Below are 124322 nucleotides of genomic sequence, written 5' to 3'. Positions count from 1 at the left end.
AAAAATATACATCATACAAAAATATGTATATAAATGTTCATAGCAGCATTATTCATAATAGCCCCAAAGTGGAAATTACCCAAATATCTGACCATGGGTGAATGGATAGACAAAACGTGGCCTAACCATACGATGGATGTTTTATTCAGCCATAAAAATGAATGAAATGCTGACACAAGCTACAACATGGATGACCTTGGAAACATTATTTATGCAAGTGAAAGAAGCCAGACCCAAAAGGTCACATATTGCATAATTCCATTTCTATTAAATATTTGGAATAATAAATCTAAAGAGACAGAAAGACAATTAGTAATTGCCAAGAGCTGGGGATGGAGTGGTATGGAAGTGACTGCTAATGGGGTAAAGGGTCTTTTTTGGAGGTGATTAAAATGTTCTAAAATTGGATTATGGTGTTAGTTGCACCACTATGAATATATTAAAAAGCAATGAATTATACATTTTAAATGGATGAACTTTGTGGTATGTAAATTGTGTCTCAATAAAGCTCTTTGAAAAAAAAGAATCCCTGGGGGTAGTTTGTGAAGCTACTGAGTTTCAGGCTACATTCCCAGAGATACTGACTCTTCAGGAGTTGTGGGTACCTAGTTGCTGTTCAGCATCCATTCCCTTTCCTGCTGGCAGGTTACCCTCAGATTTCCTTCAAGAAATCGTTGCTCCCCCTGGGGGTCAGCCACGGGATTTACATAGGATTGACCTCTCCCACTGCCACAGTCAGAGTGGACTCTGATTGTCAGCACTTCCCACACTTCTCAACCACGTGATTGGTTCAGGGATGGGGACTAGTCAGAATGAAGCCTCAAGGACATTTTGCTGAGAATATTGGGTGGACCCAGAACTTAGGAAACAGAGTACAGAAAGGTATGTGTTGGGAGGTGAGAAATAGGAGAATTTAGGTCCTGGCTAAATGATTGGATCCTGGATGAAGCTTTCCTTGAAGTTGATGTACCCCTGGACCCATCAGTTACAGGACCCAATAAATATATATTTTTTATGGAAGTTTCCCAGGCCAGGGATAGAATCCGAGCTGCAGCTGAAACCTATGCTACAGCTGTGGCAATGCCGGATCCTTTAACCCACTGCTCAGGCTGGGGATTGAACCCGTGTCTCCACAGTGACCCGAGCCACTGCAGTCAAACTCTCAACCCACTGCACCACAGTGGGAACTGCCAATAAATACTCTTTTATTAAACTTATGTGTGTTTATTTCTCTGCTACTTAGAACAGAAAGCATCTCCTTCAGTGGTTCTCAAAATGACACTTTGAGAAATCTGTGGGAACATTTGGGGGTAGTCACAATGATTAGAGGGCACTCCTGGCATTTAGAGGGTGGGGGCCAAGGATACTAGACGTCTTGCTGTACATGATACAATCCAAAGCAAAAAAAAAATTCCTCTTACTTACGACTTTTGAAAGACCCACGCACCCAAAAAACCTGTCACTTTCTGAATCTAGATTCAAACTGTTTTAATCTGAGCACAAAGATGTTGTTTGTTTTGTTTTACGTGGTTCTGCTATGCACCAGATTGTTTATGAATGCCATTATTGTGTAAATTCAGGGAAGCATGTACTTCGATTTGCTCAAACCTCACTGAGATTTATTCATGAGTTTGGAAAATCACTGCCACTTATGATGTTGGATTTACCAATACAGGTTAGGTGACCAGGTCTGCATTTTTATGTCATATTCATGGTGATCCTATCTATAACTGCAAGTGTCTGACCTCTTCACAATGTCATCTATTAGGGTTAACATATTGAGATATGCATAATTTTTTTTTTTGTCTTTTTAGGGCCATACTTGAGGCATATGGAAGTTCCCAGGTTAGGGGTCTAATATGGAGCTGTAGCTGCTGGCCCATGCCACAGCCACAGCAGTGCCAGATCCAAGCCATGTCTATGACCAGCACCACAGCTCATGGCAACTCAGTGATCCTTAACTCACTGAATGTGGCCAGGGATCAAACCCTTGTCCTCATGGATACTAGTCAGGATCATTACCACTGAGCCACAATGGGAACTCCAAAACAAGCATAATTTTGTTGCTTGTTCATTCCTGCATTCAAGAGCATTTTCTTCTCTCTCTCTCTCCCCCCCCTCCCCCTCTCTCTCTCTCTCTCTCTCTCTTTGGCTTTTCAGGGTTGCACCTGTGGCATATGGAGATTCCCAGGCTAGGGATTGAATTGGAGCTATAGCTGCTGGTCTACACCACAGCCACAGCAAGGAGGGATCTGAACCCTGTCTGTGACCTGCACCACAGCTCATGGCAATGCCGGATCCTTAACACACTGAGGGAGGCCAGGGGTTGAATCTGCCTCCTCATGGATGCTAGTCAGATTCATTTCCTCTGATCCACAAAGGGAACTCCCAACAATGTTTTCTGAGTAGCCATGATATATCAGCTCCTGGCACTAAAGTTACAAGTAAACAAGGAAGACAAAAATCCCTGCCCTCATGGAGCTTATGCTTGGGTGGAGAAGCCTCAATAAAAATATATTCCATTTTAGGTAGTGATAAATGATAAGAAAAAAATAAAGCTGAGGAGGGAAAATGAAGTGACAGGAGTAGAGCTGGATCTTGAATAGTGTAATCAGAGAGAGCTTCACTGAGAAGGTGTCTTTTGAGAAGAGACTTGAAGGAAGTGAGTCAGCCAAGAAGACATCTGAGAAAGAGAGTCTGGGGCATGGAGAAGAGCTAGTGCAAAGGCCCTGAGGAGAAAGCATATTTAGGTTGTTAAAGGGACAGTGAGACGAGTGTGGCTTGAGAAGCATGAGTAAGAGGTAGAGAAATTGCATCTGAGTTCAGAGAGGAAACAGGATGGTGCAGGGTCTTACAGATCCTTTGGCTTTTCTCTGGGTGAGGAAAGTTATGGATAAAAGTGAGATATAGGAATTCCTATTGTGGCTCAGGGGTTACGAACCCGACTAGTTACATGCTCATGGATACTAGTGGTTTTGTTACTGCTGAGCCACAACAGGGAACTCCTCAGTTCTTTTGTCTTTTGCGACACACGTGAGCAGTTTAGTGCCTTCACACTGTGCATACTTCCAGAAAATGTTGGAGGAGCCTTAGGAAAGAAGACATGGACACAGCGTGTCTGATAAAATAGCTCTAGCAAACTGAAAACCAGGAAAGGAAAAGGGAGCAAATATTCCCACAAACTGATTTCATGGGGTTGGGTTTTACTCTGGGTCACATCTGCCTGTGAGTGAAGCCATCCAGGGTTCTGTGGGTTGCAGACCTCACTTGCAACAGTCTCAGCTTGAAACATCTGCCCTGTTTGCGTGTGTGTGGAGGATAGCAATAGAGAAGGAAGAAGAATTAGGAGATATGGGCATTTAAAAATTTCTGTAGACAATCTTTTGCTTTTAGGATGGAGGATTATCTGTGTAAAATTGTTAATTAAACCCAGACAACTTTTTTTTTTTTAGGGCTATTTATTTTTATTTATTTTATTTTATTTTTTAAACTTTTTTTTTTGGGGGGGGGCGCTCCCGCGGCATGTGGAGGTTCCCAGGCTAGGGGTCCATTTGGAGCTGTAGCTGCCGGCCTACGCCAGAGCCACAGCAACGCTGGATCCAAGCCGCAACTGCAACCTACACCACAGCTCACGGCAACGCCGGATCATTAACCCACTGAGCAAGGGCAGGGACCGAACCCGCAACCTCATGGTTCCTAGTCGGATTCGTTAACCACTGAGCTACGACGGGAACTCCCCAGACAACTTTTTTTGGTTTGTTTCGTTCTTGTGGCCATGCCCACAGCACATGGAAGTTTCAAGGCCAAGGATCCAACAGTGCCACAGCAGTGACAACACCAGATCCTTAACCCATTTTGCTCCCCCAGGAACACCCCAGGAAACTTTTTTTTTTTTTTTGGCTGCTCCCACAGCATATGGAAGTTCCTGGACCAAGGATGGAACCTGTGCCATGGCAATCATCTAAGCCACTGCAGTGACAATACCAGATCCTTAACCCACTGTGCCACAAGGGAACTCCCCCAGACAACTTTTTGAAAAATGCTTTCTGCCGAGTACACAGATATTCGTATCTGACAAATATGTGCTGGGTTCCTACTAAGTTCCAGTTTCCCTATTAGGCATTTTATTTGCATTATTTCATAGTCCCCATGATGACTGATGAGCTGCTAGTTAACAGAGATCTGTATTTCGAATTCAGAAGTGAGAACTTCAATTCTGTAATCAGTCCTTTCTCCCACCCCCACCAAAACAGTTTATGAAACTTCCCTCTGCCTCAGTGTCCACATTTGTAAACTGGGGACCGTGGTTCTACTTGACTCACTAGATCCTTATGAAGATTAAGTAACATAATGAATGAAAATTCCACATAAAGTAGGTGCTTAATAAATGCAGATGTGTGTGTATACTTATGTGTACCCACACATATACACTTACACATTCTGCAATGGACTGAATGTTTGTGTTCCCCTAAATTCATATGTTGGAGCCTAATCCCACATCTGATGATATCTGCAGGTAGGGCCTTTGTGAGGTGATTAGGTCATGAGGATGGAGCCCTCATGAATGGGATTAGCACACTTATAAGAAGAGACAAAGAGTTCCCATCATGGCCTAGGAGCCATGAGGTTGTGGGTTTGATCCCCAGCCTACTCAGTGGGTTAAGGATCCGGTGTTGCCATGAGCTGTGGTGTAGGCCAGCAGCTGTAGCTCTGATTAGACCCCTAGCCTGTGGCATATGAACCTCCATATGCCACAGGTGTAGCCCTAAAAAGACAAAAGGAAAAAAAAAAAAAAAAGAAGAGACAAGAAATCTTGCTTCTCTCTGCTCTCTACCTTGTGCAGATACAAAAAGATGGCCATCTGCAACCTGGGAAGCAGATCCTCACCAGATATAAGATCTACTGGTACCTTGATCTTGGACTTCTCAACTGCTCAGTGAATACAATATGAATTGTGTTCCACCCTCCTGCCTCTGCAGCCTCACTAGGCTTCAGTCAGACCTGTATATTCAGTGTCTATTTTTGGATGCAGTAAAACAGGGAAGCATGAGTGGAGTCACCCAAAGAGCTCTGACCCCCCAGTCACAACCTAGCTTAGTAAATGTAAAGAATGGCCTCTTGTTAGTATGTACATTATATAGCTTCAACATAAATGGTCCATCTCTAGCACTAGCTTTATTAGATGGTAGTATGAAAGTACTTTTCTTTTTTCTTTTCTTTTCTTTTCTTTTTTTTTTTGGTATTTTTAGGGCTACACCCATGGCATATTGAGTTCCCAGGCTAGGGGTCAAATTGGAGCTGTAGCTGCCAGCCTGCACCACAGCCACAGCAGCGCCAGATCCTTAACGCACTGAGCAAGGCCCAGGATTGAACTTGTGTTCTAACAGATGCTAATCAGATTTGTTTCCACTGAGCCACAATGGGAACTCCCAAAGTGCTTATTTTCTTAATTATCTATTCATTAGTAATATTATTTACAAATGGCTTTTTAAAAATAATTTATTTATAGATAAAAGTAAGTGGGACAGTCTCTTTCCCAAATAGTTCATATCTCAAATTAAAAACTGATGATGTTTGCTCCATCATTTAAAAAAATCTTAGCTATCTGTGCAGTACATATAAAAAACGATTAAAAATAATAAAATAGGTCTATCTGTGCTGATATGGAAATTTACCTGTGATACAGTCAATGAAAATGTTCTAGAAAATACTTAAGTAGTATTATCTCATTTTCATAAGCATATATGTATCTGTGTGCACATCTGCATGCACGTAAAAATCTAGAAGAATATATACCTGTTGACTTTAAAAATGAAACAGTGGGGGAGTTCCCTCTGTGGTACAGTGGGTTAAGAACTTGACTGCAGGAGTTCCCGTTGTGGCGCAGTGGTTAACGAATCCGACTAGGAACCATGAGGTTGCGGGTTCGGTCCCTGCCCTTGCTCAGTGGGTTAAAAGATCCGGCGTTGCTGTGAGCTGTGGTGTAGGTTGCAGACGCGGCTTGGATCCCGCGTTGCTGTGGCTCTGGCGTAGGCCGGTGGCTACAGCTCCGATTCAACCCCTAGCCTGGGAACCTCCATATGCCGCGGGAGCAGCCCAAGAAATAGCAACAACAACAGCAACAACAACAACAACAAAAAGACAAAAAGACAAAAAAAAAAAAAAAAAAAAGAACTTGACTGCAATGCTCTGGTTGCTGCAGAGAAAGTGAGTTTAATCCTTGGCCAAGTGCAGTGGATTAAAGGATCCTGTGTTGCCACAGTTACAGCATAGATTGCACCTGTGGCTCAGATTCAACCCCTGGCCCAGGAACTTCCATATGCTGTAGGTGCTGCCCTAAACAAACGAGCAAAACAACCAACAAACCAATGAGTTATTTTACCAGCAAAAACGAGTTTATTCAAGAATAGCAGAGAATTGCAATTCGAGACAAGCAAGCCACAGCAAAAACCCCAGGCAAGTTTCCAACAGACAAAGAAGAGCAACATTATTTTACAGAAAAGGGAACTGGGAGGGATTGTTTTGAGGGACAGTCCATTGGAGAACAGTGAGAGCTCTGGGTGATGACTGTTTCTCATTGGATGAATTGCCGGAGTAGTGGACTTCTTAGGTGATGCAGTGTTCATCTTTTCCTGTTGGGACCTGTAGGTGATGATACCTTCCTGTTGATGGTTCTTCTGCCTGTAATTGACAATACTTCCTGTGAATGTGATGGAATGGGTCTGCCTGAGGGCTCCCCCTTCTGGCCTCTTGAATTTATTTTAGAGGGTTTCCCTTGATCAATTTTCACACACCAAACCAGAAATAGTGATTATATTTGGATGTGGATTATTGGAAACAGGCACTTTTATTTTTCACTTTACACTTTATGCACTTTCTGTATTGAATAGTTTATAAAAAGTAGATATTATTTCCTTATTTTAAATATGTAATTTTAAAACAAGAATGCAGTTAAACACTTGATAAATATATCCAAATATTCATATATATGTGTTTTCATCTAAGCAAGTATTTTTTGAGCACATTTCATGTACACTTGAGATACATCAGTGAACAAAAAGACAAAGATTCCTGCCCTCAAGGAGTGTCCATTCTAATCAAAATTAGAGCAAGATAAGGAAGATCCACATACAGATGATAGAGGGTGGTTTTCAGTAATAAACAGGACCATTAGGGGAGTTCCTGTCATGGCTCAGCGGTTAATGAATCTGACTGGCATCCATGAGGATGCAGGTTCGGTCCCTGGCCTTGATCAGTGGGTCAAGAATCCAGCTGTGATGTAGGTTACAGACGCACCTCAGATGTGGTGTTGTTGTGCTGTGGCGTAGGCCAGCAGCTACAGCTCCAATTTCACCCCTGGCCTGGGAACCTCCATATGCTGAGGGTGTGGCCCTAAGAAGCAAAAAACAAAAACAAAACAAAACAAAAAAACAGGACGATTAGAGTAGGGCTTATTGAGAATCTGATACTTGAGCAAAGGCCTGAAGGAGGTGAGGGAATTAATCATTAGGATGTCTAAGAAAGGTCATTCCAGGCAGACAGATCAGCTAGACAGACAGATCAGCTAGTGCAAAGGATCCAGGGAAGGAGTGTGCCTTGCATCTTCAAGAAACAGCAAGTAAGCTCAGGTGGCTGGAGCAAAGTGGGCAAGCCAGGGGAGCGGGAGGAGACAGGATCAGACAGGATTAGACAGGTAAGAGATGGGGTCACACAGGTAAGAGAGAAGAGGGCATTCTGATGGGGCCTCACAGCCCATGGTGAGGACTTTGATTTCTACCAGGAGTAGAATTGAGAGAAATTTGTACAGAAGATAACAGCTTCTTGGACCTGGATGCTAACAGTGAAGGAGGTGAGAAAGAGTTGGATTCGTGGTATTTCATTAGTAGGGGTAATAAGAGTTCCTTATATGTTGGATGTGGGGTATAAGATTTTAAAAAAAAGGCGGGGGGAATTCCCATCTTGGTGCAGTGCAAAGAATCCGACTAGGAACCATGAGATTGCAGATTCGATCCTTGGCCTCGCTCAGTGGGTTAAGGATCCGGCATTGCCGTGAGCTGTGGTATAGGTCACAGACACAGCTTGGATCTGGTGTTGCTGTGTCTCTGATGTAGACCGGCAGCAATAGCTCTGATTGGACCCCAAACCTGGGAACCTCCATATGCCCTGCAACCCTGAAAAGACAAAAGACAAAAAAAAAAAAAAAAAAAAAAGGAAGTGTCAAGGTTGCACCAAAGCTATGGTCCTGAACAGCAGGAAGGATAGAGTTGTCATCAATGGAGATGGAGAAGCCTACAGGTGGAGGTAAGTGATGGAGATCAGAAATTCAGTTTGGACACGTTGTGTTTGAGATGCCTGTTGGTTATCCAAATGGGGATATGAAGTAAACAGTTGAAAAGAAGTATGAGCCACAGACATAAATTTGGGGATTTTCAGGAGTTCCCTGGTGGCCTGGTGGTTAAGGATTCACGGCTGTTACTCCTGTGACTTGGGTTCAATCCTTGACCCAGGAACTTCCACATGCTGTGGATGTGGCCAAAAAACCTGGGGAATCTTCAAGGGATAGACTAGCTTCTAGAGCTAGGAGTAGACATGTTAGTTTTCTAGGACTGTGTAATGAGGTGCTACAAACTGGGAGGCTCAAAGCAAGGAATAATTGTTGGTTCACAGTTTTAGAGGTTAGGTATCCCCAAATAAAATATCAGTGGGCCATGCTCGACACATGCAGAACAGAATCCTTCCTTGCCTCTTCCTAGCTTACGGGGATTTGCTGGCTCTCCTTGGTGTCCCTTGGCTTGTAGATGCAGCACTTTGAATCTCTATTTCTGTCATCACATGTTGCTCTCTCCTACCCTTCTCCGTGTATCTCTATCTCTGTGTCTCTTCTTCAAAGAACGACAGTCATATTGAATTAAGGACCCACCCTACTCCACCAGGACCTCATCTTCACCTTAACTAATTGTGTCTGCAGTAACCCTATTTCCAAATAAGGTCACATTCCAAGATATTGGACTTCAACATAGCTTTGTAATTTCAACCCATAACACTGAGAATGACATCATCAAGGGAGTGAATGAATATAGAGAGGGGAAGAGGATACAGCGCTGAGCCCTGGAGCATGGCAACACTGAGGGGTCGAGGAAAGGAGGACCCGTTTCCTCAGGAGAGGAAAGCCTGTCCTGAGACTGAGAAGGGAGATGTCCTGGAAGCCAAGAGGGGAAAGCACGTCTAGAAGGAGGGAGTGATCCCTGGGCCAGGGATCAGATCTGAGCCTCAGCTGCAATCTACGCCACAGCTATTGCAATGCTGGATCCTTTAACCCACCGTGCAGGGCTGGGATCGAACCTGCATCCGGGTGCTGCAGAGATGCTGCTGATCCCGTTGTGCCACAGTGAGAAGTCCCCTCTTTCTTTCTTAAATAGGAGCAGAAAGAGCATATTTTTATACTGATAGCAACGATCAGGTAGGATGAAAAAATTGTACGAATTGTATATGTACACATTTTAATATCTCTGAAATCATGATGTATCTGAAATACTTTATATCCATACCTGAATAAAAGCAGCCATTCTGGTAGGTCCCACTTTAAACTCATGTCATGAAATCAATGGTGGGGTGGAAAATACTAAAAAACTGATGAAAAGTATGCACATATCCTACTATATATATATATTTGTATGTAGGTACATATATACAGACATAGATACATAGCAATATGTATGTGCGTGCGCGTGCACACACACACTCACACACACACACACACACACCATATATCCTAGCTCAATTCCAAGCCAATTTTCTAGACCTTTTTTAAGGATACCCTGTGTCCCCCTTGAATGCCCTAATTTAAGGCCTGCTGAGGAGTTCCCGTCCTGGCGCAGTGGTTAACGAATCTGATTAGGAACCATGAGGTTTCAGGTTTGATCCCTGGCCTTGCTCAGTGGGTTAAGGATCCGGCGTTGCCCTGAGCTGTGGTGTAGGCCGGTGGCTACATCTTCGATTAGACCCCTAGCCTGGGAACCTCTGTATGCCGAGGGAGCGGCCCTAGAAAAGGCAAAAAAAAAAAAAAATAAAAAAATAAAATAAAAAGCCTGCTGAGGTCTTTCAGTTCATTCAGACAATTTTTCCCCGTGTTGCTAAGTGAAAGTGTTTTCTCTTGCCATGCATTCTATTAGCTTTCCCAAGAAAGTTACCATTACAAAGTTATCAGTCATCACTCTGGTCACAGCTAGAGTAGAAACCTGGTTCCCTAGGCAGTGAGTGGCCTTCAAGTCCCAGTCAGGGAAAACTTGGCAGCTGCTCAAGACGCCAGTATTGATGGTTTCCTCTCTCTTCAGCTTGGCCTCCCCTTAAATCTGATGGGGTTCTGCTGGACTGACTCTGGGGTCTGCATGGATGTGGGATGCAGAGGAAGAGGAGTCAAAAACCCCAGCTCTCCTAGTTCCCAAATCTGGGTTCCAGCTAGACCTAGATGTCCCACTTACAAAATGCAAATGTTGGGTGATTCAGTTAATGTTTCTTCACTTCACTTTTGTCCAGTTTAGTATGGGAACAGTAATAACCTACTTCAGAGAATCTTCCTGAGGGTTAAATAGGCTCATACACAGAAACCACTCTCCTTCCGGGTGGGACTTTAACCTAGCCAAAACTCAAATTGGGACTCTAATCCACAGGCTGGGACTTGAATCCACCCACACCTCCAACTGAGACTTGAACCCATGATCCCTGACTTAGGAGGAGACTTGAATCCACTGTCTTTTAATTGAAAATTCTCACCTGGGAGTTCCTGTCATGGCTCAGTGGAAATGAATCTGACTAGCATCCATGAGGACACATGTTTGATCCCTGGCCCCGCTCAGTGGGTTAAGCTCAGCGTTGCTGTGAGCTGTGATGTAGGTTGCACACGTGGCTCAGATCTGGTGTTGCTGTGGCTGTGGTGTAGGCCAGCAGCTACAGCTCTGATTAGACCCCAACTCTAGGAACTTTCATATGCTACAGGTGCAGCCCTAAAAAGACCAAAAAAGAAAAAAAGAAAAAGAAAGAAAGACAGAAACAGCTCCCCTGGTGTCAGGACTTATTGAAGCTCATGTTCTTTTGTCTTACAGCAGAAAGAATTCAGCATGAAGGAAAGTGACAGGCAAAGAGTGGGTTTATTAGTCTAGGTCGCCTGTGAGAGACACAGCAGGCTGACAAAGGAATACAGTAGCCCCGAGAACAAAGAGGGCTATATTTTTATAATCAAAGAAAAAGATGTGGAGGAGAGAAGACCAGTGTCTTCCTCATTTGGGGATAGATGTCAAGGTTTACATTATAGTTCCTCCTTTGAACCTATGTGGTTTAACTGGGACTGTCATGGAGCTATTTAAATCATATCTGTGTTAGAAAAAGGGTGGTAGCATATACTCGAATATGGTAATTCAATCAGGTTTCTGTATACTATCCCCTTTCACCTAGTCCCCCCGCTCCACCCCTTTCACCTATATTTCTGTCTTGGCTACATGCAGAAATGCTGCTCCTCAATAAATATTAACTCCCTGACCTCAGGTAAGAAGATTCAGACCCCATATCTATTGTCTTGTGTTCCAGCTTTTGGGGTTGGTGGATTGAGTGTGGTGCTTAGATGCATCTGGACTTTCCTTAAGGTAGTGTACACTGTTACGAGGTTACTGGATTCTTTTCTTGAGTGGTCCTGAGCTTGCCGCAGTCTCCAAAATGCCCTTAAAATTCCTTGTCTTTAATTCCCTAGTGGGATTTTAAAAACTGACTATTTAATCATCCTACTCTATCCATATCACACACAGTGGTTTAAAACCTGAAAACTCTGGAGTTAGACTGCTGAGGTTGAAACCAGCACTTAGTGACTGAGTATGGCTGGGCAGTTATTTCCTTTTACTCCCCCTCAGCCTTATTTTCCTTCCTTGAAAAATGGTTATGATAATAGGACCTATTTCTTAGAGTCGTGATGAGAATTAAATGATATATGCTTGTAAAATGCCAAGAACTTAGCAAGCTCTAGTTATTTAAGGCTCTGGTTAGTTAAATTAGCTATGGTCATATATTTTATTATTACTATTACTACTATTATTATTATATTTGAATCTGTCTTAAAATGTAATGTACTGAATAGGCATATAAAAGATTATAATAGGAGTTTTCCTGTGGTGAAGTGGGTTAAGGATCCCACTTCTTGGGGCATTGGGTTGCTGGTGTGGCATGGGTTCCTTCCCTGGCCTGGGAAGTTCCACATGCCTTGAGCAAGGCAAAAAAAAAAAAAAAAAAAAGATTTAAATTATTTTTACCATTACTGTAATTTTTACACTCCCCAGAAAATAGTGTTTTCCAAACCAATACAGTTTTTCCCCAGAAGGAGTTTTGTGTTTTTTTTGTTTGTTTGTTTGTTTGGCCATGCCCATGACATGTGGAGGCTCTCAGGCCAGGAATCAAACCCAGGCCATATCTGCAATCTGAGCCACAGCAGTGACAACACTGGATCCTTAACCCACTGAGCCACTAGAAATTCCTCCCAGGAGTTCCCATCGTGGTGCAGTGGTTAACGAATCCGACTAGGAACCATGAGGTTGCTGGTTTGATTCCTGGCCTTGCTCAGTGGGTTGAGGATCGGGTGTTGCTGTGAGCTGTGGGGTAGGTCGCAGACGCGGCTCGGATCCCACGTTGCTGTGGCTCTGGTGTAGTCCAGTGGCTACAGCTCCGATTCAACCCCTAGCCTGGGAACCTCCATATGCCGTGGGGGCGACTCAAGAAATGGCAAAAAGACAAAAAAAAAAAAAAAAAAAAAGAAAGAAAGAAAGAAAGAAATTCCTCCCAGAAGATGATTTAAGAGTTTGTGCAAAGGATAAATCCCAAATGGATCAGAGATCTAAATGTCAACAATGAACCCGTAACAAATACCAAAGAAAATGAGGATTAATTCTTTTACAAGTGGAAAAACTTTCCTAACTATGACAGAAGTAATAATAATAATAAAGATAAATTTGACTACACAATTGAAAAAATTTTTTTGTAAGAAGTCACCATAAGTTGGGAGTTCCTGTTATGGTAGAGCAGAAATGAATCCATCTAGTGTCCACGAGGATTTGGGTTCGATCCCTGGCCTCACTCAATGGGTTAAGGATATGGAGTTGCTGTGAGCTGTGATGTGGGTTGTAGACATGGCTGGGATCTGGTGTTTCTATGGCTGTGGTGTAGGCCAGCAGCTGTAGCTCCGATTTGACCTGTAGCCTGGGAATTTCCAAATGTCACAAGTGTGGCCCCCCCAAAAAGAAGTCGCTATAGGTAAAGTCAAAGAAAAAAATGATGAACCAAGAAAAAATGTATTTGCAACTTGTGTCACAAAGGAATATGTGACAATTAGAATCCTAGGAGGAACTGGAATTCATTCCCAAATAGCTCAAATAAAGATAAATTAATTAAGGGATGACCTGCAGAGTTATGGGCAGGGTTAAGGTAACAAAGCAGGGATGTGATCGTCCCAGAGACAAGTAGCATCGGGATGTCCTCAGCAACCCTAGGGCCGAACAGACAAGAAGGAAATGATGTTATTAGAGTCCACTGAGAGCTCAACTATTGAGAAGGAAGCTTTATCAAGGGAGAAGGAGTCACTGCTGAGCCAGGAAGACAAAGGGCAAAACAGTCTCACCTCTCTCTCATCCCACCCTCCCTCCTTCTGCCAGTCCTTCCCGTTGGCCACACCCAACCAGAAACCAACTATCAAGGGAGTCAGGGTGGTGGAGGAGGTAAGGGTCAGCCTCCCAGGCGTACATCCAGACAGTTGCTTGGGAGGTGACAAAGAGATAATAACAAGCACAGGCTGGTATCTCTGATATGTGAAGAGCTGTTAAAAATTCAGAGGCAAAATACCAAAAACTTAATTAAAAATGGGCAAGTGATGAATATGGCTCACAGAAAAAGAGAGGGTGAAATGCCCCCCTAAATCTATGAAAAAGTGCTGTTTCACTCCTAATAACTGAAATGCAAATGCAGATTACTCCAGGACCAAGTGTTTACACTCCAAAGATTCGGAGCAACCAATCCTCATATACACTGCTGTTGGCAATGCTGGAAAGATGGTACTGGAATCTGGACTCTTGTTCACAGAGCCGAAGAATGAACTTCCCGAACACAAAGGCAGCAAGCAAGCAAAGTCTTTACTACAGGAAAGCAAATAGCTTCCAGGACAGCTGTGAGGGGGGAGAAGAGTCTCCCTCTCTATTGTCCTATATCAGTTTTTATCCCTTAAAGATGGAGGGTACCAATGTGGGGTCCAGAAAGATGTGGTTTTCTCCCATTGGCCTGGCCCAATTACCTATATCAGTCCTTGTCCAATAGGGGTCTTAGGGGTGGAAATGTCTGTAAGTCTCAAGGTTTCTTTGCCCTTTTCTTCCCACAGACTGAGTCACAGGGTGTTAGAGATTAATGTCCATCTGGGCATCGGTACACTCCCTATAGTAAACAAGGCCTGTGGGGATGTTACTCCCTGGAGCCCTTAAGACACAAATATTAATCAATAGCCACATCAAAGAATTCATCGAAGCCCCTGCTCCTACACTGACTACCTGAGTTAGTAGCCTGCTTCATTTGGAGTGTAAATTGGCACAACCACTTTGCAAAAATGTGAACCATTGTCCACTAAACTTATTTGCGACTTGGCAATTCAGCCCATATATCCAAAACGCAGAATGCTTTGTCCTGAACTCCTTTCAGGTTGCATAGCAGGTCAGTGACTGACTACTGTGGCTAATATCTTGATCCTTGTAGAACCGGATTGGGGGCAAAATTCTTTGTTTTATACAACAACATAGGTGAATCTCATGAGCATAATGAAAAGTTTTTTTTTTAAAGACCCTAAGAAGCTATATAATTCCATTTATGAAAAGTACAAGAGGTAAAACTAATCTTTGCTTTTATTTATTTACTTTTCTTTTGGGGGCCACACCTGTGGCATATGGAAGTTCCCAGGCTTGGAGTGGAATCGGAGCTACAGCTGCTGGCCTACACCACAGCCACAGCAATGGAGCATCCGAGCCACGTCTACAACCTACATGGCAATGCTGGATCCTTAACCCACTGAGCAAGGCCAGGGATCGAACCCACCTCCTCATGGATACTGGTTGAGTTGATAACCTGCTGAACCATAAAGAGAACTCCTAACCTCATTATTTAGGATTTGGGTTGATGGGTAGGATGCAGTAAGGTATGTAGTGTCTGAAAGCGAGTGTCAAGGGTGGGGTAGCGCAGATAACTTTCTGTTTTTTGAACTGGGTGTTTCTTGTAAAGATGTGTTCACTGCGAAAATTTGGTGAGCAGTATACTTGTGGTAAGTGCACTTTCCATATGTTTATATTTCAACAAATAGTTTTAAAAATGACACCAACACATTGTATTTCACCTATCAGATGGACAAAAATCCAAGAGTTTGGCACCATACTTCATGGGAAGGCAACAGGGAGCTAGGCATTCTCACATGCTGCTGGAGAGAGCGTGGGAGTTCTGCATACCCCCCCCCCGCCCCGCCCTGTCCACCTCTTCTAGCTGGCTGTTCCTGAGTTGTATCCTTTGTGATAAAGTAGTATCCAATAATAAGAAAGCACTCTCCCGAGTTCTGTGAGTCATTATAGCAAATTATTGAAACTGAGGTGCCTAGGGGTGGGGGTGGGGTGTCATAGGAACCCCTGAATTTTAGTTACTGGACAGAAAAGTGAGTAGCCTGGACACCTCATTTATAGCTGGCAAATGAAGTGGAGGTAGTCTTGTGGGACCGAGCCCTTAACTGGTGGGATCTGAGCTAACTCCAGGAGTTAGTGTCAGCACTGAGCTGAATTATTGGACACCCAGTCTGGAGTCAGAGAATCAGGGAATTGTTGGTATTAGAAAAGACACCATGATTATACACATATCTTATGGGAGTTCTCATTGTGGCTCAGCGGAAATGAATCTGCTGACTAGTAACCATGAGGTTGCAGGTTCTATCCCTGGCCTCATTTAGTGGGCTAAGGATCCGGTGTTGCCATGAGCCACGGTGTAGATCACAGATGAAGCTCAGATCCTGTGTTGCCGTGGCTGTGGCATAGGCTAGCAGCTGTAGCTCCGATTTGATCTCTAGCCTGGGAACCTCCATATACCAAGGGTGCATCCCTACAAAAAAAAAAGAAAGAAAGAAAAGATACCATGCATTTGGTATTGGGGCAGGGGGAACCCTGGATTACATAAACTTTTACTCTTTGATCTGTAATAGTCACACTCAAGGAATCTATCCCAAATATGAAATGTTGCCTTTAGGGAGTTCCCATAGTGGTTCAGTGGTTAACGAATCTGACTAGGAACCAGGAGGTTGAGGGTTCGATCCCTGGCCTTGCTCAGTGGGTTAAGGATCCAGAATTGCCATGGGCTGTGGTGAAGGTCGCAGATGTGTCTTGGATCCCAAGTTGCTGTGGCTGTGGCGTAGGCCAGCAGCTGTAGCTCTGATTGGACCCCTAGCCTGGGAACCTCCATATGCCAAGGGTGTGGCCCTAAAAAGACAAAAGACAAAAAAAATTTTAAAAAAAATGTTGCCTTTAAAAGGCAGAATTATTGGTTTTTGTTTTTTAATTTTTTATTATAGTAATTTACATTGTTCTGTCAATTTCAGAGGTAGATCAGAGTGACCCAGTCATACACACACACACACACACACACACACACACACACACACACACACTCTTTTTCTCATATTATCTTCCATCGAGTTCTATTACAAGTGATTGGATATAGTTCCCTGTGCTATACAGCAGGACATCATTGCTTATCCATTCTAAATCTAGTAGTTTGCATCTATTAACCCCAAACTCCTAGCCCATCCCACTCACTCCCCCTCTCAAAAGGCAGAATTATTTGAAATTAAGAAAATTGAAAACATCAAAATGTTCCAGATGTCTATTCAAAGGGCATTGATTGGATAAATTATGATTCAGTAACACAAAAGAATGAAGAATATCTCTTTAAGCCATTATGGCATGGCCGCAAAGATACACTGTGAACTGAAAAAAGCAAGGTGAAGGAGTGTTTATTTATTACATGTCATTTTTAGTGTGAGAAACAAAAGTATGAATATATAGGTATTTGCTTACATTTTTAAATTATTAAAGAATGGAAGAAAGCCCCAAAAGCTAATAAAAAGGTGGTTTCCAATAAAGAAAAGAGATAAACAGGTAAACGAAACAAAGAAAAAAGCAAGATTTCTGAAAATGTGAAGTTCCCGTCATGGCACAGCAGAAAGGAATCTGACCAGGAACCATGAGGTTGTGGTTCGATCCCTGGCCTTACTCAGCAGGTTAAGGATCCGGCATTGCTGTGAACTACGTAGGTCAAAGACGTGACTCAGATATGGCCGTTGCTGTGGTTGTGGTGCAGGCCGGCAGCTGTAGCTCTGATTGGATCCCTAGCCTGGGAACCTCCATATGCTTCGGGTGTGGCCCAAAAAAGAAAAAAAAAAAAAGATTTCTGAAAATGCTATGGTTGTGCAATTTTAACTTGAAACTAACTGTATCTTGCAAATGGATTGTTAACTCAAAGAGAAGCTGACCCACAAAAACTGAAGAAAAAATTTCACTTTGGTGGCACAAGATCTTTATTAGTTTTCTATCACTGCATAACAGATTACTGCACATTTAGCAGATAAAACAATACCTATCTATTATCTCACAGTTTAGGGGGAAGTCCAAGTGAGTTTTAGCTGGGTTCTCTGCTCATGGGCTCATGACATCAAAATCAAGGTGTTGGCTAGGATGGGCTCTTATTAGAGGTTCTGGGAGAGAATCTACTTCCAAGCTCATTCAGATTCTTAGCAGAATTCAGTTCCTTATAGTTTGAGATTGGAGTCCCCATTTCCTTGCTGGCTGTTAACCAAGGGCCACTCTCTGTTCCTAGTCTGCCTGCATCCTTCTCATAGAGTCTCCTCCATCTTGAAGGTCAGTCAAGGCAGGGCAACTTCTCACACACTGAATCTCTCTGGCTTCCCCTTAAGTACCCTTTCAGTCACACATAGCTCACTGCTTTTCGGGGCTCATGGGATTAGGTCAGACTGCCTGACTTTTAAAGTCAACTGTGCCATATAACATAACAATCACAAGCGTGATATCTCATCATGTTCACAGATTTGGTGATTACTGCAGGACACCTCTTTGAAGTCATCTTCCTTCAAATTGTACTGCAATGAAGTAGAGAAAGAGTTTCAAATGAGTTTATATAGTATTTTGGGGAGATGGAGGAGGGAAGGACTGGGAGTTTGGGATTAGCAGAGGCAAACTATTATATATGGTATGGATAAACAACAAGGTCCTACTGTATAGCACAGATAAAACTGCATTCAATATCTTGTGATAAACCATAATGGAGGAGTTCCCATCGTGGCTCAGTGATGAATCATGAGGAACCATGAGGTTGCAGGTTTGATCCCTGGCCTCGCTCAGTGAGTTAAGGATCCATTGTTGCCGTGAGCTGTGGTGTAGGTCACAGACGCAGCTCGGATCCCACACTGCTGTGGCTCTGGCATAGGCCAGTGGCTACAGCTCCGATTAGACCCCTAGCCTGAGAATGTCCATATGCCGCAGGTGTGGCCCTAGAAAAAGGCAAAAAGAAAACGAAAAACAAAAAACAAAAACATAATGGAAAAGAATATGAAAACAAATATATATATTTATTCATTTCATATGTATATTCATATATATATGTCACTGCTGTATAGCAGAGATTCAGAAATTAACATGACATTGTAAATCAACTATATTTCAACAAAATTAAAAAAAAAAGAGTATAGGAGTTCCCATCATGGCTCAGTGGTTAACGACCCTAACTAGTACCCATGAGGACATGGGTTCAATTCCTGGCCTTGCTCAGTGGGTTAAGGATCCAGAGTTGCCATGAGCTGTGGTGTATGTCACAGATGCGGCTCAGATCTGGGGTTGCTGTGGCTGTGGCATGGGCTGGCAGCTACAGCTCTGATTCCATCCCTAGTCTGAGAACCTCCATATGCTGCGGGTGTGGCCCTAAAAAAGACAAAAGACAAAAAAATTTAAAAGATAAAAATAAATAAAAATAAAAAAGAGTATATATTTTGACTGTACTTCCCTAGTAGGATATGCTCTAAAGACAAAAAAAATCTTATACAAAATTTTAATTTCAGAGTTCCCATTGTGGCGCAGCAGAAAGGAATCTGACTAGGAACCATGAGGTTGCGGGTTCGAAATCCCTGGCCTTGCTCAGTGGGTGAAGGATCTGGTGTTGCCGTGAGCTGTGGTGTAGGTCACACACGTGGCTTTGATCTGGTGTTGCTGTCGCTGTGGCGTAGGCTGGCGGTAACAGCGCTGATTAGACCCCTAGTCTGGGAACTTCCATATGCCTCAGGTATGGCCCTCAAAGGACAAAAAGCCAAAAAAAAAAAAAAATTCATTTCATTCATTCATTTTATGTCAGTGGTAATCTGGTATTGTTGTCTAAGACAATTATACCTATCATGTAGGAAAAAAGCAAATAAGTAATTGTGTCTATGTTATGGGACCTGAGATTTTTAGTGATGAAAAAAGAGATCAAGTAAAAAGTTGAAGAGGTTAAGCAAAAGCCTTCATAGAGTAACTTGAATTGGAAACACAAGTATGAATTCATGATTTTTTCCTCTTAAAAAGACTATTTTCTAACTCTACCCACTCGAAGGCAAAAGAAACAACAACCCCAAAGCAATGAGAACTGTTGCAGCAATGAATACCCCTAGCAACCAGACATGGTCTTAAAATACCACTTCTCATTAGGAACTAAGGCTCTTTGCAAAAATGGCTTATAATTGTTTTGGACCAGAAATGTATAAAATGTATAACATATTCTTGAACAGGAAGAAGAAAGAGATTTCAAAGATCAATGAAGTCATTTCAAAAACATACAAGAGTCCATCTAAAGGGAAAATTTGAGCATCAGAAAGAATAATAATTGCAATGGATTAGAACATATCTAATACATAAAATCTTTGAGTTTATTAGTTATTTAAAAAAAAATCTATCAGTCACCATAGGTGATTGCTAGGTAACCAAATCATTCCTCTGAAAAATTAATAAATAGAAGGAAAAGGAGTTCCCTTGTGTCACAGCAAGTTGAGAATCCAGTATGTCACTGCAGCTGCTTGGGTTGCTGCTGTGGTGTGGATTTGATCCCTGGCCCAGAAGCCAAAAAAAAAAGTTTAATTTTGGAGTTCCCACTGTGGGGCAGTGGGTTAAGAATCTGACTGCTGTTTCTTGGATCACTGTGAGGTGATGGTTCGATTCATGTTCTGGGCAATGGGTTATAGGATCTGACATTACAGCAACTGCGGCATAGTCATACCTTTGGCTCAGGTTCAATCCCTGGCCCAGGAACTTTCATATGCCATGGGTGCAGCCTTAAAAAATAAAATAAAACAAATAAGAAGGACATTCATTCCACCTTTCCTATAAGAATTGCATTTCAGTGTAACCCAAGAGTAGATAATGGAAAATTCTTTCTCTTTCTCTCTTTTTTCTTTTAAAGGCTGTACCTGTGGCAGATGGAAGTTCCTAGGCTTGGGGTTAAACTGGAGCTGCAGCTGCTGGCCTACACCACAGCTCAGGGCAATGCCAGATCCTTAACCCACTGAGCAAGGCCAGGGATCGAACCTGCATGCTCATGGATACTTGTGTTATTAACTCGCCAAGCCACAGCAGGAACTTTGGAAAATTCTTTTTTTTTTTTTTTTTTGTCTTTTGTCTTTTTGTCTTTTGTTGTTGTTGTTGTTGCTATTTCTTGGGCCGCTCCCGCGGCATATGGAGGTTCCCAGGCTAGGGGTTTAATCGGAGCTGTAGCCACCGGCCTACGCCAGAGCCACAGCAACGCAGGATCCGAGCCTCGTCTGCAACCTACACCACAGCTCACGGCAACGCCGGATCGTTAACCCACTGAGCAAGGGCAGGGACCGAACCTGCAAACTCATGGTTCCTAGTCGGATTCGTTAACCACTGCGCCATGACGGGAACTCCTGGAAAATTCTTGATAGCAAAATTCCACACTGTAAACCAACTATAATGGAAAAAGCAAAAACCATAAAAAAATCAAACAGGAGTTCCCGTCGTGGCGCAGTGGTTAACGAATCCGACTAGGAACCATGAGGTTGCGGGTTCGATCCCTGCCCTTGCTCAGTGGGTTAACGATCCGGCGTTGCCGTGAGCTGTGGTGTAGGTTGCAGACGCGGCTCGGATCCCTCGTTGCTGTGGCTCTGGCGTAGGCCGGTGGCTACAGCTCCGATTAGACCCCTAGCCTGGGAACCTCCATATGCCGCGGGAGCGGCCCAAGAAATAGCAACAATAACAACAACAACAACAACAACAACAACAACAAAGACAAAAAAAGACAAAAAAAAAAAAAAAAAAAAAAAAAAAAAAAAATCAAACAAACTAGAAAACCCCATACTATTCTAGCAAATAAATGCACAAGAGAAAGAACAGAATTTTAAATTATTTTTTATTTATTAATTTTTTAAAAAGTGATTCTTCCTTTCCTTTTTTTTTTTTTTTTTTTTTTGGTCTTTTCTAGGGCTACTCCTGCAGCATATGGAGGTTCCCAGGCTAGGGGTCTAATTGAAGCTGTGGCCATGGGCCTATGTCAGAGCCACAGCAACACAGGATCCAAGCCACATCTGGGCCCTACACCACAGCTCGTGGCAATGCCAGATCCTTAACCTACTGAGCGAGGCCAGGGATCGAACCCGCAACCTCATGGTTCTCAGTCAGATTCGTTACCCACTGAGTCATGACGGGAACTCCTCCCTTTCCTTTTAGATGCACTCTTGGCATGCAGAACTTCCAGGGCCAGGCATCGAACCCACACCATTACAATTACAATGGCCAGGTCCTTAACCTGCTGAGCTACCAGGGGACTCCCAAGAATAGAATTTTAAAATCACTATTTTTCAACTTTTAATGAAACAATGGTTGTAGGCAACAATCATCAATGGATACTAAATTCATTAGGATAATGGTTGACGGACAACTGATTAATCTTAGTATCACAAAAACTGGAATGCAATAAGAAATGCACAGCACCATCTAGAAAGTATTCTTGCATAAATGTTACAATGGAGGATAGATGCTGAACAGGGAAGAAAAAAGAACAAAAAATTGGCTATGCTAAACTTTAAGCAATAATTACTGATTTAGCTGACTACCAGCTGAGAAAAAAGACCCAGTGGAACAGGAGACAGCAGGAATATTAACACTTTTCCACCTACTGTATGATTTCACCCTGAGTAGGCTTCTTGCCAATGTTTATTGTCAGTTTGCTGTGGTGCTAATTTCCAGCTGCCTCTTAGCAATCGGTTTTGGCCAGCAATGGAATGTAAATCCTGAGTACATGGAAAGTATCCTCTCAGATTAAAATGTGAGTCCTGAAAACCAGTACTGCAGGGTGAAGAAAATCACTTTTTTTCCAATGAAAATCTGAACCTGTTGAGAAAGCATAGTTTTTTGTTGTTGTTGTTTTCTTTCTTTTTTTTCTTTTTTGCTTTTTAAGGCTACCCATGTGGCATATGGAAGTTCTCAGGCTAAGGATCAAATAGGAGCTACCGCTGCCAGCCTACACCACAGCCACAGCAATGCTGGATCCGAGCCTCATCTGCAACCTACACCATTGCTCACAGCAACACAGGATTCCCCAGCCCACTGAACAAGGCCAGGGATCTAACCTGCATCCTCATGGATACTAGTCAGATTTGTTTCCCTTGTGTCACAATGGGAACTCTGGCATGGACGTGTTTTATTCTGCGCACTTAATTTTTTCAGTTTTAGAACTCAAGATTCATAGTGTTGCTAGTATATTAAATGCATACCTTTTGATTCTTATCGTCATTGTCATTCAAATATATATATATATATATATATATATATATATATATATATATCTCACCTCATGAATGGCCCTCTGAAGGAGAGATTATGGTGTAAATGGCAGGCCACAGATTGGGAGTCAAAAGACCTGGGTTCTGATCATGACTCTGGCCCCTAGCTTGCTGATAGGCATGACTCCACAGTGAGATGGGGATTAAAAGTCAAGTCGGAAGCTAGCAAGGAAGTAGGCTGAAGAGACCAAGATTTCCAATGCTGATAGTTACAGAGACCTCTAAAGAGGGCTACAGAAACATCTGCGAGGCTGGTGCTGGAGGACCAGAGATCTTACCTCTGGTCCAGTGGAGGGAGAGGTGGAGATTAAATTTCTCCAGAGGAAAATTTTCCTCAGGAGGAGAGGCAGGAGCTGGGAGAATCCTCCCAAGGTCATGCCAAGAGAGATGATTAAGAGCCAAGCATTGGGAGGCAGTAAGTTTCCTGCTAACTCTCACATCACAGCCAATTTAATTTTATCTTTGGTTTGTTTCCGCAGATGGGGAAGGAGAGGAATAAAGGCTGTGCCCAATCAGCTGTCTCAATCAAGACAGCTAAGAGTGGGCTTTAGTCAACTGAAACTCACATTTGCTGTTTGGAGCATGTTTTCTTTATTCCATTTTATTTTCCCTTGGTTTGTTTGGGGACAGTTTTTTGAAAATACCCACAAGGATCTGCTGCTGTATAGCACAGGGAACTCTACCCAATGTTCTATGGTAACCTATATGGGAAAAGAATCTGAAAAAAATGAATATATGTATATGTATAACTGAATCACTTTGTTGTACAGCAGAAATGACCACAACATTGTGAATCAATTATACTTCAATAAAACTTTAAAAATGAAAAAAATTGATCAGCCAAAAAAGAAAGAAAATAAACAAAAGGGTGGAGTATAAAAATAAGAAAGAAGGAAAGAGGAGTTCCCGTCGTGGCTCAGTGGTTAACGAATCCGACTAGGAACCATGAGGTTGTGGGTTCGATCACTGGCCTCACTCAGTGGGTTAAGGATCTGGCGTTTCCATGAGCTGTGGTGTAGGTTGCAGACTCGGCTTGGATCTCACGTTGCTGTGGCTCTGGCATTGGCCAGCAGCTACAGCTCTAATTTGTCCCCTAGCCTGGGAACCTCCATATGCTGCAGGAGCGGCCCTAAAAAGACAAAAAAAAAAAAAAAAAAAGACAAAAAAAAAAAAGAAATAAAATACTCTTGAGACTTATTTCTACTAAGAAATTTGTAAAAGAGAAAAGGCATGTTTCTCTTTCCTCTGGTCAGGGGAGCAGAGGACACCTAGTGGCAAATGTTGGAGCTGCAGTAACCCCAGCCCAAGACCTGGTAGGCCCGGGAGGTGGATCTGGTGAATGTAAATGAGAGAGGGGCCTTAGGAAGGGCTAGGGGAGAGAGAAGCCGGGAGAAAGGGAGAGAAGGATGGAGGGAAGAAAGGAGATTGGGAGAATCGGAGAGGCTGGGAGGGAGAAATTGGGAGTGAGGAAGAGGTTGGAAGGGAGAGATGAAGGGAGGGAGTTATGAGTAGAAAGAGAAGAAAAGAATGAAGAAATGCCAATACGGGCGTGTAAAACGGGATGATAAATTCAATAGTTACTTTTAATAAGTAAATGCTTTTTTTTTTTTTTTTTTAAGTCTTTTGTCTTTTTAGGGCTGCACCTGTGGCATATGGAGGTTCCCAGGCTAGAGGTCTAATGGGAGCTGTAACTGCTGGCCTACAGCACAACCACAGCAACGCCCGATCCGAGCCGCTTCTGCGACCTACACAACAGCTCATGGCAACGCCGGATCCTTAACCCACTGAGCGAGGCCAGGGATCGAACCCTCAACCTCATGGTTCCTAGTCGGAATTGTTTCCACTGCGCCAAGACAGGAACTCCAGTAAATAAATGCTTTTAATAATGTTTTCCACATATGATGGAATAATTTGTTTCTCTACCCAAAAAATAAGAGCATTGAAATATTTTTGATTGATATAAAAGATAGAATTTTAACAGAAAAATAATAATGCTGAAGAATTGTCCCAATTACTGTTTGAATGATGGCCATATGTCATACATAAGTAATAGACTCCACTTAGCTGAATTTAAAATGTTCCATCACAGATGGCAATGTTCTACCATATAACTGTGCTCATGACAAAAATTTATTAGAAGATAAATATTATCAGTGAAAAGGATCCATAATGAGATATACATTTAAGGTTGAATTATTAATATTTTCTTTTTTTTTAGTCCTGTCAATGTTACTTGTAACTGACTTGATGATAACATGTAAAATTTAAATTTGAGGGAAATCTCCATTCTTTCCTAACCCCTGCTCCTTATTCCTCCCTTGCAGTAAATCCTGCAGTGAGGTGAACCTATTAAAGTACAGGGAGGGACTACTAAATGGACATTTCTGGAGGTGTGGTTGTCCTTAGACTAGCAAGTGAAACTAGGGCCCTGCACTGCCTTACACTGCTAGTGAAAACGTACATTTGTATAACAATCTGAAAGAAATCTGAGAAGTTTCAGTCATGGTTCATTAAGAACCTGACCAGTATCCATGAGGATGCAGCTTCGATCCCTGGCCTCACTCAGTGAGTTAAGGATCCGGCGTTGCCACAGGCAATGGTACAGAATGGCAGCTGCAGCTCTGATTCTACTTCTAGCCTAGGAATTCCCATATGTTGCAGGTGTGGTCCTGAAAAAAAAAAAAGAAAAGAAAAGAAAAGAAAAGAAAAGAAAAGCAATCTGGCAATATTTATTAAATTACAACAGCTATATGTCCTTTGACCTGGAAATCCTACTCCTGGGAATCTAGCCCATAGAAATAAAAGCAGCAGTGCAGAAAACTACATATATGCAAGAAAGTTTATTACACCATTGTCTGTTATGGTAAAGAGTATAATGCCCATCCATAGAGGAAAGGCTGAATAAGCTGTAACATAGTCCTATTATGGATTGTATTATTAAACAAGGAAGCTTTAAAGTGATATCAACCAATCTGGAAGGACTTTCATAATATATACTGTTTAAAAATAAAGCGATAAATAAAAATACATATTTGGAGTATAGAAGTGTATAAAACTATTATTGTGAGAAGTATGTAAAATAATCAATGGCCAATCCCCCAATACCTGTACTATTACAATTGTATGACTATGGATAAATGTATGGGAAATACACACCAGGCTGCAATTTTTTTTTTTTTTTTTTTGTCTTTTTCTAGGGCCACACCCGTGGCATATAGAGGTTCCCAGGCTAAGGGTCTAATAGGAGCTACTACAGCTGCCAGCCTACCCCACAGCCACAGCAACACCAGATCCGAGACATGTCTGCGACCTATACCACAGCTCACTGCAATGCCAGATCCTTAACCCACTGAGCATGGCCCGGGATCAAACCCACAACCTCATGGTTCCTAGTCAGATTCATTAACCACTGAGCCATGACAGGAACTCCTGCAATTGTTCTTGTTTGTTGAGAGAGGTAGGCATAGGAAGAGGGCAAGAGTGTTATGGGGGGAAAAATAACAAGATGATAGAAATACATGTTTGTATATATGAAATAAAATATATAAAGTTGATATATATACATATAATGTATAAAGTATATATAAATTTATAGTATATAAAGTATATTGAAGCAATGAGACTGTAGCAATATAATGGCAATTGAAAATGTAGACTATAAAATTCTATTTATGATAATATGGTACCTATGTAAAAATTAAGTATACAAATTCAATGTTCTAGAAGGTGACGAAGATATGAAGTTTAATCTGATTTTTTATAAGACCGAGAGTAAGTTTCTTTTTGGATTTGTTTTTTAATAGAGAGTCTGTAATTATGCAGGTTTTCTTCTTTTTAGAGAAAAAACAACAACAGCAACAACAACCCTCTGCTCTACACTCTGAAGAGGAAGAATTGCTGCACTTAGACATTCTTGAGTTTTGATTCTATCACTTAGAAGCCCGGTGATTTCATTTATGATCTTAAGATAATTGACTTCTCTAAGCTCTGGTTTCTTCAGCTATGAAATGGGGATCATAATTGCACCTAATTCATTGTAAAGGGCTTGGCATCATCTCTGCCATGCAGCCAACTTTTTAAAAATGTTAGCTATTTGTGGTAGGTTAATTTATTGAGATAGCAATTTGCATTTTCTTTTTCTTTTTACTGCTATGGAATAGTCCAAAAGAAAACGCTATCTGTGCTGTGCTGTCAGTATTCTTGCTCCCCTGTTCCAAAAGGGCAGCTGAAGTTTTTTGCTCCTAGTTATAAGGGAGATTTGCATTGTTTGGTGGGAGAGGGGTTAGGAGAGGGTAGGTGGGAAACAGGCATAAACCGAGACATTCACTGAGAGTTCTCCAAACTAAGAAGGGTACTGAAAAGTGGGGGAACCTTGAGTAGCAGAGATCCCCTTCTCCACTTCCCTCCTTCCTGTTCACCCCAACCCTCCTGAGGCCTGGGGGGAGAGCAGAATCTCAGAAGAATGGAAACAGCCAGGAGGCTGAGCACAGACAGCAGAGCTTCTGGAATTCTGGGGGCTTCTGGAATTCTGGGGCTTGGGCATCTCAGGGTGATCATGGGGGCCAAGACCAGAGAGGCCTCCTCGGTCATTTTCCTGCCCAAGATCTAGATCCTTAGACCTTTTGTGTTATCCTAAGAATGGGTGAGGAGTCCCTATTCTCTGTGGAAAGGGTCTGAGTTGGATTTAATTTGATTTAAAGAAAATACACAGGCTATATCAATACTTATTTTTATTCTTATTTTATCTGCTATATTTCTCTATAATACTGGGGATGTGAGTTATTTAACTTATTCTCAGCTTCCTCATCCACAGAATGGGCAATAATATGTAACTCATGGAGTCGTCTGCGAGAATGAATGGGAGTGGGTCTCTGACAGTGTCCATAATCACTGAGCCTTTTTATTGCCCCTTTTCTCCTTCTCTTGGGGATTCTTAGCTCTTGGCCTCTGGATATGATCCTACAGCATTTGGGGTAATTTTTTCTTCCATTGCTATTTGAATCCTACTTTGTTCTTCAAGTACTAATGCAGGCACTGTCCATTTACGCCGTCCCTGACCACTAGGCAGCCTTCCTTTCTTTGAACTTCCCAGGCATTCATCTTGCTCACAACCAGGGACCCATTCTTCACTTGCTTTTCACCTGAGCTGGCTTCAGAGTTATTCATAGACTTCTAGGAGGACAAAGAGCTAAACTCACTGAGGGATTTCAAGAACTCTATATTTGGGGTCAAGGAATAGTTCCCAGTATCCTTCCACATTTGCTTCACAATCAAGAAAACAGAGCTGTCCGTTTGAACATTTCAACCATTACAATAACTGATATTTGCATAGTAATTAACGGTTTATGAAGGGCCAGTCACATTTGTGAGCAAGCTAGGGGAAGTGATGTTATACTATCATCATTATTTTATTACTATTATGTTACAGGAAAAAAGTTCAAAAACATCTAAAGCTGTTATCAAATAGCTAGGACAAAGCAGATCCAGGAAACTAACAAGTCTATTGATTCTAAATACTGGGTTCTTTATGTAACACGAGTCTTCATGAATGCTAGTCAGGTTCCTTAACTGCCGAGCCACGATGGGAACTCCCTAAACTAAGTTATGTTTATGCAGAAATCAATTAGTTCCAGCTCTGTTAGTAAAAGATAATCATTTCCCTGTTGATGTAATAAGAAAGCCCAATGGAATCTGAGTGTCTTTACTGGCCCAGCAACTTAAGTCAGCTAATATATTTCTCTGAAACCCTCTGAGTATTTGCAACAGCTAGCTTTTATTTCTCTTTTATGAATGAGTTGGTCTTATTTCCAAGTTGTGCCACAGTGAGAGTGGGTAAAGTTTCTTTTTAAAAATAAATTTGGGGGGAGTTCCTGTTGTGGCTCAGCAGAAATGAATCCAACTAGTATCCATGAGGATGTGGGTTCGATCCCTGGCCTTGCTCAGTGAGTTAAGGATCTGAGTGTTGCTGTGAGCTGTGGGGTAGGCTGCAGATGTGGCTCGAATCTGGCATTGCCGTGGCTATTGTGGAGACCAGCGGCTGCAGCGCTGATGCAACCCCTAGCCTGTGAACTTCCATATGCTGCAGGGGGGCCCTAAAAAGAAAAAGCCAAAAACAATAATTGAGGAGTTCCTGATGTGGTGCAAGGGGATCAGCAGTGTCTCTGGGAGCACTGGGCTGCAGGTTTTATCCCCAGCCAGGCACTGTGTTAAGGGATCCGGTATCGCCACAGGTGCGGCATAGGTTGAAACTGCGGCTTAGTTCCTGGCCCATGAACTCCATATGCCAAAAGAGAAAAAAATTAAAAATAATAAATAAATTTGGGAGTTTCCTTGTGGCTCAGTGGGTTGAGGATCCAGCATGGTCACTGCTGTGGTGCAGGTTCGATCCCTGGCCTGGGAACTTCCACATGGAAGGCCGATAGATAGATAGATAGATAGATAAGGATGTAATCATCTCTGCTCTTCTCTCAGCATCTCAGATCCTCTGGGTTGTCTGCATCCTCTCTTGCTCACCCCTTACTCTGCTGAAATATTTATAGTCTCATCACTAGCATGCCCTGCTCTTCCTTTTTAAGTTCCCCTAAGTCTGGCATCTCTCGTCCTATTCCTTCTTTGCTGCAGAACCTGGCCTCCCTTATACATCTTATGTGAATATTGTGGGGATGAAGAATTGTGGATAGAGGAACTCAAACAAATGTTGAAACTAACTTCTTGTTTCCACTGAGCTCTTTGGGAGCTCTTTGTCAGGAACAGAGGCTCCCCTGAGTTATTTGAGGCTCTGAGAGACTTGATGCAATGCTACATAGGAGACTCAGGAAAGCTCTCTCTCGGCTCAGGGACCAAGTGCTCCCTTCCTTTCTCCACGACAGAGCCTCTGTCTTGAGTGATGGAGCCCTCTTTTCTCCCTCTACGCCTGATGCTTTGATGCAGCTCCCTGTTTGGCATAAAACCTTTCTGTGGATGGGGTTCTGCCTTCCTCTCACTGCTGTGGTCCTTAGGTCTGTGGCTGGATCTTCAGCCTGAATTGCCCCTTCCTCTCCTCATGGTGTTTGCCCCCTCCGAACAGAGGAATCTCTACTTATTTACTGTCAGATTTCTCCGCAGGGGGCCTACCTGTCTTCTGCCCATCAACTTTCTCTCCATCCCAATTGCTGTCTTGTTTCTGTAGATCCATCCAGTCCCCTCTCTGGCCTTTCTTCCCATTGACCAAACCCTAGATCATCTGTCCATTTCCTTGAGAGTTTTGTTGAATGATAATCCCAGAACAGACTGGCTCTAAGGATATAAACATGAGGAAGACAAAGGTCTCTGCCCCTGAAGAGCTGAAAATTGAGGAGTTTTGACAATAGCTTCTACTTAATGGATAAATTAATGGAGAATTTGGAGTTATTTAGAACTGGGATAAATAAGCCTAGGAAGGCAACAAATGGACCTAGGAAGGAGAGTTTGTGATATCAAAGTGACATGGGTTTTGTAAAGACAGTCCTGTACAGCTATGGTTTGGTTCAGTATGGTTCTTTTGGAAGGTAGAATCATATCACTAAGATACAAAAGCAGTTATTTTACTACTCATCCTTCTGGTTGTGACACACAGGAAATTAGACAGAGTATTTTCAGTTCTGGGTTATATTATGTATTTATGTAGACTCAGCCCAGTTCTCCCATATGTGAATTACAGGTCTTTATCTGCACATAGGGTTTCCCATGGAGATTCTGCAAGAAAGACTGAGTTCTAAACTGGCTTTTCCTGACACTTGGAAAACTCAGGGATCCCATTCCTCCCATCAGAGTTTGCTCAGGGAAAAAAAACCCAATTTTAAAAGGCCTTCTGAATTATTTTATTAGAAATATGGTTTCATTGTTGAGATCTTAGAATAATTGGGTTGTCTGAAATCTCCCTTTTGGAATTCCCGTCGTGGCTCAGTGGTTAACGAATTCGACTAGGAACCATGAAGTTGTGGGTTTGGTCCCTGCCCTCGCTCAGTGGGTTAAGGATCTGGTGTTGCCGTGAGCTGTGGTGTAGGTTACAGACGCGGTTCGGATCCCGCATTGCTGTGGCTCTGGCGTAGGCCAGTGGCTACAGCTCCGATTCGACCCCTAGCCTGGGAACCTCCATATGCCGCAGGAGCAGCCCAAAGAAATAGCAAAAAGACAAAAAAAAAAAAAAAATTATCTAACCTAATGAGATTAACTACTTAAATATTTATCTATAGCCAAAACAAACAAACAAAAAGACCTGAATGGTTTTTGAATAAGAATAAGGTATATTGATAACTAATTATTAGAGAGATTCAAATCAAAACTACAATGAGGCATCACCTCACACAAGTCAGAATGGTTATCATCAAAAAGCTTGCAAATAATAAATGCTGGAGGAGTTTCTGCTGTGGTGCAGTGGGTTAAGGATCTGGCGTTGACACAGCTGTGGTGCAGGTCACAGCTGTGGCTCAGATTCAGTCCCTGGCCAGGGAATTTCCAATGCCACAGGTGCCACTGAAAAAGAAAAAGAAAAACAAAAATGCTGGAGAGGGTGTGGAGAAAAGGAACTCTCCTACACTGTTAGTGGGAATATAAGTTGACATAGTCACTATGGAGGACAGTATGGAGGTTCCTTAAAAAACTAAAAATAGGAGTACCCTTTGTGGCTCAGCAGTAATGAACCCGACTAGTATCCATGAGGACACAGGTTCGATCCCTTGCCTAGCTCAGTGGGTTAAGGATCCGGTGTTGCCATGAGCTGTGGTGTATGTCGCAGACGTGGCTTGGATACCGCATTGCTATGGCTATGGTATAGGCTGGCAGCTGTAGCTCCGATTAGACCCCTAGCCTGGGAACTTCCATAAGCCACAGGTGTGGTCCTAAAAAAGCAAAAACAAAACAAAACAACCCAAAAAACAAACAAAAAAACCCCAAAAACTAAAAATAGAATTGCCATGTCCATCCCACCCCTGGGCATATATTTGGAGAAAACTATAATTTGAAAAGATACATGCACCCCAATGTTTATAGCAGCACTATTTAAAATAACCAAGAAATGGAAGGAACCTAAATGTTTATTGACAGATGAATGGATACAGAAGATATGCAATGTGAACACAGAAACACACACACACACACAAAATGGTATACTACTCAGACATAAAAAAGAATGAGATAATGCCATTTGCAGCAACACAGATGGACCTAGAGATTATCATACTAAGTGAAGCAAGCCTGAAAGAGAAAGACAATACAATATGCTATCACGTCTATGTGGAATCTAAAGCATGAGAGAAATGAACTTAATTATGAGACAGAAACAGACTCACAGACATAGGAAACAACTTAGGGTTACCAAAGTGGAAAGGGATTAGGGGAGGGATAAATTGGGAGTTTGGGACCAACAAATAGAAACTACTATATATAAAATAAACAATAAGATCCTACTGTATAGCACAGGGATATATACTATATATCCTGTGATAAATCATTCCTATGAAAAGAATATATATATGTATATATATAACTGAATCACTGTGCTATATACCAGAAACTACTGCAATATTGTACATCAACTATACTTCAATTTTTTAAAAAAGGCTAGCATGTTGATATGGTCTAGCCTCCCAAACTACCTGTAGTTCACCTAGGACACCCACACTGTTCCTTCTTCTTGTCTTCTTTGTCAGGGAATCATGGCCTTTTTTGGTCTTTAACATGAGAATCCTACACCCATTTCCCCAGGTCAGTAGCTCCTTTCTCTGTATACCCATGGCATGTCATATGTGTGTCTACTGGCATTAGAGAACTGTTTATGTGTCTGTCTTCTATGTGTAGAAGTAAGTTCCTAAGGGCAAGTACTTCTAGTTATCTTTGCTTCCTCAGGACCTAGCACAGCACCTGCGTTGTTGTTGGCTCTCAACAGATGCTTATTAATGAATGAATAAATCCAGTCACAGGCCTAAATTAAAAAAAAAATTCTTGACCCATGCAAAAAAACATTGAAGAGATTTGTTAAAATATAAATTCATAGCAACATGAATGGACCTAGAGATTATCATACTAAGTAAAATAAGTCAGAGAAGACAAATACCATATGACATCACTTATATGTGAATCTAAAATATGATACATGGGAATTCACTTTGTGGCGAAGCAGAAGCAAATCTGACTAGTATCCATGAGGATGTGGGTTTGACCCCTGGCCTTGCTCAGTGGGTTGGGGATCTGGTGTTGCTGTGAACTGTGGTGTAGGTTGCAGACATGGCTCAGATCCCATGTTGCTGTGGCTGTGGCATAGGTTGGTTGGCAGCTATAGCTCTGATTCCACCCCTAGCCTGGGAACTTTCATATGCTGCGGGTGTGGCCCTAAAAAGCAAAATAAAATAGAAATAAAATAAAATAAGATAAAATAAAATAAAATGATACACATGAACTTACAAAACAGAAACGGACTCATAGACATGGAAAAGAAAGTTATGGTTACCAAAGGGGAAGAGAGGGAGGAGGGATAAATTAGGAGGTCAGAATTAGCAAATTACTATATGTAATATAGATAAACAACAAAGTCCTATTGTATAGCACAGGGAACTATATTTGGTATCTTATAATAAACCATAATGGAAAAGAGTATGAAAAAGAGTATATATACAGAATTTTGCTGTATACCAGAAACTAACACAGCATTGTATATTCAATAAATAAATAAATAAAAGGGAATCAAATTATTTATTAGTTTTTTTAAAGTGATTTGAAAAGGCATTTATCTCAAAATTGAAGGTTGCATGCATCTGCTATTTTTAGAGCACTGTAAATTATATCTAAAAATATATAAGTTGGAGTTCCCGTCGTGGCGCAGTGGTTAACGAATCTGACTAGGAACCATGAGGTTGTGGGTTCGGTCCCTGCCCTTGCTCAGTGGGTTAATGATCCGGCGTTGCCGTGAGCTGTGGTGTAGGTTGCAGACGCGGCTCGGATCCCGCGTTGCTGTGGCTCTGGTGTAGGCTGGTGGCTACAGCTCCGATTCGACCCCTAGCCTGGGAACCTCCATATGCCGCGGGAGCGGCCCAAGAAATAGCAAAAAAAAAAAAAAAAAAAAAAAAAAAAAATATATATATATATATATATATATATATATATATATATGTTCATAATTAAACTGGAGGGACATGAAAATCACTAGTACCCTTGTTTAAATTCGTTTATGAGGTGGTTTTGCTAGTTACTTAATGAATACTGAGATTACGGGGCGCAGGAAAAGTGAGTTTTAACTGGTGAGGTTAAGAAGAAAGATTTGCAGAGCAGAGCCCAGCAGACTTGAATGAGTTTCTGCAATGATCAGAACTGTATCAAGAAGCCAGGGAAAGTTGTAATGAACTCACTGCTCATAGGGTGTTGATGTAATAGTAAAAATAGAGAAAAAGATGTGATGAGGCCAGAGACAACGTTTGCTTAAAAATATGCTACTAATAGTTCACATTAGCTTCCTTGGTTTATTTATTCAACAAGCATCCATTCAAGGCTTATCCTGTGCCAGACACTGCATTAGAAATTGCGCAGTCATGGCCTCTCCCACATAAGGGCTTATAGCAGTGGTTCGCTCTCTTTTTCTTTCTTTTTCTTTCTTTCTTTCTTCCTCCCTCCCTCCCTCCCTCCCTGCCCCTCTCTCTCTCTCTCTCTTTCTTTCTTTCTTTCTTTCCTTCCTTCCTTCCTTCTTTCTTTCTCTTCCTTCCTTCCTTCTTTTCTTTCTTTCAGCCACACCCATGGCATGGCAGGGAAGTTCCCCAGCCAGAGATCTAATCTTGGCTGCAGCTGCAACGAAGGCCACAGCTTCAGCAATGCTGGATCCTTAACCCACTGTGCCACAGTGGGAACTCCTAGCAGTGGTTCTTTTTTTTTTTTTTCTTTTTTAACTTTTTAGGGATACACCTGCAGCATATGGAAGTTCCAAGGCTAGGGGCTGACTTGGTGCTGCAGCTGCTATCCTATGCCAAAGCCACAGCAATGCAGGGTCCTAGCTGAGTCTGTGATCTATACCACCGTTCATTGCAAGCCAGATCCTTAAATCACTGAGCAAGGCCAGGGATTGAACTGATATCCTCATGGATACTAGTTGGGTTCATAACCCATTCAGCTACAACAGGAACTCCCTAGCAGTGGTTCTTGATGTGTGTTCCTAGACCTGCAACATCATTACCACCTAGGAACTTATTAGAAATACAAATTAAGAAGTTCCCTCATGGCACAGTGGGTTTAGGATTTGGCCTTGCCAAAGCAGTGGCACAGGCTGCAGCTTCAGCTTGGGTTCAGTCCTTGGCCAGGGAACTTCTGCATGCCTCGGGTGCATGCAAAAAAGAAAAAAGTAAAAGAAATGCAAATTATCAGACCCTATTCCCTGGGCCCAGTGATTCAGAAACTCTGAGAATGAGGTCTCCCAGTCTGTTATAATAAACCCTCCAAGTAATTCTGTTGCACACTAACATTTGAAAACCACAGGCTTATACTGCATTGAGAGAAACAGATAAACAAGCAGTTACCATACAATGAGGTAAGAGCTTTGATGATACTAAATAGAGGGTATGAGAGCACTAGAGAGGCATCTCATTCTGACTGGGGACGTGGGGAGGGAATAGTGAGGGAAGTCTTTTTCAAAGACAGAACATCAGGGCTTGATTCTAAAGGAATGAATAAATGAGCGAGACAGTGGGATGAGGGGCATTCTCAGCCCAGGAAGGAGACTGTACAAAGGATCAAAGGTGAGAAAGAGAGAGAGAGGATGGGAATGGGGGGGGGGTAGGAGAGAAGGGAAGGGGTGGGAAGGGTAAAAAGAACAGATCATAACATCACATTGAAGAAACTGAGCTAGCACAATATGGTGGGATTCTAGAGCTAAGGATTGTCTTCTGAGTCTGGAGAGGTAAGTGAAGGTCAGAACATCAATTCTTTGGACCATGTATTTACTTTAAGAGCACTAAAAGGTTATAAGCAAAAACAAAGAACAGCAACAACAAAAACCCCAACATGATCACAGCTGCATTTTAGAAATTCACTCTGGTTGCAAGGTGGAAGAGAGACAGGAGGAAGGCAAGAATGGAGAGAGAAGTTAGGAGCTGCAGTAGTAATCCAGGAGGGAAATAATGATGGCCTGAAGCAACGTTGTGATGGGATGGAGGGAGGGGTCAGACTCCAGAGATATTAAGCAGGTAGAGTCAACAGACCAGCACTGCAGCCTAACCAAGACTCACCAGGATACTGGCCTGAGTGACTGAAGGGATAGAACTGGTCAACCAGCACTTCTGTAATTTTGTCACAATCTTTATTTTATTTATTTATTTATTTATTTTTGCTTTCTAAGGCTGCACCTGCAGCATATGGAAGTTTCCAGACTAGGGGTCCAATTGGAGGTACAGCTGCAAGCTTATGCCACAGTCACAGCAATGTGGAGATACAAGCTGCATCTGCAACCTATACCATATCTTACAGCAATGCCGGATCCCAGACTCACTGAGTGAGGCCAAGGATCGAACCCACATCCTCCTCAACACAAGTTGGATTTGTTTCCACCACACCACAATGGGAACTCCTTTTTTAAAAAAAATTTTTTTTCCTCACCATCTTTGAAAAAGACCTTGCATTAAAGTTTTTTTATGGTATCACCATAGAAAACTGTACCTTAGAGGTACCTTAGAATACTAAATATAAAACTACCATATGGGAGTTTGCATCGTGGCACAATGAAAACAAATCTGAATAGGAACCATGAGGTTTTGGGTCCAATCCCTGGCCTCGCTCAGTGGGTTAAGGATCTGGTGTTGCTGTGGCTCTGGTGTAGGCTGACAGCTACAGCTCTGATTAGACCCCTAGCCTGGGAACCTCCATATGCTGCAGGTGCGGCCCTAAAAAAACCAAAAAAAAAAAAAAAAACAAGAACGAAAACAAAAAAACCACTACTATATGATTCAGCAATCCCATTCCTGGGCACATATCCAGACAAAACTTTCATTGAAAAAGATACAGGCACCCCTATGTTCACTGCAACACTGTTCACAATAGCCATGGAAGACATGGAAACAATTTAAACGTCCATCGACAGATGAATGGATTAAGAAGATGTCATACGGAGTTCCCGTCGTGGCGCAGTGGTTAACGAATCCGACTAGGAACCATGAGGTTGCGGGTTCGGTCCCTGCCCTTGCTCAGTGGGTCGAGGTTCCGGCGCTGCCGTGAGCTGTAGGTCGCAGATGCGGCTCGGATCCTGCGTTGCTGTGGCTCTGGCGTAGGCTGGCAGCTACAGCTCCGATTGGACCCCTAGCCTGGGAACCTCCATATGCCGCGGGAGCGGCCCAAGAAATGGCAAAAAGACAAAAAAAAAAAAAAAAAAAAAAGAAGATGTCATACATATATACAATGGTATACTACTCAGCCTTAAAAAAGGACAAAATAATGCCATTTGCAGCAACATGGATGGAACTAGAAACTCTCATACTAAAAGACAAATACCATATGATATCACTTATATCTGGAATCTAATATAAGGCACAAATGAAAATTTCCACAGAAAAGAAAATCATGGACTTGGGAGAATAGACTTGTGGTTGCTAAGGGGGAGGGAGAGGGGTGGTTGGGGAGCTTGGGGTTAATAGATACAAACTATTGCCTTTGGAATGGATTAGCAATGAGATCCTGCTGTGTAGCACTGGGAACTCTATCAAATCACTTGTGATATAACATGATGGAGAATAATGTGAAAAAAAGACTGTATATATATGTATAACTGGGTTACTTTGCCATACAGCAGAAGTTGATAGAACACTGTAAGTCATCTATAACAAAGACTTTTTTAGGAATTCCCATGGTGGCGCAGTGGAAACGAATCCAACTAGGAACCATGAGATTGCGGATTCAATCCCTGGCCTCTCTCAGTGGCTTGAGGATCTGGCATTGCCATGGGCTGTGGTGTAGGCTGCAGATGCAGTTTGGATCTAGTGTTGCCATGGCTGTGGCATAGGCTGGTGGCTACAGCTCCGATTAGACCCCTAGCCTGGGAACCTCCACATGCCACAGGTGCGGCCCTAAAAAGATAAAAAGACAAATAAATAAAGATTTTTTTTCGAAAAGTCTTTTCTAAAAAAGACTTTTAGAAAAGTCTATATTTGCTGCCCCTATATTTTCTGGAGTCCCCAAATGAATGCCTACTTATACTAAAACAATACCAATCTCTATAAAATGAACACAGTTAGCAGTAACACCTATAACAATGATATTGTGCCACTGTTTCCCTTTATAAATTGTTCCAAAATAGGACGATTTATCTATGTTCCATCAGCTCTTTTGCCGCTGTTGTATGCCATCCACTTACATCTATGCTCACAATGTGTACATGATTATATACACACAGAAAATCACTACAATCTTTATGTAATTAAAACTTTTAATGCCCAAAAAATCACATTGAAAACAACAACAAAATCAATACGAACATTGCTACTGATTCCCGAGATGATTTCCACTATAAGTTTGTAGAGTGCTTTGGGAGAACAAACTACAGTGGAGCTAGCGACCACTGTTAGGATGGCCATATGGTGACTCCTGTTGCCCGGTGCCCAGCAGCCCTGCATGCAGGTGAAAAGACACATAAATCCTCATAAATTCAAAGAAATGCCTCAGAAGCCTAAGTAGGAGAGTTCATTCCCATGTCGATTTCTCATAATTCAAATGGGTGTACACTGGGTTCTGTTTCTGATATCAAAGACCTCTCTGCTCTCTGTTCTCAGGGCCCCTCCTGCCATCTCATACTTCTGCTGCTCCTACTCACCTTTCCTTTCTTCTCCTTGGCCTCCTTTAGAATGGAACAGTTGGTTCCAACTGCCACCTCTTCTATTTAGTTTTGATATAAACACAGTTCCCTTAGGAAATTTTTCAGAATTTCAGTTTAGACAATTAGTTAAACAGGGAGCCCAAGAGAGGATTTTTTTGACACAGGAAGTGAACAACATATAAAATGAGAAGGGTAGTCAGAATTAAAGCATTCCAAGGTCCTTATGTTATTTAAGAGGAATACAGTAATACGGATGAATAGATTTTGTTAACTACGCATGCTAAAAATTTCAGGGGAATGATTAAAGAGGAACAGAATATATAACTTTAATCCTTGGCTTAGTGCACTGTAAGCCAGAAAACTAGGGAGTTTCTAGAGTGGCCTGTTATAAGTATCTCTGGCTTCTTAAAGCTGCTAGGCTGAAACAGCAGAAGATGAGCATCAGTGACAATCCTGCAGGTGGCTAACTTTTAACATAGGTTCAGTTTGCTGGTATACAGGTTGCCTATGAGACTTTAGGACATTTATTAGACCAGGAGTGGGAAATTTTGAGTTGCGGTAGTAAGACTTGGAAAAACACAAACATCCCCATCTTACAATCCCTAGCCCCTCTTTCTCTCTCTGATGACATGGTCCTACTTTGCTTGGAAACTCTAAGATTGCCTCATGTGAGGCAGATAATTTGCAAAAGGGTTCCAGTTCTTTCTGTGCCTCACACCTACCACTTCCCATTGCCCTTAGAGCCTTAACTACATATACTCTCGGCACACCCAGAGGACAAGTTGCAAAGTCAAATCCAGAAATCATAAACAGCAAGAAGACTGCAATATTTTGCTAATTTATATTGGCAAAATCCCAGGAACCAAGTGTGGGAATAAAATCTGAGGATGGTGATCCAGTGAGGGAGGAATGTAGTGCTGGCGTGAACAGCTGGAACTTGTGAAACCTGAATTCAACCATGACCGCTGATGACAGAACTAGAGATACAGATTTTTGTTGGTTTAATGTAGAAGTACAGCAAAGACATAGGGTGATAAGAATGTTGGAGTGAATTTCCCACATGTAACCTGCTCATCCACCTTCTAATTATGCCTGCTAGGAGGACAAAAGGACATGTTCTTTATCAAGAAATAACACTGATGAAAAGGAGACCATCATCCTTGCAAAGTGCTTTGATGGCTGACCTCTGTAGTTCAGGGATGGAGGTGGGAGATGTTCCATTGGAACAGACTCCTTGATTTCTATAGGGATGCAGGGATGTCCAAGATGGCAAAAGCCAAAAAAGGAGCACATAATTGGTCAGAGGCAATGTGAATATGGTAACAATAAGAGGCAGCAAGGACAAAGTACTCATCAGAATGAACCGACCTACACAGATCTTGGGGAGGGGCAATTGATGACGGGTCCCTAGGTCAGAAATAGATGGACAGATCATTTTGGTTCTACTTGATCATTATTACCAACACAACACTGAATATAGCTTTTAAAACAGCTTGGATTGTGTCACCATGGGAGCCATAGCCCTCCCCTAATTTTCAGACTTGAATTGGTTCACAGATCCTGAACCCCCCAGAAGGAATGGAAGCTGGGTATCCTTGTGGATGGGCAATTTGGCCAAATTATCAGCAGGTCAATCTTTCTGCATGCTATTCTACAGTGCAATAAGAAATCGTTCTAAGAAGAGATACTTTAATCAAATTACAATTGATGTGGTATACACACTTGAACACTATTGATTATCTTTAATAACCATGATCGTTCACTCAGAAGTGCCCCCAAATCAAACAGGTATTAGCATTCCCTGCCAATGTGCATTGTATGAAATTTTACATGTGGGGGAACAAAGGGAGTTCAAACAGACCTGAAACTTCCTTTTCACTGGCTCTTCAGAAAATCTACTTTTCCTCTCTCTTTTCAATATGGCCATGTGTTTTCTCTTGGTGGCTGCTGTACTTTGTCATCACAAAATACACAGATCAGTTGACCAGTATTTCTGATTACGGCTTTGTAATCTCCAGGCCACAGACTGGATATTTCTCCCCTTTCATTCAGTCAGTCACCTGGTCCTCTCCCACATCTGTCCTCTCTCAACTCTTCTGCTACTGCCTTCAATTAGGCCAATGGTCCACAAAGCTTCTGGATCACCTGCCATTAATACCTGTAAAAAAATAGAGCATTCATCCTAATATTTGTTTATGAATAAAATTGACGTGAATAAATGATTTGTTATGTACAGTATGAAACACATACAGAAATAGAGCCCCCAAACGGTGAGATAATTATAAATATTTTCTTCCTCCACTCCAGTGGATCTAGTGTTTGCATCTTCTTTTTTTTTTTTTTTTTTTTTTTTTGTCTTTTTGCCATTTCTTGGGCCACTCCCATGGCACATGGAGATTCCCAAGCTAGGGGTCTAATTGGAGCTGTAGCTGCAGGCCTATGCCAGAGCCATAGCAATGCGGGATCCAAGGCGTGTCTGTGACCTACACCATAGCTCACAGCAACGCCGGATCCTTAACCCACTGAGCAAGGCCAGGGATCGAACCCGCAACCTCATGGTTCCTAGTCGGATTTGTTAACCACTGCACCACGACGGGAACTTTTTTTTTTTTTTTTTTGGTCTTTTTGCCTGTATCTTTTTTTGCTGTTTTTTTGTTTTTGCTTTTTAGGGCCATACTTGCAGCGTATGGAGGTTCCCAGGCTAGGGGTCAAATTGGAGCTGCAGCTGCTGTCCTACCACAGCCGAAGCAACACTGGATCCTTAACCCGCTGAACAAGGCCAGGGATCAAACCTGCAACTTCATTGTTCCTAGTTGGATTTGTTTCTGCTGTGCCATGATGGGAACTCCTGTCTGTATCTCGTTTTGAAGATACAAGTGTAGGCCACCAAGATGGCTCATCTAGGCAGTGGCCCCTACTCATCCACTGGAAGAAATCCTAAGTTCTTTAGTAGAGCACAGAGTTCTTTCATGATTTGGCCCATGCCTACCTCATCTCCTGTACCCTCCCAGTAAAAGTTTACGTTCCAGGTGTCCTGAAATATTTTTTGCTCCTAATACATTCCATGCTGTTCCATGGTCCCATGCCTATGCACCTGCTGTTCCTTGTCCATGAAGTGGACTTGTCCCCTCCTGGTAAAACCATTTATATTCTCTTTAAAATCTTGCTCTGGCATTGGATCCTTTATAAATCATTTCTGGCCTACACAGAGAGAATTAATTACTCTTTCCTTCTGTACCATGGCCAGTACACACACCATTTTATTGCCCAGATGTCATATGGTATTGTATTTACTTTGTTTCTTATAGTCGAGCACAACTAATCTTGAAACTATAGAGAATGTCCTGTGTATCTATAGATCCTTTCCCAGTGGCACAGATGAACAAAGTTGCTTGAGGCTGAGGAATGTCATAGCTTATTTATATTTTTCATTGTTATTTCTTTCTCCAAGCACTATGTTTCAGACCTAATAAATATAAATATTCATTGAATAAATAAGCAGAAAGATAAATAGATGGATAGGTAGATATGTAATTAAATGGATGAATGAGAAAGACAAAAGGGAAGGCATGAAAGTTGTTTTAAACAACAATGGGAACAGGCATTCCCACTGTGGCTCAGCGGTAATGAATCCAACTAGTACCCATGAGGATATGGGTTCAATCCCTGCCCTTGCTCAGTGGGTTAAGGATACAGTGTTGCCGTGAGCTGTGGTGTAGGTCATAGATGCGGCTGGGATCCCGTGTTGTTGGGTTGTGGCCGGCAGCTGCAGCTCCAGTTTGACCCCAGCCTGGGAACTTCCATAGGCTGCAAATGCAGCCCTAAAAAGCAAAAAATAAAAAATAAAAAGAACAGTCATGAGGAAGAGGGAGTATGCCTCATGATACTCCAGAGGGCAAAACCAACTTCAAATAATATAAATAACAAGGAAATAGGTTTTACCTCAATCTAAGCTCTAATCATTGGAGCTTCATAAATGGCACAGGTTAGAGATAGTAAGCTTCTGCTTAACAAAGACTTCTTTTTTTTTTTAAGAGCTATACATTCATTTGATAAGGTTGCCAAGAAGAGATATGGTAGGTCTTATATCTATACCTGCTTTCCTCTACCTGCCTCTACCTGCTTTCCTGAACTCTTCCCAGCTGCTTCCATTCCAGCGCCTCTGGCCTTCTTGGTCTTCCTAAAATGTGACAAGCCCACTGCCTCCGTGGGGCCTGAATACCTGATGCCTGGAATGTTCTTCCTCCAGATTTTCTCATGGATCTTTCTCCTCATCAACAGGTCTCTGCTTGAGTGTTACCTTCACAAATCAGGCTCTTCTCGTCACTCCGTTTACACAGTCTGCTCCTCACCCCCAAACACACACACAATCTTTACACTTAATTTGCTTAATGTTCTACACAGAATTTATCCATGTCTGAAATTATAAATTTTGTGTTTGCTTATTACCTTCTCTATTATGGTGTAAGCTTCAAGATGAAAAAGATCTTGCCTTTTTTGGTTCAGTGCTGTGTCTTTATACCTAATGGTTTTTGGCACCGTAATAGCTGCCAAAAATTAAAGCAGTTGCAGAATGAATATATTTCTGTAAAAACCAGTTGGTTGTTCTCAGAACTGAATCTTGACAAACTTGTAGAGTAGATGGTTTGATTTGGTGGCTCTAAAATCCTCTGTCAATTTGACTGAAATGCATATCCCTCTCCCTACAATGAATCTGCTTTATAAAGCAGATATGTTGTTGCATGGTGGTTCTTGACTGGGCATTGGAAATATGCCACTGATGCCTAAATATCTCTCTTCTAATGTGTGAATGCTTGAAATTATACTTTTAAAGATTCATTTTCTTGTATCTTCAAAGAATTTTAGTCTTAAAAGTCCTCTAATAAACTGTTGAATGGGAGGCCATAGAGATACTGCTTTAATTGTTAAATTTAAAATTTAAATAAAAATACCTTTCTAATAGGAATTCTTCATCATATCTTGTCTAGAGAAATTTTGGAAGGGGGCAAATGTTTTGGAAGGGTAGGTGGGAAAGCACTGACTCATTCTGAACAGAGTGGCCTAAAACTTCTCTATCAAGCCCAGCTGATAGAAAATGATACAATGAAACCATTTACACTAAGATGTAAATGACCGATTAGCCAAATAAGTAGCCTGTTGCTCTATCTAGAAGCAATTGAAATTTTAGATGAAACCGGGCAGATGGATAACATATATTTTTAAGCACAGGGAGTCCTGCCTTTATCGCTGAAATCATGTTTTGGGATTCCATTGTCAATCTCTGTTACAAGAAAGGGTGTGAGGAGTTCCCGTTGTGGCGCAGTGGTTAGCGAATCCGACTAGGAACCATGAGGTTGCGGGTTCGGTCCCTGCCCTTGCTCAGGGGGTCCCTGCCCTTGCTCAGTGGGTTAACGATCTGGCGTTGCCGTGAGCTGTGGTGTAGGTTGCAGACGCGGCTTGGATCCCGCGTTGCTGTGGCTCTGGCGTAGGCCGGTGGCTACAGCTCCGATTCAACCCCTAGCCTGGCGGGAGCAGCCCAAGAAATAGCAACAACAACAACAACAACAGCAACAACAACAAAAAGACAAAAGACAAAAAAAAAAAAAAAAAAAAAAAAAAAAAAGAAAGGGTGTGAGTGCTGTTTCCTAATGAAAAAACAAATGCCTGGCCAACAGCAGATGCTCAAATTTTGACATTCATTTGGATGAATGAATAAACAGTGGTAACTGGAATGAGTGAAGTTAAATTAAATCAACATGTTGGCTAAGAAGAAGGAGTGATTAAATCCAGCTCCAGAGTTCAGAAAAAGCCTTTTGGAGGAGATGTATCATTCCAAGGCAGATCATCCCAGGTTAGGGAAAGGGATGGGGGCTGGAGAATCTATAGTTCTAAAAGGTGCCAGGTTGACTCTGAAATGGGACAGGTCTGAGTATGACAGTTTCAAGCAGATAGAACAGCAAGAGTAAGGGCCCAAAGGTTGGGCTGAGTGCTGGTGAGTAGGGCTGAGAGGGAGTTGAAAATGGGGCCAGAAAGAAAGATTTGGGAGAAGTTCCCATTGTGGCAAAGCGGAAACGAATCCAACTAGTATCCTTGAGGATTCAGGTTTGATCTCTGGCCTTGCTCCAGTGGGTTAAGGATCAGGCATTGCCGTGAGCTATGGTGTAGGTAGCAGATGATGCTCAGATCCAGCATTGCTACGGCTGTGGTGCAGGCTGGTAGGTGTAGGTTGGATTTGACCCCTAGCCTGGGAACCTCCACATTCCTTGGGCACAGACCTAAAAAGCCAAAAAAAAAAAAAAGATTTGATAGACACCCTAAGAGCAAGGGATTTTTTTTTTTTTCTAATTTATTTTGGCCCCGCTGGCATGTGGGAGTTCCCAGGCCAGGAAAGCATACTATTTTAGGCAGCTGAAGCCAAAATCATTAGTTAAGTGGTTTGCCAAGGATGCATAAAACATCATTGTAAAAGATGATTTAGTACGGGTCTAAAGTGCTGTTTCCACTATACCAGATGCTTAGGTGATAGCTAGACCAGGAAAGTCCTGAAATGTCTGAACGATGAATTCTTTTTTTAGGGCCACACCCACGGCATAAGGAGAGTCCCAGGCCAAGGGTCAAATAGGAGCTATAGCTGCCGGCCTATGCCACAGTCACCGCAATGCCAGATCCCTTAACATACTGACTGAGCGAGGCCAGGGATCGAACCCGCAACCTCATGGGTCCTAGTCGGATTAGTTTCCGCTGCGCCACGACAGGAATTCCTGAATGAGGAAATTTTTGATAGGAGTCTTAATCGATAGCAGCTAGATGTCCAATTCTGGGTCACGTAGCTCTTGATGTTGACCTAAGCTCCTGGACTCTTAAGTGATTTTAAAATTTTGGCCTCAATGGGAAAATGTAGGGCATTTCCTCTCTACCCTAATTCACCAACACGCGAGGTAACTCGCTGCTTTGCAAAGTTGGCTAGGATCACGTTCAACTCACCTTTTCCACCGTGGAGCTTCCATTAAACATGCCCTGAGACGACGTCATTGCAGCAGCTCAGGGAGCGGTGCACCCCGACCACACCTCCTGAGTCGAGGCCTCTCCCCTCAGCATTTTCTCACCGCCTTTTTCCCGGTGCGTCTTGACGTAATACGTAGGTCACGCAACCTTGGCAACTGCTCCCGGAAGCAAAACCCGAGGGGCGGAGAAGAAGGTGGAAAGTTGGGCCTGCGTCCGGGTCGGCCGGCAGGGGGCGGGGCCGGGCATGGTAACGGCTGGGAAGCCGAGGGGGCTGGGCCGGAGCAAGGCGGAGGGAGCGGTGTCCGCTACCGCTGTCGCTGCCGCTGCCACCGCTGCTCCAACCTGTTCTGCGTAGCCCACGCGGGCTCCATCGCAGCCATGATGATCCACGGCTTCCAGAGCAGCCACCAGGACTTCTCCTTCGGGCCCTGGAAGCTGACGGCATCCAAGACCCACATCATGAAGTCAGCGGATGTAGAGAAGTGAGACTCCAGGGCTGAGATCCGGGCGCGGGCTGGGGAGCTGGGCCTGCGCGGGAGGCAAGGGCGAGCTCCCCGCAGCCCCAGCCTTCCTCTGGGGCGGAGGCTTGGACGGGACCTTTGAATGGCAACACCAGGAAATATTGCTATCACTGCCTTCTGTCCTTCGGTTCAGGTTTCAGGCGCTGCCTTCGTGAAACTGTCATTCCGCTTGGGTTTGAGCAGAGCATGACTGTTCCGGTGGACTTTCGCCTCCCATGGTTCTCTACCTGCCCCAGCCTGCGCCACCTTTAGACTATTTCTGGGTGGCTGTGACCTCTTTTCTTGGGGTTTAATAACGGAGATGATATATATGCTTGATTTTTAGCTTGTCAGGTGCTATGCCAGGCATTTAAGATACAGAAGACAATCCCGACCTCGAGGAACTCAGTCTTGTGAGAATGACAGTTATAATACAGTGTGAATTGATAGAAGTGTATATACAGGGTTATTCGAGATTATTTAGGGAAACAAGGCATGCGGGAAATTGGGATGTCTGCACTGAATCTTGATAAAGTCGGTGGAATTGGGTGAGGGTGGAAGGCATGTGTAAAGGTGGAGGGCCAGGGAAAGTGACAGCTGTGCCGCGTTTGTGATGCCTGAGCTCGACAGAATTTGGGGGTGACAGGAGACACGTGTAAAGCTGGGAGGTCAGAGAGAGTGGGAGCCTTAAAGCACTGTTTCTGTGTGATTGCAGCATGAAGGATCGGAGGGGGACTGCTGTTGTGAGAAGCCAGAGGCAAGCAGGTCCTTGGGCAGTAAAGATAACTGAGAGAACTTTTATGCCGGGCTAAGGAGTTTTGATTTGGGGGCGGGGGGGCTATGCTCGGGACATGTGGAAGTTCCCTGGCCAGGGATGGAATCCACACCACAGCAGCAACCCAATCCCCTGTAGTGACAGCAGCTGGATCCTTAATCTGCTGCACCACAAGAGAATTTAAGTAGTTTTGAGTTTTATCTGACTACCACTGGGGGTCTTTTTTTTTTTTAAGTGTTTGGCCTCACCTGTGGCACATGGAAGTTCCATGGCCAGGGGTTGCACCATAGCTGTTGTATAGTTATGCTGTAGGCCACAGGGAAAGTCCATGGGTGTCATTTTATAGAAAGGAGCGATATTATCAGATTACACCCTGAAAGAATTCTCTGGAGCTGATGCAGAGGATGGATTGGAAGGATGTAGGCCTGGGTAAGGAGACAGTTGGAAGGGGAGAGAAGAGAGATTTTAGAAGATTAAGTCCCTGAATTTGATGGCTGCTTGATAGGAGGAGGAAGGAAAAAGGAAGAATCTGTACCATTGGCAAGATTTCTGGCTTGCTGTTGCAGGGAAAGCATTGCTATTGGACAAGGTGAGAAACACAGGAGGAGGAGCAGAATGGAGGCATGTGTTGGATAGAAGGTGAGATTAGTTTGTTGAAGAGTGTCTTAGGCATTTATCTTGGAGCTTAAAAAAAGATGACTTGTCCATGATTTAGCTTTGGGAATCATCAGCTTATAGTTGATATACCTGAATACCTGGGAGTGAATTAAAATCATTTGGAAGTCAAACAGAAGAAAAGGAAAAGGTTATGAGATGGGACCCTAGGGAGCACAGGCATTTTAAGATTTAGGTAGAGGAAAGTAACCAGGGAAGAGAGGAGAGTCATGAAAGGATATTTAACTTCCTAATTAAAAAAAAAGGAAACATTCTCACAGTCACTAAGAAAAATTAAGAAAATACAGAAAAGAAAGGAAAAAGAAATCCCTTCATCCTATCACAGTTACTCTGAGTTTTTCGCTCCATGTAACTTTCTCTATTACATATTGCACCACATATTTGTAATTGTGCTATATATGAACTAGTCAGCTTCAAATTATGATTACCCATGTAATTTTCAGACTATTTAAGAGGTACTAGATGGATGGAGAATTTTGTTTTGTTTTGTTTGTTTTTAGGGCTGTACCCTAGGCATGTGGAAGTTTCCAGGCTAGGGGTCCAATTGGAACTGCAGCTGCTGGCCTACAGCAACGCCAGATCCAAGCTCCATCTGTCACTTTCACCGCAGCTCTCTGAAACACCGGATCCTTAACCCACTGAGCGAGGCGAGGGATTGAACCCACATCCTCATGGATACTAGTTGGATTCTTTGTTTTTCAGGGCTGCACCAGCGGCATATGAAAGTTCCCAGGTTAGGGTTCAAACTGGAGCTGTAGCTGCTGGCCTATGCCACAACCACAGCAATGCCAGTTCCAAGCCTCGTCCGCAACCTACACCACAGCCCCACAGCAACGCTGTATCCTTAACCCACTAAGTTAGGCCAGGGATAGAACCCTCATCCTTATGGATATTAGTCGATTCTTAACCTGGTGAGCCACAATGGGAACTCCATGGAGAGTTTTAAGAGAATCAAATTCCAGATCTTGAGAATTCCATCACGGTGCAGTGGAAATGAGTCCTACTAGGAACCATGAGGTTGTGGGTTCAATCCCTGCCTCACTCAGTGGGTTAAGGATCCAGCATTGCCATGAGCTGTGGTGTAGGTCACAGATGTGGCTTGGATTCCGCATTGCTGTGGCTGTGGTATAGGCTGGCGGCTGTAGCTCCGATTGGACTCCTAGCCTGGGAACCTCCCTTTGCTGCAGGTGTGGCCCTAAAAAGCAAAAAAAAAAAAAAAAAAAAAGAAAGAAAGAAAGAAAGAAAAAAACTCCAGATCCTTAACCTCTTTGTTTATTTCTAAAACCAATCTGCTTGAATATCTTGAGTATACTTAGTAGTAGTTCTTCCTTGTGACAAAACAAAGGCTTTTCTGCTCCCATCTTACATTTTTCTGTGATGCCTGCCCTAGGGCAAAACCTCTTGGGTGCTGAACAAATGAATTGGGTTTTTTTTTTTTTTTTTGCAAGCAAGCAAAATCTTTATTGCAGGAAAGCAAATAGCTCCCAGGGCTGCTGGGAGGGGGGAGAAAAGCCCCACCCCCATTGTCCTATGGGGGTTTTTATCCTTTAACGATGTGGGGGGTACCAACTGGGTATCCTTTAAAGATGTGGGGGGTCCAAAAAGATGTGGTTTTCTCCTATTGGCCTTGCTTGATTACATTTATCAGTCCTTGTCCAACAGAGGTGTTAGGGGTAGAAATGTCCCATTTAATTTTTTATGGTTTCTTTGCCCTTTTCTTCTACTGAGTTACAGGGGATTAGGGATTAATGACCATCTGGGCATAGGTACACTCCCTATAGAAAACAAGGCCTGTGGGGATGTTACTCTCTGGAGCCCTTAAGCCACAAATGTTAATCAATAGCCATATCAAAGAATGCATCCAAGCCCCTGCTCCTACATTGACTGCCTGAGTTAGTGTTCTGCCTCAATTTCCCCTTCTAGAGTTGGAGACTAACTGTGGGGGTGGGGATGGGGTGGGGAAAGAAGGAGCGATGACCGCTCTGACTGCTTCCTGCTGAACGGGGGTGTCATTAGGGGAAAGCAGATCTCCCCTCGTGAGACGGTTGAGTGGGCTTTTATGCATTACATTGGGTACCCCTTCTATCACCATTTGAAGGTTGATAGCTTCTAATCAGGATGTAATGAAGCGAGAAATATAATTAATTATGATTGAGGAAACTTTATTGAATTAAGGCATCTTAATCCCATAGTGGCTTCTTGTCTTCCTTGCCTTGTAAATGGTCCCACCTATTTGTTAAGAGTGAAGCTTGACCTTAGAAATAGGGTTAAGACATTCTGTGTTTGACTTGTGTTTAAGATACTCTGAATCTAGGACATTTGCAGAAGTCCAGGTTAGTGGCAGTGATTAGTAACTGGAGTGTTTTGTAGGACTACCAGATTTTTACAGATTTGTTGGGGAAAATCTGCAGAATCCCATCTTATATTAGTTCATATTTGGTATGCATTATCTAGTAAAGTAGTTAAAACTTATTTCATCTGATCTTTTTAAGGAATATTTATTCTATTAAGAATATTTAGTCTTGGAGTTCCCATCATGGCTCAGTGGTTAAGGAATCTGACTAGGAACCATGAGGTTGCAGGTTCGATCCCTGGCCTTGCTTAGTGGGTTAAGGATCCGGCGTTGCCATGAGTTGTGGTGTAGGTCACAGATGCTGCTCAGATCCCACATTGCTGTGGCTCTGGTGTAGGCCAGTGGCTACAGCTCCGATTAAACCCCTAGCCTGGGAACCTCCATATGCCTTGGGTGTGGCCCTAGAAAAGACAAAAAAAAAAAAAAAAAAAAAAAAGAATGCTTAATCTTTTAAGATTTAATTATCTTTTTAAAAAATTTTGTTTTATTGTGGTAAGAACACTTAATTCGAAATCTACCCTCCTAAGAAATGTGTAAGTGTTCAGCACATTGTTATTGGCTGTAGTTGTGCAGCACATCTCTAGAGCTTGACTGAAACTTTATGCCTGTTGATTAGTAACTCATTTCCCTCTTCCCTCTTAGAAGCCTCCATTAAGCTTTGATTCTATGAACTTGACATTTTAGATACCTCATATAAGTGGAATTGTATTATCTGTATTTCTGTGACAGGTTTATTTTACTTAACATAATGTCCTCAAGGTTCATCCGTGTTGTCACATATTGCAGAATTTTCTTCTTTTTAAAAGCTGCATAGTATTTCATTGTATGTATAAACAACTTTTTGTTGTTGTTGTTTCGCCTATGGCATGTGGAAGTTCCTGGGCCAGGGGTTGAACCCATGCCACAGGAGTGACCCAAGCCAATGCAGTGACAACCCCAAATCTTTAATCCACTGTACCACAGAAGATCTCCAAAACCATGCTTTCTTTATCCATTCGTCTATGGACATTTGCATGGGAATGTTGATCTCTCTAGTACTTAATATTTTCTATTTTCTAATAACAAAATAATAAATTTTTCTTAAATTTGTTATTAAATACCATCTTAAAGATGTGCAACTTAAAATGTTAGTTAGATCACTGATATGTGCACATGGAGTTCCCATCGTGGCACAGTGGTTAACGAATATGACTAGGAGCCATGAGGTTTCGGGTTCAGTCCCTGGCCTCGCTCAGTGGGTTAAGGATCTGGCTTTGCTGTGAGTTCTGATGTAGGTCGCAGATGCGGCTTGGATCTCTGATTTGACCCCTAGCCTGGGAATCTCCATATGCCATGGGTGAAGCCCTAAAAAGCAAAAAAAAAAAAAAAAAAAAAAAAAACACCAAAAAACTGATATGCACATACAGCGTCTGATTTTTTTCTTACTATTGTATCATAAGCATTTTCCTACATTATTCTCCCTTTAAATAGTTTTAATGATTCCATATATTTCATCATATGGCTATACTATAGTTTATATAACCATTTATTTCCTTATAACTAGAATATTTTCTTTTCACTATTAAAAATAAGATGATTGTGAGTATTAATGTGTATAGTTGTTTTTTTCTGTATTAAGGATCGTTTCTTTCCTTTTTTTTTTTTTTTTTTTTTCTTCCCCTTTTTCCTACTCACTGCACATGGAAGTTCCCAGGCTAGGGGTTGAATCAGAGCTATAACTGCTGGCCTATACCACAGCTTCAGGGCCGCCAGATCAGAGCCTCGTCGGTGACCTACACCACAGCTCATGGCAACGCCCAATCCTTTAACCCAGTGAGTGAGGCCAGAGATGGAACCTGCATCCTCATGGATACTAGTTGGTTTCATTACTGCTGAGCCACAATGGAAACTCCTGAGGATTGTTTCTTTATTACAGATTTCCCAAAACTGGTGTTTTGAGTCAAAGAATTTAAATTTGATTAAAGTCTTGGTACTTTTTGTCTTAATTTTTGCCCCTGGATAGAATGTAGATTGATAAAATCCTTCTGAAAATCCATGTAAGTGAGAAGTTTACTGGCAAAGGTGGTTTTTTTTTTTTTTTGTCTTTGGTCTTTTGTCTTTTTAGGGCCTCACCTGCCATATATGGAGGTTCCCAGGCTGGGGGTCAAATTGGAACTATAGTTGCCAGCCCATGCCACAGCCATAGCAACACCAGATCTGAGCCATGTCTGTGACCTACACCACAGCTTATGGCAAAACTGGATCCTTAACCCACTGAGCAAGGCCAGGGATCAAACCCACATCCTCATGGATATTAGTCGGATTCCTTAATAACCACTGAGCCACAACAGGAACTCCAAAAACGTGTTTTCCTACAGGAAACAGGATCTTTAATTGCTGTCTTTTCTTTATAGCTATCTATAATTAGTATAATTGTTGTGTAAGAACAAAAATTCACTAGAGATAGGAAGCTTATAGAAACATGGGACTAAGTCATTTCCTGGGCAGTCATAATGGAAATAGAACCATCTTTATTTTTGAAAGTGGTGGGGCTTTGATGATTCAGGAATGAAATAGATCTTTCTAATAAGAATCAATTTTTTCCCCATTTATAGCTTAAGTATTTAAATTTGTTTATGTGGGATTTTTAATTTTTTGTTTTTAATATATATACAAGACTTGATTGGTATGTCTGGTTGGAAATAGATTTAAAGCAACTGGAAACAGTAATTATAGTCTTGGGAAATGCATAGATCCTTTGTTAGCTTTATATAAGAATATTTTCTTTAATATAGTATTATTTTACCTTACCCAGCAAGTATAGCTATGTTGCTCTTCAGAAGCCCAGAAGTCTTAAAAAGAAAAAAGAAAAGAAAGCTTTCTTACCTGCTAAAGTAGCTAACACAGAACACTTGTATTAAAATACTGTGCTTTGTTCAGGGTCCCTTAGAACTTCACTCAAAGTGTATTTAAACTTTTGACTTTTTTTAATTATAACCATATTGGAAATGTAAGGAAGGAAAAAGTTCTCTATTCTCTTCCCCCTAATAAGTGAATTGCTATTATTTTTCAGGTTCTCTTTTTATTCATTATACAGTTTTAAGAAGTGTGGTTGTTTGCTTTTCTAGCCTATTATAAGTTAGAAACCAAATAAAAGGGGATGAGGGTTCTTTGGGGGTAGATACCTATATTTTAGAGCAGCTAGAGGTATATACACTCAAATGAACTTGAGGACATTGTCTTACAAGATTGTTAAATACAGAAATCTCTGATCATTAAGAAAAGGTAAAATAACATTATATATTTTCTGTTTAAGAACATAGAGAAGTCTTTAATACCTTTTGAAAAATTTCCAAAATCAATAAAGTAAAAAAAAAAATTGGTACATAACATAACTGGAAAAATCACTTCCATGGAATCTCTGTTAGTTTTGCTTTCAGGTTTGTAAGGAACAGACCCTCTCCCAACCCCCGGTTGCCTCAGGTGATAAAAATCTAATAGGACATGAGAAAATAATTAAATACAGGAATTAGCTCAGAAAATGAACAGCAATTCTTGTGGCCTGAACAACTGTAAAAGTCTCTTCTCTTCTTGTTACCCTTATTTCTCAGTCTCTGCTTTGCTCTGTCTGCTTCTCTTGCTGTTACTTAAAAACTTTTCACCCTCCCTTTCTCTCTGCCTCATGGCTCTGTGTCGTGCCCCATCTCTTGGTATGCGCTGTGTTTAACTGTCATTCAGACTTATGAAAAGATCAGAGTACGTTTAATTGGTCATTATTCAATTCAGCATGAATGTATTGGGCAGCGTTCTCAGGCTAAAATTCAGGGGTTCCTGCCAGCCCATAGATACTTGCCTTTCGTTGAAAAGCTGAACTTTCATTCCTAAATTGAAAGTCCTGGTTGTGACTGAGGTGATAGAGTTATATGACATGGTAACATATACATCGAACTACTTTAATCAGTAGCCACTTGAAAATCTCTATAACAGGGGTTACAAACTCACCATTCTAAAGAGCCAGTGTAGCTGGTGAACCAGAGATCCCATGCCCCACTTAAAGGAGGGCAGCCTCTACTCCGCTCCAGTCAGTTGGTGGCATGTGGCAGGCAATACAGGTTCTATGTTGCCAGGTCTTTTTTTTTTTTTCTTTAAAGAGAAACCAGAAATCCAGATTTCTCAAAAATCTCTCAATTTTTATTAGCAGCTTAATGATTTTGGTAATTATTTCAAATGTTAGAAAAATATGTTGTGTAGGCTGATTAAAGCACATCTATGGGTTAATAATTTGTGATCCTGGCTTTATGTCTAATATAACTTTCTTCTGTAATGAGGCTAGTTAGATGAGGTCCAAGTATTTATTTATTTAGTCTTTTTGTCTTTTCTAGGGCCACACCCATGGCATATGGAAGTTCCCAGGCTAGGGGTCTAATTGGAGCTGTAGCCACCGGCCTACACCACAGCCACAGCAACATGGGATCCGAGCTGCGTCTGTGACCTACACCACAGCTCACGGCAACGCCGGATCCTTAACCCACTGAGAGGGGCCAGGGATCGAACCCACAACCTCGTGGTTCTTCATGGTCGGATTCATTAACCACTGCCCCACAACGGGAACTCTAGTCCAAGTATTTATAAAACCATGTGGATAATAGAAAGACACCTGGTGTTACCACCTCTGTGATTTGAGCTAGTTGCCTAAACTCTCTGAACGTTTCTTAACTCCAAGGTAGTTTTGAGGCTCAAATTCAACTCTCAGATATGATCTCTGATCATCCTACCTAAAAGAGTGCCCCCCATTACCTTGATTTAATTTTTGTTTATCACTTATTACTAGCTGATATTATATTATGTATTTATTTGGATATTTGTTTATTATCTTATTTAGCCCACTACCTAGTACAGTGCTAAAAAGATATACACAGAGAGAATGGGTGATGAAAGCATTTATAGACTTTACAAATACATCATTTTATTAAGTCATATATTATTTAACTCATTTAGAAATAGGAGGTATTCTGTGGGGAATCAAAAAGAAACAAAAGTGCCAAGAGTGATATAAATAATCTTGCTGACTTTTGGTTTTGCATAGGTTAGCTGATGAATTGCATATGCCATCTCTCCCTGAAATGATGTTTGGAGACAATGTTTTAAGAATCCAGCATGGCTCTGGCTTTGGGATTGAATTCAATGCTACAGATGCATTAAGATGTGTGAACAACTACCAAGGAATGCTTAAAGTAGCCTGTGCTGAAGAGTGGCAGGAAAGCAGGTGAGAATCTGGGCAGTTATGGGTTAAACAAAAGCAAAAAGTGTTGAAAAAATATTCAGTTGTGACATGTGTATTTTATTAGAATGAAGGGCTAGTATTACTGTTAAACTTGATAGTTGAATCATTCTAGTATTCATTTTTCTCATCTATAAAATGGAGGTTAATTGCCCCATTCTTGAATACTTCTTGAGTTAAATTGAATTACAGTTGAGCTGAGATATGTAGGGTTTACTTTTTTGAGCTTTCAGTATTCTTTAGAGGCATTACACTGCACTTTAAGTTCCTGTTTTTGAAGAAAAATATTTACGTATGGTTTGTGCTGAAAATTTGAGGAGCACTGAAATTGAGAAAAATATATTTTCTTTTATAATCAAATTATAAAATATTTTCTTTTATAATCAAATTATAAAATATTTTATTTTCTTTTATAATCAAATTATGAAAGATTCAGGCAATGTACGGACTAATCTGAGAGACTGCATTAGTACATGACAGATAACAGTAAATGTTAAGAAAAACTAAGAAAGATCTTACGTTGGTAAATTATGTCTGTGAAGTAAGTGTATATATATATTTAGTAGGATATTTTATTTGTAGAATGAAACTTGATGTGTGATATATGAATACAGTTCATCTGTATTATTCATCACTGAATCTGATCCTTCTCATTTTGGTGTTTGAGGACGGAGGGTGAACACTCTAAGGAGGTTATTAAACCATATGATTGGACCTATACAACAGATTATAAGGGAACATTACTTGGAGAATCACTTAAGTTAAAGGTAAATCTTATTTTTTGTTTTTGTGGTCATTGATTGTCTTGGATTGTTTCAGAATTAGAACTTTCTAGTCATGGGTTATTTTTTTACTGCTGCTTTCATCCTACTTACTTTCTATTGTGGGAGGCTTCAGAGCCTAATGTGAAGGAATTTTGCTTATTGATTGTCAGCATAAAATTTTAAAAAGGCCATGGTGGAACAGTTTTTATTAAAAATGTGGTTGGTAGCAATGGCAGACTGCCTTAATGTTATCTTTATAAAGAAACAATAAAATGTATATCTGTCTTTGTCTTTTTAGGGCTGCACTTGCAGCATAAAAAGCAATAAAGTGTATATCTGTCCTTGGTGTAATGTATTAGGTGATTTAGAAAGAACTTGCTATTGCTAGCTAATAGCTTACAGTTTTACAGATGAACAGATATATGGGCAAATAGGACTTTGGGTTATACAACTTAAGTTTTTATTCTGCCTGTACTATGCGTGAACCTAGTATGGCTTTAGGCAAGTTATTTAATCTTTCTGATTCTGTTTTATCAGTAAATTGGATAAGCAGAAATATCTACCTCATGGCAGAGTTTGGAGCAATTAATTAATTGCTCATTAATTGTAATTAATTACAGGGTAGCTGTGTAAGCCCTGCTTAACAAGAGATTCACTTCGTGGTAAATTAGGAAGGTAGAATCGGTAGGTCTTATATTGGGAGTTTAGCTGCATAGAGCCCTGGATACAGCAGTGAACAATCCCCCAGTCCAGTGGGGGAGGAAGGTTATTTCAATCTGTTGATACTTCATAGATTAATATTCTTTCTTTTTACTCCAGATTGTAAAATGTTGCAAGGTGTACTGGCCATTTGATATTTCATTGCAAGGAGTGAAGAAACAAGCTCTTATTTTAACCCTATGCAATAATAATCATGACTTAACTTTGAGGGCTTACTTTCAAAAGCCTCCTGGAAGCTATGAAGTAGGATTAGTTGTAACCAAGGAGCAAGATCCAGGGCAGCAGAGGTGGGGAGTGTGAGAATAGAAGGAGGTGAAAAGCGTGTGCTCAGTACTGTGTATTGGCACTTCAGCCTGTCATGTAATTTATTTTAAGTATTGCTGACAAATGTCAGCATGACCAACCATTCACTAGTGGTAAGGAGCTCAGGCTTTGGCAGACCTGAGTTCAAATCCCAGCACCATTATTTGATAGCTTGGAAAAGCAGTTTAATCTTTGCTAAGTCTTGTTTCTCACTTTGGTAAACTAGGGATGATATCAGTTGTGAGGTAGTTAATTAAGATTACATATACTAAGTGTTTATAGTACAATATCTGTTAACACAATATTCTCAAAAAATGGCAACTTTATTATTATGATATCACATCTCAAAGGTCAAGGGAACTAAGTTAATATTATTGAAATGCCAAGAATAAAAGTACATATATTATCTAGACAGTATTTACTCTTGCTTTATGGTCTAAATAGAGTTGATGAATGTGTTTCTTTATTGCCTTAAAAAATAGGGTGACTATTTTCCAGGCAAATTGTTAGGACTTTGTTGCTTAATTCTTAAAATAACCTTGTAGAATAGACATTATTATCCTCATTTTGTAAATGAAGAAATGGGTTCATGATCCTAAAGTATTGGAGTTCCCTTGTGGTACAACAGATTAAGGATTCTGCATTGTCACTGCAGTGGTTCGGGTCACTGCTATGGCATGGTTTCAGTCCCTGGCCTGGGAACTTCACATGCTGTGAGAGCAGCCCAAAGAAAAAAAGTATTTATCTCTTAGTAACATAATGCCAATACTATAGTTTATTGTTAAGCACATTTATTATATGGAAGATCACTTTCATAGGAACATTAAAAAATTTTTTTAAAGTATGGTTGATTTATAGTGTTAATGCCAATTTCTGCTGTACCATAAAGTGACTCAGTTATACATATAATACATTTTTTTTTTTTTTCCTTTTCTAGGGCTGCTTCCAGCAGCATATGTAGGTTCCCAGGCTAGGGGTCGAATTGGAGCTGTAGCCACTGGCCTACACCAGAGCCACAGCAACGCGGGATCCGAGCCGCGTCTGTGACCTACACCAAAGCTCACGACAATGCCAGATCCCTAACCCACTAAGCAAGGCCAGGGATCGAACCCACAACCTCATGGTTCCTAGTCAGATTTGTTAACCACTGCGCCACGACGGGAACTCCAACATATAATACATTTTTAAAATATTCTTTTGCATAATCATCTATCCCAGGAGATTGCATATAGTTCCCTGTGTTATACAGTAGGACCTCATTGCTTATCCATTCTAAATGTAATAGTTTGCATCCATTAACCCAAATTCTCAGTCTATCCCACTCCCTCTCTCTCCCCCTTGGCAACCACAAATCTGTTCTCTCATAGGAACAGTGTTTACATTTAACTTTTTTTTTTTTTTTTTTTTTTTTTTTTTTTTGTCTTTTTAGGGCTGCACCCGAGGTGGCATGTGGAGGTTTCCAGGCTAGGGATCCAACCGGAGATGTAGCCTCCTGCCTGCACCAGAGCCACAGCAATGTGGGATCCAAGCCCTGTCTGTGACCTACACCACAGCTCACAGACCCTGAGTGAGGCCAGGGATCAAACCTGTGTCCTCATGGATTCTAGTCAGGTTTCTTAACCACTGAGCCATGGTGGGAACTCCACATTTAACTTTTTTTTTTAATACCTGAGAATTTTTTGACCTGTAATATTACTTGGGATTTTAAATTATTTAATCCTTCAGCTCTTCCTCAAAGCACTATTCAGAAGCCCTAGTGTGTATAAAAAATTAGCCCTGTGAAGCAGAAAGCACTTTTTATGTACAGTAAGAATATCAAAGAATGATGCATTAGAATGAGGCCTTTCCTTTGCCCTTAATTTCTTGTTTTTTAGTTATTGGGGGCTGCTGGCATGTATGGAGTGTGTATGTGGGCCTATTTAATGTTTTCTCACTCTTTAGGTTGTTTAACCTATTACTGTAGTTGTAGCATGGTGTAAGGGGCAAGAGCCCATCACAGAGTTGTACTGACCTAGCTAGATTCATATCCAGCCTTGTCATTTATTGTCTGGGCTATACCAAAGGCACATATCTAAGATTATGATATGAGGATGTTACGAGGAAAGAGGTCAAATGCCTAAAATGTACCTGGCCTATAATAACCTATCAATATTTGGCCATTTTCTTCTTTCCTATTAAGTAAGTAAATTAAATCTGTAGGAAAATAGAAGTAGGAGATTGCCTCTTCTATTGGTACTGTCTTTTAGGAATAAAGCATGCTCAGTGTCCATGTATTTAAAAAAGCTTTTTTTTTTTTTTCTTTTTCAAAGCACATTGGAACATTTGCCCAATTCATTCAGTATGATTCACTATCTTGAGCTTTCTTTTTCCTTTTTTCCTTTTTTTTTTTTTTTTTTTTCACTGCAGTATAAAACCTAGGGAGGAGGTAAGTTTAGATGTGGAAGAGAGAAGGTTGAGAAATACAAAGTTTTAAACATATATATCCCTGTAAATGAAAATTATGTTATGTATATAAATAAGTTAAATATAACAAATTTCCCTAATCCATGTGTTATCTAGTTATTATTATTATTATTATTATTATTTAAAAATTTTTTGGTTGCCCACAGCATGTGGAGGTGCCTGGGCCAGAGATTGAACCTGCACCACAGCAGTGCCAACGCCAGATCCTTAACCCACTGAGCCACCAGGGACCACCTAATTATTTCTTACCTTTTTCTTTCTGACATTTTACAAGAACAAGTAGATGGCAAAACTGAAGGGAGTTCCCATTGCGGCTCAGTGGTTAGCAAACCCAGTTGGTATCCATGAGGACAAGGGTTCGATCCCTGGCCTCACTCAGTGGTTTAAGGATCTGGCATTGGGCTATGGTGTAGGTTGCAGATGCAGTTTGGATCTGGCATTGCTGTGGCTGTGGCGTAAGCCAGCAGCTACAGCCCCAATTCAACTCCTAGCCTGGGAACTTCCATTTGCTGTAGGTGCGGCTCTAAAAAGAAAAAAAAAAACAAAAAACAAAAAGACTGATGGATTCATGTTCACCAGTCACTTACTGAAAGGCATATATGAAACATTAGTGAAGTAACCACTGACTAGTCAGAAAATTCATGTAATGGTTAATTTTTTGGAAGTCAGGTATATCTATAAGGAGGATTTTTCGAATGTGTTCCTTTGAACTGAAACTAAATAAAAAGTAAGGAATCTAGATGTTGTGTTCATTTAATACCAACTGAAGTTTTATGTTCTTAGGCAGTCCTAGAGGCACTAACATTGGTCTTAAATAGGTCACAAACATGCAAGTGTATTGCTATATGTGTATATTGGAGTAAAATTGCGGAGGGCTAAAATGCTATCTGTAGGTGAACATGTAAGAACTATGGACATTTTTTTCACCTCTTGGGAATCATTTACAACTGCTAGTTTCTTTCATAGCAACCTTTCCCCCTACATCACTTAATACTTCCTTAGATCACTTTCCCATAAAATCTGTGTAATCTGTTGAACATCCATTATCATATTCATCTATTTCTTGTCCAGTTTTCTCAAACTACTTTCCATATCATAATTCTATCCTTGAGTCAAACAAATGACCTAATCAAGCTACTAATTAAAGTAAAATAATAGCTACCATTTACTGAATACTTATGGTTTAATGAGATTAGCTGTGTTTTTTTATGATACAACTACATCAAAGAGTAGAAAAGCAGAATATTTTGTAGAGAAATTGAATGCGGTAAAGAATAGTATTACAACTCATACATTCATGCTGCTGTTAGGAGACACTTGGACTTTATGAGTATTGATGTGATCCACCTTGAGATTTTTGGTGCTTTTGTTGTGTTATATATGTTTGTGTCTGGGGGCTGCAGAATACTACGTTGAAAAAATTGCCACTATCCTCTAAAGCCCTTGGGAATGCTAGGAGTTTCCCTCAGAATTTCTCTGAAACACTTGTTTGTAGGTTGGGGATCTCAAATACGTAACGTCATTCTAATGGGAAAATTTTTTTTTAAGTTCCAAGTGAATGGCTTGAAAGTAGACTTTTACAGCTCAAAATTGCTTCGAACTTCTATGATAGTAGTTCATCACACTAATTTTCAGATGGTTAAATTTCTCATAGTCACAATAGAGCACTTGATCTTAATGTGTTCTCTTTAATGATTTTAATATGAAAGATGATGAATTTTACTCTGTATTTTGTGAAGGTGTAATATCAGCCATCCTAGCTTTTTCAGGGACAAGGTATATATCTCATCTTTCCTGTCTGCTGATGACACCCAAATTTAGAACTGTGCTCTGGCTATGCCGAAGACAGGTAGGAAAACTGTTTTCCTATGTTTCTAGCATCTTGATTTTTTTTTTTTTTGTGCCCCTCCTTAACCTTTTTGTTTTAGGTTGTACCTACAACAGATCATATAGATACAGAGAAATTGAAAGCCAGAGAGCAGATTAAGTTTTTTGAAGAAGTTCTTCTGTTTGAGGATGAACTTCATGATCATGGAGTTTCAAGCCTGAGTGTGAAAATTGTGAGTATTGCGAATTTGTTTAAAATTAACTTCTTTCTTCCTTTCTTGCTGTTGGTCAGAAATACAAGACTGACTTCAAATTACACTGTCTTAACATGATATGTAAAGTTTCGCTTGGGTCTGGAATACATCTTATTAATAATATCCATAATAAAATTTACAACGTCTTAGTATATTGTTAAGACTTTAGCAAAGAATTTTTTTTTGTAGACCTGTCTGGCTACTTTGTGGTTTGTTTATTATTTAATTAAATGAAAACTGTTCCTTGATTTTTACTTTCTGAATTAAAAATGATATTGAAGGGATCTACAGAGAGCACAGTGGATGTCATTTTAAAGAGTGACCCATATGTCCTAATTTCAGTGCACCTATTTATACTACAATTTAGTCTCCAGCATGGGGGTGGAAAACAAATGACAAGCGTTAATTCACTTCTTTTTTTTTTTTTGTATTTTTCTATCAGCAGAGGACAAACTACTTCCATTAACAGTATTATTGGTGGAACATGTTTAAAAAGAATAATAGACTCCTAGCAGTTATTCATACTGTGAGGTTATAATTGGATTTCCAACACTTTCCAGAAAAACTTTGACCAAAACTTTTATTAAATGCCTTATCCTTAACACCTAGCTAAAGAAGGTGATAACCTTCTCTGTAAGGCCTTCCACAGCTCCCCTAGGCAGAGTCAGGTATCCCTTTACCATACTCCTGTAAGTACTTTTTTCACCCCTCACTTGTAGCACTTACCATAAGGACTGACAACGTCAAGGGCCTTGGAATCAAACATTGTTCTTAGAGCATAATGATTATGGATATTGTGATTTTAATAGTAATAATGATAAAAAGAATGAAAACAGTAAGTCAAAAGCAGCAATAAATTTGTTTTAAAAGAGTTCCCGTCATGGAGCAGCAGAAACGAATCCAGCTAGGAACCATGAGGTTGCAGGTTCGATTCCTGGCCTTGCTCAGCAGGTTAAGGATCTGGGGTTGCCATGAGCTGTGGTGTAGGTCGAAGACACAGCTCAGATCCAGCGTTGCTGTGGCTGTGGCTGTGGTGTAGGCGGGTAGCTGTAGCTTCGATTGACCCCTAGCCTGAACCTCCATATGCCATGGGGTGCAGCCCTAAAAAAACAAAACAAACAAACAAAAAAAATTGTTTTAAAGCCAAGGTTCTCTGTAGAATTGTGGCACTTTGGAATTGTAAGGAATTTTTAGACAATCATTAGTAAGTCTAGCCTCTGTTTTATAGCTGAGGCTCAAAAAGTTAGTTTATCTAAGGTTGTAACACTAATTAGCGACGAAGTTTTCTTTAGATGGTTAGATGGTTAGATATACCATCTAACATATATCATTATTCTAGCATTAAATGATTATTCCTTGTTCACCTGTAACTTAGCCACAGTTTATCTTTTGTGACTTGAATTTGTTCATTCTCCAACTCATTCAGTCATGGACCTTTCCACTTGTCTCTCCACCTACGGAATTGACTATGTTGAATGTTTATTATGAGTTTGCATATCTGGATGTGCATTTGTATCCAAGTGGGTAGGTATTCTGTGATGTATATAAATGGGTAGGTGTGTGGGGAGCACATGTGGCTTTGCAGTTGAAGGAGGTGGAGAGGGTATGGGCATAAATGTATTATGTGTGTACCAGAGTAAACAGTAAGTCTCAAACTGAAGAGTCATCTTAAAGTGTTCTTTCTTCTTATCTAGTGTAACTTTTTAAAAGATATGTGATAAAATTGGGTGGTGATGATTGTTGTACAACTATAAATGTAATAAAATTCATTGAGTTAAAAAAAAGATATGTGATAGGGATCCATTTTAAGAATGCCTGGAAGGACTCCATTAGACTAGTAAATTTCCTTTGTTTCTAAGATTATAAGAGTTATTGCTGTAAATAAAATAAATGCCATAATTTCTGGCTTAGAGGTAATGGGGTATGGACAAATAAAATTCTCTTCTATAGAAGCAAAGACTAACCTGGTAAATAGGGATGTAGATGAGAAACCAGGAATGTGGTGCTTGGGAAGTGAAAGGAGTAGAACTTTCAAGGAGGATGTCATGGAGGTCAGTATTGTGCTGAAAAGAGATCTTATGAGCTTAGAATGGAATGGTGTCCCGTAGACTAAAAAAATTGTTCATTGGTTTTGGCAATTAGGATATCATTATTCACTTTGGCAAGGTCAATATAAGTTACATGGTTAGGGGGTAAAGGAAAGATGTGTAGGTGGAGACAAAGTGTAGATGTAGACCAAACTTTCCTAAAACTTACTGGTATAGGAGGAGAAACAGATGCGGCTAAGAGAGAACTTGAGGTTGAAGGAGGTATGTGTGTGTGTGTTTGTAGTATTTTTGAATATGAGGAAGACTTTAGCATGTTTAGATACTCACAGGAAGGTGTAAAAGGGATAAAAATAGATAAGGGGTAAAAATGGATAGAGTGGGGTTTCCTGGGATGAGTATGGGAGGAAGAGGATGGATTTGAAGCTTTGCTATATGTGAGACTGATTGGAAAAACTCCTTTCTTCAGTGTTTCTCCTTACTCTCACAGTACAACACTTGTGACACCTGATGTGTAAGTTTCTCCCCAGACAATGCAGTTCTGCAACAGAATTGCTGTTGGCCCCAGTTGGATGCCCAGCAATTTAACCCAGTCCTGACGTTATCTACCTGGAAATGGCATCAGATTACACAGGTTAAGGGCGAAGTCCCATGGGTCCACCCTCCATCCTTTCGATGTCAGTCGCAGGTAATAGTAGGTCCCTAGGTTATCCACAGCCTCTGTTCTACTTGGCTACAAATTAGAGGTTCCCATGATGTTCTCTGCCTTAGATTTGACTGTTTGCTAGAACAGCTCATAGAACTCAGGGAAACATTTATGTTTACGAGTTAACTAAAGGATTTTTGTTGAAGGATACAGATGAAGATACATAGGGTAAAGTCTGGAAAGGTCCTAAGCCTAGCAGCTTCTGTCCCTGTGGAGTTGAGGTTTGTTATTCTTCCCAGTATGTGGGTGTGTCACCAGCCTGGAAGCTCTCTGAATCCCATGCTATTGGGATTTTATGGAGGCTTCTTCACATAGGCATGATCCATTACTAATTCCATTTCCAGCCTCTCTCTCTTCCCCGGAGAATGGAGGTGGGTCTGGAAATTTCAAGCTTGTAATCATGGCTTGGTCTTTCTGGGGGCCAGCTCCTATCTAGGAGCCTACCCAGAGTTGCCTCATTAGAATAAAAAGCTTGCTTCTAGTCCTCATCGCTTAGGAATTTACAAGGGTTTCAGAAATCCTGTGTCAGGAACCAGGAGCAGAGACTAGTATATAATTTTCTATTATCTCACAGACACTGTGCTAGATAATTATCTATATTAGTTCATTTAATCCTCATGAAAATCCTACACATTGAATACTTTCATATCCTTATTTTCGTAGTTATTATTAGTAACTTGCCATAGACCAGTCATACAGTTTGTCTGGACCAGTTTGTCTTTCTGCCCTTGTTCATAATCTTCTAGGATCTAGATCCACATATGGAAGGATTAACCTTAAGTCAGGAGAGAGATGCTCCTTGCATAGATAAGAGGAAGAGGGGAACATGACGTATGTAAGTCTGCCTCTACGCCAGCGATTTTTTTAATCAGAACACCAGCGAAGTTTTATGAGAATACCGAGGCACGTTAGAGATTTAGTTGTCGCAGATTATTTTTAGTTAGGTAAAGCTTTATGAGGAACTTCTTTTAAAAAGGCTTGAATTTTTAAGGACTGTCTTGTGTGTTTTCTTAATGCTCTGAATGTGATTTGGGGATGTGGATATATAGATATCTCATTTTCAAAACGTTGTTAGAATCATCTAGGGTAATGGCAGTAGTGCTCACTGCTTTTGTTTGATATTTTAAAACTTGGCTGGAAAACTGCTAAAAAGTTCTTGTTTTACAATTGCAAAACTAGTTGCTTATAAGTGTTAGTAAGTTTATTTAACTGCTTCAGATTTTGAAGTATGTTCTCCACCTTAAAATTTTGTTTTTTGTTTTTGTCTTTTGTCTTTTTAGGGCCGTACTCACGGTGTATGGAGGTTCCCAGGCTAGGGGTCTAATTGGAGCTATTGCTGCTGGCCTACGCCAGAGCCACAATAACACCAGATCCAAGCTGCATCTGCAACCTATACCACAGCTCACGGCAACGCCTGATTCTTAACCCACTGAGCAAGGCCAGGGATCAAACCTGCAACCTCATGGTTCCTAGTGGATTCATTTCCACTGCGCCATGACAGGAACTCCAAAATTTTGGTTTTATTTAAAAAAAAAAACCAAACACAATTTCCTTGTGGTACACTTCTCCAGTGAGAAAGAGTGGATTTAGAGCTCCGTGTGCCACAAAGCTTGGGCTGTTTTGGATTTGCTTAATTGAGTTTATTAATGAGTTTGATAACTTTATGTGAGTGGCATTACCTATACCTAATTAGAAGTTTGTTTCAGAAATTAATTTTCCTCCTAGGAGTTCCCGTCGTGGCGCAGTGGTTAACGAATCCAGCTAGGAACCATGAGGTTGCAGGTTCGATCCCTGGCCTTGCTCAGTGGGTTAAGGATCCGGCGTTGCCGTGAGCTGTGGTATAGGTCACAGACGCGACTCGGATCCCGCGTTGCTGTGGCTCTGGCGTAGGCCAGTGGCTACAGCTCTGATTAAACCCCTAGCCTGGAAACCTCCACATGCCGCAGGAGCGGCCCAAGAAATGGCAAAAAGACAAAAATAAAATAAAATAAAGGAAAAAGAAATTAATTTTCATCATGTATTTCTAAATTAGCTTCTCTCAGCATTGTTTGTTTTTAGGTTAGGATTTTGTGTCTTAACCTACTATTGTTGTTAGGGCTTACTGTTCATAGGATTATGCTCTAACAGAGATCTAAAGAGAAGCTACTTTTGTGCTAATGTTAATTTTTAACTTTCAAAGAAAATTAATTTCATATCTACCAAAATACTGGTGGCACTGTGATGTTCTATAATGGCTTTTATAGTTAATAGTTAATTCCATTCTGAGTAGAGTCAGGAGTGAATATTGTCTGCCTTCTACTGCAGTGTTTTACTGGGCAGGTAGGGATATATCTCTGTATACAAAGAATTCTACAGTGCCCTGTGCAGAGGTAGCTTTTGTTGGACATGTGGTCTCAAAGAATTGTCATATTTTATAGACATAGAGCCCAAGAGACTGTTTCTTTTCTTTTTTTTTTTTCAGGGCTGCATCTGTGCCATATGGAAGTTCCCAGGCAAGGGATCAAATCAGAATTGCAGCTGCCAGCCTATGCCACAGCCACAGCAATGCAGGATCTGAGCCGCGTCTGCAGCCTATACCACAGCTCATGGCAACGCCAGATCCTTAACCCACTGAGCTGGGCCAGGGCTCTAACCCACATCCTCATGGATATCACTTGGGTTCATAATGTGCTGAGCGACAATGGGAACTCCTGGGATTTTCTTTCCATCACTTCTTTTTGTAGATGAAAGAGGAAGAGCCTTCGGGTAGTTCAGTGACATGCTCTAAGTTGGTGGTTCTCAACCTTACCAGACCTGTAGCTCCTTTTTTTTTTTTTTTTTTTTAACCAAATATTTTCAATTCTCCCTCCCTTTTATTATCCTACAAGAAATTCATAGATAATATAAGCCATCTTCCTTTATAATAAATCAGCATAATGTCCTAATTATAAAATTAATTATAATTATAAAAGGGAAATTTAAAAATTGATTTAGAATAAATGATAGGTATTTCAATATGTAAATGCATCATATGACTGCATAAGTAGTCAGGTACTTAACTTGCATATTGAATCACTGTGAATGTGACATCTACAAGTGTAGGCTGATGCCAGGTATCAGTCAGTGACTCATATCACCTGATCAAGACTGCCATTAGTGATGTAATTTTTCAAAATGGTGAACAAGGCTTAGTGAAATGTCAGATAAAACACAGATAAAACAGTTTAATCTTACCTTGATTTACATGGTAATTACCTTCTTGGAAACTGAGTGGGTTTTGTATTTATATGTAAAATGGAGTTAGGTTCAAAGATAAGAAATCAGTTTTTTCACCCACAGAAAAGTCAGGTGAGATATTTGGAAGTTTTGTGGGGTGCAGAATTGGACTTTGTGGCATAGGATCATCTTGGGCATTACAGAATGTCTAATGTCTCTGGTCTTTAACTGCTGAATATTAGTATTGGTTGCTCGTCATTGTGACAGTGAAAAATACCCTCCTCACAAATTTCCAAATGTCCCCTTGTAGAGAACTACTGCCTCAATATATACAGTTGAATTATTGAATTGAGGTTAGAGCTTGTGTCCTTAGTCTTAATCTCCGCATTGTGCCATGTTGAAATGATACTTCTACTTGATTCATGTATTGTGCGCAGTATGACTGTTAATAACTCATTTTGAAATTTGAAGAAATGCTGCAAATAATTCTTTCTAATAGTTACAAATAGCGCTCTGTCAGTTAGTGATGTGCTTCTCAATTTCATTGTTATAAAAGTCTTGCTTTTAAGTTTTGCTGCAGAATAAATACAGTTTGACTCAGAGCCTTTTCTCCACCAAAGAGCTTCTAGGCTCTATTTCCTTCAGCCAGTAGGTAATGAGCATCTGCTGTGTTCTAGTGACTCTTATAGGCAGTAGGAACACAGTGATGAGCACAGCAGATATTCCCACTATCTTAAAGCCTACAGTCAAGTAGAGAGGAGACAAACTTTAAGCAAGTAAAAACATAAATGAATATAGTTGCAGATCTGTTCATTTGTAAAGGAGAACTATGAGAGAGAATACAAGAGAAATCCTTCTGCTTATGGAACAGTAGAAAAGGCCTCTCTATGGAAGTGACATTTATGCTGAGACCTGAAGGACAGGCAAGCCTTACTTAGCCAGGAGAACAACTTCAGGTCAGGGACAAAGTGTTGAAAGGTCCTTGGACAGGAGAGCTTGTTCTGTGGCTGGTGACACTCCAGGCAGTAATGCTACTTTTGTTACTGGGTTCTTGTTATTTCTTCTTTTTTCATTGATGTTGCTCTGTGCTTATCTGGAATTACAGGCAAGTTGCTGAATGTATCTTACTATTTCATGCCTCAGAATTTTTTTTTTTTCTACAGCCTATTTCCTCTTTCTGGAATTTTCCTTCCCACCCTAGCTTTTCTGTTTATGGTCAGCTCAAGCATTGCCTTCTCTGAATTTCTTCAGCAGACTTAGCTTCTTCTTTCTTTGCATCCTTATTAAACCTTGTATGTACCTCTGCTATAGCAGCTACCAACCACCTCATTTTATCTGCTAACTGTTTCTCTCTTTGATAAACTTCTTGGGAATTGAGACTGTATTTCATTTATATAAATTTAAGACCTACTGTGAGAACTTGTTGCTTACTAAATTACAATTACTAAGTAGCATTTATTTAGTAATTGTTCAATCATTTTTAAACTAATATTTTATTATAAAACTTTTAAACATATTCAAAAGGAGACACAATGCCCTTTTTTATTAACATTTTTCACTGAATATATTTGATGTATAATATTACATAAATTACAAGTGTACAATATAGTGATTCACAGTTTTTAAAGATTATACTCCATTTGTAGCTATTATAAAATATTGGCTTTATTTGCCATGTTGTACAGTATATCCTTGCAACTTATTTTATACCTAATAGCTTGTACCTCTAACTCCCACCCCATGTTGTTTCTTTCTCCTTTCTTGCCCCCACTGGTGTCCACTAGTTTTTTCTCAACACCTGTGAGTCTGCTCCTTTTTTGTTATATTCACTAGTTTGTTGTATGGTTTAGATTCCACATATAAGCACAAGTGATATATAAGTGATATCTATGGAATTCGTTTTTCTCTGTCTGATTTATTTAACTTAGCATAATACCCTCAAGACATATCTATGTTGTCACAAATGGCAAGATTTCTTTCTTTCTCTCTCTTTTGGCTAAGTAGTGTTCCTTTGTATAAGTATGCCATATCTTCTTTATCCAGGCATCTGTTGATGGCCACTTAGGTTGTTTCCATGTCTGGGCTATTATATGTATGAAATCATGTCATCTGCAAAATAGTGACAGTTTTACTCCTGCCTTTCCAGTTTGGGTGCTTTTCATTTTTTTTCCTTCCCTAATTGTTCTGGCTAGGACTTCCAATACTTGGTTGAATAGAAGTGGCAAGAGTTAGGATCCTTGTCTTTTTCCTGATCTTAAAGGGACAGTTTCAATTTTTCACCATCAAGCATGATGTTAGCTGTCAGTTTGTCATATATGGCCTTTCTTATGTTGAGGTACATCCCTTCTGTATCCATTCATTGTTTTGAGAGTTTTTTTTTTTTTTTTATCATAAATGGGTGCTAAACCTTGTCACATACTTTTTCTGCATTTATTGAATGATATGCTTTTTACCCTTCTTTTTGTTAATGTGGTGTATCCTATTGATCAATTTACATATGCTGAACCATACTTGCATCATTGAAATAAATCCTGCTTGATCATGGTATACAATCCTTTTATTGTATTGTTGAATTAGTTTTGCTAATATTTTGTTAAGGATTTTTAAAATTTATGTTTGTCCTAAATATTGGCCTGTAATTTTGTTTTTTTATAGTTTCTTTGTCTGGTTTTGGTATTAGTGTAATTAATGATGGCTATGAAAAATGAGTTAGAAAGTTCTCCCTTCCCTTCAATTTTTTGGAATAGTTTGAGAAGGATTGTTTTTAAATCTTCTTTGAATGTTTGGTAGAATTCACCTATGAAGTTGTCTGGTGGTCCTGGGCCTTTTGCTTTTTGGGGGACTTTTTAAAAATTCTTTTGTCTTTTGTCTTTTTAGGGCAGCACCTGCGGCATATGGAGGTTCCCAGGCTAGGGGTCTAATTGAAGCTGTAGCCGCTGGCCTACACCACAGCTCACAGTAATGCCAGATCCTTAACCCACTGAGCAAGCCTAGGGATTGAACCTGCAACCTCATGGTTCCTAGTCGGATTTGTTAACCACCGAGCCATGACGGGAACTCCTTGGGGGACTTTTTGATTTCAATTTTTTTATTTCAATCTCTGACTAGTGATTGGTCTGTTCATTTTCTATTTCTTCATGATTCAGTCTTGGATGGTTATGTGATTCGAAAGATTTGCCTGATTCTTTTAGGTTGTCCAATTTTTTGGTTGTATAGCTGTTCATAATAAATACTCTGTTTTAATATTTTGTATTTCTGTGGTATCCATTGTTATTTTTCCTTTTTCATTTCTGATTTTTTTTTTAAAATCAGGGCCTTCTTGTTTTCTTAGTAAGTCTAGCTGTGGTTTATCAATTTTGTTTATCTTTTCAAAGAACTAGCCCTTGGTTTCATCAATCTTTTCTATTGTATTTTTAGTTTCTATTTTATTTATTTCCACTTTGCTCTTCCTTCCTTCTACTAACTTTGGGTTTTCTTCTTCTTTTTCTAGTTCCTTGAGGTGTAAGGTTAGATTGTTGGGATTTTTTCTTATTTCTTGAGGTAGACCTGTATTTCTATAAATTGCCTCTTAGTACTGCTTTGCTGTGTCCCATAGATTTCAGTTATGTCATATTTTCATTTTCATTTATCTTCAGGTAATTTTTTTTTTTTTTTTACTTCCTGGACTTGAAATAGTGATCTCTTTCCCATGTTAGGAAAGTTTTTGTCTGTTATCTCTTCAAATATTTTCTCTGTCCCTTTTTCTCTCTCTTTTCTTATTCTAGGAGTTTTCTTGGTGCGGTGGGTTAAGGATCCAGCATTGTCACTGCAGCATCTTGGGCCACTGCTGTGGTGCAAGTTTGATCCCTGGCCTTGGAACTTTCATAGGCCATAGGCACAGCCAAAAAATAAAATAAAATAAAAACCTATTCTGACAAAGAGTTGTAGTTTTCTGGTTCTGTCTATTTATTACCTTCCTCAAAGTTTCGTGTATTTTTGCTGTTTTGTTTCTGGTAAAAGAGCTCCTTTCAACATCTCTTATATGAGAAATCTAGTGTTGATGAACTCCCTCATCATTTGTTTGTCTCTTTCCTATCTGAATGATAACTTTGCTGGATGGAGTATTCTTGGGTGATAATTTTTGTCTTTCAGTATTTTGTGAATGTCATTCTACTCCCTACTGGCCTATCAGGTTTCTGCTGAGAAATCTGCCAATAGCCTAATGGGGGTTCCTTTTAATTACTATCCTCTTTTTCCATGGCTGTATGTAGAGTTTTCCTTTGTCACTGACTTTCACCAATTTTAATATTATGTCTTGGAGAAGGTTTTTTGCATTGAGATGCTTAGGTGTTCTCTTAGCTTCGTGGACTTTATTTATTTATTTATTTTTTTGTCTTTTGACTTTTTTTTGTCTTTTGTTGTTGTTGTTGTTGCTATTTCTTGGGCCGCTCCCGCGGCATATGGAGGTTCCCAGGCTAGGGGTTGAATCGGAGCTGTAGCCACCGGCCTACGCCAGAGGCACAGCAACGCAGGATCCGAGCCTCGTCTGCAACCTACACCACAGCTCACGGCAACGCCGGATCGTTAACCCACTGAACAAGGGCAGGGACCGAACCCGCAACCTTATGGTTCCTAGTCGGATTCGTTAACCACTGCGCCACGATGGGAACTCCAGCTTCGTGGACTTTATATGTCCAGTTCCTTTCCCAGGTTTGGGAAGTTCTCTGATCTTATTTCTTTAAATAATCACTCTGCTCCCTTCTTCCTCTCTTCTTTTTAAGATGCCTAATTATCCTAATGCTGCTCTTCTGAAAGAGTTGCATAGCTCTTGTAGAATTTTCTCTCTTTTTTAAAATATCTTATCTCTCTTTCCTCTTCGACATATCATTTCTAGATTTCTACCTTTGAGCTCACTAATCCTCTCTTCCATTCTGCTCTATTTCCAGTGTTTTCTTTTTCTTTAGGGCCTCACCCCTGGTGTATGGAAGTTCCCAGGCTAGGGGTTGAGTCTGAGCTATATCTGCCAGCCTATGCTACAACCACATTAGTGTGGGATCTGAGCTGAGTCTGCAGCCTATAGCACAGCTCACTGCAATGCTGGATCCTTAATCCACTGAGCGAGGCCAGGGATCGAACCTGCATCCTCATGGATACTAGTTGGATTTGTTACTGCTGAGCCACAACAGGAAGTCCAATTTCCAGTGTCTTCTAATGTATTCTTTATCTTGTTTATTGAGTTCTTCAGCTCCAGAACATCTGTTTGGTTCTTTAGAGTTTCAATCTCTTTGATAAGGTATTCCTTCTGTTCATTAATTTTATTCATGAGCTCATTAAACTACCTGAGTTTTCTTGTATCTTTTTGAATTTCTTCATGATAGATACCTTGAATTCTTTTTTTTTAATTATTCAAATGAATTGATCACATCTGTAGTTGTATAATGATCATAACAATCTGATTTCACAGGATTTCCATTCCATAGCCCAAGCACATCCCCCCACCCCCCAAACTGTCTCCTCTGGAGACCGTTAAGTTTTTCAATGTCTGTGAGTCAGCATCTGTTCTGCAAAGAAGTTCAGTCTGTCCTTTTTTCAGATTCCACATGTCAGTGAAAGCATTTGATGCTGGTGTCTCATTGTATGGCTGACTTCACTTAGCATGATAGTTTCTAGGTCCAGGTACCTTGAATTCTTTTTCAGTTAGACTGAAGTATTCTGTGACTTTAAGTTTGGTTTTTTGAGAATTGTCATTTCCTTTTGTGGTATAGTATTATTGTGATTCTTTATGGTGCTTGAAGTAAGTATTTGTTCCTCTGCTGGTGTATTTGAATTAGAATTGAGAGTGCTTTCTTTTGTTTTCTGGTAGGTGGCACTGTAACACAAGTTTTTGGCTTTTTTTTACTTGAGCTGCCTCTGGTTATATTTGAGAGTTGGCACATTTCGGCCTCCACTGTCTCTGTAAAAGGTGTAGCTTCGTGCCTTCATTGTTACTTCTTGTGCCTCTGGGGTAGTTGCTGCTTTGCTTCTGCTGGAGCTGCTGCGTCATGGAAATGGCAGGCTCTTTCTTGTGTGTGGGATCCCCTGAGACACAGGCTCTACTATAGAAGGAGGAAGGACAATTAGGGCGAGTGAGGTTGTGCAAGCACCTCCACCATGTTGTGTGTTGTAAGGGTCTTGGGTTCTGCACAGGACAGGGCTGTGGGTGCCTCAGCAGCTGAAGAGACAGGGTCCCAGGCCCCATTGTCACTGCTTTCCAGTTACCTGTGGCCACAGGTGTTCCCACAGTCAGAAGACCAAAGTCATGTGTGCTGCTTCCCCTGCTGCTACTTGATTTTTTGAAGCCATGGGATCAGTTGCCACAGTTATAGGACTGGGATTACAGGCACAAGTCCACTATGCCCTTGGTTCTGCCTCCTTTATGTGTCCTAGGACCGCCTTTAATGTACGGATGTGTGGAATTTTCCAGTGTCCTACTGAGTTGAGCAGAAGTGTATCTTTGTTTAATTGTAGATGTTTTGCTAGTTGTAGATTGAAGGGGAGAGACAAAGGTAGCTTTTCACTCCACCATGTTTGATATCACTCCCATAGGTATATTCTTTTGAAAGACCTAAAGATCCCATACCCCATATAACCCCTCCCTCCCTGCCACCAGGACCCACTCTCCACTAACTCCGACTTTCTTTAGGGTAATACTTGGAAAACAGAAATGTGTAGATGTGATAAAGATCAAAGATGTTAAGAACATGTTGTAATGATCTCATAAACCAGACTTTGGCAGTATGCAGTAGTACTTAATTAGTTGCACTGAATTAGAGCATACCATTAAAGGCCTCCTGTCTTTATATAAAGTGAATAAAAGATGAGTAGCAACAAAGAACTAGGTTATTCTTTCATTTTGATATTACTGATGATGAATTTAGTACTTTTTTTTTTACAGTGAACATTATAATTTTCACATTACTTAGGTGCATCTTAAATCTTTTTAACCTCATTATCTTTTGACCTAGAAAAATATTTTTCTATTGTAGGAAATGGAAACTGGTATGTTACATAATATAAATAAGGTTTTGAGTCTTAGTTGGAGCTAGGACACAGAACCTCTGGTTCAGAGATTTTTATATAATGCTCATTTAGCCTTCCTCTGATGCCTTAAAAATTTTACTCTTTTAGCAAAGTAATAAAATATTTAATTTTCATTAAAACATTGATGTACTTTTCTTTTCCCCCAGAGAGTCATGCCGTCAAGCTTCTTCTTACTGTTGCGGTTTTTCTTGAGAATTGATGGGGTACTTATTAGAATGAATGATACAAGACTTTACCATGAGGTATCTATTCTCACTTAATGAATATACTAACTGAGGTTTGTCAATTTTCTTTACCCTTTCAAAGAGCCAGCTCTTGGTTTTATTGATTTTTTTTTCCATTTTTTGAATCTCTATTTTATTGATTCCTTCTCTGATCTTTATGATTTCCTACCTTCTGCTGATTTTAGGTTTTGTTTGTTCTCCTTTGAATATACTAATTGGTATTAGGCTTGTTTATGTTTTTACATTGTCAGTCTGAGTAAAATTCAGTAGTGCTTCATATTATATGACTATCCATTTTTTCAGTAATGCTTCATATTATATGACTATCCATTTTTTTTTCTCTCTTTTTTATGGTCACACCTGTGGCATTATGGTAGTTCCTGGGCTAGGGGTCATAGTGGAGCTGCAGCTTCAGGCCTATGCCATCTGCAACCTATACCACAGCTTGTGGCAACGCTGGATCCTTAACCCATTGAGTGAAGCCAGGGATTAAACCCACATCCTCAAGGATACTATATCAGGTTCTTAATCTGCTCAGCCACAGTGGGAACTCCATGACTATCCTTTTAACCTTTAAGATTGGGTGTTTCACATGTTGACTGCATGGCTATCAAAACATTACATTCTTTTTTTTTTATTTTTATTTTTTTAACTCTCCAAAACCTTTATTAGTAACCTCTGGAAATATCTCTGACCACATGCTGTGTCATACTCATCCATGTACTTAGTCTTTTACCTGACTGGTCTTTTTTTTCTTTTTTTAATAATTTTTATTTTTTCCACCATAACTAGTTTACAGTGTTCAGTCAATTTTCTACTATACAGCAAGGTGATCCAGTGACACATACATATATACATTCTTTTTCTCACATTATCATGCTCCATCATAAGTGACTAGATATAGTTCCCAGTGCTATACAGCAGGATCTTATTGCTTATCCACTCCAAATGCAATAGTTTACATCTATTTATCCCCATCCCCAGTCCATCCCACTCCCTCCCCCTATTGTTGAGGAAATTTTAGATTACCTTTAATGCCTTAACCTTTAAATGTTCTTTCTTTGGGTCTTTTCTAGAGCCGTGCCCGCGGCACATGGAGGTTCCCAGGCTAGGGATTGAACCAGAGCTGGAGCCACTGGCCTACGCCACAGTCATAGCAACACCAGATCCAAGCTGTATCTGCCACCTACACCACAGTTCATGGCAATGCGGGATCCTTAACACACTGAGCAAGGCCAGGGATCCAACCCGAAACCTCATGGTTCCTAGTCGAAAACATTACATTCTTTTCTAAAAGCTCTAGTAGCTGAAAATGTTTTCTTTTTTTTTTTTTTTTTGTCTTTTTTGTTGTTGTTGTTGCTATTTCTTGGGCCGCTCCCGCGGCATATGGAGGTTCCCAGGCTAGGGGTCGAATCGGAGCTGTAGCCACCGGCCTACGCCAGAGCCACAGCAACGCAGGATCCGAGCCGCGTCTGCAACCTACACCACAGCTCACGGCAACGCCGGATCGTTAACCCACTGAGCAAGGGCAGGGACCGAACCCGCAACCTTATGGTTCCTAGTCGGATTCGTTAACCACTGCGCCACGACGGGAACTCCTGAAAATGTTTTCTAAAAGACATTCCCCAGTAAAGGGGGGTGGGGTGGGGTGGTTTCTAATGCTTTTTTAAAAACCTCATGTGTATTTAATGTTTAAGAAAACTATCCCTTAACTCTTAGCTTTGTTTGTAGTATGTATTATTTATATAATGTCCCAATATTAGAAATACCAATCACATGGCTTCCAAAAGTTTGTATTATACAGTTATTTTGATCGTTCTTTTAATATCTGAAAGCTCTGTGCTCTATTTCAAGAAATTGTTAATATACAAGGTGTTTTGTGTAGAGATTTCTAAATGTTAAGGATGGTATTACCATTCCTTAAGGAAGCTGTGATTGCTGCTGATTTTTTTTTTTACAATGAGCATTAATCTGTTTTTCTTGATATAAAAGATTGACACCTCAAGGGAGCATAATCTTGTGATTTTCCTTTTATTAAATAATATTTTACCAAAAAAGTGTAATAAATTGCTTTCTAAAAACCTCACTTTAGGTAAGTTCCCTATGGTACACCAGGTTAAGGATCCAGTATTGTCACTCCTGTGGCTCAGGTTCAATCCTTGTCCCAGGAACTTTTGATTGCTGAGGGTGCATCCAAAAAAAAAAAAAAACCCCAAGCAAACAAAAAAACCCCAAAGCTTCACTTTCAAAAGTCTTAAAAGGGGAAATTGAAGTACACAAAAAGTGATTGTAAATAAGCAGTTTGACAAGAGTTGTATAGAAATAGGAAAGAATAAAATTTGTTTAAACTTTTTTTGGGGGAGGACATAAGAGTAGCCACAGTTATGTAAACAGATGATAATATAGCTTAAGGAAAAGATATATTTCCAAATTTGAAGTAGTATTGAGATCTCTTGTATATCTCATTTATAGACATATACATTTTCCTTCAAAGTGAGGCCTTTGCTTGTGTTTTTGGTAGATGATAATTATTAAATATGTTTACCTATGTGTCTGATATTACTGTGACTTATAGAGGTTGGAATTAATTCAGAATTCTTGGTAAGAATAAGTCATCTCACTATAGAGTTGGATGTTTTCATCAGGTTTTATACTACTTTCACAATCTGTTCTAAATGTAGGCATTTCTGTTTAATAGAAAGGTTTTTGTAAATCAGTGTAAGTAAATTTATTGCAATTTTTTATTTTTAAACATAGGCCGACAAGACCTACATGTTACGAGAATATACATCACGAGAGAGCAAAATTTCTAATTTAATGGTACAGTATTTAAATATTGGCTTTTAGAAGTTTAAAATTCATATTTTAAGTATGGTATTCCTCCATGCCTCACCCATCCACAAAATCTACATCCCTAAATCCACTCATTCACCTAATTGGGCTCCTCTATAGGATAAATCCTACTGCAGTCTATTTTTTCTAGAACTTAACTACAGATAGCGTTGATAGGTACCTTAGCCATCATCCAGTCCGATTTCCACATTTTATTCTGGAAGGCCTGAGACTCAGCGGTGTGACTTACTCCAAGTCACATAACTGGTTGGTGATGGGCTGCAATTGGCTGTTCTTTCCTCTTACCATCCTGTCACTCTATAATTTCTTTCTATCCAATTTCCTTTTTTTCTTCCTAAAATGTGGTGATTCTGCACCATGACTTGTTTTGAGGGGGCACAGTTTTCCTTTTTTTTTTGTTCCCTCCCCTGAGACTTGTAAAAAGGGCATCTAAAAGTCTGTAGGATTCTATAGTGAGTTGCTTAAGAAGTGATACCTTCCTGCAAACTTGATTTTTATTTATTTTTTTATTTTTTTGACTTTTTGCCTTTTCTAGGGCCACTCTTGAGGCATATGGATGTTCCCAGGCTAGGGGTTGAATTGAAGCTATAGCCGCCAGCCTACGCCACAGCCACAGCAATGCCAGATCCGAGCCGTGTCTGCAACCTACACCACAGCTCATGGCAATGCCAGATCGTTAACCCACTGAGCAAGGGCAGGGATTGAACCCGCAACCTCATGGTTCCTAGTCGGATTCGTTAACCACTGCGCCACAACGGGAACTCCCAAACCTGATTTTTTTTTTTTTTTTTTTTTTTTTGTCTTTTTGTCTTTTTGCTATTTCTTTGGGCCGCTCCCGCGGCATATGGAGGTTCCCAGGCTAGGGGTCGAATTGGAGCTGTAGCGCTGGCCTACGCCAGAGCCACAGCAACGTGGGATCCGAGCCGCGTCTGCAACCTACACCACAGCTCACGGCAACGCCGGATCATTAACCCACTGAGCAAGGGCAGGGACCGAACCCTCAACCTCATGGTTCCTAGTCGGATTCGTTAACCACTGCGCCACAGCGGGAACTCCCCCAAACCTGATTTTTTTAAAAAATTCACTCTTAGTGCTTATTTCTGTGTATGTATAGAATATATATTGGTTGGAAAAGTTACTGAGAGTCTGTTGTAGATCACGTGTTGGCCTCTTAACTGAAGGCTAGTGCTTTCGAAGTATAAAAATAACAGGGACAGGGTATTGGATTAGGGTGTGTTAAATTCTTAGGACACTTATGGGAGCATTATAAATGACATATCCCTATGATCTTTGAGGAAACCATCTAGTAACAGAGCTGAATAAGCCAATAACAAAAGGTACCTGTTATTAAGAACACCTAATGATGCTCTGTATATACATATATTGTACCTCACTTTAAAATTGGTATGCTTTAAGAATGCATGAACCAAAGCATATCAGTGCAGTTAACTTAATATATGCTAATGTGATTTATGTATTTCCTAGCATGTTTCACCTTCCCTCTTCACGGAACCTAATGAAATATCACAGTATTTACCGATAAAGGAGGCGGTTTGTGAGAAGCTAATATTTCCAGAAAGAATTGATGCTAACCCTTCAGACTCAAAAGAATGTACACCTATGGAATAGAATGTGTTACAACATATACTCACCGTGGAATCTGACTGGAGACCTTGGGGCTATTTGGAGGAGGGTATTTTTATTATGAGATTTAATTGCCTTGTCTATGTGCAAATTTTCTGTAGCCTTAAAGGAAAAAAAATAAAAGATTGTTACAGGCAGGTTCCACTCAACTGCCATTTGTACTCTCTGTCTTCAAATTCATATGCCAGGTTTATATTTTCTGGAGTTTAATTCGGATTTCTAAATTGTTACAAAATGGGGTCTCACCAGTAGGAGGTGATGTGTGTTTGTCTCAGGAACAGTGGACACGACTTGTATCCATCATGAAATGCTGTCTTCTACCATGGGGAGGTTAATTTAAATCACTGAATGATGACCTTGTAACTTTCATAGGATTCCTAATCATGCATGTTGATGTACTGGTTCTTTACCTTGGGCTTTTTGGTGTTTATTCGCACTTGTGGAGAGTCATGACTTGCCTCCTAGAAAACTGACCTCAAATGATTTATACCCCAAAATTAAAAAAAAAGTTACCCCTCTAAATTTAAATTAGCTTTTAAATTTTAAAGACTGTTTCAGACAATGAACCATGTAACCTAGGTTTTCAGAGAACTTAAGGTGTTATGTCCTTGGAAACACCTGGTTTGCCATTGACAAGTCAGATGTCGGCTGTTTCTCCTCCATCTTTAGGTGCTTTTTCTTAAGTGTGGTTCTATTTGTACTGACACTTTTTACTTCCATCTTCCATGCACCCTCAGAGTGAATAAATCCATGGGATATTGAATTTGGTATTGGTCCTAAAAAGTTTGAAATGTTAATATGTTTTTTAAGCAGCAATTATATCAACCCCTAAAGCAACCAGATTAATTTTCTGCTTAAAATAGTTGAAGGGTAGCTGTGGAGGAGGAGGGAGCTTATTTTAAAATATAAAAACCAGTTTTTCTTTTTTAAGATTCATGTTTTTAATATTATAGGATCCAGTAAAATGTACTTAATTAATACAAGACCTAGGTAGTACAGAAAGTACACAAAAGTACATTTAAAATCCATTTGGTTATTTTGATGGTGACCATTTATACACTTTATATTCTTTTCTGCCTTTCTAAATGGTCTCTATAATGTAGGAAGTGGTTGTAAAGCACCAAGTAAGAAATTACTTTAAATGGATTTTTAAAAATATTTTACTTGCAGGTCGGGGGAAAAAATTATCCCCTTTATCTTGTTTGAAATAACTATTGTACATATTTCCGCTTGATACGTAAATCATTAAAGAAAAATATTTAATTAATAAGTAAGTATTAGCAAAGCTCTTCAGGTATTAGCCTGAAGAAGAATTTTAGTGAAACAAATACAACTGGATATTCATCATTGCTCAGACTCTGCTGTGTTGTGTGTGTTGGTTTTTTTTTTTTTAAGCTAATTTTATTAGCTAAATTTGGTCACAAATGATTTTGATATTTGATTGCCTTCTGCTGCATCACCTGCAAGGTATAGAAAAATCAGGATTTGTTGGATTTAAGAAAATACATGGCATGTTCACTGTATATTAAATATACCTATATTTAATGTTTTCTCTTAGGACAGAAAAGTGTACATATTGTATTCTGCTTCCTGTTCATTTTATTTGCCATGCAGATTTGAAAATAACAGACTCTCTAATCTAGGTACAGATTATGAGAAATGAAAAATTTGTAAGAATGTTCATTAGTTGAATTAGTTGAGGTTTCTGGGCAACATTTTATTATATACATATTATTAGCTTGATTCAGATGTCTTAGGCCTTGAGTCAGCTTTAGATTACTTATTTTGAGAATCCATTGTTAAAAATTGTAGATTGGCCTTTTCATAGAGGGTGGGAAGTGGATAAGATGAGTGTACTTCTGAAAATTTCATTAGTTTATCTCTGTGGAGAATACCAAGAAAACTTGTATTTGCCCATTGCTAAATAAGACATATACCATTTTATATTTATTTGGTCCAAGTGTCTTTTTGTAAGAAGAGAATAAACAATAAATAATTACTGACCTGTGTTTTGCTATTTCATTTAATTCAGGTTTTTCTTAAAGCTTAATTAAAAAATGGTTTGGTATACCTTCTTGTTTGTGCTTTCTGTTTTGAACTTAGTCAACTTATAACCAGATTCTCCAGACAGACTATAAATGAAAATCTAACAGTCCAGAATACGAATCTCCAGTTTAGCTATCATATTCTTATTCTTCTTCTCCCTCTGTCCCATAGTACAAAACAAGTACTTCTATGGATGTTTTAATTAGCCATTGTTTTGTTTGTTTGTTTTGGGCTACACCTGCAGCATATGGAAATTCCTGGGCCAGGAATGGAACTTGGAGCCACTGCAGTGATAACACTGGATCCTTAATTTGGTGGACCACAAGAGAACTCCTAGCCATTGTTTTATGTATGATAGGTTAATGCTGTTTTGGAAAATATAAATGCTTGTGTTATGTATCATTCTTTTTAGTTTTAGTTACTATGCATCCAATATAAAAGATGCAAGGTATAAGAGATTACAATGATGAAAAGATATTCAATCTGCCCTCCATATCTGAGGGTTCTGCATCTGCAGATTCAACAAACTGGATCAAAAATATTGAAAAAAAAATTCCAAAAAGCAAAACTTGAATTTGCTGTGTGCCTGGCAACTATTTAAAATAGAATTTACTTTGTATTTATAGATATCTACATAGCTTTGCATTGTATTAGGTATTATAAGTAACCAAGAGATGATTTAGTGTATAGGAGGATATGTGTAGGTTATATGCAAATATACTTTTATATAAGGGACTTGAGCATCCTTGGATTTTGACGGGGTGGAGGCAGGAATCAAATCTTCTGTGGATTCTGAGAGATGACTCCACTTTTTGTCTTCGTGGAGTTAAAGTCTAATAGAGGAGGCAAAGTAAAAATAATTACAAATTTTAGTGATTGCAATGATGGAAACAATACTGACAAGAACAAAATCACTCTTAGTAGAGGTAGAGTTCTGCCTGGAAGAGGATGTGGAAAGCCTCAAGAGAATGTTACGCCTAACTTAACCAGGGGGAAACACTGGGTCATGTACACAATTACAGCTTTTCTTGAGATATAATTTCTTCAGATAACTGAGGTTGCAAAGCCAACTGAATCCCAGAGAGTGATAGGCCCTCCAATGAAGCATGGAATATATAAACTGTTTCATCTTACAGCATGAGAAAAAGAGGTGGCCACTATACAAGCAGGTAAGAAAAAAGCCAATTAAAATTTTAACAAATTTTGAAAGGCTCAGTATGGGCTAATGTGTCAGTTTGGAATAGCTGAGAGTCTTACATAAGGGGACTTCATATACTCTCAGTTTCTTTCCCAAGGGCCTACAGACCAGTGTTCACAAGAAACACTGGGCAGAGCAGGGGACCAGAAAGTCCCTGTCTGGTTCAGGCATTCAGGGGATAACTGGCTGCTGAAGGATAGGTATGAAACCCTTCCCATTTCCTCCAGACCCTTCTTTTGAAGAATGCCAAAGATTTATGCTGCTGGGGGAAGGGCAACAAATCATAGCCACCCCAGGGCCCCAGTAAAATCCATTATTTTTGAGAGAGGAATAAAACTCATCTAATTCTGGGAGGAAGAGTAGGAAATGTCCTGTCGTCAGGACATGGACAAAAAACCATTACTGCTGGAGAAGGAGTACAAACAAATAACTTTTGACCTTGGAGGAACAGAACACCTGGGCCCAGAATACTGAATGGATAACAAAAAAAATCTGTTACCCTTGTGGAATGGGCATGAAATTCACACAGCAATAGAAGGCACATTGTTTCCAAGTGCACCTAGAACATCAAGATGAGAATATTCTAGACAGTAAGCCAACAAATGTTCAACACTTGAAATCATATGAAATATGTCCTCAGACAATGAGAATTAAACTAGTAAAACCAGTAACAGATATCTGGGAAATAACCAGGTAATCTCTGATGAGAGAAAGAAGTAAATGGAGACAAATACCATGTTTATCAAATGAAAGATAAAGGTGTTAATATGCTAATTCTTCCCAGACTGGTCCACAGAGTCAATGAAATCCCATTCAAAATCCTAGCAGGCTTTTTCACTAGACATTTAAAAGACAATTCTAAAATGTGTATGAAGTCCAAAGAATCTAGAATAGCCAAAACAATTTTGAAAAAGGATATAGTTGGCTCAAAGTGCCTGATTTCAAAACTTACCCTAGAGCTAAAGTAATCAAGACTATGAGAATTGTTTTAGGATAGACATATAGATCAATGGAACAGAATAGTAAATCAAGGAATAGACCTAAAGACCTACCTTTGAAGTAAGAGTTTTAACCAGAAAAACAACCCCCCCGCCCCAGCTGAGGAGGCAGCTATGTGCCGGACAGCAGCTTTGCTCACCTCTTCACCCCTTTTGATCCTGAAGCGCCTGAGAAACAACAGATGATAAATGTTGCCTTTGTGGGACAAGCCCAATCAGACATCCATAAAAAAATTACAGAAATTAGAAGGATTTGCAGGAAACGAACACCACAGAATTACTAGAAATAGCCAACAAAGTTTTCATTAACTGTGACCAGGTGGCCCGCTGCAATGCAGAAAAGAGAATGAAACAAAAAGCTGCGCTTCTGGCGGCAGCCCTTTTGAAACCGGTACCTCCAGAGGGACCAGTCCAGAAGTTAAGGGGACAAGGCCGGGAAAAAGGAGCCGCCTTGGACACGATCAATGTGCCTACTGTAAAGAGAAGGAACACTGGAAAAATGAATGCCCCAACCGTCCTGGGAGAAAGGCCAAAATGGCACCCCCGCCTAGTCGACCCATCCAGCGTGAATCTAATTGGCTTAGCTGAAGCAGTATCTGCCCCAGCTCTCTCCAAATAGGCCCCCGAGGGCTTAAGGTCAGAATTCAAGTAGGGGGCCATCCATAGACTTTATGGTAGGTACAGGTGCTGAACATTCGGTGGTCAGGCAACCCATGGCTCCCCTCTCGGGGAGAGAAACAACCATCATCCAGGCCACAGGTTCCCAAACCCTCAGGTCCTTTTGTGGTCCCCGATGGTGCTGGTTAGGAGGCCAGGAGGTAGTGCATGAATTTCTTTACCTGCCTGACTGCCCAGTTCCCTTGATGGGAAGAGACCTGCTGGCCAAGGTGAGGGCTCAAATCTCCTTCTCTGCCGACCAATCAGCTCAACTCTAATTAACAGAACCACCCTCTCCTTTAATCATGGCTCTGCCTGTACTCTTCTCCTTCAGAAGAGGGGATCATTCCCCCAGAATTAGATACTGAGTACACATTGGTTTGGGCTGAAAGAAACCCTCTGGGACTAGCAAGGCGCCATGCTCCTATCTTGACTGATCTGATACCTGGAGCTCAACTGATAAAGCTGTGACAGTACTTGATTCCCAGAGAAGCTCGACTGGGAATCCAGGCTCACCAGACAGGCTACTTGAGCACAGACTTTTGATAAAGTGTTGGTCACCCTGGAACATCTCCTTATTGCCTGTGAAGAAACTGGGGACACAAGACTACTGCCTGGCTTAGGACCTGAGGGCCATAAATGAGGCAACGGTCACATTGCACCCCTCCCTGACCAATATGTATACTCTGCTGGGGCTGATCCCTACCACTACTGGGCAGTTCATTTTCTTGGACTTAAAAGATGCCTTCTCCTGCCTCCGAGTGGCACCTGCTAGTCAGTTCTTGTTTGTCTTTGAATGGGAAAACCCACACACTGGGACAAAGGAGCAGCTCACTTGGACAAGACTCCCACAAGGATTCAAGAACTCTCCTGCTCTTTTCAGTGGTGCCCTGGCTGATGACCTGGCTGAATTTTCTGGACGAAAACTAGACTGGATCTTGCTGCAGTATGTTGATGACCTCTTGCTGGCCAGCACCACATAGGCTCAATGCCTGGAAGGAACAAACGTTCTTCTCTCCCTACGAATGGAGGCTGGGTATTGGGTATCAAAGAAAAAGGTACAGATCTCTAAGAAACAAGCCAAGTACCTGGGCTTTAACATCATGTGGGGCCAAAGAATGCTGGGGACTGAAAGAAAACATGTAGTTAGTTCCATTGCAGTCCATACCACCTGCTGGAAGGCACATGAGTTCCTAGGGGCAGCGGGATTCTGCAGGATATGGATCTCCGGATTTTCAGACTTGGCCAGACCTCTGTATGAGGCCCTAAAAGGAGGAGAAAAGGCTCCCTTTGAATGGGGACCAAGCCAGGAGATAGCATTTCAGGCAATCAAGACCAAACTCACCATGGCTCCAGCCTTAGGATTTCCCAATGTAACCGGAGAATTTAACATCTTTGTTTATGAGAAAAATGGAATGGCCCTGGGAATCCTAACCCAAGAATTCAGAACTTGGCAGAGGCCAGTGGCATATTTGTCTAAGCAAACTGACTCAGTTGCAGCCAGATGGCCTCCCTGTCTCTGAGCGCTGGCAGCTACCACATTGTTGGTAAGAGAGGCTGACAAGTTGACTCCGGGACAGAACCTCAATGTTAAAGCCCCTCATTCAGTTGTAACCCTGATGGACAATTGGGGCCACCACTGACTCACGCATGCACTGATGACTCAATACCAAGGGTTACTATGTGAAAATCCACGGGTAAAGCTAGAAGTTGTACAAACCCTGAACCCAGCCACCTTCCTACCAGATGAAAAGCAGCCCCCAGACCATAACTGCTTAGAAGTACTAGACGAAGTGTTTTCCAGCAGGCCTGGCTTAACTGACAGACCACTCCAAAATCCAGACCTGGTTCTGTATACTTATGTCAGTAGCTTCATGGAAGATGGGAAAAGGATGGCAGGATATGTTGTGGTATCTCAGAAGGGATGGAAGCGGAAGCGCTTCCTCAAATTTGGTCAGAACAGAGAGCAGAATTATGGGCATTAATCAGAGCACTAGAGCTGAGCCCAGACCAGCAAGTTAATATCTATACTGAATCACAATATGCCTTTGCAACTCTACATGTCCATGGAGTCTTATATAAGGAGAGAGGACTCCTTCCTGCTGAAGGAAAAGTGATCACAAACAAGGCTGAAATCTTAAAGCTCCTAGAAGCAGTATGGGAGCCTAAAGAAGTAGCAGTTATCCACTGCAAAGGCTACCAAAAGGGAGGCGACCTGGTGGCAAAAGAGGAAATGGCAGTGCTGATGCAGCCGCCAGACAAGCAGCCCAGGGGCAACCGCCAGACAAACCCAAGTGCCGACTGTCCTCAAGTACTCTCCAGAAGAAGAAAAATGGATAAAAGAGGGAGGAACCAAAACTAAGATGAGATGTTGTGTCACACAGGACTGCAGGGTTTATGTTCCAGAACAGCTAGCCTACAAACTAGTCCACCAGCAACATGAGTTAACCCACATGGGCAAAACAGCCTTAGAGACCTCAATGGGTCGGTACTACCCCATTGCACCTCTTCCTGCACTTTGCTCCTCTGTCTTCCAATGGTCCATAACTTGTTTGCAAAATATTGCTTCCCAGGGGCCTAACAGACCAGCAGGGACACAATACTGGGGACTGTCCCCATTTGAGGATATGAAAGTAGACTTCACTGAAGTCACCCTGAGCAGGGGATAAAAATATCTGCTAGTTTTTGTTTGCACCTTTTCAGGATGGGTAGAAGCCTTCCCCAACCTGAATTGAAAAGGCAAGGGAAGTAACCAAGGCTCTCCTGAGAGACGTCATTCCCAGATATGGAATGCCTCTGAGCACTGGGTCAGACATTGGAATGGCATTTGTAGCCAAGACAGTGCAGCAGGTGGTGAAAGCCTTACAGATCTGATGGAAGCTACATTGGGCCTATCAATCTCAAAGCTCAGGGAAAGTAGAATGCATGAACTGAAGGCTCTAGTGAAGTTATGTCAGGAGACCAGCTTGCCCTGGGCAGATATGTTGCTAGTGGCCGTCCTAAAATTGAGACGCTCACCCCAAGCGGAAATAGGATTCTCACCATTTGAAATCTTATATGGAAGGCTGCCTCCACTGATCAGTTTGAGAGGAAACACCAGAGAATTGGAAGACTTAGATTTACATAAACAACTGCAAGGATTGAGGCTCACTATCTCACAAATACACAAATGGGTCACAGAAAGAATACCTGTATCTCTAGGCATAACAGAGCACCCCCACAAACCAGGGGACAAGGTGTGGATAAAGGACTGGAAAAAGGAGCCTTTAAAGCCAGTATGGAAAGGGCCCTATACTGTAATCTTAACCACCCCCACTGCTCTCAAAGCAACAGGAATAGACACCTGGATCCATCACTCCAGAGTTGGCCCAACTGATGACTGGGGAGAATGGAGAGCTGCCCTTGATCCCAAGAAACCTCTACACCTGACAATACAGAGGAGACAATGATCTTAGAACCCTGCTCTGACCACAATGGAAGCTGGTCAGTCAATGCACGGTTGAAGCTTGAGGAATCAGCTCCCTGGTGATGATTGTTGTTTGCTGTTATTAATCTGGTCCCCCTTGACCCTGTCAGGATCTATTCTGATGGGTGTAGAGGCACCCTGAACATCAAGAGGGGGGGAATGAAGTAAGAGTTTTAACTATAGAAATAAACCCTCCTCCCTGCTGAGGAGGCAGCTACGTGCTAGACAGCAGCTTTGCTTGCCTCATACCACCCTTCTTGTAATCTTGTAGCAAAAACGTGCCTTATGTCCTTGCTAGCAGCTCTGCTAGCCATGCTCCAAGCATTGCTTATCAGTTTTGTTTTCATTTTTGTTTACTTAGCTTCTTAGGCAGGAACACTGTTTCGGGAAGGTGGTGGGGCAGGCTCCTTACACAGGAAAAACGAGACCCGGAAGTCTGTACTGTATAAAACCTACCTAGAACAAAGACCTGGTGTTCAAATTCTGGAGGCGACTACCCTGAGCCTGTGCCAGTGCTGAATAAAGCTGGCTATTCCCCATCTCTGAGTGCTACTTGTCTCTTTCCACTGCATGGTTTCTGCAACATTTTGAATCAAGATGTAAAGGTAAGTCAATGGAGAAATGATAGTCTCTTCAACAAATGGTACTAGAACAATTAGACATCCATGGGCAAAAAAAAAAAAAAAAAAAAAAAAAAAAAAAAATCTTGAACCCTACCTCATATCATGCACAGAAATTAATTTGAAATTAATCATAGACCACAATGTAAAACCTAAAATTATAAAAGTTGTGGAAGTAAGCAAACAAAATTCTTAGTGACTTTAATTAGGTAAAGATTTCTTCAATAAAACTCAAAAATCTGGAGTTCCTGCTGTGGCACAGAGGGTTAATGATCTGGCTCCTATCTGTGTTTCAATCCCCAGACTGAGCACAGTGGATTAAAGATCTGGTGTTGTCTCAGCTATGGCTCAGAACCCCTGGCCAGGGAACTTCCATATCCTGCAGGTGTGGTGGGAAAAAAAACACAAAAACTCTGAACATTAAAAGAAAAAATTGATAAAATGACGTTTTTAAAAATGAGGAGTTGCCTCGTAGCCTAGTGGGTTAAAGATCTGGTGTTGCTACTGCTGTAGCTTGGGTCACTACTGTTGCACAGGTTTGATGAATTTCCACATGCCATGGGTACAGCCAAAAAAAAAAAAACTTCTACTCTTTGAAAAATATTAAGAACATCAACAATAAGTAACTCATATACTGGGAGAAAATAATTGTAAGATACATATCTTATAAAGGTCTTGTATCTGCCAATTAAAAACCTTGTAGATGGTAAATAAGCATAAGAAAAGATGCTCAAAATAACCAGTTTTTAGGTAAACACAAATTAAAACTTGGATGAGGTATCACTATACTTATTATAATAGCTAAAATTAAAAAAATCTGACAATATCAATAGGCAGAGAGGATGTGAAATAGCTGGAATCTCACAAATTTCCAGGGAGAATGTGAAATGAATGACTTTGGAAGGGTCTGGCAGTTTTTATAAATATAAACTTTTATTGAGCATTCAACTCAGCAATCGTACTCCTGGAGAATAAGACAGGTCAACACAAAGGCCTACTACAAATGTTTATAACAAGTTTATTCATAATTGCCCCAAACTAGGAACTAAATGTCCAGATAAATAACTTGTGGTACATGTTTACTACTCAGTAATAAAAGGGAACTACTAAGGCATGCAACTACATGGGTGTATCTCAAAATCATTATGCTAAGTGAAAGCGGCCAGGCACAAAAGACCGTATTATTTCATTTATTTATTTATTTATTTATTTTTTAGCTTCCTTTTTTTGTCTTATTTTTTTTTTTTTTTGCTATTTCTTGGGTCCGCGGCATATGGAGGTTCCCAGGCTAGGGGTCTAATCGGAGCCGTAGCCACCGGCCTACACCAGAGCCACAGCAACGCGGGATCCGAGCCGCGTCTGCAACCTACACCACAGCTCACGGCAACGCCGGATCGTTAACCCACTGAGCAAGGGCAGGGACCGAACCCACAACCTCATGGTTCCTAGTCGGATTCGTTAACCACTGCGCCACGACGGGAACTCCTATTATTTCATTTATATAGTTGTATTAGGCATCTCCAGAGAAACAGAACCAATAGGAGATATATACCTATACAAAAGAGATTTATTATACAAAATGGGTTCATGTGATGATGGAGGCTGGAAACTCCCAAGATGTGTAGTCATAAAGCTGGAGACTCAGGAGTATGAATGGTGTAAATTCCAGTCTGAAAGCCTTGAAAGGCTTGAGACCCAAGAAAAGCCAATGTTGGGAGTTCCCGTTGTGGCGCAGTGGTTAATGAATCCGACTAGGAACCATGAGGTTGCGGGTTTGATCTGTGCCCTTGCTCAGTGGGTTAACGATCCGGCATTGCTGTGAGCTGTGGTGTAGGTTGCAGACACAGCTCGGATCTGGTGTTGCTGTGGCTGTGGCGTAGCCTGGCAGCTACAGCTCCGATTAGACCCCTAGCCTGGGAACCTCCATATGCCACGGGAGCGGCCCAAGAAATGGCAAAAAGACAAAAAAATAAAAAAGCCAATGTTTCAAGTCCAAAGGTAGGAAAGGACATTTGTCCCAGCTCAAGTCAGGCAGCATGACTTCTACTCAGCATTTTGTGGGTTTTTTTGTTTGTTTGTTTTTTTGTTTTTTGTCTTTTTAGGGCCATACCTGCGGCATATGAATGTTCCCAGGCTAGGGGTCTAATTGGAGCTACAGCTGCCAGCCTACACCACAGCCACAGCAACGTGGGATCTGAGCCGAGTCTACGAACTACACCCCAGCTCACCGCAACACCAGATCCTTAACCCACTGATTGATGCCAGGTATTGATCGAACCTGCAGCTTCATGGTTCCTAGTTGGATTCGTTAACTGCTGAGCCATGATGGGAACTTCCAGGGCAGGTTTCGTGACTCAGCCTACTGAGTCAAATTTTTTTTTTGGCAAAATCTGTGGCATATCATTTTTTTTTTTTTTTTTTTTTTTGGCAACATCCATTTCTGGGATAGGGATCACATCCCTAGTTGTCCTAGTCCCTTTTGTTGAAAAGATACAGTAGGGAGTTCCCATCGTGGCTCAGTGGAAACGAGTTGGACTAGTATCCACGAGGATGCAGGTTTGATCCCTGGCCTTGCTCAGTGGGTGGGGGATCTGGTGTTGCTGTGAGATGTGATGTAGGCTGGCAGCTGCAGCTCTAATTCAAACCCTAGCCTAGGAACTTCCGTATGCTGCAGGTGTGGCCCTAAAAAGAAAAAAAAAAAAAAAAAAAAAAAAAAGAAAGAAAAAATATGGTAAGTATTTCACACTGCTTATCTCATTCACACCTCATAAAACCTTATGAGCAGGTATTGTCATTACCTCCTTTTACGAATCAAGAAACCAAGTCTTAGAAATTTTAAATAACTTGCCCACAGTCACAAAACTAAGAAAGGGAGGAATCTAGATTTAAACCTATGTCCTTCTGACACTGTGGACTACATTATGCTGTTAAAGAACTTACTTTATGGCAGTTCTCCTGTGGCTCACTAGGTTAACGATCTGGGGTTGTCACTTGCAGTTGGTTTGCTCCCTGGCCCGGGAACTTCCACATGCCGAGAATGTGACAAAAAAACAAAACAAAACAAACAAACAAACAAACAAACAAAACCACAAAAGACAAAAAACAAAAAACCCCTTTACTTTATAAATTATAAAGCACTGTACAAATGTGTTATTCAAACCCTGAGAGGAATAAACTTTCCAAAGATGAATGTACACATCAGCCGGCATAAACCCCCATTTTAAGGTTGAAAAAAAAAATTGAAGGTAGAGAATAACTAGTTATAGATGTGGATCCACACAGCCAGTTGTTCTCAGACTTTGGATTTCATAGACATGGTTTTCTCAGTATGACAACTAATATCTTGACTATTTTACCATAATATCAAGTATCCAACTCACATAAGCATCAGGTCAAGGCACTATAAACAATTATGGAAGACCACAAATATTTAATCTTTTTTTTTTGTCTTTTTTGCCATTTTTTGGGCTGCTCCTCTGGCATATGGAGGTTCCCAGGCTAGGAGTCAAATCGGAGCTATAGCCACTGGCCTACACCAGAGCCACAGCAACATGGGATCCGAGCCGTGTCTGCAACCTGCACCACAGCTCACGGCAACGCTGGATCCTTAACCCACTGAGTGAGGCCAGGGATCAAACCTGCCACCTCATGGTTCCTAGTTGGATTCGTTAACCACTGAGCCATGACGTGAACTCCAAATATTTAATCTTGCTAAGAGTATTTAACAAACACCTACTTTTTTTCTCTCATTATCATTTCAGAAAATCACAGAGCCTCCTTGCCTGCCCACTGCTTGTATCTCTCACACGTGTCCTATCTTAATAAATCTATTTCTTGCCTAAAAAAAAAAAAAAAAAAAAAAAAAAATCATTTCAGAAAATCATCAGTAATTACAAAAAGAAGAAAAATGCTTCCCAAGAAGTATGGATATCCTACCACCACATACACATAACACGTCATATACTTCTGCACAGTAAATATTTCTTAAGCACTTACCTGTGCCATGTAGGCAGTGTTTTCTTGTTAGAGTCTTTTTTCATTTCCCTGCTAAGATGGTTAAAACCTCATTACAAACTGGCACTTGTAACTTTATCCTCTTTGAGAAAAGGAACTGCATATTTCTTTACTGGCACATAGCATTCAGTAAATATTTTTAAGTGAATAACAGACCAATTAAAAAAAAAATGAGTCAGCAAACCCTGAGGATGGGGTGGGGTGGGGTGGGAGGGTGGAGAGGAACTTAGTTTTAAGATATTTTAAAATATCTTGTATTTATAGACAATGTTCCTCAGGCATTACATAACTAGTTGCATAGTGGTAAAACTATTAACAATGGGCTTCAGTGCAGATTCTAATATTCTGCCTCCCTACCTCTTTCTTATGGGTTAAGTTGTGTATTCAAATCCGCAGAAGGGTCATCCTCAAACTCTTGCCCTTGGTCTGAACATGAATGAAGGCCTCATCTCAACCCCCACCCAACAACCTGAGGCAATTCTCAAGGATCCACTAATGAAGCAAACCTGCCTTGTTCTGATGGCTTTTTTGAGCAATTTATTTACTTACAGTGATCTCCCAAAGTCCCGTAAGTCTCCCTCATTATCTGTGGTCCTTTATTGGGACTTCTAAAACTACCTGTGTCTACTCCATTCCTATCAAAGTCAGTGTTATGTTTTATGTATGTTATGCCTAGAACTACATGTATACACATTTAAGAGTAATATGAATTGCTTAATATTACAAAATACTTATCAGCCTGCATCTATTTGATGTGTTGCAAATACTGCATTAATCTGTGAATACCTCTGGGATCTTAAATTAGAGAAAGAAGAAAATGCAGAGAAACAAGAAAATGGATACTTGGCACTACTTGGAGATGATATATTTGTTGCAGGAAGGGGGACCCCTTCCAAGGCTTGAGAGTGAGTGTTGGAGACCACTGGACTGCTGAACTCTGTAGAAAGCAAACTTGGTGTGTGGCAAAGCCAGAAAAGCATGTATGCCAACTGAGTTCTCAAGTACAGGGACTCCTTCAAAGACAAGATAAAGGACTTATGCATTAACCATGCTATTCTATAAACAGCTGCGCTGTGTCCTAAGGGTATGCACCAGTAACTTCCTTGTTAGTAGTTCCCTCTGATATCACTAAGAGATAGCTTTGTCATAGCCTATGCCTGTTCTTGCCCACTAACCTACATACATCACCTTCCTTAATAAAAGTCAGGTGGTCTAAAGCCTAGGGCCTTTGTTCTGTGGAACAGAGTGCCTCCTGGTCCCCCACTTCCTAAATGTAAAAGAGTCTTGTGTGTTTTGTAATACTGCACAGTCCCTCTTTCAGGATCTCCCATTGCCCTGGAGAGCTGGATGCTGCAGAGTGGCGCCCAGTGTGGGTCTGGAAGAGAAGGTCTGCTACAAGCAGAGAAAGTGAAACTACAGATGGCAGAGACAGTAGCCTTGCACTTCACAGAGTCTGGGCTGTGAGTTGGCAAGTAGAAACTTTAAACCAGGATAACAATGGGGCAGAATCAATCACAGGAAACTAAACAGTATATTCAATTGCTTAAATGTATGAAACGACTCAGGTAACAGAGTCTAAGAGGAATTGTTAGAAGCCGTGATCAAATATAACTCTAGATTTTCAGGCAAGGGTACTGTGGACCCAGAATGTTGGGATCTCGTGGGAGAACATTTAAAGCGCGCCCATCAGTCTTGGGCTTCTCTGTTTCTATTTTTTCTATGTGGGGACTAGTAAGACAGGTTTTGGAACACTTATGGGAGCATAAAGGAAAGCCTATGTGTTCTGTTCCTCCTCAGATTGATCCCTTTCTTGATGAGAGTTTAAATAAGTCTTTAGCTGTGGAAGCAACACTAACTCCCCTTCAATCAGCCTTAAAATCTGCTAGTCTGGAGGATCAGACATTTTTAGCATGCACTATAACTACTGCCCCTGATCCTTAAGTCCCAGGACAAAATATCCACACACATAAAACCCTTTTGATTTTAAAGCTCTTAAAGCTCTTCAGGAGAGTGTAATACAGAATGGAGTTACAGCTCCTTTTATTATGATTATGGTGGAAAGCATGGGGACACTTCAACTTCCCCCATGGAATTGGCATATGATAGCCAAAGCCACCTTAGATGGTGGAGACTATTTAATTTGGAAGTCTAGTCTTTCAGATTTTTGTCAGGTACAGGCTTGCTTAAATCAAAGAAATAATGTTCAATTACTTTTGAAATGTTGGCTGGGACAGGCCCTTGTCTTAACTTAGCAAACCAAATGACTTAGGATCCTTGGGCGTATGAGCAGTTGAGTCCCAAAGATTGTGGATGACAATTCCTGAGAGAGGAAATCCACAAGGATCTTTTGTACAATGCCTTCAAGGCCCTACAGAACCTTACCCACAATTTGTGGACTGCCTAACTTGAGTAGTACATCTGTCGCCAAGTAGCACATTCTCAGGCGGCTGATATTTTAATTAAATGATGGCATATGAAAATGCAAATAAAGACTGTAAAAGGGCAATGGCCCCTGTAAAAAATTTAGGGGGCATCTATGATTTTATTAAGGTGTGTCAAGATTTAGGGAGTACAGATCATACTCAAGCAATGCTAGCTGTAGCATTGAAAGGAACATTTGGCAGCTCAGGAAAGAAATTTTTTTTTTTTTTGTCTTTTTTTTGCTATTTCTTGGGCTGCTCCCGTGGCATATGGAGGTTCCCAGGCTAGGGGTCTAATAGGAGCTACAGCTGCCAGCCTACCCCACAGGCACAGCAACACCAGATCCGAGCCGCATCTGCGACCTACACCACAGCTCACAGCAATGCCAGATCCTTAACCCACTGAGCAAGGGCAGGGATCAAACCCGCAACCTCATGGTTCCTAGTCGGATTCGTTAACCACTGTGCCACGATGGGAACTCCAAAGAAATGTTTTAACTGTGGAAAGGCAGGACACTTCAGAGACAATGCTGAGCCCACTAAAAAGAAAAGGCACACCCCGCCACAGGATCATCTCCAGGATCTAGTCATAACCCTGGTTTATGTCCTTGTCAGAAAGGAGATCATTGGGCTAATCAATGTCGGTCTAAGTTTCACCAAAATGGCACCCTGCTTAGACAGCTTTGGTGTTAGGAAATGGGAATCGGGGCCTGCCTGGTCCCATCAAATGATGAGGGCATTTGTGGCTCAAACAGAAAAGGAATCCAATCCCCTACAAGGGCCACTCCTGGCAGCACAGGGGTGAATTTACCCTGTGCCACAGCAGCAGTTTTAACATATAAACAGGGCATTCAGGATATCCCTACTGGAATTTACGGCCCTCTTCCTCCTGATACTGTAGGCCTCATTATAGGGAAAAGTGGCTTAACCATGAAAGGCTTACAAGTTTTGCCTGGAGTGATTGATGAGGACTATCAGGGAGAAATTAAGGTGATGGCAACGTCAGATACCATTCATATTATATACAGCCAGGAATGAGAATTGCTCAATTGTTACTGCTGCCATATTTTAAGATAGGAAAGAAAGAGTTGCCAGAATGAAAGGGGAACATCAGGATTTGGAAGTTCAGGGACTTCTCAAGTGTTTTGGACTCAGGAAGTCACAACTGAATGTCCACAAATGACTATTAAGGTTAATGGAAAAAATATAGGAGGATTAACAGATACTGGAGCCAATGTTTCAGTTATTTGTTACAGTGATTGGCATCCCACATGGCCTTTAATTACCCCCAAAAACGAAGTTGAGGGGATTAGGAGTTCTGACTAGAGTCCATCAAAGTCAGCAGATGCTTTCCTGGGTCAGACCAGAGGGGAAAACAGGTTATTTTAAACCTTATGTTGCTGATATACCCATCACTTCATGGAGAAGAGATCGTCCATCTGCAATGAGACTTAAATTAACAACTGAGGATGTCTATTGTGGTGATTCTAATAATTCTTCCCCTGGATGGAAACTAATGAAAAAAAATTAGGATATCTAAAACAAACAGGTTTAGGAAAAAATAATCAAGGCATAAAAGAACCTATAAACTTGCCCATTAAGCTTGATAAACATGGAATAGGGTTCCATGAGGATTTTTAATATGGGCCATTGAAAAGTCTCTGCTAGCCCATGCAGATCCTATACAATGGATTAACGATGATCCAATTTGTGTAGATCAATGGCCCCTAACTCAGGAGAAACTGACTAAAATGCATGAGCTAATAGCTCAGCAATTACAAGCAGGACATATTAAGGAAATTAACAACCCATGGAATACTCCTATTTTTTAGTATCCCTAAAAAATCAGGTAAATGGAGACTACTACATGATTTAAGAGAAATTAGTAAAACAATGTACGCTATGGGGGCCTTACAACCAGGCTTGCCTTCTCCTACTGCAATTCCCTTAGATTGAGCCTTAATTGTTATAGATTTAAATGAATGGTTTTTTCACCATACCATTAGTCCCTCAAGATAAATGTAGACTTGTGTTCTCTGTTCTTGCTTTAAATAACAAAGCGCCTATGAAATGATATCAATGGAAAGTATTGCCACAGGGCATGAAAAACAGCCTTCCCTTAAGCCAAAAATTTGTGGATCAAGCCTTCACTCCTGTTAGATTTAAATATCCTGAGGCATATATTATGATATTCTCCTCTCTGCTTCAAAAGAACAAGTTTTTACCATCTTGCCGGATATTGAAATATATCTTAATAAAAAGGGGCTTATTATAGCCCCAGATAAAATTCAAAAAACCACTCCATTTCAATATTTAGGAACTTTAATAGAAGGTCGTACTATTTGGCCACAGAAAATGGAAATTTGTAGGGACCAATTTAATACATTAAATGATTTTCAAAAATTATTGGGAGATATTAATTGGCTACAGCCTTATTTAGGAATTGCTACAAATCAATTGACTCATATTTTTAAAACATTGAAGGGCAATCCTGACCTTACCTCCCCACATACATTGACTCCTGCAACTCTCAAAGAATTAGGCACAGTTGTAATGTATTGATTATGATAATCCTATTATTCTGATTGTGTTTCCTTCCATAAATTCACCTACAGCAGTCCTGGTTCAAGAAATTCCACCGTTTGGCATTGTTGAATGGATCCATCTTTCTTTTTTTTTTTTTTTTGTCTTTTTTTTGTTGTTGTTGTTGTTATTGTTGTTGTTGCTATTTCTTGGGCCGCTCCCGCGGCATATGGAGGTTCCCAGGCTGGGGGTTGAATCGGAGCTGTAGCCACCTGCCTACGCCAGAGCCACAGCAACACGGGATTCGAGCTGCGTCTGCAACCTACACCACAGCTCAGGGCAACGCTGGATCCTTAACCCACTGAGCAAGGCCAGGGACCGAACCCGCAACCTCATGGTTCCTAGTCGGATTCGTTAACCACTGCGCCACGACGGGAACTCCGGATCCATCTTTCTAATTAAGAAGTAAAAACGGCAACACTCTATGTAGACCTCATAGCTAAGATTATTATCCAAGGCAGATGCTGTCTTAAACAATTGATTGGAGTAGATCCAAATGTTATACATGTCCCTCTAGACAAATTCATGAGAGAAACTTTATTCCGAACCTCATTGCCATGGCAGAAATGCTTTAGCTGGATAAACAGGAGAACTTGATAATCATCCACCCAAAAATAAACTTATAAAATTTCTACAAGAGACCTCTTTTATATTTCCAAAAGTTACCAGATCACAGCCTATTGCTAAAAATCCTACTTATTTTATAGACAGATCTTCAAATGGTAAAGCTGGTATTCAAGGTCCAAATATTACTAAAATTATACAAACCTCTTACACTTCAGCTCAAAAAGTGGAACTAGTGGCTGTTCAACAAGTTTTAAAAATAATCTTGTATCTTTGTAATATTGTTTCAGATTCTCAAAATGTGGCACAATTAGTACAAAACTAGAAGCAGCAAAATTGAAAGAATTAAATGATGAAGAGTTATTTCATCTTTTTTTTTTTGCACACAACAAATTATTAGACAGAGGACATCACCATTTTTAATTACTGATATACGTTCTCATACTTCTCTGCCAGGTCCTTTACATGATGGTAATCAAAAGGTGGACCAGCTTATAACTTCTATTTTTGAAACTGCTAGTGCTTTGCATGCATTTCTCCATCAACCCACAGCAATGCTGTGTAGACAGTTTAGTCTGTCTCACGCTGTTGTCCAAGATATTGTTAAATCTGTCCATCGTGTCAAAGCTTAGCCTAAGTGTCTACCAATGATGGAGTCAATCCTAGAGGACTGAAAATTAATCAACTATGGCAAATGGATGTTACATTAATAGTTTTGGTCGTTTAAAATTCGTTCATGTTATTGTTGACACATATTTCTTTGTTCTTTGGGCTTCAGCTCAGGCAGGTGAGACTTTTCAACATGTCAAAAACCATTGTTTGTAAGCTTTTGCTATTTGGGCCTTCCACAGTGTATTAAAACGGATAATGGTCCTGCTTATGCTAGTAAGGCTTTTGCTGAATTTTGTCAAGTGTGGGGTATTTTACATGTCACTGGCATCCCTTATCATCCCCAAGGACAAGCTATAGCAGAACGTGCACATCATAAATTGAAACTCCAACTTAAAAAACAAAAGGGGGAATAAGAAGGCTCCTCCCCCACAAGACTGTTAAGACAAGCTTTGCTTACTTTAAATTTTTTCACCTGTAATGAACAAGGAATAACATCCATGGAACATCTATGGCTAGCATATTCCTGGTACCTCCCCGTTAGTATATGGGAAAACACCTGAGGAAAATATATGGGAAGGCCCTGATCCTTTAATAACCTGGGGAATAGGTTATGCTGTCTTTCCAGAAACAGTGGTTACACCTTTTTGGATTCCTGGCAGGAGTGTGAAACAGTGGCATGGAGGAAGACGAACTGACACATGACTTCCGATGAATGACACTGGGAGCCTGGGGTCGACATAATGCTACATTAGATATTCTGGTTTCATATAAGGACAGGCCATTCTTGCAGCCCAATTTATAAGCCAGGCTTGCCCTGATAATTGAAAACTACAAAAATTAGAACAGGGCCCACAAACTCCATTCCTGGTCTTACTTGGCATGGCCTTTAAGGTCTCAGGGAAGAGGCTTGTAAGTATTGAAGGAAATTTTTTTTGGCCATAAAGGAACAAAGTCATCCTAGGAGGAATTTGCCTGTGCCTTTGAGATACAGGTATTCTACCTGGCCTTCTGAAACACTTATCTCACCATCTTTTTGAAATACACATTTCAGGAAAAGGGGTAAAGTTGTAAGTTGAATTCTCAGGGACAAATAGAAGTCCTATGCCTTTTTCATAAACATTAGTATAAAGGGGGTTCGCCATCTAGACAGGTGACAATGATTTGTTCCATCTGCTAGAAACCTAATTTGAATCCAGTCTCTTGTAACTGACAGGTTTTACACAGTTGTACCTTATTCATGGCTGAAACTTCAGGATGAGAAATATGAGGTCTCTGTTTTGCTTGTTTGTATGCATTTTTGTGTGTGTTGTGCATGTATGGCATTGCCAAAATTAATCCATAAAAGAGCTCTACTTAATTGGCTTAAAGGAAATTAAGTGCTTATATAAATTCTCAAAAAACATAAATTAATTTTTGGTTCAAGTGAACTGGAAAATATTCAGTATTTGATATTCATTGTTAATATTAAAGTTAGTTGTTCTAATTAATATAGACATGTCTTTAGAGTCATCAGCATTAACTATAATACCTTATTGTACCTAGGTTTAATAGAACTCAAATGAGATACTGAGACTTTAGTTACTAAACAAAAACTAAACTTATTTAAGACTTAATCATTATGTTTGGTGCCATCCTGAGCTATTCTGTAAAAAGACAGTCCTTGCTTTCGGAAAGTAGGATGTGTGTTTTCAGTAAAGAAGGAAGGAGGAATGCAATTGCATTTTATTAAGGGAAAAGAAAGTAAGTCTGTCTTATATAGCTTGCTAACAGTCAGGGCTATGGGAAATCCAAGACAGCTGCTTGGTTCTTCCCAGCTCCCTGGCAAACACAATAATGAAAAAGAAATGGTTAGAAAACATGTTTTCCATTTGGGGTAGACTTTCTCTGGTCCTAATCTGAATATATTTGGTAAAAATGAGGGTAATTTTAAAGAAAAAGGCTGTTTTGATTCATATTCTAGTTTTGTGTATTGAGATTAGTGTTTACTGTCTAAAATTCACTTTCCAAATAGTGACACTGTGTTACTACACACTCTGACACTGTGTTACATTATTATAAACTTTAACTGAATTATTAAGAAAAATGACCTCAGCTTGTTTCTGAAGCTGATTGCTGTAATCTGTCTCTGGGTGAATATCAGATGTCCCATTATAATGAGGGGACTATATACATTCTGGAAAGGTATCATTTAAAGTGTTGTCTCCAGCCTAGATAAAAGGTTTCTTATCAGGAATTCTAAATGCCATATGCACAAAGAAAATGAAGAAAATTAACTCTTAAATTTATATTTCTCACTTAAGAAGGGCCTCTACATTGGACTGGTCTATAGAGTGAACTACTGACCTCAAACTCACCCTAAAATGAGGCTCTGATAAGAAAAACAAACACCAAACAAAAAGAAGACATCAGAAGTAGATCACTGTCCTAAGATTGCCACACCTGACTTGTATGGTTATTTGTTTTACTTCTGTGGCTTACCCTGGTGGGTTTCTCCCCTCTAAGGCTCTTATTATTGATTTTACTAGGTGGGATCCCCTCACCTGGCCCATTAATACCTGCTCTGACCCAGACCATAAATATGTTTTCTTCCAATGCTACTCAAACTCAATCAACAACAAGTAAGACTTCAGCCAAGGGAATACAACTTTCCCAGGCTATATTAATTTAAAACCAGCCTAATAGCACTAGGAAATTAGGCTGAATGGACAAAGCCAGATATAATTTCCTTTAAAGATGAGAAACAGACTAAGCCAGCTGAACAGGAATATACTGGGCTATACTTGGTGAAAGCTCTTAACATAAATTTTTGCTTATAACTTTATTAATACTGCTATCTATTATTTTTATTAACAGTTTTCACAAAATTGCTATTTCTTGCATTGCCAAATGTGTAACTGAGTCTCTGATAAAATGACACACAGTTCCATATGAGGTCAGTGATCTCTAGATCTGGGAAAATGCAACAAGAGGGAATATTTTCCTGGACCATAACAGACTAGGAAGATAGGTGGTCCAGAGGCTTTTTGCTACTGTTAATAAGGCCCAGTCCAGTAATAGCACATTGAGTTGCCTATCACAGTGAAATCTTTGCCAGATCTAGGAATATTCATTTCTAGCACCGTGGGATAAAATAGTCATGATATGCCTCCCAAGACTATGGTCAAATTTAGGACCAGGGGGAAGCACTGTGAACTGAAGTTTGGCAATTGCCATCAGCCCCTACATGGAGTAAAGCATGAGCCACTGCAGCTGCTGACCTGCAGCACCCACTGAGCAGAGCTCGGCGTGGAAACCAGAAGTAAGGCACTCTATGCTCTGGGATAACTGATAGAACAGGCCTTCAGATAGTTAGATTTCAGGTAAGGATTTTTATAGCCCCAAATTCTTGCATCTTCTCATATCTAGAAAAACAAATCTTTAACAGTGTATTTGCATTGGCCATTAAAAAAAAAAAGCAGAATAGAGTAGCTGTGAGTCAGACATCCAAGGTAATACTAGGAAATATTATGAGAACAATTTTAGACAAGTCTTTGTATTGCTGAGAACTTAAGGTTTATGTGTGCTGTCAGACTTGATGCCACCAGCTGTTCTCAAATCAGCATCAGCTGGCAGCTGCAACCTTACATTTTAAAGGTCTCCTCTGATATAACAGAAAGGAGGCAACATGTATAATGACCAATAGCTCCTGTTAATTACGTGTTAATAGCACATCAAATGTTAAAACCAACTTAGATTAAAAATACACACCTCCTTCAACAGAATTGCTATCAACCCATATCACAATCCTCTGTTTAATCTTATTTTTCTTTTCTTCCCATCCTCTATAGTAGGAACTTACCATGTCCAGCCACCCAGTACTCATCACCCCTAGCCAGCAGGAAGTAGCTATGGAAGAGAGGACTGTCACCCCTATCTCATTTAAAAAAAAGGCTGCAATGATAGGTTCCCAGGAGGATCGAGACAGACTCCTACCTCCTGAATGTGACAGTTCATCTTGGAGACCTGCTGCGGACATGGTCTGCAGAATTGGATTGATCCATAGAAAGCAAATGAATGCTCTGCAATCACAATTTACTACGACTGTTCTAATGCCACAAATAAATAAAAAAGTGGGAGATGTTGGAGACCACTGGACTGCTGAACTCTGTAGAAAGCAAACTTAGTGTGTGGCAAAGCCAGAAAAGCATGTATGCCAAAAGAGTTCTCAAGTACAGGGTCTCCTTCAAAGACAAGATAAAGGACTTATGCATTAACCACAATATTCTATAAATAGCTGCACTGTGTCCTAAGGGTATGCACCAGTAACTTCCTTGCTAATAGTTTCCTCTGATATCATTAAGAGATAGCTTTGTCATAGCCTATGCCTGTTCTTGCCCACTAACCTACATACATCACCTTCCTTAACAAAAGTCAGGTGGTCTAAAGACTAGGGCCTTTGTTCTGCTGAATGGAGTGCTTCCTGGTGCGCAGTCCCTCTTTCAGGATCTCCCATTGCCCTACAGCGCTGGACACGGCAAGTAGGCTCTTATCTAAAAGTTGGAAGTGAACTGTTCAAGGAGACATACATGCTGACAAAGTTAAGGACTATTGGGAAGGTGTGCCTCAAGCACAGAACATTGGGGTAAAGGAACCCAGGAGAACTGCTCAGATAGGCGGCTTATAGTCTCCAGTTTTATGGGCATGGGATTAGTTTCCAGGTTGTCTCTAGCCAATCGTCTAGCTCGGTCCATATCTGGTTTGGCTCAGGGTCCTTCCAGGTGAAGCATCTCTCAGGCAAGATGGATTCCAGCAACAAGGATTCTGGGAGGTTGGTCATCTCCCTCCCACTGGTCCCTCCCAAATCCTCCCAGTTCGTTTTCAGGGCTTCACCAGTTCCTTATCAGGATTGCCTGTTGTAAGACAATTAAAGCCTGGCCAAGGTGGCTTCAGTCAGTAGTTCCCTAACACATTCTTATTTAAGACTCTACGGCATCGAAGGCATCTTAGTGGAGGGATCTGATAAGTGGACTTTTTTTTCTGTTACCTAAGCTCTTCCACGGTTTGTAACCCACTAGCTCCAAAGCAATATCTGTCTGCACAGATAGTGGCACAACCTACCATCTTCACAACATTCAGATGTTGTCACCTTTGATTTCAAGAACACTGGGCAGGAAACATGAAGAAGCGGTTCCCTGGGACTTGAACAGTGTTACTCATGAGGAGGGGGGTTGCTGTGCTGAGTGAGTTCCCAGGTAAGTCCTGCGTCCTTTACTGCATTTGTGTGTGTGTGTGCTTGTGATTTGCAGGCTCCCCTGCCAGCCTGGGCCAATAGCAGAGTCTATCCCTACCCCGCTTTTAGAGGAATACTGGTTTTAGACATGAGATGAGATTATGGGTATTGCCTTTCTGATCAAAATCTCATTTACTGTGATGAACACAGGGTGGAGGTGGAGGGCAGATCAGTCAGTGTTCTCCACTGACAAAATAGGCTTTGCATGCTGACTTGGGTAGCACAATCATTTCCATGTTGCCCTATCTGCCAATCTGGCTGTTATAACTCCCTGAATTGCAAAAGACAGATACAAAATTTCTCATTCACTCACTCACCTGGATTTACTGAGCACCTATTTTGTGGGTTCTTTTCCCAGTTCAGAGAGTAGAGAACTGAGACTATTAGGGCCTCACAATGTAGAGGAGATAGACAAAACCGTGATAAAGATGAGTACGTACAGATGTGTTTAAGTTGCTTCGGGAACACAGAGGAAAGAGGAACAGCTGTATCAGTGTTCCTGATGTTGGCCTAGAGAAGGCTTCAGAGGGGATGGCAAAAGAACATTAGCTTCCATTAGTTGCTAACTGAATGCCTGCCATGTTCCAGGTTCTCTACATATACTATCATGTTTACATCCCATAGTAATTTTCAGAGGTAGTCATTTATGTCCATTTTACAGATGAGAAAATTGAGGACAAGAAAGGTTGAGTAACTTACTCAATGCCACACAGCTAGTGAGGGATGATGCTAGAGTTGTAACTCTCAGATCTTCCTAACTCCATAGTGGATGAACTTTCCAGTCTGCCTTGATATTTGAAGAGTCTTGAGAGATGTGCAGAAATTTACTTGAGTGGAACAAGAGGGTAATGGGCATCTAGAGCATAAAGAGCAACAGCATTTGTTATTCAAAATCTCAGGTGTAAAGCAAAATCATAAAGCACAGCAAATTTTCCTATCCATAAAAATGAAAACACAAAGGGATATAACTATAAACATCTGACTTACTCGAATAGGGACCTGTGCAAATCCTTTTGCTTGGTTGATTTATAATACTAACAAGCCCAAGTTCTTGGTAGTTATTTAAATTCACTCAAGTCTGACACAGCACTCCTACTCTTTCAATAAAAGTTCTCCCTTGTGTGTGTGTGTGAGTGAGAGAGAGAGAGAGAGAGAGAGAGAGAGAGAGAGAGAGACAGACTGCAGGAAGATTCTCTAGTGGGTGCTCCTGGTAACCTCTCTGTGGATTTGTTTTTCTAAGCTTATTTCATCTTTTTTTTTCTTTTTTATGGTTGCACCTGCAGCCTATGGAAGTTCCTGGGCTAGGGGTTAAATCAGAGCTGCAGCTGCTAGTCTACACCACAGCCACAGCAATGCTGGATCTGAGCCCCATCTGCAACCTGCTCTGCAGCTTGTAGCAATGATGGAATCCTTAACCTACTCAGCAAGGCCCGAGATTGAACCCCATCCTCACAGAGACAATGTCAGGTCCTTAACTCGCTGAGTCACAACAGGAGCTCCTAAGCTTATTTCACCTTGAAGTTATTTTCCCAGATATTCCCCAGCAAGCAGTTTGAGATGTGAGCCCACATCCCATCTCTAGCACTTTCCTGGGAGTTACATGGATTCTCCAACGTAGAATCATTAGCGTTGGAATCCGGTTTGAGGTCAGTAAAACAAACAATCCAAGAAACACAAAACAATCTAATATGTTTTTCCTCACTCCTTGACTCAAGTTCTACCTGTTCAAGTTTTTACCCAAATCATTCTTCTTGATGCATTCCCAGCTAGAATTACAGTAGTATTTTTCTTGTTTAACTTTTACACAAAGTATGTTATAGATATGATTTACTCCAGTTGGCCTCAAATGCTTTTTTTTCCCCCAGCTGCACGGGAGGCATGCAGAAGTTCCCCGGGCCAAGTATTGAACGGTGCCACAGCAGTGCGCGGCAGTGACAAGGCTGGATACTTAACCAGCTGAGCCACCAAGGAACACAAGTGCCTTTTAAACAGTTATTTCCAGTGTAACTACAATCAGACCGCGGATTTCCCACATCGTTTGTTTACAAATCTGCATCCATACCACAGGAAGTGTGGGGCGAGAGGAGAGGGGGTCCAGGATTCACCGTTTTTGTTTCTGCAGTGTCTCGCACGTGCTAGGGCCTCCGTGTTTGTTGACTGAACCTACGAGTACCCCGGCAGGGTAGCCGGCTCGCATGCGCAGCCTGGCGCCGGACTGAAGTTTAATCATGCTGGGTGGACCTGAAACCCAACCTTCCTTCCCGACCCGCCTTCCAAGACCCAAACCAGCCGGGTAAAAGCGGGCGGGGCGAAGGCGGGCGCAGAGCTCGCCGGGCGCCTGCGCTGGCAGCCGCCAGGAGGGCAGATACCTGGGCGGGGCGCACCGTGGTGGGCCGGGCGCACCATGGTTGGCGGGGGCGGGGCACACGGAAGAGCCTGCGCCTCAATCAGCTCAACAGGTGGCTGGCGAGTGGCTGGGGCCGGGGTGGACCGGACCTGCCATGGACAAGCTGAAGAAGGTGCTGAGCGGGCAGGACGCCGAGGACCGGGGCGGTCTGTCCGAGGTGAGTGCGCCGCCCTCAGGCCGCGCCTACTTGGCCCCGTAGCTGCCGCCCCCCGCCCGGGTCTCCGTGGGCCTGGGAGGGCGCTGGGGCCTGGGTGTCCAACAGACACCGGAGCCCCGCCTCCAGCTACTTGGGCGCCTGTTGCTGACTAGTGGGAAAGGTGAGCAGGACTTCCAAGATTTCTTGGAAAACAGCTCTGCCCCTGTTCCTTCCTCCTCCCTTACAGGGCTCAGGACCCCCGCGCTTCCCCGACTCTCCATCTGTCAAGTGCTGGGGCCCAGACACTTTGAGAAGGGCGGTGGGCACCTTTTTTGTTCCGGATCCCTTCAGCCTTGTGCCGCGTCCCATTCCCCTTCGCCTCTCCTGCTCCCTCAAAGGGAGGGCCGCGCTGGAGCAAAACCTAGAAACATCTGCAAAGGGGAGGGTGACCATCCCCGACCGTCAGCCCCATCCCTACTGGCATGGGAAAGGGCTTTAGGGCTGGGCTAGCCAGGGTCTCCTGGCAGCCTGGCGGAGAGAGTCCTCATTGGGTAGAAACCTGGACTGGGGGCCCAGGTGGCCATCCATCCCTGCTCGGTACCCACTGCGCGACGGGGCTTGTGGCCACGCCCCGGTGCTGCTCCTGGCTGCCTTCCTGCCCAGTTTAGGTTGTGGGTTGTGACTTTCCCAGCCGACCTTGGGCCTCTTCTTTAAGTTAACTATCTCCGGGAGAACCATGAATTCTTGGAGGGCAGGGCCCACATCTTGCTTCTCTGTGCACACGCTGCTTGCACATAGACCCCAAGGCCGCCCAGGACCATAGTGTGGCCGCTTGCAGGCTTGTTTGTTTTTATCAGAAAGGTTTGGTGGAGCTGAAGCCTGAGTACTAAATGCCCTATGTTCTAGAGCCACGCAGAATATTTATTTTCTATTTCTAGTGCTTTCGGCTTTGGTTATTTATTTATTTTCCTTTGTAAATTATAAAGTGACATGTATCTTTACTCTGGTGTATTCCTTGGGGCCTCAGTTTCCTTATCTGTAAAATGAAGAGGTTGAACAAGATGGCTTCTTTCAACTCATAACCTAAGTTTCTCCTCCAGTTTTCATCAGTGTCTCTAGTAGTTATCTCAGCATGCTTCTTTCACCCCCTTTTGGGGTTGCTGATTTTTTTCTGAGTTTTGTGTAACTCTGATACCTCCACCCCTTCCATGAACTCTCAGAACCCTAAAACGTGCTCTCTTGACTCTTCTCCTTGAAGAGGTAACACTGTAGGCATTGAGGGTTGTAGGAATTGGAGTTTAACTTCTTTTGACATTTTAAAACAGCCTGTGGATTCTTTTAAATCTGTTGCCTTTATTAATTGGTCAAGGCTCAGGAGTAATTTCTTGAGTTCCTTGTTCTTGGTTTTTGGCTTCTGTTATGAACTCAGGAGCCAAACCTCAGATTGTGCCTAAGAAAACTTAGGTGGCCAACAGTTATGCTTATCTAAAGCTTTCTGCTGCATGAACGGTCCATAAGATTTTAGAGCAGCTGTGGTTCAAGAGGGAGCTGTTTTGGAGTTCCCGTCGTGGCGCAGTGGTTAACGAATCCAACTAGGAACCATGAGGTTGCGGGTTCGGTCCCTGCCCTTGCTCAGTGGGTTAAAGATCCGGCGTTGCCGTGAGCTGTGGTGTAGGTTGCAGATGCGGCTGGGATCCCGCGTTGCTGTGGCTCTGGCGTAGGCCAGTGGCTACAGCTCCGATTCGACCCCTAGCCTGGGAACCTCCATATGCCGCGGGAGCAGCCCAAGAAATAGCAAAAAAAAAAAAAAGAGGGAGCTGTTTTTCTGAGGATTCTGGGGTTGGGGAGGAGTTCAAAGGTGGGGATGATGCAGATACTGTGATTCAAAAAATCATCATGAAGTGGTAGATAGACTCTACGAGTGAATGATGTAGTACAGATTGAAAACATAAATGCTGAGTTTGGTTTTACGTGAAATGGTGAATGCTTTGTGTTGGACACAATGAAGGGCTTTGAAGTGTAAGCTCGGGAATGTATTAAATATATTTTAGAAAGACTAGGTGGTTCTTTCATGTTCTAAAACACTGCTGTTGGTTTCCTCTTTCTGAGTATGAGATTCCTGTGTATGTACATCATTGTGTGGCACTTCGTGAGACCCCAGCTCCCAGGAAGCATTTCATGACCAGCTGAATTCACTCTCAGGGTTGTTTTTTGGCTTAGTGTTTATTTATTAAGTCAGGGCCTCCTTGAAAATGTTGGTAATGACTTGATTGTCTCACATTTCCCATAGTTTTAAGGTTGGCAAAGCTGGAGGATTCTATTGAAATTTCTATTTTGGGTGGGAAGTTGGATTGGGGGGGGTGCTTAAAGTCTTTTCACATTCAATTTTAAAAGCTGTCAGACGTCACCAGAAGTGATTGCTTTAAAAAATTGTTGTTCTTTCTTTTTTTTTTTTTTGGCCATGCCCACAGCACGTGGAAGTTCCTGGGCCAGGAATTGAAGCTGCACCACAGCAACAACCTGAGTCACTACAGTGACAACCCTGGATCCTGCTGCACCACAAGGGAACTCCATGAAAAATTGTTCTTCTTTTAATGCAAACAATAAAAGTATGACTAGTTCTGTTTCTCCTGCATATGAAACTAGGGAATTATAAAACTTGCTTGGCAATGTCTAGTCACAGATGGCCTCCTGCTGAGTTTTCGGATTGATACCCTGTCTTCATAAATCCACCTTCAATCTTTAGTTTCTGTAGGATTCTTTCTGAAAATCAAGGCTTTATGTTTTCTTTACAGAACTGCAGAGACAAGGAAGGTCTGAATGGTGCCTGGTTTGAAAGGAATGAGGCAGCATTGCTTTTTCACCAGCTTCTGGTTACCAATCCCATTTCCCTGGACATTTCTCAATTTTTCTTCTTTTTGGCAAGAGCCCCTCTTCTCTCCACATCCCAGAGTCAAAGGGGCCTTTGTGCATAACTGACAGTCAGACAGCTTGTGAGCTGTTTGCCTACAGAGTCTATCCAGATGCTATTCCAGCCACTTGCACTTCCAAAAGGTGCATGATCAGTTTCCAGAAACGTAAATTTAGGGAGAGATTTTATATCAACAGAGTTGATGTTTCACAAATTGGTAGAAAGAAGCGTTTAGCTTTCATTGGATTCAGTTAGAAGTGGAGCAACAGCTTCCTCTTGCCGTTGACCAAGCATGTGTGTGAAAGAACTTGCAGCCACATGGAGTGGAAAAGCACAATGGTGAAAAGTTATCACCCCTCCCCCATTTTGACAATCGGGTGACATTTAGATGGGAGTCAGCTTGAGAGATGCATAGAACCAACATGTTAATTTCCTTTCCGAAGGTAGAAACCAGGACTTCTTCCTATTGCTGGCGATTTTGATTTTTGCAAGGACTGGCATCTCACCATCCTGTTGGGACTATTTTTGTGCTCTAGATGCCAAGGCCATATCAAATTGATACTTAGCTTTATGGCTTATCATCCTTAAAAAAGAGGTTAAGACTTTTAAAATATCTTTGTTGCTGCCAAGCAATGCTCAGGCAAGGAGTCCAGTCCAATCCCACCACCACAGTTTTATCCATCTGTGCAGCTCTGTTCTTTTTTCTACCTTGGCAAGGTAAGGTCTTTGGTTAGCTCACGGGATGTAGAAGCTCCCTGGTATTGAACTGGCGTCACAGCAGTAACCAGAGCCACAGCAGTGACAGTGCATAACTCCTTAACCCACTGAGCCACAAGGGAACTCCAAGTTCTTTGGTTCTTGCATTGGGTAGAAAGAGTGGTGTCTTTTGATTTTTATTCTGTCTTTAATGGGAGTTTGAACAGGTTAGTCAGGAGGATTCTGACCTGATTATCTAGGCTGTCTGTGAAGCCTCATAACAACAGAGTATCACATGGCTCATTTTGGAGGATAGGTTTTCAGGTGGCCCTTTCTGTCACCTCCCCCTCTGTGTCACCGTCCTTGGGTGTGCCATTGTGTGCAGGGTTATTTGTTGCCACGTGTTTCTGCAAGTGCTGTGTGTGTGTGTTGGGGGCTGGGAGTGGGTTTGCAGTGCAGTGAGCCCACTTTCAGAATACGTGAATGTATGGGGTAGTAGAACCCCTTTTGATAACCTGTCCTAAATACTTTTCTCCTGAGTGGGAAGGAAGCTGTTTTATAGCAAAGCCTGCCACTCCTGGGGGAGCCTCTGATCCTGCTCTTCCACATTCTGATCTGACAGGAAGTTTGGAGACAGGGTTGAGAACATGCCCATGAGCTGGGAGTAGTCAAGGCCAAGGGAATTGCCAGTCTAGTGATCCTGGAAGCCTCTGCCATCACTGCCTTCCTCCATCAGCTGGGGGGATGTGTGGTCAGTAGATTTCACCACATGCCAGATGGGGGCTGTGCTGGCCACTGGAGGTGAGTCCTGGGTGAATATGCGTGGGGCCTGGCTGCTTAGTCTTGGCTGGGCAGGAGGAAAGGCCTTTGGCCTCACTGGTAGCTGCCTGTGCCGAGCTTGGAGCATCTGTGGCCCCTGCGTCAGGTGGACAGACTGGGGAGGTCTTAGGTGCAGACACTTGGCTGTCATTTTTGACGTGGGAAAAAACCTTTAGGAGCTACTCACAGGCTCCCTTGCTTTAGCAGAGTTTTCCTGGAAATCTTGGCTTCCTTTGAAATTTGCTGCTGGCAGGGATTAATCCTGGTGGCCAAGGATGAGAGGGCAGTCATTAATTCACGAGGATCCATGTGTGGATCCTCATGATTTGGCTGATGCCATCACCTTGAAGACCAACATCAGCACGGAGAGTGAATGGACTCGCATGAGAGTCTTGATTAGGATGAGAGCCTGAGCCCTCTTGGGTCCCCGAAAGGCTGGCAGGAGTAGAAAGTGCTGAAGCCTGGCCGGTTGACTTTGGAGACAGTGTCCTGTAGAACCAAGTGTTTTAGTGCCGCCCCTGTCTTTTCCCCGTTTCCTGGTTCCCGCCTGACAGAGCTCACGTCTTTCCTGCCTGGGCTGTGGTAAGGGCTTGGGCCACTCTAGGGTCTGTTGTCTTGCCTTCCTGCTTGTGAAATGCGTTGGGCTTGAGGCTACCTCTGGAGACATCCAACTAGAGGATCCGCAGTCTCTAATCAGCTGCTGGAGGAGAGTTTCATGGATGGATGGGGAGCCGGCTTGAGTGACTCATGAGGGTTCTTGTGAGCAAGTAGGATTCTGTGTTCCTTCCTTCCTCCATACGCATTCTAAATTTAATTATGTGCTTCCTTTGTTTTCGGTGATTAAATATGCATACACATATATGTAATTAGTTTTTTTTTTTTTTTTTTTTTTTTAATTCCAGGTTGCTGAGGCAACTTCCTTAAGTTCGGGTACCAGAATAAAAGGCTTCATTGCCTGTTTTGCTGCAGGAATTCTCTGCTCACTGCTGGTAAGACTGCCCTCGGCTTCTCGGTCTTTTCCTGCTCCCCTGCTTCCATCATTCCCCTTTCACCCACCTCTTTTGCTCTTCATTGGAATGCTGGTCTAGTGCCAGATAAGGGGAGGGGGAGGTAAGGGAGGCAGAGAGGGAGCTGAGGGGTGGGGGAAAGGGCACAGGTTGCTCTGTGCTCCTGGTTGTGTGGCTGGGGTGGGAGGGGTTCCTCACGTGCAAATACCTTGTGCCTTATCTTCCAGGGAACTTTTCTGCTCTGGGTGCCCCAGAAGGGACTATACCTCTTCGCAGTGTTTTATACCTTTGGTAATATTGCATCTATTGGGAGGTAACAGTTTTTTTTTAATCTAACCTTAGCCAATTATTAGATGGGAAAATGGATGTGGGTTGTATTTGGAGGTAGGTGCAGGAGATGCTTCGGTAGTTTTAAGGATTTGGAGAGAAAAGAGGTAGTTAAAATACATCACTTCCATATCCTATATCTTTATATATATATGTATTTTTTAACTCCATATTTTTATATCTTAGCTCATCTTTTTTTTTTTTTCTTTTTAGGGCTGCACCTGTGGCATTTGGAAGTTCCCAGGCTAGGGGTCGAATCAGTGCTGTAGCTGCCATCCTGTACCACAGCCACGGCAACGCAGGATCCAAGCTAAGTCTGTGACCTACACTGCAGCCCACGTCAGTGCCAGATCCTTAATCCCCTGAGCAAGGTCGGGGATTGAACACCCATCTTCATAGATACTAGTTGAGTATCCTGCCCTCTCTGTTGCTCTAGTCTTACTGCTGCTGCCCCTTGTGGATTGACTCACATGCTTTCACTGGGCTGGGGTCTGAGGATTCATGGACAAGTAGCGTTCAGTTCCTGCTGGGATGGAGCTCACTGGTTGACCAGATAGACATATAAACTGATAACATAATAGGCTATGGAGAGAGGCATGCTCAGGGAGGGGCAGGTGAACTGATCTGACCCGACCTGGGGAGCCAGGAGGGCTTCCTGGAGAAAGTGGTATCTCAGCTGCTCTTAGCTCTGGGCTCCATCACTGCTCATCCAAACTGCTACAGGAGTCCCCCGTTGGGCTCTTTTGCCTCCTCTATGGCCCCTCTCCGGGCTGTTTTCCACAGAGCTTTGGAGCCATTTATTTAATGTGTGTAACCCCCTTCATGGCTCCCTGTTCGCTCTCTAGAGTGAAGTCCAAACCCCTCAGCATGCGTACGGGGCAGGCCCTTCAAGATCTGCCTTTACCCAGTCCTCCTCCTCAGCCAGGCTGAAGTTGCATTTCTGCAGTCATCTTTGTGCCTTTGCTTGGGGTGTTTTCTCCCCCTATGGTGGGTACTAGCTCATGTGTCAAGACCTGGCTGAGAAGTCACCTCGTCTATGAAACTTCTTTTAAGTCCCCTTTCCCCTCCAGAATCAATGACCTCCTTTTCTTCCTTTTTATGGGTTCCATATATCCCACGTATTCTTACATGACATCGCAGCATTTTATTACACTGACTTGGTATAAGGCTGTAAGCCACTTGACAAGGGCTACACCTCTTGTCCCTAATTGTCCCCAACCTAGGTCTTTTTCTGGCTGGAAATGTTAATTAACCAAATGATCGAGTGCCCAACACTGGCCATCTTAAAGCTTAATTTATTAATTCTGTGATAGTGCAATGATGGCCCTTGGAGATGTCTGATCTTGTCTCTAAATATTTCTCGAACACTAACTTTTGGGGAGGGTTTACTTTGGGCAGACAGTGTAGGTTATAATGGAGTCTAGACTGGGCATAAGTATCTGGGTATGTTCATTAGTTCAAAAGAACTGTTTAGCAAATCCCAACAGGACTGACTCTTGGCGGCTTTGCCCAGGAAGATAATATAGGGAGGGAATTATTATTTCCAGGGTACATTTATGGCTTTACCTGTAGTCCTTCATATTTTTTATATATGCTGCATTTAATTTTCAAGGCCAGCCTTGGCAATTGCTTCTTGCTCGTGTAGGCTCAAGAGTGCATTCAGCTCAAACGCTTGACCTGAGTATAGCCTTGAATTCAAACAGAAACTTCATGGCACTTCAAAGAGAGGGAGACTTATTTTTAAAAAAATTGTTTTTATTGAACACTCAGAAGCCACTGTCACTTGCTGGTTGGCTTGTCTTAAACACTGGCTGTCACCAGATACCCCTGGGGGTGACACTACCAGGGCATTTCTTTCAAAAGCTGGGAAGCGTAACTTCTTGCAGGCCCTGACACGTGATGTGCTAGGCAGAAATGTCTGCTTCATTTGCATTTTCTCTTTCTCACAAGCCACCTCTCAAGTTCTGTTCCTACAGAAGACAAACTGGGGCTGCCTTTGGGAGCTTGGGAGTCCAGTAGATGTGGGTTGGAATGCCAGCTCTTTGAAGTGCCTGGCTGTGTAATCTTGGATACGTAAACTAGCCTTTCTGAGCTTCATTTTCTCAGCTCTAAAATAAGTGTAATAATACCTAACTCATAGAATTGTTGAGAGAGTGAAATGAGGTCATTATGTGATACCCATTGTTTAGCAAATGTTCCCCAAATCATAGCTGATATTACTATCATCGTTAGAATTGTTCTCTGGAGATAACGAAAGAAAATGAAATGCTCTTTTTTTTTTTTTTTTTTTTTTTTGGTCTTTTTGGAGGTGCACCTGTGGCATGTGGAGGTTCCCAGGCGAGGGGTCCAATCGGAGCTACAGCTGCTGGCCTATGCCACAGCCACGCCAGATCTGAGCCAGGTCTTTGACCTGCACCACAGCCCATGGCCATGCCAGATCCTTAACCCAGTGAGCGAGGCCAGGGATCGAACCTGCAACCTCATGGTTCCTAGTCAGATTTGTTTCTACTGTGCCATGACGGGAACTCCCAGAATGGTCTACTTTTTAACATAATCTACTGAAGCCTGCAAGATGTGGTTTTCCTTTTTTAGATTACCTGAGTCTTTTTAATTGGTTTGTTTCCATAGGTAGGTTGTTAAGGAGGCAAGTAGCACCTGGAAGAGGGGGTGATCCTCTAACCTAGTGGGTTACAAATGTGGTTTGGAGTCAGTACCCAGAGCCTCACTCTACCATTCTCTAGTTGGGTGGCCTTGGTTAAGTAACAAGTTCTTCTAGACTTAAGTTTCTTCACCTGCAAGATAAATATGATAACTATTCTGTGGTCAACTTTGTAAAATGTTGCTGGATTAAATGAGAATAAGGCATAACAGGCCTTTAAGGACACTGCCTGGCACAGGCTTTACAGGTGTCAGCTGCAGTTAGTGCTATTATTGCCATGGGTGAGCAGGGGGAGGGGATTAGAAGGTGATAGGCAGGCACCTCGGTGTGCCTCCTGTGGTTCTCTTCTGCTCTGAGAAGCTTGTGTGTGTGTGTGTGTTTGCTTCTTAGCACTGTCTTCCTCATGGGACCAATGAAACAGCTGAAGCGAATGTTTGAACCGACGCGTTTGATTGCCACTATCCTGGTGCTGGTAAGATCTGCCTGTTACCTGGATGTCTACAACAGGAGTTTTTGTGACTGCTGTGTGCCATTTCTGTCCTCTTAAACCTAAAGATTTCTACCCTTTTCTCTCATCTTGCCTTACTACCTGTAACCACTGGGGCCGAAGGGAGTGTTCTTCATCTAGTCATTTTGCCTCTTTTCCCACTGCTTGCGATGAGTTGGTCTTAAAGTTCTCCTAGTTCTAGAAAGCCCTCCAGAAGGTATTGTTTGTCAAATCAGCCAAACACATACAGTCATAACCCTCCTGGTGATGGGTGATTCCACGTACACGCAAAGCTTAGAGGGAGTAAATTGGAATCCAGAGTTCATCCTCTAGAGTGGTTCCAGTCTCCTAGCATGGGCTCTTTTTTCTCTAGTCATGATCTGACTTTGGGATCCTGTTTGTTTTCACTGGTTTTCCTGAAGCAGGTCTGGTCTCTTCATGGCCCAGCACCCACCCCACTCTGACAACAGTGCCTTCAGTCCTGTCCCATCTTCCTGCCCCATTAACCCAGAATGCCTCTCCCTTCCTTGGGCCATTTCCTTCCATGGGACCATCCTGACATGCTAGACCACATTCTCTGGACTTACGATGTAATTATTGCAATGTCCAGAACTTGAGCAACATACCTTTATTTTAGTTTCCCTTGTGTACATCTCATTTGTTCAAATAGGTAAGTTCTCTAAGGCCATGTCCACATTTGCTACTATTTTGTGGGCTTTTTAGAGTGTTATTGGCACGGGGCTGGGCACCAAGAAATTATTTTGGTCTTATTTATTTATTTATTTTCTAGGGCCACACCCGAGGCATATGGGGGTTCCCAGGCTAGGGGTCTAATGGGAGCTGTAGCCACTGGCCTACACCACAGCCACAGCAACACCAGATCATTAATCCACTGAGCAAGGCCAGGGATCGAACCTGTAACTTCATGGTTCCTAGTCAGATTTGTTAACCACTGAGCCATGACGGGACCTCCTTGGTCATACTTATTGAGTGGTTACTGATACAGCAGGATGGAGATGACAGTCTTGACTGACAGCTAGAGTCCTGATTGTCCTTGGCCAGCCCTGGGTGTAGATGGCCTGGAGAAGTCTCTTGCAGAGTGGATTTCCTAAGAGAGGACTCAGGGAAAGTGTTAGGTGACGTGTAAACAAATAATTAACTTGCTGGCTATGAGACTGACAGCTCATGTTGACCTTTGTCCTCACATGCCCTCTCTACTCCAGACATTAGTGTTTGGCAGAAGTTAAAGAGGTGTGTGTTAAACCTACTTTAGTACATTTGAATGAAAATGATGGATGGATGGGTGGACCAGCAATCTGCTTGTGTTGGCTGAGCAGAGATTTTGGGAAAATTGAAAATAGAAGAGCATTCTTCTCTTTTTGATCGACTGGAGTTCTTATTGGCCAGTTTCATTTCAGTGGAATTTGAACTCTTCTGCCAAACATGGGTGCTCAGGTAGGTTAAATGCTTTGAAATGAAGGATGTGTTTGGTTGCTTTGGTAATCTGATTACTGCAGCTGGATAAGTATTGTTGTAAGGTTGTCAAGAATGATTTCTTTATACCCCCCCATTGTCATTGTCATTGTATTAATTAAATAATGTTTCCTTTCTCTCTTTAGTTGTGTTTTGCACTTACCCTGTGTTTTGCCTTTTTGGTAAGTATGTATTTTGATTTTCCTTCACCTTTTTGGTTCGTGCCTTGTGTCACATGCATTCCTGTAACTGTATCTTTTTTTTTCTCTCAGCGGCACAAGGGACTTGCTCTTATCTTCTGCATTTTGCAGTCTCTGGCCCTGACGTGGTAAGTAACCTTTACAACAGCCCCCTCCTGCATCGATCGCTGACTAATGCAGCTGAAAGGGATAAAATCCCACATGATGTGGGTAGGAGGGTTAGGAAGACAGAAGCTTTTCAATTTCAGAATCCTTAATGATGTAAGTCAAGTCACACTGCAGAGTAAAAGCCTATCGTCTCAGCCCACTGACAAGAGGTGGCATTTGTGGTCTTGAGTGGTTGTGGGAGGCTCTTTGCCCGCTGTGGCATTTTTGCTGGGTTTATGGTTGATTTTGAGATGTTACAACCATCATTCAACCACTCATGTCTGGTAAGGGCAAGGACGATGAAGTACTGTAGGGGCTGGTGAAAAGAGGCTTGTGAATCAAACAGACATTAAAGCAAAGGAAAGTGGTAAGAAAAATAATGAGTGTTATATTTGTGATGGGATGAATCATTTAACAGAAGGACAAAGTGAATTGTCAGCAGGAAATGAGGAACAGTGACTGACCACATGGAAAACCATGGGGCAGTGGGCTGTAGCAAGACCAGGGAGTTGTGGTCCAGGGGCCAGGCATAGTGAAAGGACCACTGGAGACATTATTATTCAAAACCATGAAGAGGGCCGTGGGTTCTTGGCCCTTTCAATCCGGTCCAACATCAGAGTGAGGGGACCATGGCACGTATGGAGTCAGTAGCTCCTGAGACGTTTCTGTAACATGTTCAGAGTTTATCAAGGGGTGTTATCTGCCAGAAGAGTTTTAGTAAAAATGTGACTTGGTTGACTTTGGAGAAAAATATTGGCTCTAATGCAAAGAAAGGAGGACTGTGAAAGTTTTAAAGCTTCCAAGGATCAAGTATAGTCTTATTTCTTAGAAATGGATCCTGAGACTACAGGCTTAACGCCCAACCTTCCCTTGAGAAATTTTGGACTTTTGAATAAATGTACTTTCTAAATGCCTTTGGAGTTGACTGTATTCCAAGTAAGTGAGCTTCTGAATGTGGTGAGTGTCACATCCGGAGACGAGTGATGGCCTGACATTAATGTGACACACACATTGTGGTAGTAGGTACTGAAAGGGGCTAGTATGACAGCTTAGGTTTATATTTTGGTTTTCTTTTGGGAGCAGAAATTAGTTCTCACATATACATGCCTTTCTTTGCTTATAGGCTGATTCTGAGCCAGTTTTTTTTTTTTTTTTTTTTTTTTTTTTGTCTTTTTTGCTATTTCTTGGGCCGCTCCCGCGGCATATGGAGGTTCCCAGGCTAGGGGTCGAATCGGACCTGTAGCCACCAGCCTACGCCAGAGCCACAGCAACGCGGGATCCCAGCCGCATCTGCAACCTACACCACAGCTCACGGCAACGCCGGATCGTTAACCCACTGAGCAAGGGCAGGGACCGAACCCGCAACCTCATGATTCATAGTTGGATTCGGTAACCACTGCGCCACGATGGGAACTCCCTGAGCCAGTTTTTAAAGGTTCAGCATTGATATGGACACAGGCAAGTACCCTGTTGCTTCTAGCACCGATGTATTCTGACTGTGCATTCTCAGGGCTGACCTACTTCCAGGCTGCCTGACACCCAGCCCTGGTCCCTTGGGGTGTGGCCAGTTTCCTCCCCGAGTGGTTCCCTTCTGGGCAAGGGGGCTGAGCTAGCTGGAATCACCAAGGTATCTCTGGCTAGGGTTCTCGAAGAATCATAGCTTGCTTATGCTTTCATCCATAGAGCAGTTTGTAGTGGGTTTTTCTTTTTTCCTTTTGCTGTTCTATTTTCTTTCTTTTCTTTTTTCTTTTTTTTGGTCTTTGTAGAGCTGCACTTGCAGCATATGGAAGTTCCCAGGCTAGAGTTCGAATTGGAGCCACAGCTACCTGCCTACACCACAGCCACACAACGTGGGATCCGAGCCATGTCTGTGACCTACACCACAGCTCATGGCAATGCCGGATCCTTAACCCACTGAGGGAGGCCAGGGATTGAACCTGAATCTTCATGGATGCTAGTCAGACTCATTTCTGCTGAGCCATGATGGGAACTTCTGCCTTTTTTTTTTTTTTTTTTTTTTTGTCTTCTCTTCTTTTTAAAAGTAGTAGGCACAGAGCAGAAAATTTATCCCAGTTGGATAGAAGTTGTCTTCTGTTGAGGATTTCTAAAACATCAGAGGACGCCTGGCCTGGATTTTATCTGGTGTTCTTTTAGAATAGGGCTGCTAGGCCATCTGGATATCTGGAGTCTGCCTGTTGTAGGTGATCTTGTTGGCTCATTTGGTTAAAGCAGTGACCCGTGAGGCTGAGGTGACTGAGTTGTCTCCATATGGGACTTTGCCCTCCTGCTGTGACCGTGGATGACACTTGCTTCCCTGGCTGTACACGTGATGCAACATGGGTGTGCTCCTGTGTGGGTGTGTGTGAGTGTGTGCATGTGTGTGTGTGTGCCCTCCACACTGAGGAAGGAAAGGGTCTGGATGCATCGCTGTGGGGGCTCTTACAGCTCAGAAGAGTCCAGTCCACTGTAGGGTCTTTCCTTCATTTGATTTGATCTTTTGTTTGTTTTTCATTGTAGGTATAGCCTTTCCTACATACCATTTGCAAGGTAAGACTGACTGTATTTAGGATTATAATATCTGTCATTTGGGCTTGATGGTATGTTTGCACAGAGCCTTTTAGTTTAGGGCCATTTCAAAGAGTACATGCTATTTTATCTTTATTAAAATCCTTTGAGACAAATAGGCAGCTGTTACATGCCTGATTTATAGTTTAGTAAGCTAAGAGTCATCTCTACCCCCACCCCTACTCCCACCCCGACCCATCATAAACTGGTGATGGGCATTGACCCACGTCCACCAGTTACTGGTGCCGGGAACATTCTGCTGTGATGGACAGTACGTATATGCTTATTATCACTCCTTAGCCAGTACCTTTGAGGAGATGTTCCTAAAGGTGACTGTCACCTTAATATCACCGAGCAAGTGATGAAGAGGTCTAAGACATACTTGTTTTCTTGCACTATCCCATTGACGGGAACATTTCAGAAAAGAATTCATAAAGGGAAAGGAAGCAGGGCCAGGACTCTGGAGGACCAGGGTTTCCTAAAGTGAAGTTGGGCAACTCACTGGACATCCCCTGGCCTGGGAGGACTCATGATAACTAGAGTGGGTTGGCCCCCTTCGCCCTCTGAACTTCTGACCTCCAAACCTCCTAAATCCGCGCATTTATCTTTGCCTGTATCTGTTATCATGTCATCATTTAATTCCCATTCTTCTCTTTCATGACCTGTGAACCAAAAAAGGCTTTTCCTTAACTGTGCTGAGGAAATGAGAAATGTGTGTGAGCTGGAAGAACAGGCTTCTGTCTTGACGCCTTCCCAGGCTGTGGCTGACAGTGGAAGAAGCTGGGGAGTGACTATTTGATGAGAAGTCAACCAGCCCATGAGTTAAATGTGGCTGGGTGGCTTTGTGCCATGGGCTCCAGCTTTTTTTTTTTTTTTTTGTCTTTTGTCTTTTCAGGGCTGCCCTCGCAGCATTTGGAGGTTCCCAGGCCAGGGGTCTAATTGGAGCTACAGCTGCCAGCCTACACCAGAGCCACAGCAACGCTAGATCCGAGCCGCATCTGCAACCTACACTATAGCAACCACAGCGATGCAGGATTCAAGCTGCATCTGTGACCCATATCACAGCTCACAGCAACGTCAGATCCTTAACCCACTGAGCGAGGCCAGGGATTGAACCCGCAACCTCATGGTTCCTAGTCAGATTCGTTTCTGCTGTGCCAGGACAGGAACTCCCTCTAGGTCCTTTAATATGTTAGGTGTATTGTGAGCTGCTGTGAGGGATCTCATTGGGCCATAAAACCCCTTCTCATGCAGAGCATCTACGGGGACTTCAGTGCAGAGCACATCTTCAGAATGCAGCCCTTGAATTATCTTGATAGTAATTGCGATGCCTGCTCATGCAAAGGCATTCTCTCACCCTCCCTCCCTTGTGTGGCTTCAGTGTCCTTGGCACAGTGCAGCCAAGAGCTCAAGGCATGGAGGTGGGGTGAAAAGCCCTAGTCCATGGCCAGATGTGGTGGTGGGATGGAGATGCCTGCTTGACTAGAATAGTAATTGGCTGAGCCCTTTGCATGCTCTGAACTGAATTCCAAGGAGTAAGTGCCTGGGATAGGGCTCATACAGCAGGTAACAAGTGCTCAGTACCTTTGGGGAGCTCCCTGTGCTAGGGAACTCCTTCCTACAAGATGTCCCCTCACAAGTTTCTGCTGCCTGCTTAGAAAGAAGAAAGGGCCTAGTGCCTTTTTGAGTTACTGCTTTCAGAGCATTCTGTGATTCCGGTTGATAATAAAATGCACAGTCCTTAGTAATTTCTTATTTTTGCTTAGTCTCCACTTTCTTCCTGTCTTTTCCTTTTCCTGTAATGATAGCTTTTATTTTTTTCTTCCACCTGCAGCATGTGGAAGTTCCCAGGCTAGGGGGTGAATTGAAGCTGCAGCTGCCAGCCTACGCCAGTAGCCTCAGCAACACTGTATCTGAGCTACATCTTCGACCTACACTGAGGTTTAACCCACTGAGTGAGGCCAGGGATTGAATCCCCATCCTCACAGACACCATGTCAGGTTCTTAACCCACTGAGCCACAATAGGAACTCTGTGATAGCTATATTTTTTTAAGAAATACTTACTCTGCTAATGCAGTTATTCACAAACAGGTCTATAGGCTAAGTGGGAACATCCCCTTTTATAGATGAGGAATTTGAAACTCAAACAAGACCAGTAACTTGCCCAGAATATTTCTCCTAATAGATGCTGAAGCTGAGGTTTGGTGCCACGTAGGGCTGACCTCAGATGCTTTCTGCTCTGCAGCATGCTACTCCAGGTGCCCAGGAAATCTCAAGGAGAGTCTTTACCACTTCTAGAAGCCTTTGGGGTGATGATCTCTCATTGAACTTTGTGTTTTTTCTTCCTAGAGATGCTGTGAAGAAGTGCTTTGCTGTGTGTCTTACATAAGACATGGCCAGCTTTGCAGACTTGGAAAGGCACGGTGGATGGAAGCGGGTGGACCATGTTGTAAATATCTTCTAAACCTCTGTCTCACAGACACGTGCCTTTGATCTTGCAGCAATGTGTTGCTTGCATTCTGAACATTTGAGGGTTGCTTTTGGAGGCAGTGGTGTGTTCCCAAACCTAATGCCTGTAGCACCATGTGAGAAGTGCGTTCTGTATCTGCCGGAGTGGAATCTTCCTCGGGCACCTATGGATGGGGTTCCACTGGGTTCTCATAAATAAAAACCTTGGTAGCAGCAGCAGATATGCCTGGGGCGCTAGTGATTCTCAGGTGGCAACAGGCAAGCCCATTGGAGATGACAGGGGTGCAACAGGAAGGGACACAGTTTGGGGGTCAACAGGGACTTTGTAGACTTGCCCTCAGCATGGCGTCCATCACCCCTGCCCCTCACAGTGCAGACACACATCTGTCTTGGTGTCTGGGAACAACTGATTTTGCTCTTCTGATATGAGGCCCTGGAGAGCCTGGCCATGCAATGAAGTAGAAAAGGAATACTTTTTGGTGATGTGTATTGTTTTTCAAACCTGAACTGAGGCTCTCCTGCTGCTTTGATTCCCCACCTGGCTATGGAATGTATTTTCTAGCACTTAGTGCACACTCTTTTTCTCTTGGGTTCCCCCACCCCCGCCCACATTTCTTTGCTCTTGACCTCTTGGAATGAGATTGAGAGAACAAAGCAGCAGCAGAAAACTATGCTGCTTCCTTTTGGACAAAAGCTCGTTGGACATGAAAAATCTTGCTGCCCTCTGTTCTCTGGCTCTCTGTTTTTCCTCCAGTATTTATAAATATTTGCTTTCAAACTGATTTTATTTTCCTTTCTCCTCTGGAACGGGGCCAGAGGAGAGTAGGTGGGAAGACAGAGCCCTGCTGTGGAGCCAGCAGGAAGTAGGCAGACCTGTGTTTGTCCTGGAGCCAGTGCTGAAAAGAGTTGGGGAAGACACCATGGGCTGCAGGGTGGCCTTATGCAGCCTGCTGCCTGGCCACAAACAGAGTGCTTTCATGTCCCTGATCTTGCCTTGTCCTTGAAAGAGCCTTGTGGCGAAGCAGGGATTATTATCCCCCTAGGCAGTCAAGGAAATTGAGGCTCAGAGAAGTTACCAGATCCTCCCAAAGCCATAGTTGATGGCAGAACAGAGACCCCAGAGGGTGCCCCATCTTTGGTCCGCTTTGTGACACTGCATTTCCTGGGGTGGTTTGGGTGGTTCCTCCTGTAACTGTTCGTGCTGTTTCCATCAGCCAGGCCTGCTCCTTTTCTGGTTCCACTCTTTCTACATCATTGTACCTTCTGCCTGGTCTCCCTCCGGAAAGCTTCCTCTTGGTTCTGTAGGATCTCCATCAGTCCTTCACCTGCCCTTTGGTTCTCCTTGCTATCTGACCATCAGAATGCCCTATCTTGATTGGCATTGCGGGACCTCCAAAGTCACTTCCAAAGGAAGTCTATTTGGGTTTGCCTTTCTGTTTTTCACCTAGGTCTGTCTGGTCCACTCTGGCTCTTGCTCTGGAAACCTCCAAACCAAAGGCAGTGGTCCACTGCTTGTCTTCTTGCTTGTGGCTAATAGCTAACTCCTTTTTCCTGCTGCAGCTGAGACCTTAGACTGGCAAGACTTTTCTTCTGAGCTAGGGAGGTATGAATAGGCCTCATGGGGCCAGAGTGAGGAGCCAGTATTACTGGATCTTTTCTAGGCTGTCTTCTGCTAAGCCTCCTAACCTGTCTTTAGCCAGGAGTGGAAAGTATATGCTACTCTCTGGCTTGTGTGGGTTCCTTTGCATCTCAGATGCCAGCGGACAGTCCAGCTCTCAGAAGGGATCTGGAAAGGGGCCTGAAGGAGGTTGAGAGTCTCTAATGCTTCTTCTCCTTAGAGCTGATGTGAGGCCAGCCTGGTCACTAGGAACTTCAGCCATCTTGGAGTAATAGACCTAAAAGCCTGATCCCAGTGGGCCCCTTCAGAGGCTGGACTTGACTTTGTGGGACATGAGGTTAGAATGTCACCAGGCCTACATAATGTAGTGGTGGTGAACGTGGGCTTTGAGGTCAGACAGGTCTAGGGGTGAGTTGTGGCTTAATCACATACTAGTATCATGTTGAATGAGTTACTTCTGGTCCTCACATCGCTCATCTCTTTAAAGATAATGGAGATAACAATTCCTGCTGGATCAGCGCAGGATGTCAGTGAGAAATGTATCTCGTGCTTAGCACGGGGAGCAGCATAGGCAGCATAGGTAAGTTAAA

At 41.8% G+C, this 124322-nt stretch overlaps 2 protein-coding genes and 2 long non-coding RNA genes across 9 annotated transcripts; 2 read left to right on the top strand and 2 right to left on the bottom strand.

Annotated features, from left to right (window-relative positions):
- On the bottom strand, positions 6401-45875 carry LOC100525571. Of its 3 annotated transcripts, none has more exons than XR_001308291.2 (3): positions 45723-45875; positions 40600-40896; positions 6401-6681 (listed from the first exon to the last, which is right to left on the bottom strand). It is a non-coding gene; the product is annotated as an uncharacterized LOC100525571 (long non-coding RNA). The 3 variants fall into 3 exon arrangements; XR_001308290.2 differs by lacking the exon at positions 6401-6681 and adding an exon at positions 38334-38532; XR_303059.3 differs by lacking the exon at positions 6401-6681 and having other exon boundaries at positions 38334-40896; positions 45723-45873.
- On the top strand, positions 45910-81370 carry TIPRL (TOR signaling pathway regulator). Of its 4 annotated transcripts, none has more exons than XM_001928523.5 (7): positions 45910-46225; positions 55112-55291; positions 55974-56073; positions 61485-61616; positions 74789-74884; positions 77624-77686; positions 79205-81370. In XM_001928523.5, the coding sequence occupies exons 1-7, from the start codon at positions 46122-46124 to the stop codon at positions 79346-79348; spliced, it is 819 nt and encodes a 272-aa protein (XP_001928558.1). In that variant the 5' UTR covers positions 45910-46121; the 3' UTR covers positions 79349-81370. The 4 variants fall into 4 exon arrangements, with proteins under 4 accessions (XP_001928558.1, XP_020945105.1, XP_020945107.1 ...); XM_021089447.1 differs by lacking the exon at positions 45910-46225 and adding an exon at positions 46273-47657 and having other exon boundaries at positions 79205-81366; XM_021089446.1 differs by lacking the exon at positions 77624-77686 and having other exon boundaries at positions 45983-46225; positions 79205-81363.
- LOC106510103 lies at positions 80743-106116 on the bottom strand. Its single transcript, XR_001308292.2, has 3 exons — positions 105873-106116; positions 104510-104666; positions 80743-82242 (listed from the first exon to the last, which is right to left on the bottom strand). It is a non-coding gene; the product is annotated as an uncharacterized LOC106510103 (long non-coding RNA).
- Positions 106243-122333, top strand: SFT2D2 (SFT2 domain containing 2). The gene is made up of 8 exons (NM_001243648.1): positions 106243-106374; positions 111682-111768; positions 112014-112099; positions 115163-115244; positions 116879-116914; positions 117005-117060; positions 119597-119626; positions 121995-122333. The coding sequence occupies exons 1-8, from the start codon at positions 106312-106314 to the stop codon at positions 122032-122034; spliced, it is 480 nt and encodes a 159-aa protein (NP_001230577.1). The 5' UTR covers positions 106243-106311; the 3' UTR covers positions 122035-122333.

Source organism: Sus scrofa, chromosome 4 (genome assembly GCF_000003025.6).
Source record: "Sus scrofa isolate TJ Tabasco breed Duroc chromosome 4, Sscrofa11.1, whole genome shotgun sequence".
NCBI lineage: Eukaryota > Metazoa > Chordata > Mammalia > Artiodactyla > Suidae > Sus > Sus scrofa.
Note: the sequence above shows the minus strand (reverse complement) of the source record. Positions and strands in the feature narration are given on the sequence as shown.

Excerpts from the sequence above, each read along its gene's own strand:
- TIPRL (XM_001928523.5), top strand. The coding sequence starts at position 46,122 with ATGATGATCCACGGCTTCCAGAGCAGCCACCAGGACTTCTCCTTCGGG. Across the intron at positions 55,292-55,973 it reads GAAGAGTGGCAGGAAAGCAG|GACGGAGGGTGAACACTCTA; the intron begins GTGAGAATCTGG and ends TTGGTGTTTGAG. Across the intron at positions 61,617-74,788 it reads CAAGCCTGAGTGTGAAAATT|AGAGTCATGCCGTCAAGCTT; the intron begins GTGAGTATTGCG and ends CTTTTCCCCCAG.
- SFT2D2 (NM_001243648.1), top strand. The coding sequence starts at position 106,312 with ATGGACAAGCTGAAGAAGGTGCTGAGCGGGCAGGACGCCGAGGACCGG. Across the intron at positions 106,375-111,681 it reads ACCGGGGCGGTCTGTCCGAG|GTTGCTGAGGCAACTTCCTT; the intron begins GTGAGTGCGCCG and ends TTTTAATTCCAG. Across the intron at positions 115,245-116,878 it reads TTGCCACTATCCTGGTGCTG|TTGTGTTTTGCACTTACCCT; the intron begins GTAAGATCTGCC and ends TTCTCTCTTTAG.